The sequence below is a fragment of the Phaseolus vulgaris genome, chromosome 2, assembly GCF_000499845.2.
Source record: "Phaseolus vulgaris cultivar G19833 chromosome 2, P. vulgaris v2.0, whole genome shotgun sequence".
NCBI lineage: Eukaryota > Viridiplantae > Streptophyta > Magnoliopsida > Fabales > Fabaceae > Phaseolus > Phaseolus vulgaris.
In genome coordinates this window covers 47,839,415-47,950,227 of record NC_023758.2, presented here as the reverse complement: position 1 = coordinate 47,950,227, position 110,813 = coordinate 47,839,415, and the positions used below count along the sequence as shown (strand labels likewise).

The window sequence follows — 110,813 nt, the reverse complement described above, 5'->3', positions numbered from 1 at the left end:
AAACGGACAGAGAGAAAAAAACAAATGAAAAGCTTAGGTTGTTTGATTTTGTGGAAATGAAAGAGTTAAGAAATAAACAATGGTCTACACCTTTTTTTTTTTTGCAAAACTAACGCTAATTGAATATTAAAGTTTATATAATTAATATTTATTTCAATATAATTAATAATGATTTTAATTTTTTTCCATAAAACGATAACAGTTGCATTGGTTGATATAGTACTTTAATAGAGTGTTCATTTAATATATATTTCAACTAAGAATTATCTTGAGTTGAGTCCGTTTCTTTCTAAAATCCAGTTATTTAATAAAATATTATTATTTTTATTTGTTACTTTTAAAATTTCAAAATAACTTAATTTTGTTATAGTGATATTCTTAATTTAATTAATATAAAGAGTGAACACAATTAATTTTTATAGCATCGGAAAAAACAATTATTCATAATAATAGATTAAAATGAGAAAACTGGAAGATATGTAATAACTAATTCATTTAAAATTATACGTTTTTCTTGGTTTGTATAAAAAAGTCTTCACCAACTGTCATAATTTTTTTTATGAAATATTATTGTAAATACAAAATAAAACCAATACTTCTTCGGAAATTAATAAAAAATTATATATATATATATTATTACAGTATTATTTAATTTTAATTTTACTAATTTTAAAATCAAACGTGCATGTTTTTACTCTATTTTTAAAACTTTTTCTATCTTTTAATTACGTATTTTTATTCTTTCCACTTTTTCTTTTTCTTGTCAAAGAGATTAATAAATCAGAGAAAAAATAAAATATAAAAAATGAAAATATATAAAAGAATAGAGTAAAACTAACTAAGAAATCAGCTTTTTAATGATTTCCTCCTTCTATTTCTTTATTGTCCACACTATTTTCACTCAATGCTTGTGTCTTAAATTTATTTTAGAAAATAAGTTGAAAAAAAGTGGTAGTTATTTGTTTAAAAATGTTAATAAGAATTGTTGTTTTTGATCATCAAAAAATTCGGTATTCAATTAGTTTCAACTTAAAGGCACTTAATCCCACCTATATTTATCATTCACAAAAACAATTCAGGTTTTCTCTTTCTACTTTTTCATAACTACCATTCTTTTATATACGCTCAATTTAAAATAATTAAAGTAATATTTTTATAATTCTGATTTTATTATTTTTATTCATACATTCAGTTTTTGTAGAAAAATTACTTCCTAACAGGGATTTTATAATGCTGATAGTTGCATAATCACTTTGCATAGTAACACTCTGTTTTTATATATTAGTGTTTAATGTTCTTTTATTCAAATTAAATATTAATATGATTTTCAATATATATTAAAAGTGAAAAAAGTTATATTATTTTAAAAAATTCAAAATACAAATAAAAAGGAACAAATTACTCTTAAAAGCGTGTATTATATAGAATGAAATGAAGTATAATATAGTTCATGTTACATTTGACGGCTGAAGTCCTATGTTTTAAGTATCAGTATGATAATAATTGATACTTGTATTTTGTTATTACAGTTTGTACAAAAGGAAGTTAATGAATTCTTTAAATGAGCTCAATAAATATAAATAAAATTGTTATTCGTATATGAACAAATTTGCGTTTTATTTTAATAACATTTTAAGAATTGGTATAAAGGAGTGTGATAAAAGGGTAGGACTCTGATTAATTTCAATTCAATTCATACTCGCAAACAATACCAGTGACGTGGAGGGAAGAAAAGACTGAACCACAAAAAAAAATAAAAAATACAGAAATTTATGCAAATTGATGACTGGAATAAGTAAGTACTTTTGGAAAAGACAATTTCAAAATATTTATGTTAATTGAATGCAAATTGGGAAATTAATAATAATAACACTAAAATACATGTTTCAGTTGTAATAAAATAAATTTTAAATTATAATAACAAAAGAATATTTAGCTCTAAGAATCAGTGTCACAAACTTACATTTGTCTTCTAGACCTTGGATGTGTTTCATGTTCCATAGATAAGTGAGATGGTTGTGTAACTCGTGTGAATTTGTTGTTGAATATTATTATCACCATCATGTTCCTCTCCATCCTCCTCACTAGCATTATCATACTTTTGTGAACAATTCATAAATGACATTGGATTGTATGTAGAGTGCGGTATTGGTGTAGAAGTGACAAAGATATTATTTGACGGGTCTAAAGAAATATTTGGTTGAGATGAAAAGATGTTATATGTGTAAACAACTTGTTGATATGAAGGTTGAACATGCATGATGTGATGATTATTCATGTATACGAACATTGGAGGTGGTTGAAAATTAGATTGACCAACATACTATGGTTGAAGTTGGTGAGCATTAGAAAAAGATTCAATATGTTGATAGTATGATTGAGGTTGTTAAGGCTCCTAAGATATGTCATACACTTAGAAAAGTAATGATTAATTGAGTATGAATAAAAACTATATTATCAAATGTATTAGAAAGTGAACTTACATTTTCATTTGATATTGATGTTTATTGAGGTGACATGTGTTAGTATGTTGAAGGTACCATTGCATATATGGTGCAACAGAATGCAAATGACCATTTTTGTGGAACTCATTTCCTTCAATTAGATAGTTATGTCAATCATTTTACATTGTTATCCACTTTTGGTGATTGTGGTCAATATTTATTTATTTTTCCTCTCATGTCTTCTTTATGGACCTGATATATGTTTAACAAGTTGGTAGGAATACATTATCAAAGTCCAAACTATCTTATAATCCGGTCAACTTGATGAAACTCTACTTTGACAAAACATATAAGGGGAATAATTGTCCGACTCATATCAAAGATGTCAATATTGATAAAATGTATGATGATATTTGTACGATAAGATGTCCACAAAAAGTTGCAACAAACTTGTTGTTACAACAAGTGTCATAAAAGACTTATTTGGAGAAAAATATAATTATGATTTGATTAATAACCTCTTTTGGCTATAAGTGGTCAAATGTGCTACATAATAGGTGGGACGCATATGTAGGTGTGATTGTCCTTTGTGTTGGACAAGACCACCTATAATAAATAATAATTAGTTTATAAAAACAAAACAAAAAAGTCAAAATGTAATTTAAACTTTAAAGTATATTGTTTAAGGCATAAAAATAATATTTTCACCAATGGAAAACCAAGACTTGCAATAGTATTTTCAGCAATGCAATCCCAAGCCTATGATTGCAAAAGTAACATGTAACCTCAAATATTTTCTTAGTTGAAGTCAACTCCATACTTTAGAATACAAACATGGTAAAATAATTTATCTCTAAATGTAATTTGACACATAATTAAGATTTGTCAATAACAAAAAAATACATTAGATTAACTTTATTACTCGATGTATCTAACATCAATAGGCTTTCGATTAGTGTTAAAATATGTGATTGGATAGGTTGACCTATTACGAGGTCTATTGCATTTGTTAGACAATTCTCAAAATGCATTGTTCAACAAAAACAATTTTATTGTATTTCCTTTTATCACTAAAGGATGGTAACAAACTAAGTAGTTATTTTTACAGGTAATTTGGAGACGAATTTAGTTATAGAAGTTTGATTATTTAATTAAATTAACTAAAATTTTCAACATTATATTAAACTATTTTTTAAAAACATTCAAATTAATAAAATTTAAAAAGAATTTCCTACAAAGTGGGACAATCACTCATGGCTTTCTTTTTAAAATTCTATACTTAAGTGATATACCAAGTGACCAAACACATTTTTATAAAGAAAAATTGAAAAATATATTTACTGGCACGACTTCAACAAAATAAATATAAAAAATATTAAAACATCGTGAAGTTGTGCTTAGTGACACTACTTTAGTGTGGAAAAAAAATGTGATGAAGTTGTACTTCATCCATGACTTAAGCGGAAGATAGAAAAAACTTTTCCAAACCAAACTCATGCTTTGGCCCACGAATTCTTCATTTTGTAGTAGTGTTTTTAAGCACAACTTACCTATACTTGTAATTTTTTAAAAATCTGTCAATTTCTGCAAATTTTAAATACAACTGCACTATTTTTGTAAATTTCTCCAAAAAATAAGTGACATTGGATGCTTACTACTTTAATTCTTTGAGCACTTAATTCCCTGACACAAATAATATTCCACTTGTGTAATAATATAATGTAGATATGAGATTTTCAACCTTTGGTGTTATTGTGCTTTAGATAACTTGTACCTTATGTGAGTCAAACACTTAGGTAGTCTCATTAGTGCCATGCTTCCAGATTCTTCAAACAAGTAAGTAAAATTATGATATATCACACTCCTTCTGATCTAAGATCATTACTCACTTTATTTACATCTAGTTTCCATTTTGGTTGCATTTGGGACCAGTTTTTTGGTAGTTGGTATCCCAAGCATTTTCATTTCGCAAATTGAGTTAAATGAGCATTTATATAGTGTCAGATGTCCCACATCTAAATCTTGATATAAGATGACCTTTCATACCCAAATATATTTTGAAAAAAAAAACTTTCATCAAACTTCCAAACATTAACAAAAGGGAGATTTGTACATGAATAGGTTCTTGGTTTTTCACTGGACTCGTTTTGAACGCCTCAAGAGCCATAAGATGTCACTACCATACAAGGATCTTCTGTGGCGTCCAACCTTCTGTGTACTCTGCACATGCAAAAACATGCACAGATAAAAAACCTTAGGACTTTAAGGACCCAATTAATTGTTGCAAGGTAGAGTATGGAGGACACACTTACTTGGAAATGGAATTTAGGATTTGGAACTTTTGAAAAGGAAGACAAATCATCCTTAATTGGTGCCACTATTGTTTAAAGCAGGAAAATATCAAAGAGTCAAATGTTAGAGATGAAACCCCAAAATTACTAGATAACATTATTTTAGTACTATGCTACCAAGTACCTACCCGTGGCCAAATTATTGTGGCTATTAAGTGTGGCTGTGGTTGGCATCAAATTCTGAACTGGAGGCTTATGGGTGTACATAAAGAGTGGCAAATCCTCGAATGTCTCTGGTAAATGTTTATCTTCTAACTTTAAAGGAGCCTCATTTTTGGAATCTCTTCATTAGATTAATGAAAAAGGTCAGATTCAGATATGTTTCAGTTTCAAGTTGACTAGTAATGGAGAAGTACCTTGTTACACTTTTACTGCTTGATCTCAAAAGGGGAGGTGCTGCAGATCAGAAAAACAAATGGAAAAAATGAGTCAAGGTACAACAATGTGATTGATTTGGAATGAAGGAAATATTCGTTTTACATGGTGATAAATAACGCGAATGAAATCTAAGTGAATTCTCATTCCATTGCATTTTTGAGAGGGCCAATTTATGAGCATATTGCTGACACAAGAGAAGTCTCTATCAAGAAACAAATATTACACTTGGTTAGATATTTAGTTCAGAAGAAGTTTATATGTGATGATATTTTTAAACAAAGCATTTATTTGAAGCCCTTTTGGGATTAATTTGTGTGAAGCAACTCTAACTTGTTGAAGGCATTGGATTCGCAACCCAGCTTCGGAAAATGCATTAGTGTGAGAAATAAGACCATTGAGATTGGAAGAGACGTTTCCAAGATGGTCAATAACAGTGACCATGCTTCTGCAGATGTACTCTTTTGTGTCGTCCACCACACTGCAACATTTTCCAATACCAATTTGTCACACGTCAACATATCCACCAACTAAACAAACTAAATTTAATATAAATTAGAAAACACAAGCAACACAACAGGAACTACTAAATTGTTTTTAATACGTAACCTCTTAAAACAGCAACTAAAACACCCCAACCAATCACAATTATTGAAATACTCTATGGACAATATTTCTTAACATTTTTATTTGAACTCAATTCACTCTTACAAAATCAGAAGTGAGGATTGTAATTAATTTGCATTTATAGTTATGCACACACTATTTCAGTCTCGTATATGATATTTTGAGCCTTTTCTTTTAACACGTCACTCCAAATTTATATACATCATAAGTTTATACTCTTTGAAACACATCTGAATTCCATTTAGACATACAAACAACTATGAAAACTGGATGTTAAGGCCCATTTTTCACTGATATGGCTCTGCACCTCAGGGAGACAAAAGGAGAAAACCCCTTCACAGGCCACAATACAGATGTTGGGGTGTTAAAAAAGAACCCTGTGTAACAATAGTTTAAGATGTTAATGAAAAGTAATGGCTCACCATAAGGTCTTGCCACGTGTTAATGACTAAGAAGGTGAAGGAATCAAACTGGCAAAAATGAAAGCTAACTTGAGGCTTAAGCCAAATACAAATAAGTAAAGTTCACAATAGCGCAGGAGTAAGAGCATGGTGAGTTTAGAGCACTCACTCATTATTCTCTTCACTTTTAGAGAAAGTTGTTTCACAGTATTCTGCAGCTTTGTATAGTTGAGACCTTAGTTCCCTCAGCTCCTGCAATGCAACCACCATATGCATGAACAAAAGATTGAACTTAAAAATAAAACTAACACATACACCATTGTTGAGTCTAGATGTGAACCTGAAGAGACTTGTCAAAGCGAATGGTTTCTTCAACCTCAGCTTCATCTATAGACTTGACATTCAACTCCGTCATATTGCTACAGGCTTAATGCTTGTAAACTTAAGATCTAATATAATGCTCACTTTTCTGAATGAGGCTCATCAAATAATTATAAGAGGATTTATGTAATGTGGCTTTTGGAGGCTTGTGATATGGTGAAACAAACAAGGCTCCTAAAAAACAGATTCTGTAGCCCATGACCAGTCAGCACACAATTATAGAGCATGATGACAAATAAACAGTTTCAGTCCCGTGATATTCTGTTTCTTACCCTGATGGGCATCTAGTTAATTAAAACCTCAAAGTAATGACTCACAGTAAAATGCAATTACAGACCCTACTAGCACATCATTTCTTTAAAAATTGACAATCATGCAACAAACAGTAGCTTATAATTGTCGTCTTGAATTTTCTGATAAGAACAAGTCACTTTATATGATATATGTCGTTGCTAATAATATTTATAATATATATTTTGAAAGGCACATGACTTGTTGGAGGGTTATTGGGTTGGAGGCTTAAACAGCTTAGAACATGCGGTGTTTCATGTGTGACATGTATGTATGTATGTGTAGGATATATATCATTTGAACTTTTAATTAAAATAATCATAATTGTTTATGCATAGTTAATGCCTTTCACCTCACACACTGTGACGAATAGGGATATATATCAGCAACCTTTTAGATACAAAATCTTATTAGCCTAACTCAACCCCATGAAACCGGTTCATAGGGTTGAGGTTTGCACCCACTTATATACAATATTGAAAGACTCTAATCTCTAGTCGATGTGGGATCTCCAACACACATATAGGGTATGATACCATATTACAAAGTGGACTTTAAGCTTAACTCAACCCCATAAAATCGGCTCATAAGGTTGAGGTTTGCACCTACTTATATACAATGAAAGACTCTAATCTCTAGTCGACGTGGGATCTCCAACACACATATATTTATTCACACTCATTAGCCTTATTCATAGATTATTGGACTATAATAATAAATAAATCCATTGTTTTAATTAATATTCTTATAATTGAGTTTATTTGGGCCTTAACTATTATTATTGTTAATTTTGTGTTTTTAGAGTAAATTATCCGGAGGAAGCATCTACCTTTGTGAATGTGCAAATATGCAAAAGTCCAAGTTGCTTCTTGAACCAAAACAGAAAACAAATTTTGAGGAGAAGAAAGAGAAAATAAAATCTACAATATCTCAGAAACATAAATGGAAGCAAATCTTCTGCAAAATACAAGAATTCTGGAAAGATGGAAACTTGGAAACTGTTAACAAAATATAAACTACAATATTCTCTCAAGATCCTTGGAGCAGAAAAGCCTATAAAAGGACACAAGCATCAAGGAGAAAGGAGTGAGCTTCATAGGGTTTTCTTAGTTTATTTTCTTCTTGGTAATTCTTTTGTTTTGCCTCCGCATGGAAGGCTAAACCTTTTTGGTTGATTCTTTTGTAATTCCCCATTGAGTGTTATGAGGTTTTGTTGCAATAAAAGTTTCGATTTTTAATTCTCTATAGCAGTTGTTTTTATTGTCTAATCTCCTGGAAAACTAGTTTTTGTGAGAGGTTGTACTTGAACGCATGATTGAGAGTCTTCCTTATCTTAAACTTTGGTTTCTTAGTTAGTTCACATTGTTCTAATTAATTTCTTGGGCGCATGATTCAAGGGAGAGGAGGTAAGCATTCCCATGGAGTATACGCATGGAACAAAGTGGGTATTGATTAAACTAGTAGACGCATGCTTTACTGGTGAGTTTCAGTTGAATTAGATCGGCGCATGTTCAATCTGGTTTAGCTTTAGAGAACCTGTGAAGAATTCAATAGTGGAAGAACTTGGGATCAACCGCTTTTTATTTGCTATTTTAATATCTTTTATATTTTTTGCACAACTATCTCAAACCCCCTTTTCATCTTTATTGTTATTGCTAACTTTTAATGCATGTAGATAGATTTTAAACCCTGATCAACTAATTTTACTATTGGATTCGTTGGGAGACGACTTGGGGACATTTGTCCACGATTATACTATCATCTCTCTAGACTTAGACAAGTCTACGCTAGAATCATATTAATTTGACAGCAAAACGGCAGCTATCAGATACCATATTACAGTAAATGAAGATGAATATTCCTTGTCTGATGTGATGTTTTAATGTAGTAATCGCACGTAATTGTAATGAAGAAAGAGAGGTTTTGATGAACCCTAATTGTAGAGAATAAAAGAAACTTTTATTCACTTGTATATTAGAGAGAAAAATACATGGTGTATATATATAAAAAAGATTAAGACCTATCTGAAACAGAAAAGAAAAGTTGGGTCAAACAAACAAAGCCCAATAATTTAAAATAGAAAATTAAATATATTAAAGGAAACAAAATAACCAACCATGATTGTTCTCACTATATTGACTAACATATAGAACTAGATATACGTACTAAGTACCGGGTAGCAGAGTGGAAGAGGTGGCTTGGTAAAGGACCAAAGATTTGAACATCAACGTTACACAGTCACAAAAGTGTTAAAAGGTACAAATTTAGTTACAAACTCGATGACATGTTACTTTTATTTATATCTTCAGTAAGGTATGCTACATGCAGAGATGCCTTCTGCTGTTCAATTTTGATTTAATTATGATTTGTTAACATGATTAGAACCATATGACCAAAGAACTGTTTAATTGAAATTTAGTGTGCTGTCCATTAACTAGCAACAGTGGATACGTGTGGGCTGCTTCTTCCTGCACCTCCATACCTTCTTGTGCCACCCCCATAAATTTTTCTAATTCCAAAAATACCCTTTTCAATATTCCGGATTACATAATCTGGAAGTTTTTTTCTAGATTCAGAATTAGCTTTCGGATTATGTAATCCGGAAGTCTTTTGTGATTAGCTTCCGGATTACATAATCCATAAGTCTTTTTTATACATAAGATTAGCTTCCAGATTATGTAATTTGGAAGTCTTTTTTTCAGATGTCTTATTAGCTTCCGGATTATATAATCCAGAAGTCTTTTCTAAATATGAAATTGACTTCCAGATTATGTAATCCGGAATTTATCCGGATTACATAATCCATAGGCTTATTATTTCAAATCCAAGGGGTGAAAAAAAAGGATAAAATGGTATTTTCATATTTAGTATGAGGGTGGCACAAGAAGATATGGAGGTGTAGGAAGAAAGAGTCATACGTGTGGGCTGTTATGTAGCTTTTTGTATCAAACATTGCACACCTTGTGTTTGTTTTTTGGATTGTTTATAATAACAAATATTTGCTTATCAAAAATAAAAATAAAATTTGAAACAGTGATGAGGGCTAAATACCAAATAATATTTCGTCCCATGTGTGAGCAACAATTTAATGTTTGAAGGCAGAAGTTAATTCTAGATAATAATTTAGAACTACATATTATCTTCTGTATTTCTCCCGGTAATATAAAACTACACTGAAGCTTCACATAAGACCACTATGATAATTTCTAGTGCCATAGCTCAAGATAATTAACACGACAATGGGAACTCTATATCTGAAAGTCAATGGTACAACCACCAATCGACTCTGCAGCTTCAATGTCTGACAATATTGAGTTATTATCCGAGGATACCGGTGATAAAAAAATATTTCTAACACTTTTATACAATTCCTGAGGCGTTTCCCTTTTCTCTTTGTGGTTGACAAGATTCTGATGGTGTGATTCCTTTTCAGACGCATTTCTAGTAGTTGATCCACATTCTCCTTTTTGCAAGTGTTTAGAGTCTAACGAAAGGAAAGAAAATGAGGAGGGGATTAGTATAACATGAAGTTAATTGAGAGGAAAAACTATATAATTTGCAATAAATAACGATGGCAAACATTGGAGTAACTCTTCCCAATCATAAAATACAAAAGTAGGCATCAAGTTGATAAACCATGCTCGTGTGCAAGGATGCAGAGCAGAAATGAGCACAAAAAATTATGTTCTTGAGGTATTCCCTACTGTAACAGATAACAGACATGTTTATCAGGCTAATGACAATTTCATGCAACAGTTACTCAAGGATCATAGCTTGAAATTTGTGATTAGTCAGGTAGAAAGCTTAGCCAGTGAATATATATTGAGAATAAATGATGAGGACTTAAAGAGTTAGACCATTTTAATGGTGCTTGAGCTACCCTTAGATTTGTAAAGGTAATAATAATATGTTAGAAGAACTGAACTCCCTGTGCCGTACATGGCATTCTAATTCCTTTTCTTTTTCTTTTGAGGAAATGAAATGAACTTTGTATTTTTTATTAGTACAATTCAAAAGCCTCTGCTAGTACTCAGATAAATTGAGTGGAGAAGTGACTCTACATGTTAAAAGAAAAGTGAATAACAAAAGGGACCTACATAAGTATCTATAGAAGAGCATAAAAGTTATATGAACCGTTCCATAAAGGAAGAACAAATCAAGTCAAATTAGTGTTTTCACCTCAATGCAATCTCTAAAATGGAGAGGAACATAAATTTAGCAAGTAAAAAGTTCTTGCATTTCCAATTCTAACCTTTGACCATCTGAAATCCCAATGTTCATCATCACAGATAACAAGCTAGCTGAGTGTATATTAGTCCAGATGTACTTGGGTAGCATATGTTATGAAGAGTTAAGACAAGAAGCATCAATTGATTAGAGTTTAAAACACCTGTAGGAAAGTATGAACTTCTACTATATACCATGTATTTTGATAATGAATTTGTTGTTGCTGCTACTGCTGCTTAAAAATTTCTTTTTGACAACTATTTTTTACTTTTAGAAATATCAAAACTATCATGAAGGATATCATTAATCTCATTGAAACAATAATAATTAAGACAATAAATTGTAAAAGCAGCCATGTAAGTGCAAACCAGATAGGGTCCTTAGTGAGTGTGCCATCAATTACCTTTAAATGATGTGGAAGAATCTTTACAAACCATGTCTAGTTTAGCACGGGTAATGCACAACCATCTTCTTTCTGATTCATAATTAAGTTCTGTTTCAATTGGAATATGCCAGTGGCCTTCCTCTGATTCCTGTTACCACACAATTGCCATGTTATGTTTCCTTCTTTGTTTCTTTCTTTTCTTCACATCTTTATTATTTCAAATTCAGATTTATAGCCAAATATAATTTAATTTGTGTTCATGTTCGGCTGTTTTTCGAACAGGGTAAGAGCTTACCTGAATTACAACAGAACAAGGAGGGGGCATGTGAAACACTGGACTACCACTGTCAGAGAAACTAAAGCGTACCTTAAATTTGGCAGACAAGGATTCCAATGTTAGGATGGGCTTAAATTGCACATAATCAAAGAAAGGGAATATAAATTCAAGAGAAAACCTTATTACCAATGATTTAGACCTTGAATTGCAAATATATTTGTCCATATATGATTTAACTAATTACCAATGACTAAACCTTATTTCATCATATATATATATATATATATATATATATATATATATATATATATATATATAAAATCAGAATGACAACAAAAACAAACTAATAGAAAACTCTTCTTTCCAAAGAGCATTACCTGATGCCTTTCTTTCCACTTGGGGAAAAAGTCATTTCCCAAAAGTTGAAATAGATGATCTCTCATCTCATCATTGGTAACAAGTAAGCATTTAAATTTTATAGTTGCATACAACCAGTACCTGAAACACAGGTTAGTAAATGCAGCACAGTATGCCTAATCAGTACAAACAGATAGATAACAAAAAAATTAATAACATTTGTTCTTACCAGTCATCATTTGATCCTGAAGGAGTTGCATAGAGTGCATCAGCATTATTCCATTTATCAATTAATGCCTTATTGACTGGTTCATCCATTCTGTCTCCCTTGACGCGCTTATTATGCAAAATGATAAGTGGTAACTTCTTTGAAGGGAGCCTTTGGCGCATTTCATTGACAACAACATTGATCTAAAGTTTTCATCTCAGAAGAAAATAATGAATAACCATAACAAGAACAACAAGTAGGGAAGAAAAAAGAAGAGTATTTTCCACGCTCAGTAACTTGCCTTGTGTGGCTTGAACTTCCTTTGGCCAAAAAGGCCAACATTTGCAGCATCTATCACTGCTTCAAAAGGTCCATAGTAGTCAAGCCATTTCTGCAATGCACATTTTCATATATTTCAATCGCAACATCATGAATCTATAATATTAATGAGATTAGACCAAATACACATTATAATAGTTTCTTACCTGAAATTTTTGGAAGTTTGAGCCTTTTTCTCTCATAATGGCTATAGATGCTACTGACTTGGCAAAATTTTCAGTTTCAATGGGATCGAGATCAATGGTGGTCAACTGCACTCCGCAGCATTTACACATTCCATCCTTTCCAATGGTTGTATGAGCAACTTCCCATTTCCCCTTACCCAACCAACCCTGCCCATGCCAGCCTCCACCATTATTTTCTATTGCTTCCCTTATCAATCTCTTATCCCATTTTCTCTTCCCAACTCTTGAAGCCGGCTTGTTCTTAAACCAATCAACAATCAAAGACGCAGTGGCCTGAGATACTTTCCTCACACTACTTCTTACTTTATGCAACACATAGTAAACCTTGTCACTATTTCCAGCTCCTATGCTCACCCTCAAGAGAGCCTCCAACTCAGGCTCTTCAGGGTAGACACCATGCTCAAGCATGTGCTTTTCAACAGCAAATGCCTTATCTATTTCCCCATTATTGCAAAATATGGATAAAGCAGGACCGTAAGACCTTAACTTAGGACTTATCCCCAACCCCTTCATCTGTCTCACCATCTCAAAAGCCATGTCACCATCACCCACAGACATGGCGATTCGAGCCACAGCCGTCAGCGCAGCCTCATTCATTTCAACCTTATCCACACACATATTCTGATACACCTCAAACCCTCTCTCTAGCGCATATCTCTTGACTTCCTCACTCACCAGAAAACCCCCATCTTTCTCAGAGGAACTCAAGTCAGAATTTAACTCAGCATTGCAATCCAACTCAAAAGATGAGTCATTGGTATCCATTGGTCCACTGAACCCCTCGTTCAGAACCCCATCAGAGGAAACACGTGCATTGAGAGTTCTAGCACCATTTCCACTTTTAGCCGGTCGAACAACACCAACAGCAGCAGAAGAACACAGATACAGCAACACAGTGTAATGGTGCTGCCCCAGTTTGACACCCTCTGAGATTGCCGAGTCATACAAGGACAACGCCCCCATAACATCGCCCCTTTTAGAACACATGTCCAAAGCATTCTTCAACTTCACTTGCGGGCTATCTCTATCCTTTTTCCTCTTCCTCGTCTTCTTTTCCACTGTCTCGGTGACCGTGCAACTGCTGCCACTGATGGTAGCTTTGGTTTGGAAAGAACCCCTGCAGTCTCTGAAAGAGAAAGGAGGTGTCTTGGCAAACCATGTAACGGTTTCAGATAGAGAATTGAGAGAAGAGTATGGAGTTGCAGGTTGTTTTGTTTGGATGGAAATGAAAGTAACGATGTTGTTTGAAGGACGAGGTTGATAGAGACGAGAAAGGTTAGGCTTAGAGTACGAGAAAGTGAGAGAATGTCGAAATTGCAGAGTGTTGAAGTAAAGGGCAAAGGGAGCCATCATCTACCTCACCACCCTCTTCATCTTCACCCTCATCCTCAGATATTATATCTTTTATCTTTATCTTTCTCTTCACTGTTTATTCTGCTGGGATAAGAATTATATTTTCATTAATTTAAATAATAATAAAAATATTTATATGATTAACTAATTAAACATCACTATGGATGTGACTTCTAAAATGACTAATTTTAAAGTCTGCAATTTTTAATTATATAACATTACATTACAATTTAAAATATCTTTTACTCCAAATGTATTATAATTAAACTAAAAACTATTTTGTCTGCGTTATTAAAAATATAAATAACTTATATAATATAATTTTGTGACTACTTCCAGCCAATTTCTCAAAGTTATTATAAGTTATGAAGATTGTATTTATAAGATAAAGATTTTATTTTTAATTTATTAAACGTATTTTTATTTTGCTTCATTATACTATTTTTAAAGATTATTTCAATGTTCAAAACTTTATCTATACAACACCAAAAATTTTATATATATATACAGAGAGGGTTTTTAAAATATGAACTTAATTAGCAGATTTTCTAAATCTAAATCTTGTATGTACTACCCGAATTTAGGTGCTTACTCATAATAAAGAAATGAAAATTTCACTGGTTAATTAAGCTTTCAAATTAGGAACTATAAAGTTTCATTAAAAGATTTATTGGGTTTGGACCAAGTCATTAGGAAAGAAGGTGAAAAAAAAATTATAAATAAAAAAAACCCACAAATAAAATGTAATGTCTCTTTTAGTTCTAAACTTACGAATTTATATATTAACATCTCAGCTGACTTATGCGTTACGAATTTATATATTGACATCTCAGTTGACTTAAGCGTCGAAGTATCTATACTAGTAACTCTATCCACCTCTCAAAATTGGACGAACATCTTAATGAAGAAGATTGGATTAGAGATATTCCGTATTTAGAAATTTCTAAAGAGATTTGGAACACTAAAAACAAAAAACAATTAGTACACCTTTTGTGGCTCATTTTAATTTACCTCAAAAACTGTCATCACTATAAAATAGAAACTCATGTAGAGTGTCTTACTCTATTGTGGTTGAAAGTATCTGTAAAGTGGATTCTCAAATACTTAAAAAGGTTAAACAAATATAAGTTTAGTGTTTATAAGAGAAATAAATGATAGTCATATTACTATATTTAGATTTAGATTATGTCGATGATCTTAATTGCAGTATATTCTTGTTGCTCTGTAAACAACAAAAATAAAATCTATGACAAGTACAAAACCCATGAGTGACAATTTACAATGTTTTGTGATTTGTCAGAGCATAATTCATTTAATAAGAAACCAAATATATGATAAGAGGATAAAACATATTAATATCAAGATAAATTTCATTTCATTTGTAATGTTATGATACAAAGCGATCAAATGGTAGAAAAGATTGTTAGTTCTGATACAACAAATGACAAAAGTTCTTCTACCTTATAATGTTTAAACATTGCAAGCTGTAATTGACTCTAGAAATTAATTAATTAACATCGCTAACAAAAATAAATGACTTGTAAAATTCAAATCATGATGGAGATTTGTTATTTATGACTTCAATTCTATTGATATATTTAAAAGTTCATGTAAACTACTTAAAATGTGCAGGCAGCATTTTATAACTCTGTCTTTTACCATTCATTATTTAACATATATTCTAATATAAATAGGTACACTTGCATGTAGAATACAATTCGCAAGATGAGTGAAGACAAAAGAATTTAATCCCTAGAGGGCCTTTTGAAAGATAAAAAATTTGTTGAGAATTCTTGGTAGTTTTGTTCTTAAGAAATAAATATTCTTCAAAGTTGCCACTATACTTTTAGTTATATTTACTTCAAATAAAAATTTACCACAATAACCATTCATTATACATAACATACATTGGGAACACTTTAATAAAGTTGATCAGCAATTACATTAAGTTAATCAAAAGCTCAATTTCATCAACGCTAGTTAAACTTGAGCTCTCCCTAGATTATCTAGAAAATTTGTCATTATGTTTTAAAGCTACCTTGAAATTTGGTAAACTCAGATTTGTACTTCAAAGCACAAAAGTATTTACTCCTAGTTGGAAGGAGTACCTCTTGATGGAAACAAATTCTAAACTGCAGAGTTGAATCAACCAAGGTCCAAAGCCACTCACCAGAAACTAGTTCTTGGTCATATCAATGCTTATACATACACATTAATAAATAAGTGAAAAACTAGTACTAAAGAACTGCAATAAAATGCTATGTATATAACTAACACTCAGATCTTAACCAAATAAGCAATTTTTTATTTTGAGATAAAACCAACCAAACCATTCTTGGAAATCATTCAACTATATTAGGTGTAAACAAAGAAAAATGAAATTGTAACAAGATTACTACACATACAAACAAAATGGAAGGTGTCAACAGCAGGTAAAGGTTTAACTTGTCCTAACAATTAGTTATTTTGTTCCCATTCTACCTATGTCAACTGTCAACCTTGGATGCAGAACAATTACACTATCATAACAACTTCCTCAAAGGCCCATACTCAATATGAGAAATGTCAGCACATACACTCCAACACACTTTCCTATTAGATGCAATTCCAGAGTCCAACTAAATAAGAATCTCATTTCCAATATGCTAGCAGCACTCTTCTACACTACAGTATGATATCTGATTTGACGATGATTTATAAATACCATAGAACTGTAGTAATCATGGAAACAGTAACAAGAAAAATGGATTAAATTCTCAGGTATAATGCACTCAAATGCATTACTAGTTAAGAAAAAAATTATCCAGACTGGAAAAACCAAAAAAGATATTCCAGAAATATATGAAGATAAAATGAACTAAGCAATATGCAAGCAACATCAATTGCACTGCGTGTCCTCAAATATGTCAGATGAAGGATCATATGTCGGTGGCCTCAATATTACAACAAATGAAAACATCAACATGAGCCTGACATCCAATGAAAATGCTACCTTGCAGCAACTAACTGCAGACAAATGCTGTCATAAAGGCATGGAAATACCTGTAAAATACACAAATGAAAGTTTGTACCACAAATTAGATGGAAAAATGAGATGGGTGCAATTTTCTTATCAACAATGTACTTTAAAATAAACAGTGTACAGCAAGCCTAACATCAAAGATAGATATTTTTACTCATGCAGTCAACTTCTGTACTTCTAACAAAGTGTGAAAGGACCCAATGATATTTAATTTTGTTGAGTTGTAAAATATAATTCTATGCAAAAATTATAAAATCTATATATTTGTCTTCTTGAGCATCAGGTATCTCTAGTTAACAGTTAACACTAATACCCTGGAATGCACTTCAGCAAAACTTCATTAAAATAATACCATCATGATTTGTTTTGGCATTTTTCAGTCATAATGCAACTATCGTGGTGAATTTTCTATCAGATGACTAATAAAATCTATCTGTCTATTTATCTACCGTGAGCATAAGATTCAAAGCTTCTAAAATTTAAAAACAATGGGTAAAATGAAAACGATATTGACCAATTTACTGTATAATTTAGAAGAACAACCTCCTCCTACCCCATGGTGCAATGCTTCAGACCACATTCCCCTCAAATGCCTATCGTATGTTTTTTCACATCTAAGTAAATTCTATCACAAATATATATACCTCCAATACCAAGTGCAGATCATTTGGTAACGGTATACCCTACAAAATCTTCACACAAGAAAGCTCAACCTCTAACCAACAAAACCAAATGGTATGTCTATACAAATTGGCAAAGAAGCACTTTCAGTCTTTTTAAGCCATCCCTCGGTGAAAAACTAGTTGAAGTCTAATGAAATCTTGTTTGGATGAATTTCTCCGCAAAAACTTATAGGAGAAGAAAATAAGTAAATATGAATTAAGCTTCTCTAATAAATTAAATCAATTTGTGCACTTAGCTTTTATAGAACCTCCCTCGTTTAACTTATATAAAATCTAAAGTGCGTAGGTAGATTTTAACTTCTGAGATAAACACAATTTCTTTTACTTTCTTGTTTTCTTCTCCTATAAATGTTTATAGAGAAGTTTAACCAATCAGACCTTTGTCACCTCACTTAAGGTTCTAATTCACATGGGGTTTTCGATTCAAACTTCACTCTCCTAATTGTATACGAACATTAAAACACGAAGATACAAAAACACAAGAAAAAAGCAAGGGCTATTAGTGTGGTGTGCAACGACATTCACTGCCACAAATCTCATCTCACATTTCTTAAAGTCATGTCATAAATTCATAAGAACACACACCTTGAGGAACTAACGCCCAACCCATAGACTCAACAGACAAGCTTGACACTAATCGAGATGAAGCCACCGCGCTATGAAACGGCATCATTGAGTCCAAGCTTCCCAACTCCACCGGTAACCTAACCCACCAAATTACAAAGTTTAATTAAAACAAATGAATAAACACAATCACAGAAAAATGTCTTACATGTTTTCAAGAACGAAAGGGTAATGCAAAAAAATTTCCATTGGGGGGATGAAACGAAGCGTGAGGGAGACGTGGGGCTCACCGGAAAGTGCGAGAAAGGCGGCGCGAAGAGAGAGAAAGTGGATTGGAGTGAAGAGAGATTGAGGGTTTGGTGAAGTTGTTGTGAGCAAGTGTCTGTAACCGAGACGACAACCTACACAAAACCTTCGATGATGCCATTGTTGTGTTGAAGCACTACAAAATATGAAACCTTCGCCACTCTATGCTATGTTTTCCCAGAATATTACCAATGCAACGACGCCGTTTCCCTCTTTATTGTATTTCTCTTTTTCTTTATGGATTCCTTATATTTTCTTTTGGATGAAAGACATTTCTAACCAAGACCTTGTAGAAATTAATTTTTAATTAATTAACACTGATGATTTATTCTATACAAATCATAAAATTTATTTAAAAATTTGTGGAAGTTTAATGATAGATGTTTAGGGTGTTTTCTATATTAGTAGTAATATTTTTAATATTTTAATTTCTGCATTACACAAGTTTACTGTTTTTTTAATTCATAATTTGAGAAGGCTTTCTCCTTTTATCATCTTTTACGCATAAAAAAGTGTAACAAGTATTTCTCTATAAAGAAAATATTAAATCTTATTTTCATTCTTCTTTACTCCTTCGTACCAAATTTATGTAGACTGAAAATTGAGTAATTTATATTATTTTTGGATTTTACAATATAAAGATACATTTTACATACATCAGTCAAAGATGTAATTTAGATTAAACAATTTAGAGGTTACAAGAATTTGAGATTAGTTTTTGAAAAAAAACACTTTTAAAAGACTTTTACTGATTAAATTATTTAGAAAATAAGTGTATGTATTACTTCTGTTTTAATAATTTAGATTTAGTTTTTGGTAAGATACCTCTAAATTGTATAAAATTAACAAAATATATTGTTTGCTTGGTCCATTACAATGTTGGTATCCCTTTAATTAATTCATGTGTATTTAAATTAAATTTAATATTATAATCAACTTGATCGTATCACACAACATATTCATTCAGTTCCATATTTGTTTAAAAATGTATCATCCATTATAGTTTTGATAATCAAATTCATTATATTTTATTCAATTATGAATCTGCAAGTCCATAGCTGAGATGTGTTTTATGGATATGGTCATTCGTAGTCTTATTTGGATACACAATAATGTCTTCTAAATGTCAAGATCTAAAAGCCTTTCTTTTCTCATTCTGGATGCGAAAATCCAAAATGCACACTACATACTTCTGGATACATCTGTAAGTCACTCTCTGGACCTCGATATCCAATAACAACTTCAAACCATTTGCAGCTGCAACTATCACACGAAAATGGAAATGCTTACTTGAAAAGACAACTCCATCGCACCTAAGACTAATGCCTTGGCCTCCACCACCACAACAAACTACTACACCACCACCACCTCCACTCAAAACACCTCAATTACAGTAGAAGAGCTCCTTTGTAGTTTTTGTTTGAAATAAAGGCGATAAAGAGAATTTAGAGTTTTAAAATAAATGTTGGTGAAGATCACAATTGATCTCGTGCAGGAAGAATTACCCTCCTTTTATTGTGATTAAAGAAAAGTTGTTTTTTCTTGCACCATAACAAATTTCTTCCTACATCCCATCATTTTCGAAAAAGACTATTTTACTCTTTTAGAAATGACTTCGAGATTTCTCTCCAGAATATTTTTGGAACATATTTTCCAGAATATATTTTATTAATTTCAAATTTACCAATTCGAAAACAAAAAGAATGTGTTTCAGAAAGGATATTTTGAAATAATTTGTTGTCTTTCGGATTTCCTAATCCAAAAACACCCTTGGCTTACAGAACCTCTATTCTGAAAACATTTTTGCTTAGGGAACCCGATTCTGGAATTACCCAAAACTGTAAAAGGATATTTTCGATATTTCAAAGAATTTAGGGGTGCAGAAAGAAAAATGTGGGGTGTAGGAAGAAACTCCCTTAAAGAAAAGTTAAACCTTGTTTGAGCCCAACAGAACCCAAAGCAGGAAACTTGAATCGTGCTGGGCAGCTCATTCTATCACCTCTGCTTCCTTCACCGTTGCGTATTAGAAACTATTAACTGCATATATTCTATATTAATATATTAGTTCTGTTATACTATGCTCTTTTTGCCTATAAATCTCTTTACGAGTACCTCTCTACTCGCCATGGCGAAGCAAATCAGAAACCCTTTATAGGAATCAAGAGCATAGTACAACAGAGAAGCATGTCATCGAAATCGTAAAAACAAATCCGTTTATTTATAACCCAAATTACTTCAGAAGTTAGATAAAAATAATCATCGTTTTCTCAAGATAAAGAAAATGTCATCACATAAGCACAAGAAGAGATTAGCTAGAAAGGGTTATGAGATGAGTCTCTTACCTGTGATGAAGCCCGAACACCACCTAACGAGTAAAGAACAAGTATTATGCATTTGTCACTTTCACAACAATAGACTAGACAGTCAATCTAAAACACACGCTAGGAGGCCATGCCGAAGTGAGTACAATAGCTAAGCCTTAAATGCTGAAGAATTATCGGGTGAGTACTAACTATATAATCAAATTATCAACATTTGGAGAAATGTAATTAAATTAAGCTAGATTGTAACAAAACTACAATTTATAATGCGCTCTAGTTCAAAGCGTAATTTCTCTTCATTTGAATACAATAATGAATGAGGAGGAAGGTGAAGGGGAAAAAAACTCTAGAAAGGGGAATTAGGTTACATTGCTTCTTTTATGAAATTACAAGTCTGCAATTTACAAGTTACGTCGAAGCAGAGCAATTAATTCAGATCCTATACTTGAATGACCGGAGTAGAAGAATAAATTGATAACCGAAAAAATTGATCCTATTTGGACTAATTGGTGGGGCTGGGTGCTTGGCAGTTGACGCCCCCTTCATTGAAGCAACATAACGAAGAATGAAAGTGTTTTTACAGTTCAGAGTTGTAGCATACCTTCAAATATTCTTCCACAGTTATCTAAGTTAGATTCCTTTTGATATCTATTTTTCAGGAATAAGACTACCACCAGGGAACGAAGATGTAGAAGTAATGCTGCCCGCAGCTTTGGCAACACCATTATTAGTGGTTCCCTGCTGATGATCTGTCTCAGTAGTACTGGCATTTCCAGTGCAATTGTTATTTGGTTCCTTTTGACTCTCTAATTCACTTCTAGCTAATGAAGAACACTTTGTTTCTGAAATTGGAAATAGAAATTAGAAATTAGCAACATCAAACAATAAAGTAGGTAATGCAAAAAATACACTAGGTATACTTGGTAGAGTATGTATAACCATAAATAAACATTTAACATCTACCGAGACAAAGAAGGAATCCAGCACATCAATTTTGATTCTTGGAGCACAGAAATAGGAAATTTCAAAGTCATTTCAACAGCCACAGCTATATAAAAGCAGGCCGAACAAAGCATTAATAAACAAGAAAGGAACAGCTGGTTAATCTGTTTATCTTGATGTACACTTTACATCAATAGACACCACCATTTTCCATCCGTGAGCAAACCCCGTAACTTTGATGTGAAGTGAATATTTTTCAAGATTAGGCGTTTAAACACAAGCTGCTGCTGAGAAATCAACGGAATATGAATAGATTGCTCTTAGCAGTGGGGAAAATATAATGTGCAGGGATGTGATATAACTAAGGTATATTCTAGGAGGAATAAGGTGGTACGAGGATCAAGCCTCAAGGCCGGGAAGCAACAATGAAATCATGAACAATATTCATGCTAGGGATGTGCATCTGAATGAAATGGATGGACAGGGTGCCAGAAAGTAAATGGATCAGAGGAGATTCAGGTGGGAAGCGGAGCATAAGGGGTAGTAAGTGAGAAAGGGGTAAAGCCAATGTAGAGCTATTTTTCCTTTCTTTGCTGTATTTCTTATCTTCGTGAAATTGTACACTGTCTCTGGACTGATATTGGTATCAGACTCAAAAAAGTCAGTTTATGAATAAAGAATACAGGTTTAGCTTTACAGAAGTACAACTAAAGATAAATAAGCTAACGGAAAATAAGAAAACGGTTATTGCGATTGTTGTCAATGTTATTGGGAGGGTGGCTGTTACTTGTCTAAATTGAAAGTTGACAAGATTCAATTGTAACAGCACCAGTGATAAGAATGGGATTTTATGAAAATTTTGCAAACAAATTATAACTTAACTCAGATGAAAGTATTAACTTACCATTTATTTCTCCCATAGTGATAACCCTATTGAGAAAGTCTCTAAATTTTGTCAATACAATCCTTTCTTGCTCGGCATAGACCTCTGTCATTCCTTGTCCATATTGCGGTTGTGAAGATGTGTTGCAGGCATGCGCCCTTGATCCAATAGGGGAGGCAGAAGTCATGAACATTGTGTCTTGCTCATCGCACATCAATGCTAAGGTTCCAGGAGACATTGGCCTCCCTTTTGGGACATCAGCACCATCTGAACAAGAATTTTCTGGGCTGATTTTATCTGTCTGGTTTGCACTCAAACAATCATCATCAGCCATAGGTTTCTCAACATTAGCTTCCTTTTGGTTTGGTAATTGCTCTTGAGTTGAAGAAGCAAGAGAAGTTTCTGTGTGATCTTCTCCATGCTTATCCATTAAATTTTTCTGGTCTATTCACAGTAGTAAAAGTAATTGGTCAGAGAACATAAGACAATAATGTGCAGTTGTAAATTGATAATGCTAATCACTTGGTAGATACATAGCAACTGGAATCACCAATTATACACAAAACTATAAATGTTTTTCCCACACAATCTTTTCTTCTAGTACATGTAAACTCATGGACCACATGTATTAGAGCCTGTTTGGTTGTAGGAAATATTTATTGTTTTCAATTTCTTAATTTTTTACTTATGATTATGAAAATGCAACATGGCTTTCGCCATTTCCAAAACAAAACTCTTGAAGCAAAATAAATGAAATTTTTAATAATTATTATGATAGAAACAGAATATATAAAAAGAAAACATGTACATAAACAAAAAATTTCATTTTCACGAATTGTTTCCTAATCATATTTCTACGGAGAAACATGAAAAATTTAGATGAACTAAAAGGTCACTTGGCAGAATAGAGGTTTATAAGGTGCTCAAATTTTTCAATACTCCAGCATCTTGAGGATTGCACTTCCTCCCTGATTCCAAAACTCACCAAACAACTATCCAGTTGCAAATAACATCAGCATATGGGCAGGGTACCAAACATTTAGAGATCACGTAGAATTAATTCCACTTCAAAATAAATAACTTTTAATTAATCGCACTTCCTTTTTTTGCTTTCCCATTTCCCATGAAGGAAACTATTGTTTGCAGGTACATTATCAATTAAATCAGGTCGAATTCTGTAATTTATTATTTAGCTAACTAAATCCTCAAACTAGTTTGATGGCACATAAACAACATGGTGATAAATAAAATAATGAACTTTACCTTGGCTGAAAACTTGTTTGGTTTTCATTTTGTCATGCACTTGAAAAGCAACAAATTAGAAAGTCTTATAAGATGTAACAATTCAATTTGAGCATGTATAATGTTCACTCATTATATGAAAGAGAAAAAGCAGGGAAAAAGTGGGGGACAGAAAATCTATTCTCGGCCAATACCACACTACTCATAAAGAAGAAACAAAAAACAACAATGATAATACTTTCAAAGCATATGATGCAATTCGTAATTGACAATGTAACATGTCAATATACCTGTAAATGTCTTTGCGGCTTGTCCCGATACTAGCACCAAAACTGAGCAAAGTTCCTTCAGGTGTTGTGGTTGTATGATGTCTGCTAAAAGAGACCTTCAACAATAATCAAGTTAATGACTAAATTAAATAGATATATTTTCAATTCATAATATTTAGCCAGTCCTACCTGTACATTAATTTTGAAGGACCTAATGTTGATGGTCCAACACGGGCACCTGGAATAGGTGACAAGGATGAGGACGGTGCAGGGACTCTGACATTGTTTGCCTGGTGAACATTACAACATTATTGGATATGGATTAGATAAAAAAGTCACGTTATAGTTTTCACTCTAAAAAGGCTAATTTGAACTTGCAACTCAAGGAAGAACTTTTTCTAGACCCGATGTCAAGTCATCGTGGTATTGAAGTGAAACTTTCAGTATCAAAGCAGCAGAATTGATTTGCATTTTTTCATTCACAATTAAAATAACAAGTTGACATTGCTATGTGCCTCATTAAGCAAATGTGATACTTAAGACATGAAATCATCACACCCTGGCTAGTCTTTAGGTATGGACTTTCCTGATGGGCTTGAGTCAACAAATGGTGCTTTCCTTGAGGCCAGTTGACATGGATGGGGCAACCTAGACATGGTAAAAAGCAACCAGAGAAAGGCTTACTCTAAGTGAAACCCTAAGCCTGCAAAGGAGTCAAACTCTGACTAGATATACAGAATGGCCATAGTGAGCACGGGCTTTTGAATTAATGTAAGATATTCTAATATCTCACAGAGCAAATATGGAAGCATATTGTGATACTTAGGCCTTGAGGCCCTCCTGACCAATAGATTAGCTTTGAGATGGGTTTTCCTCCTGGGTTTGAGTCGTACTAAAAACATTGGAACAAATCAAAGGAAGCATATCCCTATTAAATAAAGACTAAATCAAATTTAAATGCAACTTTCACGTTTAATTTAAAAATATAAACTGCTATTGCACAACTGTAAATATTACAGTAAAGGTAATATTAAGCGAGTGTAAATTGTAAAACTGCACTAGCTTTTTCTCTTCATTTCCCCAATTTAACTGATTTCCAAAGTTAAAATAAACCTTAAACATTATTAACAAATTTCACCTGTTGTCCCAGCCTGCCAAGTGATGGATCCTTGATGGCTGACCCAAATAAGAGTTCTTGACCTTTTCTTTTCTTTGATATTGGTGGTGATGAAAAGCCAGAGGAACCAATAGCTCCAGTTATGGCAGCATTGGCTGCCTGCTGAATATACACCATGTTGTTGTTTTGATCTCCATGGAACAAAGCCTGTCTCTCTTCACTACCCTCAAAGTTTTTGCAATCCATGCATTTACAATTTTCAGAACAAAGAATGTTGGCTTGGAAGCACTCACAGTACTTCTTGAGGCACCCAGATTTTTTACAATGGCACCCCTTGTTGTGCTTTCCCAATATCAAAATTTCCCCAGCATCCTCCTACATTTATTTTGATGTCAAAAACAATTGAAAAGAAAAAAAAAATGTAACACTTTTATCAGTACTAGAAAAATTACTACCTTCTGAAGAAAAATCATTTGTTTACAGTTTTACACTTTAGAGCATATATAAGTGAATTTGTCAGCTGTTTTAACAATTGGTTACTGTCATGCAAAATGTTTATACCTTAAAAAGCCAAGTTTGTGTCGACGAATGAGACACGTGCTTGAAAAAGCTCACTTACCTGAGCCCTGAGTATGCTTGTGTGACTAAATTTAAGAAAAAGCAAATAAGGAAACTAAAATGAAATGTAATGATTTCATTGACGCAACATTTTAGGAGATAAAAAAATGAATTATCTAAATTATGGCTTGTTGAAAACAACATCAACGGAGTGATAGGTAGGGGATAGAGACAATTAATGTAACAAGTAACGATATTTAATATACAAGAAAATTGCATATTTCTACAAAACTATAAAACCCAAAAATGGTTGAGTCATAAGCAAAGGCATGATTCCATAATTATGAAATGATGCACTTCATGGAACTTAAAATTATGCAATGGGGAAAACATGTACACAAGCAGAAGTGACCTCCAATTACAATAAAGAAGCTTTGCATGTAAGTACACAATGAATTTAAAGAAAATTAATAAAAGATAACAAGATAAATGTCTTGCACCACTGTATCAGAATGAAACCTGACAAGGTTTTAAATTTCTAATCAATAAAAACAATACCTTAAATCAATGGTAATGATCCACAATATAAAACATGACACGCAACACTAACAGTTAAAAAAGCTAAACCAACCACATACCCTGCTATCACGTGTTCCATGAGGGCTGCTTGCAATTTTCGGCCTGAACGCATTTGGATTGCGTTCCAAAGTAGCTTCCACCGCTTCTCGTCTTGCAGCTTCATTTTCCACATTGTTATAGCAATTTACACAGTTGCAACCCTCACAATATATTCCCGAAGCAAAACATTCACAATATCTGCGCAAGACATTTCAAACATTAGCTCCAGATAACTTACCATTCCATCCAACAAGTATGAAAAGCACAATAACAAGATGACAGAGAAAGCCAGAGTATTTCACTTACAGCTTCAAGCATTTTGAATGTTTACAATTGCACTGCTTTTGCTTCTTGGGAGTTGCTTCTTTAATTTCAAAGCCAGGCCTCGGTCTCGACTTTGGAGATTCTGGTTTCCTGAATAAAACAAACTTTAATTGAAGACCAAAGAGCAAAAGCCCAAACACCAATTCAAACAGTCAACAAACACCTTAGCTAGAAAAACTAAAATAAAATTCAATTAACCAAAACTAATAATAATAATAATCATCAGTCACTTCCTTCACAATTTCTGATTGCAACTCAACTTGATAACTAACAAACAAACACCGCGCATGTGTTATACGCCCAAACAGAAACATCAAAATCGAAACTTTACTCACAAACTCACAATCCCAGAATTTCCAAAAAATTCAGATATTTTTAAAAAAAAAAACACACAATTACACCTTCCTTTTCTCAGAAATCTGAAATTCCATGAGAAATGAAAAAAATAGAAACAAGAACAGAATTCAAGAACTCACCCAACCCTGACGGAAGCAGAAGACGGCAGCGGCAAAACAACCGGTGGCTGCGGCGGCATCCCGCCGAAGCCGGTGAAATCGAGCTGCCTGGCGAGCTTCTTGGCGGGAACCTCAGACGGCAAAAGCGCATTCGCGACGACGTCGTTAGTCACAACATTCTTGGGAGCACAATCACTCCCCTCACCCTCCCCTTCCCCCATCAAAACAATAATTTAAAAAAAGTAACAACCTCACTCACTCCACTCACCGATTATCGACGATAACATCAACAACAATCAGCAGCAAATTCATCAAAAATTAAGTTCAAATTCAGTGGTTTCAGATCCAAAAGACCACGCGTCTGCGCGTGCAACTCTGGAATCAAGACAATTTGATCCAAACACCGACACAAGACACAATAGATAGAAAAAAAGAAAGAAGAAGAAGAAGAACAAAGAGAAGAAGAAGAAGAAGAAGAAAAAGAGTGTGTGATTAGGAGAAGAGAAGAGAAGAGAGGGGCTTCGTGTTTCTTTCGTTGGTGGTGTTCGCGTTCGCCCCTCTCTTCCTCCCTCTCTCTCCCAAGCTTTTCAAATTCAATTTTCGTAAATATTCAACGGCCAGATCTCCTCCCCCTCTTCATCCCACGCTCCTCCGTTAAAGTGCCAATCTCGCGGCGCAAATTCATAGAAACCTCGCTCCTCTTTCCTCCTCTGCCCTTCGATTCAACTCTCCTCCAAACTCCTTTTTATATCACTCGTTCACGGTAGACACGTGTGCGTCTTCTATCCAGCGCCTCTCTTTGCTTCGCTGGGGTTAATAACAGTGGATTCCGTTTTGGGGTTAAACCTAAAATGTAAATAAACAGAGAATTTGGCGCTAAAATAAAGTGGTCCCACCCGAGTTGTTGACTTCCCAGTGCAATTCTTTTGAGCTAACTTCACTATCATTTCATAAACATGCAACACAGGTAAATTATAAAAAAAAATGCAATTTTAAAGCATTTAATATCCTTTGAATTTAATTAAATTGAGATATAATCTTCTATTTTTATACGTGAAAAAGTCTAAATTAATTTATTTTTAAAAATCGGTTACATTCTGTAACAGATAATAAGTGGCGTCAATAAATATTTCATATTTATGGTATGATAACTTTAAAAAATTGTAACACAGTACTTTTTTTTCCTTTTTCTGGGACGAATTGCGAAAATTGGTAAAGAAAATGAAATGTGATTTATTTTGTGGGTAATAAATTGAAAAGGAAATGACATGTGTTATATTTTTTGTGAGGAGGAATAGATGATAAATGTGAAGGGCACCTGGGTTGTGAATGGTGGCCCTATGGTTTTGAAGAGTTTAAAAACCTACATTTGGACCATGAAAGACACACCACCACTTCGATTAGCCCAATATGAGCCAACATGAGACTTCATCGTAAAAGTCAATACATTATTCGATTCCTTTTTAGGTGAGAGTTCCAAAAGCCACCATCATCATCATTATCCCTTTTCAATTACTTTCATTATCATCAAGAAAATCTCATACTTTGATCACCATACAAACGGCTTAATCTAGATGCATTTGTACTAATTATATATGGGAGAGAGTTTCTTAAGAGAATTTGTTTTCACTTTGTCATTCTAATTTTTCCTTTCCTTTGTTTGTACTTTTTTTATCACTCATCTTTGAAACTAACTTTTGGTCTCTCGGTATGTGAGGTGGTATCTGCAGGAACACTCAGAATATCAAGTCAGTATTTATGTTAATTATCTCATAGAAAAGTTAAAAACTGAACTAAATTTTTTATCTATTTATACTACTTGTTAATGGACATATTGGGTCGGTCACATCATTTTAATTCTTCTATTTATCTCTTATTAATTGATTTTGTACTTAATTAATTTTATTTATCTTTCATACGCTGACACTTATGTGTTTTTTCACGTAATATTTCTACTAACATTCGCATTTGTTATTGATTTCTTTCGGCCTAAACCCTAATCCTGATTCACTTATAGAAAATGAATCTATACAATTCATTACCATCAAGAAAATACCATAATTTGATGACAATACAAACGACTCAAATGTCCTTAATCTGGATGTACTTACACTAAGTGGGAAAGAGTGTCTCTAAAATTTGTCTTCACTTTGTCCTTTTAGTTTTTTTTTCTTTGTTCGTATCTCTTTTCTTAGTCACTCATTTTTAAAATTACTTTTGGTCTCTCGGTAGGAACACTTTGAAGATTAAGTCAGTATTTATGTTAATTTTTTCATAGAAAAGTTAAAAAACTGAACTAAACATTCTATCTATTTATACTACTTGTAATGAGTCTATTGAGTTTGTCATATCATTTTAATCCTGCTCATCTCTTACTAATTGATTTTTGTACTTAATTAATTTTATTTATCTTTTATGCGCCGACACTTTTCTGATTTTCCATGTAATATTTTTACTAACTTTCGTACTTGTTCTTAACTTTTTTCGATCTCCTGTCCTCTCAACCTTTCCGCATACAAACCTTTGATATGACCCATACACTAGGTATTCGGAAATTATATGAGATGTTAGAAGTTATAGAAAATGAATAATATACAATTCTAAATTGTTCTGACAGACAAAGAACCAATATCCAAACCATGCATACGTCTGAGTCCTTTTAACGTAAGTTTTTCATCATCAAATCACAAAACCTTGTTGCTTGTTCCTTTGTAGTACTTGAGTATCTATTTTACTAAGATAGATCTATAATTGACGTAGCATAGTTGTCTTTGAAGTATGGAATTAGCATAATTGCTCTCACTATTATATATTTTTAGAAAAAAGAAGGGCCTTTGCCGGAGTGGTTGAATTTCACTACTGATGACTCCAAAACGGTGCTTGCTGCTATCGCAATTGTTCAATTGTTCATGAACTTGCTATTAGCTGTGTATTTTCGATTAGGACTGAAACTTTGACGATATTCAGCTCGGATTTCGCACTATTTACGGCAAGGAGAATGCTATTTAGAGATAAAGTGTACTGGTAATTAATGATTAAAGAAATCAATTGTTTAAACTTGAAGTTGAAATTAACTACTCCACCAGTGAAAAGGAAAAAAGAGTCCAGACAACATCTTGTGTGTGTGTGGATATGGCTATTCCCTTTTAATAGATTTTATCATCATCATCTGATTAGGCTTTCTGCTATGATTTATGGTGTGTCTGTATGCGAAGAGCTGAATATTCATCTTCATGGCAACTTCAGCTATTTGTTGGAAATTATAAGAATTTGGTGTTTTTCTTTAATGTGTGGGGAGTCTGTAAGGCTCTGGAAACATAAGAGTTGTAGTTTGTTTACTTCCTTTTTAAGACACTACTTTTTCAAACCATTAACTGAATTTTTTTTTCATGAAATGTTTATAAGTGTCTTACCTTTGTGGGTTCTAGTGATTGAAATGTTGATTCTCTGAAATTTTTTGTAAAGTTTTTAACTATGTAAAACATGGATCTAAAAATTTCTTGTTGTGAGACATATACTAGCTTATGGGGATTACGGTAGACTTAATTGGTAAATTCCCAGTTTCTTTTTGTTTTGCTTAAACAGATTATTTACCAACTTAGAAATTTGTAGATAATAGTTTTTTATTTTTTTACTTGTTTGTACGTATTTGTTCTGATGACAAGTGTTTAATGTTGAATTTGACTACTTCGCAAAATATATATGTACATGTAGGCTTGGATATTTGTGTTGTGAGGCAAAGTGTCATATTTAGCTATAATAGATTTTAACATCAACGTTCAGCTAGACTTACTTCGGCCATGATGCATCTCCATTGTAAAGATACATCTTCATTTTTTCAGGTTTCTTACTATTTTAGAAAACCATGTGCAAGGGACATAGTGATATTTTAAATTAATGTTATTACATGAGACCTCAATTCATCAACAATTGCCTGAAGAATCTTAATTAAACTCAACTATAGTCGTTCATCGGTCAAAATACCTATCCAAATTAGGTATACTAATCCAGCTATAAGACCAATTAGTCTTAACAGTACATAAATCCTATCTAAACTTTTTGTCACGCTTAAAATTCATATCCTTAGAACTCAGTAGTATAAATTAGGAATGAGAAAAGTTAGTCTTTGGAGGTACAATAACAATGGTGTACCTGCAAAACTTGAATCCATAAATTTTTAAACCATTACTACGGGCACAGTTATTTATTAACTCATTTCAGAATTTCATACATATAGATTTTGGGTTTATTTTGGCTTATGTTATATTCAGTTATTGCTGAAAACTGGACTGCAATTACACATTCATTAAGTGTGATGATACATACTGCAAAAAAAGTCACGTAATTCCATTCTAAAATGAAGAATCACACAATTGTATGAAATTCTAAACATGATAATAACAGTTAACTACATAAACATGATACAAATCAAATAAGTTACAGGATTACAGGAAAATGAAGGCTTCAGAATGAAGGCAGTACTGGTTGCGTAATCATGAAAGATCATACAATGTTGTTCTCTAATTCATATATCATTGGAAAAAAACAAATACAGAAATAAAGATTATCAAGAATCATGAACAAGAACATCGATAGAAAAACTAATGATCCACACAGAGTAGTTCAGACATATGCTTGTCTATTATTTTCGATTTAATCACAAGCCAAACAAGGAGTACGAATCATGGTATGCTCAAAATAACAAAGACTGGAAGAAAGAAAAGGAGAAAGAAGGGACTCAGAACCTGGGTGGTGATATAGCAGAATAGTCAGCAAGGCCGATTTGGTCAACTACGATGAACAAACCTTATCACAGAAATCGTCACAGTCCACGATTTGATTTCCGAGAACACTAGAAATAAAGCTAGCACAACAATCACACAATCAAAAAGCAATAACGAAAGAGGAAAATTTCTTTGAATTTTTTTTTTAAATGGATCTGTTATACTAAATTTGTTTGGAAAATAATTTAAAATCGATTTGTGTGATACTAATTAAAATTCTCGCCTTTCGGTTCCTTCTCTCAATTCTTTATATTATGAGTATTGCGTTATTTTATATTATTTTAAATTTTTAAATTGAACAAATTTTAAAATCTTAAAAGTCTTTTCAAAACACTTTAAATTTAAAAAAAAAAATAATTTAAATTTTCATAAAATTTAAATTTTCAAATATTTTAAATATATTAGATAAAAATTAAAAACATTCATACTTTTTTTACTAATTATAGATGAAAAGAGCAAACTGATTGATGACTACAAGAGACAAGTATTTCTGTTGGCCAAGAAAATAACAGTAGAAGAATAGCCTCAGACATCCAAGGAAGGATAAATGCAGCATTAGCTCTCAAGCCAGGCGAAGGCGAAAGCTCTTAGGCGGCCACTGCGAATGTTTAGAGAAACAAGCCTTCATTGGTATCATCACAGACTATTCATTGCAGTTGTGGTTGTGTAATCAAGAAAGATCATACAATACTAATCACTAATTCATACATCAATGGAAGCTTAGAACAACATTTCACAACAAAATCAGAACTAGACGCCAACACTCAAAAAGAGAACCTTCGGTAGAAAAACTAATGAAAAGGCCTCATAGAGAAGAATAGTTTGATCCACACAGAGTAGTTCAGACATATGCTTGTCTATTATATACAATTAAATCATAGGCAGATCAAAGATAGGTACGAATCATGGTACTGCTCATAATAACTAAGACTGGAAAAAAGAAATGGACAACCAAAGGAAATGGTGATATAGCAGGATTGTCGGCAAGGCCGATTAGGCCAATTACGACGAACGAGACCTTATCACAGAAATCTTCACAGTCTATCATTTGATTACAGAACATAGCCGAATAGAAAAACAAAAGAAAAAAAATTGTGTGGAAAACAGTTAATTTGAAATCAACATGGGATAATAAATGAATTTACAACTATATTAACATAATGCAAATGGACAACCTATTAGAATAACCAAGTATAAATAACAGCTAATTCAGAAAATTAATATTTACAACAAATCATCAACTTCGTTATAACAAAAATATTCCAAAACACCAAATTCCAAGGACAAGATTACTTTTTTTCACGCATAAAATCCATAGACTGAATTCAATAGTTTAAACTTCATGGCAACTAAGATATACAAAAATTCATTATAAAAGGCAACGTTAATTAATACAAATTGGCGTGAATTTTGATTTCCACATCCACTTCTATTAGCATGCGTGTTTGGTTGGATGGATACAATGTCTAGGTGAGTTTAGAGGTCGAGAAATGATATGAATTAATAAAATTGAAATGATTTGTTGAAAAATTAAATTCAGACTGGAAGGACGAATGAAGAAAAATAGTACTTGGGGGTACGATGACAATGTTGTAATATCCATAATTTTCTAAAGCCATTCTTCTTTACTTAATCCATTTAAGCATATCATATATTCTGGGTTTATTTCGGATTATATTACAACTAGTTATGGATGAAACTCGACTGCAATTTCACATTCATCGAGTGTGATAATACTGAAACACCACAATAACCTAAATTCATTTCACATAAACGTAAAAAATTGTAGTTCAAAAGAGCAAATTGATGGATGTCTATAAGAACAGACAACAATTTATGTTAACAAAAAAAAAAACAGTACAGCAATGATCTCAGACATCCAAGGAAGGAAATAGCAGCATTAGCTCTCAAGCCCGGGAAACGCGAAAGCTCTTAGGCGGCCACTGCAAATGTTTAGAGAAACACGCCTTTGGAATTATCATCACCGAGTGAGTTGTTCAAGAACTCACACCAAACATTACTTAACAACAATATACAACAAACATCACAATTTCAAAAAAAAAAACTAGAAAACTAAATAAAGTAATATCCATTATAATAAAAAAAACATTCAAGACTCAGACATCCAAGGAAGCCCTCAGGCCTGGCGAAGGAGAAAGCCCTCAGGCCTGGCGAAGGAGAAAGCCCTCAGGCCTGGCGAAGGAGAAAGCCCTCAGGCCTGGCGAAGGCGAAAGCTCTCAGGCGGTCACTGAGAATGTTTAGAGAAACAAGCCTCCGGATTTGTCATCATCGAATCAAAAGAAAATTCCAAAACTACGTTTTCCAGTGAAACAAATCATTCAGGTTACAATTACAGATAAACACCAATCAAATATAAAAATTAAAAATAATAATGACATACAACAGTAAGATGATTGAGGTCTCAGAGATCCAAGGAAGGATATATACAGCATTAGCTCTCAAGCTTGGCGAAGGCGAAAGCTCTTAGGCGGCAATTGCGAATGTTTAGAAAAACAAGCCTTCATTGGTATCATCACAGACTATTCATTGCATAATAATAACTAGAAAATTGGAAAACATGCACAGACCAAAATTGGTGATTACAGTACATAGATTAGATATTCCACCCTACAATGATCAGCAAAACACAAAAAACAGAGCTGACAAAGTGAAACGGATGGATGAAGTGAATGTTGAAGACAAGAACATCCCAAAAGCATTCAGAGACAATGAATTAATAATACAATTAATTTGTACATAATTCAAACACATCCATCAAAATCAGGAAAAACAAGCTTTTATACTGTTTATAATAATTTTGCTTTAACATTAAATCTAGAGTTACATAATTACATATACAAAAATAAGTCATGTATATCATTCTTCATTTTAGAATCCCACAATTGTGATTCAGCCTAAAACTGCTGCTTAGCTTAGAAAATATAGTAGCCTCTAAAATTCGAACGCTGTGATAAATTCAGAAGAAAAATCAAATTCTCTCAACATTATTCTGAACGACAGTACAACCATACTCTCAGACATCCAAAGAAGGAAATGACAGCATTAACTCTCAAACCCGGCAAAGGCAAAACCTCTTAGGCGGCCACTGCGAATGTTCAGAGAAACAAGCCTTTGGATTTATCATCATCGAGTTGTTGAAGAACAACCAAATACTACTTAACAACAATCTACACTTGACATCACAATTTCAAAAAAATATAAAAGAAAACTAAGTAAAGTAGCATATCTACTATAATAAAAAACAAAAAGACTAAGACAGCCAAAGAAGTATAAAAGCAGCATAATCTCTCAAGCCACTGCGAAGGTTTAGAGAAACAAGCCTTGATTGGTATCATCAAGGACAATTCATTGCATAATAATAAAATTAGATTAAGTTAAATATGATCAACGAAAGGGTAATCGGATAGGAGCGAAAGACTAAAACTAAATATAATCACACATAAATCATCTAAACTATGCTTATGATCATCATATCATATGACCCTTCCTATATAATTATAACGCAACAACTAGATCAACTATCGGTAGAGAGCCCCTCAGCCTTGAGACCGTCCCGGGACTGATCGGTTTTGAGCCGATCTGACATGCTCCTATAGGTGGCCTAGTTGCGTTCCTACTGGGTAGCGTACGTGACTCGAATATTTATTTGACCAATCGGGTCCGAACAACATTGGGTTTAAGTTCAATTCTCGAGTTTAATCAAGATTTTTGGGACTATCGTTGATGAATTCCCATGGAGTCATTCTCATATAATAACATTAAGGTAAATATATGAAGGAAATCAATCTTATTAATGTATAATATAATATTGTGCATTAATAAGATTAATTTCCATAATATATTTACCTAAATTAATGTTATCACATGACAATACCTCCATGGGGATTCATCAACAATTGTCCCAAGAATCTTGAGTTAATTCAAGAATTAGACTTAGAGGTTCAACTCTCGTCGTCCAGACCCGATTGGTACATCCGAATAAAATACTACATGGGCTGACAAAAAGTACCACATGTTCAAGCAACAAAACCTCCATAACATGTCAAAACACCAATTGAAATGCAAACAGTGTAACCAAACAAGAATTAAAAAAAATTGGATTAAGTTATGTTTATCAATTAAATGGTCATCAGACAGGAGGGAAAGACTTAAAAGAGAATATAATCACGATAAATCATCTGAACTATGCTTGTAAACCTCATATGACCCTTCTTATATAATTATAAGACAATAACAAGATCATGAGAAAGAAAAGTATTTTTTTAAGAAAGAAAATATTAGAACAATTAACTGCATAAACATCATACAAATAAAATAAATTACAGGAAAACAAAGGCTTCACAGAAAGAAAGCAGTAGTGGTTGCGTAATCATGAAAGATCATACAATGCTATTCAATAATTCATACATCATTTGAAAAACAAATACAGAAATAAAGATTATCAAGAATCATAAATGAAAAGAGAACCATCGATTATCAAGAACCATCGATAAAGAGTAATTCAGACATATGCTTGTCTATTATTTTCGATTTAATCATAGGCCAATCAAAGAGTACGAATCATGGTACTGCTTGAAATAACAAAGACTGGAAAAAAGAAACGGAGAAAGAAAGGACTCAGAACCTGGGTACTGATATTGCAAGAATAGTCGGCAAGGACGATTTGGCCAATTACGACGAACGAAGCCTTATCACAGAAATCATCACAGTCCACAATTTGATTTCCGAGAACATTACATAAAAAGCCAGCACAACAATCACACAACCAAAAAAGAAAAAAATTTGTTTGGAAAATAATTTAAAATCGATCTGTGTGATACTAAGAGCTGACGAAAAGCCGCACATGTTCAACCAACACAACCTCAACAACATGACAAATCAAAATTAAAAAAAATTAAATTAAGCTTAGTATGATCAATGAGGTCATAGCGAAAGACTAAAACTAAATATAATCACAGATAAATCATATGACCCTTATAATTATTAGACAATAACTCAATCATGAGAAAGAAAAAAAAAGTGTTTTTTATAAGACAACTAACCACATAAACATCATACAAATGAAATAAATTACAGGGGAACGAAGGCTTCAAAAAGAATGCATAGTGGTTGCGTAATCATGAAAGATCATACAATACAAATCACTAATTCATACATCAATGGAAGCTTAGAACAACATTTCACAACAAAATCAGATCTAGACGCCAACACTCAAAAAAGAGAACATTCGATAGAAAAACTGATGAAAAGGCCTCATAGAGAAGATTAGTTGATCCACACAAAGTAGTTCAGACATATGTTTGTCTATTACATTCAATTAAATCATAGGCCGATCAAAGAGTACGAATCAGTGTACTGCTTATAATAACTAAGACTGGAAAAAACAAATGGACAAAGAAAGAGACTCAATATGGGTGGTGATCTAGCATGATTGTCGGCAAGGCCGATTAGGCCAATTACGACGAACGAGACCTTATCACATAAATCTTCACAGTCTATCATTTGATTACAGAACATAGCCGAATAGAAAAAGAAAAAAAAAATTGTGTGGAAAATAGTTAATTTGAAATCAACATGGGATAATAATTGAAATTTACAACTATATTAACATAATACAAATCGACAACCTATTGGAATAACCAAGTATAAATAACAGCTAATTCAGAAAATTAATATTTACAACAAATCATCAACTTCGTTATAACACAAATAATCCAAAACACCAAATTCCAAGGACAAGTTTACTTTTTTTCACGCATAAAATCCATAGACTGAATTCAATAGTTTAAACTTCATGGCAACTAAGATATACAAAAATTCATTATAAAAGGCAACGTTAATTAATACAAATTGGCGTGAATTTTGATTTCCACATCCACTTCTATTAGCATGCGTGTTTGGTTGGATGGATACAATGTCTAGGTGAGTGTAGAGGTTGAGAAATGATATGAATTAATTAAATTGAACTGATTTGTTGAAAAATTAAATTCAGACTGAAAGGACGAATGAGGAAAAATAGTACTTGGGGGTACGATGACAATGTTGTAATATCCATAATTTTCTAAAGCCATTCTTCTTTACTTAATCCATTTAAGCATATCATATATTCTGGGTTTATTTCGGATTATATTATAACTAGTTATGGGTGAAACTCGACTGCAATTTCACATTCATTGAGTGTGATTATACTGAAACACCACAATAACCTAAATTCATTTCACATAAACCTAAAAAATTGTAGTTCAAAAGAGCAAATTGATGGATGTCTATAAGAACAGACAACAATTTATGTTAAAAAAAAAAAAAAAAAGTACAGTTATGATCTCAGACATCCAAGGAAGGAAATAGCAGCATTAGCTCTCAAGCCCGGGAAAGGCGAAAGCTCTTAGGCGGCCACTGCGAATGTTTAGAGAAACAAGCCTTTGGAATAATCATCACCGAGTGAGTTGTTCAAGAACTCACACCAAAGATTACTTAACAACAATATACAATAAACATCACAATTTCATAAAAAAAAACTAGAAAACTAAATAAAGTAATATCCATTATAATAAAAAAAACATTCAAGACTCAGACATCCAAGGAAGAATAATGACAGCCAAGGAGAAAGCCCTCAAGCCTGGGGAAGGAGAAAACTCTCAAGCCTGGCGAAGGAGAAGTCCCTCAAGCCTGGAGAAGGCGAAAGCCCTCAAGCCTGGCGAAGGCGAAAGCCCTCAAGCCTGGCGAAGGCGAAAGCCCTCAAGCCTGGCGAAGGCGAAAGCCCTCAAGCCTGGCGAAGACGAAAGCCCTCAAGCCAGGAGAAGGCAAAAGCCCTCAAGCCTGGAGAAGGCGAAAGCCCTCAAGCCTGGTGAAGGAGAAAGGAGAAAGCCCTAGCGAAGGCGAAAGCTCTCATGCAATCACTACAAATGTTTAGAAAAGCAAGCCTTTGGATTTGTCATCATCGAATCAAAAGAAAATTCCATAACTACTTTTTCCAGTGAAACAAATCATTCATGTTATAATTACAGATAAACAACAATCAACTATAAAACCATTCTTCTCTACTTAATCCATTTAAGCATATCATATATTCTGGGTTTATTTCGGATTATATTACAACTAGTTATGGATGAAACTCGACTGCAATTTCACATTCATTGAGTGTGATTATAATGAAACACCACAATAACCTAAATTCATTTCACATAAACCTAAAAAATTGTAGTTCAAAAGAGCAAATTGATGGATGTCTATAAGAACAGACAACAATTTATGTTAACAAAAAAAAAAACAGTACAGCTAAGATCTCAGACATCCAAGGAAGGAAATAGCAGCATTAGCTCTCAAGCCCGAGAAAGGCGAAAGCTCTTAGGCGGCCACTGCGAATGTTTAGAGAAACAAGCCTTTGGAACTATCATCACCGAGTGAGTTGTTCAAGAACTCACACCAAAGATTACTTAACAACAATATACAATAAACATCACAATTTCATAAAAAAAAAAAAAAACTAGAAAACTAAATAAAGTAATATCCATTATAATAAAAAAAACATTCAAGACTCAGACATCCAAGGATGAATAAAGACAGCCAAGGAGAAAGCCCTCAAGCCTGGGGAAGGAGAAAACCCTCAAGCCTGACGAAGGAGAAAGCCCTCAAGTCCCTCAAGCTAGGCGAAGGAGAATTCCCTCAAGCCTGGCGAAGGAGAAAGGTGAAACCCCTAGCGAAGGCGAAAGCTCTCAGGCAATCACTGCAAATGTTTAGAAAAACAAGCCTTTGATTTGTCATCATCGAATCAAAAGAAAATTCCATAACTACTTTTTCCAGTGAAACAAATCATTCATGTTATAATTACAGATAAACAACAATCCACTATAAAGCCATTCTTCTTTACTTAATCCATTTAAGCATATCATATATTCTGGGTTTATTTCGGATTATATTACAACTAGTTATGGATGAAACTCGACTGCAATTTCACATTCATTGAGTGTGATTATACTGAAACACCACAATAACCTAAATTCATTTCACATAAACCTAAAAAATTGTAGTTCAAAAGAGCAAATTGATGGATGTCTATAAGAACAGACAACAATTTATGTTAACAAAAAAACAACAATACAACTATGATCTCAGACATCCAAGGAAGGAAATAGCAGCATTAGCTCTCAAGCCCGAGAAAGGCGAAAGCTCTTAGGCGGCCACTGCGAATGTTTAGAGAAACAAGCCTTTGGAATTATCATCAACGAGTGAGTTGTTCAAGAACTCACACCAAAGATTACTTAACAACAATATACAATAAATATCACAATTTCATAAAAAAAAAACTAGAACACTAAATAAAGTAATATCCATTATAATAAAAAAAACATTCAAGACTCAGACATCCAAGGAAGAATAAAGATAGCCCAAGAGAAAGCCCTCAAGCCTGGCGAAGGAGAAAACCCTCAAGCCTGACGAAGGAGAAAGCCCTCAAATCCCTCAAGCCTGGCGAAGGAGAAGTCCCTCAAGCCTGGAGAAGGCGAAAGCCCTCAAGCCTGGCGAAGGCGAAAGCCCTCAAGCCAGGAGAAGGCGAAAGCCCTCAAGCCTGGAGAAGGCGAAAGCCCTCAAGCCTGGAGAAGGCGAAAGCCCTCAAGCCTGGTGAAGGAGAAAGGAGAAAGCCCTAGCGAAGGCGAAAGCTCTCAGGCAGTCACTGCAAATGTTTAGAAAAACAAGCCTTTGGATTTGTCATCATCGAATCAAAAGAAAATTCCATAACTACTCTTTCCAGTGAAACAAATCATTCATGTTATAATTACAGATAAAACCCAATCAACTATAAAGCCATTCTTCTTTACTTAATCCATTTAAGCATATCATATATTCTGGGTTTATTTCGGATTATATTACAACTAGTTATGGATGAAACTCGACAGCAATTTCACATTCATTGAGTGTGATTATACTGAAACACCACAATAACCTAAATTCATTTCACATAAACCTAAAAAATTGTAGTTCAAAAGAGCAAATTGATGGATGTCTATAAGAACAGACAACAATTTATGTTAACAAAAAAAAACAGTACAACTATGATCTCAGACATCCAAGGAAGGAAATAGCAGCATTAGCTCTCAAGCCCGAGAAAGGCGAAAGGTCTTAGGCGGCCACTGCGAATGTTTAGAGAAACAAGCCTTTGGAATTATCATCAACGAGTGAGTTGTTCAAGAACTCACACCAAATATTACTTAACAACAATATACAATAAACATCACAATTTCATAAAAAAAAAAAACTAGAAAACTAAATAAAGTAATATCCATTATAATAAAAAAAACATTCAAGACTCAGACATCAAGCCCTCAAGCCTGGGGAAGGAGAAAACTCTCAAGCCTAGCGAAGGAGAAAACCCTCAAGTCTGGCGAAGGAGAAAACCCTCAAGCCTGACGAAGGAGAAAGCCCTCAAGTCCCTCAAGCCTGGCGAAGGAGAAGTCCCTCAAGCCTGGAGAAGGCGAAAGCCCTCAAGCCTGGCGAAGGAGAAAGGAGAAAGCCCTAGCGAAGGCGAAAGCTCTCATGCAGTCACTGCAAATGTTTAGAAAAACAAGCCTTTGGATTTGTCATCATCGAATCAAAAGAAAATTCCATAACTACTTTTTCCAGTGAAACAAATCATTCATGTTATAATTACAGATAAACAACAATCAACTATAAAACCATTCTTCTTTACTTAATCCATTTAAGCATATCATATATTTTGGGTTTATTTCGGATTATATTACAACTAGTTATGGATGAAACTCGACTGCAATTTCAAATTCATTGTGTGATTATAATGAAACACCACAATAACCTAAATTCATTTCACATAAACCTAAAAAATTGTAGTTCAAAAGAGCAAATTGATGGATGTCTATAAGAACAGACAACAATTTATGTTAACAAAAAAAAAAACAGTACAGCTAAGATCTCAGACATCCAAGGAAGGAAGTAGCAGCATTAGCTCTCAAGCCCGAGAAAGGCGAAAGCTCTTAGGTGGCCACTGCGAATGTTTAGAGAAACAAGCCTTTGGAATTATCATCACCGAGTGAGTTGTTCAAGAACTCACACAAAAGATTACTTAACAACAATATACAATAAACATCACAATTTCATAAAAAAAACAAAAAAAAAACTACAAAACTAAATCAAGTAATATCCATTATAATAAAAAAAACATTCAAGACTCAGACATCCAAGGATGAATAAAGACAGCCAAGGAGAAAGCCCTCAAGCCTGGGGAAGGAGAAAACCCTCAAGCCTGACGAAGGAGAAAGCCCTCAAGTCCCTCAAGCTAGGCGAAGGAGAATTCCCTCAAGCCTGGCGAAGGAGAAAGGAGAAAGCCCTAGCGAAGGCGAAAGCTCTCAGGCAATCACTGCAAATGTTTAGAAAAACAAGCCTTTGGATTTGTCATCATCGAATCAAAAGAAAATTCTATAACTACTTTTTCCAGTGAAACAAATCATTCATGTTATAATTACAGATAAACAACAATCAACTATAAAGCCATTCTTCTTTACTTAATCCATTTAAGCATATCATATATTCTGGGTTTATTTCGGATTATATTACAACTAGTTATGGATGAAACTCGACTGCAATTTCACATTCATTGAGTGTGATTATACTGAAACACCACAATAACCTAAATTCATTTCACATAAACCTAAAAAATTATAGTTCAAACGAGCAAATTGATGGATGTCTATAAGAACAGACAACAATTTATGTTAACAAAAAAAAAACAGTACAACTATGATCTCAGACATCCAAGGAAGGAAATAGCAGCATTAGCTCTCAAGCCCGAGAAAGGCGAAAGTTCTTAGGCGGCCACTGCGAATGTTTAGAGAAACAAGCCTTTGGAATTATCATCAACGAGTGAGTTGTTCAAGAACTCACACCAAAGATTACTTAACAACAATATACAATAAATATCACAATTTCATAAAAAAAAAACTAGAACACTAAATAAAGTAATATCCATTATAATAAAAAAAACATTCAAGACTCAGACATCCAAGGAAGAAAAAAGATAGCCCAGGAGAAAGCCCTCAAGCCTGGCGAAGGAGAAAACCCTCAAGCCTGACGAAGGAGAAAGCCCTCAAATGCCTCAAGCCTGGCGAAGGAGAAGTCCCTCAAGCCTGGCGAAGGCGAAAGCCCTCAAGCCAGGAGAAGGCGAAAGCCCTCAAGCCTGGAGAAGGCGAAAGCCCTCAAGCCTGGTGAAGGAGAAAGGAGAAAGCCCTAGCGAAGGCGAAAGCTCTCAGGCAGTCACTACAAATGTTTAGAAAAACAAGCCTTTGATTTGTCATCATCGAATCAAAAGAAAATTCCATAACTACTTTTTCCAGTGAAACAAATCATTCATGTTATAATTACAGATAAACAACAATCAACTATAAAGCCATTCTTCTTTACTTAATCCATTTAAGCATATCATATATTCTGGGTTTATTTCGAATTATATTACAACTAGTTATGGATGAAACTCGACTGCAATTTCACATTCATTGAGTGTGATTATACTGAAACACCACAATAACCTAAATTCATTTCACATAAACCTAAAAAATTGTAGTTCAAAAGAGCAAATTGATGGATGTCTATAAGAACAGACAACAATTTATGTTAACAAAAAAAAAAAAAAACAGTACAACTATGATCTGAGACATCCAAGGAAGGAAATAGCAGCATTAGCTCTCAAGCCCGGGAAAGGCGAAAGCTCTTAGGCGGCCACTGCGAATGTTTAGAGAAACAAGCCTTTGGAATTATCATCACCGAGTGAGTTGTTCAAGAACTCACACCAAAGATTACTTAACAACAATATACAATAAACATCACAATTTCATAAAAAATAAAAAAAATAAAAACTAGAAAACTAAATAAAGTAATATCCATTATAATAAAAAAAACATTCAAGACTCAGACATCCAAGGATGAATAAAGACAGCCAAGGAGAAAACCCTCAAGCCTGACGAAGGAGAAAGCCCTCAAGTCCCTCAAGCCTGGCGAAGGAGAATTCCCTCAAGCCTGGCGAAGGCGAAAGCCCTCAAGTCCCTCCCTCAAGCCTGGCGAAGGAGAAGTCCCTCAAGCCTGGCGAAGGCGAAAGCCCTCAAGCCTGGCGAAGGAGAAAGGACAAAGCCCTCAAGCCTGGCGAAGGAGAAAGCCCTAGCGAAGGCGAAAGCTCTCAGGCGATCACTGCAAATGTTTAGAAAAACAAGCCTTTGGATTTGTCATCATCGAATCAAAAGAAAATTCCAGAACTACTTTTTCCAGTGAACAAATCATTCATGTTATAATTACAGATAAACAACAATCAACTATAAAAAATAAAAATAATAATAATCATGGTACTGCTCGAAATAACAAAGACTCGAAAAAAGAAACGGAAAAAGAAGGGACTCAGAACCTGGGTATTGATATTGCAAGAATAGTCGACAAGGACGATTTGGCCAATTACGATGAACGAAGCCTTATCACAGAAATCATCACAGTCCACGATTTGATTTCCGAGAACATTACATAAAAAGCCAGCGCAACAATCACACAACCAAAAAAGTAAAAAGTTTGTTTGGAAAATAAATTAAAATCGATCTGTGTGATACTAATTAAAATTCTCGCTTTTATCTATACCTATATTTAGAGGTAGAAAGGGATTCTTCTCTCAATTCTTTATTATTAGGAGTATTGCGCTATTTTATATTTATTTTTAAATTTATCAAATTTTCAAATCTTAAAGTTTTTTCAAAATATTTTAAATTTCAAAAAAATTTAAATTTTTAAATTTTCATAAATTCAAAAATTTTCATATATTTTAAAATTTAAATATTTTTAAATATATTGGATAAAAAATTAAAAACAAAAATTTTATTTAAAATATTGAACTTTTCTAGATTCTTTTCTATTTTATTCTTATATTAATAGTTGATTTTATTTTATTATTAGGGGCATCATTTCTTGTTTTCAAAATTTGTAAATTTTCAACTCTTAAAAGTCTTTCCCAAACATTTTTAATTTCAAAAAATTTAAAAAATTAAAATATTCAAAATTTTAAATCTTCAAAAAATTTAAATTTTCAAAATTTAAAATTTAAATATATAATTTAAAAAATTGGTAACAATTTTTATTTAAAATATTTTATGAAAAATGTATTTAAGAATAATTTTTAAATTTATTTAAAAAGTCACCTTTAATCTCTATTAGATCAAAAGGAGAGATGTATGGATTAAAAATTAACTATCTTTTATGAAAGGCTGTGCCAAATTTAACTAATTAAAAGACACATAAAAAGAATTATTAATTGTTGTGATGGTCTTTCAACTTTGGTAATGTTTTAACATCCATAATTTTCTAAGGCCATTCTTATTTTCTTAAAGATAGTTAATTTTTAATCCATATCAGCATTTCATACATAGACTAGTTTAGACATATGCTTGTCTTTTATTTTCGATTTAATCAAAGACTAGAAAAAAGAAACAGAGAAAGAAGGGACTCAGAACCTGGGTGGTGATATAGCAGATTAGTCGGCAAGGCCGATTTGGCCAACACAGAAATCATCACAGTCTACGATTTGATCTCCGAGAACACTACAAAGAAAGCTAGCACAACAATCACACAACCAAAAAGCAAAAACAAAAGAGGAAAATTTCTTTGGAAAAAAATTTAAAATGATTTGTTATACTAAATGAAATTCTCCCCTATATCTATACCTATATATATATATATATATATATATGGATTTCCTCTTTAATTTTTTTTCATTCTTTTAATCATTAAAAAACACTTTTAATCAATATTTGATTTTATTTTATTATTATGCACATTTTGTCATTTCTTATATTTTTCAAAAAAATTAAATTTTAAAATTTTTCAATTCCTAAAGCCTTTTCAAAAAATACTTTAAATTCTGAAAAAAAAAATTTAAATTTTCAACAAATTTAAATTTTAAACAATTTTAGATTTTCAAAATTTTAAAATATATTAGGTAAAAAATTGAAAACAAAAATTTTATTTGAAATGTTTTATGAAAGATGTATGTAAAAATAGTTTTCAAATGATTTAAGAAACAATTTTTAATTTCTATTAGATCAGAATATTTTCTCTATGCATAAACTCACGTACCCGCCCTACTTCTCACTTTCTTTTGTATACCTTACTTCCCACCTTCTTTTTCTATGTTTTGATTAATCTTTGTGAAACCTTAATATAACCTTTGTCTTATAATATTGCAATTGAAGTTTGTGACTATGGAGGAGAAGGACTTAAGAAAAGGAGTTGCCGACAACATTACAATAATCGTTAATTCTCTTTTATGTGCATTTCAATTTGTGGAATGCTAATTTGACATTTTTCTTATAAAATTGTGATTGAAAATGTGACTAGAGGAATAAGAATGACTCATCAAGATGAGGGAGACGATAAGGGATGAAAGTCCTTGATCATAAAAGGTTTTCTGAAAACAATTTTATAGTTTTAAATAAAATCATACATAACAGTAACTAAAATATATTCCAGCTAGTTAACATAAAGCCAATCGTTGAACTATAGAATTAAGAAATTTAAAATTTACATTTTGTAGACATTTCTAATATAACAAAATATAAATAACAACTAATTTAAATGATAATTAAATTTTATAACAAAAACATCAACATCATTATAAAACAATTGCACCAAAACATATAAAATTTCAAGGATAAGATAACTTTTTTTTCACGCATAATAAAATTTCAAGGTGCTAAAAATTTTCAATACTCCAGCATCTTGAGGATTGCACTCCCTCCCCGATTCCAAAACTCACCAAACAACTATCCAGTTGCAAATAACATCAGCATATGGGCAGGGTACCAAACATTTAGAGATCACGTAGAATTAATTCCACTTCAAAATAAATAACTTTTAATTAATTGCACTTCCTTTTTTGCTTTCCCATTTCCCATGAAGGAAACTATTGTTTGCAGGTACATTATCAATTAAATCAGGTCGAATTCTGTAATTTATTATTTAGCTAACTAAATCCTCAAACTAGTTTGATGCCACATAAACAACATGGTCATAAATAAAATAATGAACTTTACCTTGGCTGAAAACTTGTTTGGTTTTCATTTTGTCATGCACTTGAAAAGCAACAAATTAGAAAGTCTTATCAGATGTAACAATTCAATTTGAGCATGCAGAATTTGAGCATGTATAATGTTCACTCATCATATGAAAGAGAAAAGGCAGGGAAAAAGTGGGGGACAGCAAATCTATTCTTGGTCAATACCACACTACTCATAAAGAAGAAACAAAAAACAACAATGATAATACTTTAAAACATATGATGCAATTCGTAATTGACAACGTAACATGTCAATATACCTGTAAATGTCTTTGCGGCTTGTCCCGATACTAGCACCAAAACTGAGCAAAGTTCCTTCAGGTGCTGTGGTTGTATGATGTCTGCTAAAAGAGACCTTCAACAATAATCAAGTTAATGACTAAATTAAATAAATATATATTCATTTCATAATATTTAGCCAGTCCTACCTGTACATTAATTTTGAAGGACCTAATGTTGATGGTCCAACACGGGCACCTGGAATAGGTGACAAGGATGAGGACGGTGCAGGGACTCTGACATTGTTTGCCTGGTGAACATTACAACATTATTGGATATGGATTAGATATAAAAAATGCCCATTATAGTTTTCACTCTAAAAAAGCTAATTTGAACTTGCCAGAGGAACCAATAGCTCCAGTTATGGCAGCATTGGCTGCCTGCTGAATATACACCATGTTGTTGTTTTGATCTCCATGGAACAAAGCCTGTCTCTCTTCACTACCCTCAAATTTTTTGCAATCCATGCACTTACAATTTTCAGAACAAAGAATGTTGGCTTGGAAGCACTCACAGTACATCTTGAGGCACCCAGATTTTTTACAATGGCACCCCTTGTTGTGCTTTCCCAATATCAAAATTTCCCCAGCATCCTCCTACATTTATTTTGATGTCAAAAACAATTGAAAAGAAAAAAAAAATGTAACACTTTTATCAGTACTAGAAAAATTACTACCTTCTGAAGAAAAATCATTTGTTTACAGTTTTACACTTTAGAGCATATATAAGTGAATTTGTCAGCTGTTTTAACAATTGGTTACTGTCATGCAAAATGTTTATACCTTAAAAAGCCAAGTTTGTGTCGACGAATGAGACACGTGCTTGAAAAAGCTCACTTACCTGAGCCCTGAGTATGCTTGTGTGACTAAATTTAAGAAAAAGCAAATAAGGAAACTAAAATGAAATGTAATGATTTCATTGACGCAACATTTTAGGAGATAAAAAAATGAATTATCTAAATTATGGCTTGTTGAAAACAACATCAACGGAGTGATAGGTAGGGGATAGAGACAATTAATGTAACAAGTAACGATATTTAATATACAAGAAAATTGCATATTTCTACAAAACTATAAAACCCAAAAATGGTTGAGTCATAAGCAAAGGCATGATTCCATAATTATGAAATGATGCACTTCATGGAACTTAAAATTATGCAATGGGGAAAACATGTACACAAGCAGAAGTGACCTCCAATTACAATAAAGAAGCTTTGCATGTAAGTACACAATGAATTTAAAGAAAATTAATAAAAGATAACAAGATAAATGTCTTGCACCACTGTATCAGAATGAAACCTGACAAGGTTTTAAATTTCTAATCAATAAAAACAATACCTTAAATCAATGGTAATGATCCACAATATAAAACATGACACGCAACACTAACAGTTAAAAAAGCTAAACCAACCACATACCCTGCTATCACGTGTTCCATGAGGGCTGCTTGCAATTTTCGGCCTGAACGCATTTGGATTGCGTTCCAAAGTAGCTTCCACCGCTTCTCGTCTTGCAGCTTCATTTTCCACATTGTTATAGCAATTTACACAGTTGCAACCCTCACAATATATTCCCGAAGCAAAACATTCACAATATCTGCGCAAGACATTTCAAACATTAGCTCCAGATAACTTACCATTCCATCCAACAAGTATGAAAAGCACAATAACAAGATGACAGAGAAAGCCAGAGTATTTCACTTACAGCTTCAAGCATTTTGAATGTTTACAATTGCACTGCTTTTGCTTCTTGGGAGTTGCTTCTTTAATTTCAAAGCCAGGCCTCGGTCTCGACTTTGGAGATTCTGGTTTCCTGAATAAAACAAACTTTAATTGAAGACCAAAGAGCAAAAGCCCAAACACCAATTCAAACAGTCAACAAACACCTTAGCTAGAAAAACTAAAATAAAATTCAATTAACCAAAACTAATAATAATAATAATCATCAGTCACTTCCTTCACAATTTCTGATTGCAACTCAACTTGATAACTAACAAACAAACACCGCGCATGTGTTATACGCCCAAACAGAAACATCAAAATCGAAACTTTACTCACAAACTCACAATCCCAGAATTTCCAAAAAATTCAGATATTTTTAAAAAAAAAAACACACAATTACACCTTCCTTTTCTCAGAAATCTGAAATTCCATGAGAAATGAAAAAAATAGAAACAAGAACAGAATTCAAGAACTCACCCAACCCTGACGGAAGCAGAAGACGGCAGCGGCAAAACAACCGGTGGCTGCGGCGGCATCCCGCCGAAGCCGGTGAAATCGAGCTGCCTGGCGAGCTTCTTGGCGGGAACCTCAGACGGCAAAAGCGCATTCGCGACGACGTCGTTAGTCACAACATTCTTGGGAGCACAATCACTCCCCTCACCCTCCCCTTCCCCCATCAAAACAATAATTTAAAAAAAGTAACAACCTCACTCACTCCACTCACCGATTATCGACGATAACATCAACAACAATCAGCAGCAAATTCATCAAAAATTAAGTTCAAATTCAGTGGTTTCAGATCCAAAAGACCACGCGTCTGCGCGTGCAACTCTGGAATCAAGACAATTTGATCCAAACACCGACACAAGACACAATAGATAGAAAAAAAGAAAGAAGAAGAAGAAGAACAAAGAGAAGAAGAAGAAGAAGAAGAAAAAGAGTGTGTGATTAGGAGAAGAGAAGAGAAGAGAGGGGCTTCGTGTTTCTTTCGTTGGTGGTGTTCGCGTTCGCCCCTCTCTTCCTCCCTCTCTCTCCCAAGCTTTTCAAATTCAATTTTCGTAAATATTCAACGGCCAGATCTCCTCCCCCTCTTCATCCCACGCTCCTCCGTTAAAAATACAATTATAAAGCATTTAAAATCCTTTGAATTTAATTAAATTGAGATATAAATTTATTTTTAAAAAGTCTAAATTAATTTATTTTTAAAAATCGGTTACTTCTGTAACAGATAATAAGTGGCGTCAATAAATATTTTATATTTATAGTATGATAGTATTTATGTTAATTATTTCATAAAAGTTAAAAAACTTAATTAAATATTTTATCTATTTATACTACTTGTAATGAATCTATTTATACTTGTAATGGACCTATTGAGTCTGTCATATCTTTCTAATCTTTCTTCTAATTTCTTACTAATCGATTTTTGTACTTTATTAATTTTATTTATCTTTCATGCACGGACACATATGTGTTTTTTTATGTAATATTTCTATACTTGCTCTTAACTTCTTTTGATCTCCTTATATCTAGACCTTTCGACATACAAACTTTCGATATCAGCAGTAGGATTCAAAAATTATAGATGTTAAAAATTATAGGAGATGTTATTGTTCAAAAATTATTGTTCTGACAGACAAAGAACCAATATCCAAACCATGCATACGTCTGAGTCTTTTAACGTAAGTTTTTCATCATCAAATCACAAAACCTTGGTGGTTGTTCCTTTCTAGTACTTGAGTATCTATTTTACTAAGATAGATCTATAATTGATGTAGCATAGTTGTCTTTGAAGTATGGAATTAGCTTCTTATACTTGCATTTCAGAACATCATTGCGTACTCTCACTATTATATATTTTTAGAAGGTAATTATTATTTTTAGTTTTCTATATTTGTTTTTCTGGAAAATTTCGAAAATAGATTCAGCATGGACCATAACACTAGACATCAAGATTTTAAGATAGCTCTGGGTCAGTGTTTAAAGAGTGTGATACTAGTCATATTTAGATTACCATTTTCACTAATTTGTTGCTAATATTTGTTTCATCAACCAATATTTAACCTATATATATATATATATATATATATATATTTCACAAGAAACAATAATATGTTTAATATATGAATAAATCATGTCTAAAATTCACAATAAATAAATATCTTTGATATATAAATAATAATTTAAATTTATAGTCAATTATTTAAATTTGAGATATAAGGTTGTTTTAACTGTTGAAATTTTAATTAAAATATTATATTAAAAAATAAATTTTAAGTATAATTCAACTTCTTAAAATCAGTTTATATACATTATTTATATATTATGAAATTATATATTATAAAGTATTTTTATCTATCGTCAAGATTTTTAAACTCCACTACTTAATATACTGAATTAATTATATATTAATTAATTAATTAATTAATGCTTAACGACCTCCGTGATTCATTCAGATTTCGTCTAATTAATGCTTTATTTAATTGCGGGGGAAAACAGAGGCAGAGGAAAAAATGTAGAAATGAGTTATTTGATTAAAAAGAATATTATTTTATTTATTATTATTATTATTATTATTATTAATAAAAATATGAGTAAAGAGAAAATAAAAATCCAGGAATTAGCTTTATAAATTTTTTATTTAAAATGGTTTATTTAAAAGTAGACTCCGAGTCACATTCTAGTATTCTACTGATTCCAAAATTGCATAAATCAATAGAGTTGAGTGTGATAGGAAATTACAAGGCTAAAGAACCTTGAGGATTAATACAACTGACGAAACATTGAGGACTAAAGAAGATGATTTCAATAATAGAATTGATAATATATAATATGTTGTTTATGCTCTGTTTTTACAGAATTTGACTTCTTTTAAGTAAACAATGATTGAGGTTATTTTTGTTCTTTTTCTGATAATTTAATTATGCGTAAATGGTTCATTTTGCAGTACCTGAAGATCTATTTTGATTCTTGATGTTTTTGTATATTTCCTTTGGTGTTCTAAGATTAATTGTATTTTAAATAAAATTAGATACAAAAAGGTATTTGTTGCTACCACTACTGCCCTTGGTTAATCAGTAGTTTCATCTCTTGGTCTAAAAATTATGAACAATATTGCTTAACGACTAGTTAACTGGGATGTAGAATTTGGCAGAGGGAACTGATGCATATATCAGTGTTTCCACAGTAGCATTCTTTACCCTTTCAGTTTGTTTTTCCTTGCAATATTGATCATTGCCTCGGTGCATATAATTAAATAGCACTTACACGCATAAGTAGTTTAAGCATGTTACTCGGAATGGTGTGCAGCAGTTAACATTATTTGTAAAAATTGTAGTAAATGTTCTGATAGACATTATTGAAAAGTCAATGATCGCGTGTATAAATTGGGTAATTTGGTCCATTGGCGGTCCAACCTAAGCTTGATCTTCAAAAAACACTGTTTTAATTACAATGAAGGAATATCAGGAATTTTCTCTTATTTTCAGACATGGTATCATGGATATAAAGCGAATTATAAATATCATGACATGAAGTATACCATCCAATTTTCATCATTTTCATTATTCTATTTCTATGTACTGTTAAAGATGATAAGGTATGGCGTGCCTTTTCTCCATTGAGTGATTATGACAAAATACAATTGTAAAGAGACAAAAACAGGTCATGGAGTTCATATAAAAAAAGGTACGGAGTTAGTTAATAAGAGGAAACTCAATTATATTCCTCTGTTCAATCTGTGTTAAATTTTCTAAGTGTAAGTTCACAAAGAGGCATGCAGCTGACATAGCTGGAATGCAGAACCTGCAAGTTCCACTCATAAATAGTCTATGTTTATGGTGTTGTTTTATAGATATAAATCCTCTTGCAGTAAGTTGTTTACCAGGTTATGTCATGACAGGAATAAACACAAAATAAATAGTAGGTACTAATACGTTATATCTGTAAATATGAAAAGATACAAGTCCATGTATTACAACAACTATGAGTGTCATGGTGAACTATGAATTCATGTTAACACAGTCCATCAAGCTTTTTTCAATAATTTATCTCTGTTCACAAGTGAATATCAAATCAGAAAAAAAAAAATCTAACCAATATTCTCACCAAATAAAGTACCAGTCGAACAACACCACACAAAAGGCAAAGGGAGGTTCGAAAGATACGATGTACCTTGAATTCTTCAAGGAAACTGTATGGAGAAACCGGTACCAGTTCTTGTGATATTGAGAGGGCCAAAGTCATCAAAATCAGAATCAGATTCCATTTCATCTAAATCACCCCACCCACCAGGGGAATCCTCATCTTGCCCTTTTCTGTTAAGAGGAACTGGCAGCTCAGAAACCGGCACAGGAAGAGGCTCTTCATTGAAGTACTTGTCATGAATCAACTCCATTGCCGTAGCCCTCTTAGCAGGATCATAACAAACCAGTCTTTTCACCAGAGCCACTTCATCAGGGGACCTATTAGGTAAACAGGCTTCAATACCAGAAGGGTTTTCCACCTTGCTAAAGGAGATTATCCCATAATCAGGAAGTTTAGAACAACCAACCCAAATACTCTCATCGAGGTTACCTAAAACACCAATGATTCTACTGATCTGGTCAATATCAGCAGCTCCAGGAAACAAAGGCCGCAGAGTTAATAGCTCCGCAAATATACATCCCAAGGACCACAAATCAACCTCCAAACCATAGTCTCTGGATCCATAAAGCAACTCAGGAGCCCTAAACCAACGAGTCCCAACACATGAAGTGAAACAACCAAGTTCTTTCTCTTCATCTTCCCTGTCTATGTCACTTGTGGTGCATGTTGCATTTCCACCGTGAGTATTAATACCAGTATCCTTATTATCAATGTCTCTAGAATATTCTTCATGATTATTAGAAGCATCAAATCCAGGCTCCTCCGTGAGAATTCTTGCCTGAAAAAATCGCTCATCAATTCAGTACGTATTTGCATTAACATTCAGTAATCCAGAATTTCGTTGATACGCTAGTTAACCAAATTTTGTAAACGTTCATGTGTTTGGTTTCACTTGTTGAGGAATTCAGCGTGTATGTACGTGTTTGGGTGAGTTTGCAAAATTGATTTTGTAAAGTTAGTTTTGATGAAAAGTGATTTAATCTAATCTAAAGCAAATTAGTGGCTAAACTCGCTACAAATTTTAATTACTTAATACAGAAACCCTATAAGTTACTTTAACTCGAAATCAACTGCTAGAGCTGAAACTAAATGTATAAACATGTACTACAAAACACATTAATGATTGCTTTCAAATTCTGTGTAATCCAACATGTAACTAAACATACACTGAGTTTTTGGTGTTAATTTTGAGTTTAAACAACTTTAGATTTAATTTTCTTCATCATCCTACTAACTTGATTTTAAAATAAAAGCATGGAAACGTTATCACATCACTTCAAAAACAATTTAAACCGAATTCAATCAAGAGGTCAGCATTTCAAAGTCAGGATTAGGGTTTTGTGATTGCCGATAATGAGAAGAGATTACCTGTCCAAAATCGGCGATCTTGAGGTGGCCGTTTTCGGAAATTAAGAGATTCGAGGGCTTCAAATCACGATGGAGGACCATGTTGCGGTGGCAGGCGTCGACGCCAGAGAGAATCTGGATCATCCAGCGCTTGAGCTGGCCGGCGGGGAGGGGCTGGTTGGCCTTGGCGGCGTCAGCGATGACGGTTGCCAAGTCGGTCCTGAGGAACTCGAGGACGAGGACGGCGTCTTCGTCCTCGCGCCAGAAGTATTCGTGCAAAACGATGACGTTTGGGAATCCCTGGAGGAGCTCTAACGCATCGATTTCTCGGAACGCGGACTGGTAGTCGTGGATTTCTTTGAGGGCGACGGTGAGGCCATCGGAGAGGCGACGGCCGCGGTAGACGTCGGCGTAAGCTCCTGACCCGACCCGCTCCATGACCTCGTACTTGGCGATGATCTCGGATCGGGTATGGATGCTCCAGCTCTTGGGTGGAGGATCCATCTCCATCAAACACACTCTCACTCACACTACTCAATGCCTCTCTCTCTCCTTTTTTCATACAGATATGAAAATATATAATAAGCTTTTAAGCCTTAAATTAAATGTATGAAAATATATAAAAGAAAATATACACAACACATCACATTTATAGGAGGAAAGTACTGAGAACTTAGAATATATAAAAAAAATTTAATCCAAAGTCCAACTTTACAATATATTTCTACTTTCAATAATTATAGAACTTAGAAATGAAATTCAATATTTAAATTCAACTAATTAAAAAAAATCATAATCTAAATACACCTAAAAATTATTCCAGAATAACAAATAAAATATACTGCAGAATCCATTTATTTGTTTTGTTTATTTCTGAATTTTGTGTTTATAAGTGGGTAGAAACCTCTCATCTCATAAGCTAGTTCTTATAAGTTAGTTTTGTGAAATTCAATTAGATTCAAAGTTTATTTTTTTAATATGATATCAGAATTATTTAAAATTTATCATAACGAGAGTTTATTAGATCTATCTGATTGCTAGTTTATATGTTTAAGGAGTAACATTTTGTTAACAACAAATTCGGATGTTTGGTGTTAACTCAACATTTTCCTTGTTGACATGAAATTTGTTGTATGACAGATTACTACATACCTTACTTTGTCTGTTGGTTGAACAAAATTAGAGGCATTGTGGAAATACCAAACGTCAGAGTTCTTTGGAGGTAAAGGTAAGTGTCTGTTTTTCCAAGCTGCTGCAATCACTTGGGTGAACATTTACTACTGTCAAAACGATCTATTTGTCTTCATGCCAAAACATGAGAGTTTATTATTGATTTCATTTTGTCAACTCTGATAACTCATAAACATGGTTGTAACATCTCTCTCTAGCAACGATATTATTTCACTCTTAATCTTTTTAACTTTCAATAAGATTCACTTAAGAGATTCAATGATAATCAGCTACAAATTATAAAAGTCTCGACATAAACTACTACCCACACATAAACACAATCTCATGACTTTCTTGGAAAGTTATTAATGCAGATGTAGAGATAATGTTAAATTATAGAGCATCCTTAAGGAGACTTGCATTAATTTTATTAAATTTACTTGTTCAATTTTTACTTTTGTAACTACAAAAGTTGTAAATATTTTTTTTTTAATATACTGTATAGTAATCTAAATACCTTTTTGTAATACTCAAATTACCATTTGTTTCGGACAAAAAGTATTGATGATATCAAATCCTAAAACATTAAGTATAATTAATGTGTAATCTTTTTTTTTTATATGTATATTCTTTGATATATATTAAAATCTTTATCATATAATTCCTCTACCTGATTTTATTACTTGTCTAATTCAATAATAATGTTATCCTCTTTAAAGATCCATTATCGAATCTCATGATTAATGTTATGACATTAATGTCTTTAATCATGAATATCGGTAGACGACCGTTTATAAGATACTATACTATTGTTTTGTTAATTTGTTGTCCATCTCTTTTTCTGGAGTGATATCTGTGTGAAGCTCTTGATCCCAATTCTGAATATCCTGAGTGCTTCCATAAGCTGCACTCCATGCTAAGAAAACCAATAAATTAACCAAATTCAGAATGAGAAGAAGGGCATAGTAGTAGTCATAGTGGCCTCTGTTGATATTTGATGCTAGCCAACTTGTTTTTCCTCCTTTCCCTGTTCCATCTTTCACAACCTTCACAATAAGGCTACCCACAAGGTTCCCTACCCCAAAGCTAAAGGTGCATAGGGAAATAGCAATGCTTGACATTGCCCTAGGAAACTGGGAGTAATAGAACTCTATCTGTCCAATGACATTCAAACCCTCTGCTAAACCATATAAGCAGTATTGAGGCACTAACCACATTGCAGACATCTTCACCACTCCTTTGGGGTTGTCTATAAACCCTTCCCTCATTGCTTCATTCCTTCTCTTTCTCTCTACCAACACTGCCACTGCAGTTGCCAAGCATGAGATCACTATTCCAAATCCCATTCTTTGCTTCACAGTGAGTCCTCGCCCCTTTGGGAACAAGGGAACTACAATGCGGTCATAAATAGCCACCCACACGGTTAAAGTGAGGATTATGAATGCACTGAAGTTGGTTGCTGGAATGTCCATATGGAACACCTCCTTGTTCATGGTCACTGCTTGAACCACAGAAAATGATTGTTGGCTTATGGTAGTTGCAAATATGATCCCAGTGGACCAAATAGGAAGGACTTTTATTATGGCTTTCAACTCCTCTACTTGTCTCACTGTACACAAACTCCATGGGTCAATCGGCATCTCATCACTGTCCAAATCTTTCTCTCTGTTCTTCACTATGCAAGCCTTGTTCAAGAACCTACGAAAGTAAAATCAAATATTGATTTCGTTAATATACTAAAATGAAGTCCTTCAACTAATAACATAAAGAGTTATAGTAGTTTCTAATTCAGTTGATTAACAACCAATTTTATTTTTTAGTGTTTTAAGTTTTTTTTTTATAAAGCTTTCGTTTTAGGTATTACTATGCAACTTGTCATTTCAGTTATGTTGACACTGCAAGTAACAACAATCATTTGTCATTACATAAAAAAATATTATTAATAGAAATACAAAAAAATATGAGAGATTAGACCAAAACTCATATGTTAACAAATATGATATATAAGTAAACTATACTTATTCATGAAGAATAGACTAGATAGAAGCTTATTATATTAATGAAATGAATCTCTATGAATGAATCTAAGTTAGCCAACTTATTCGCACACACATTCCCTTTACGAAAAATATGAATAACTCTAAATCTTATTTTTCCTCAATAATTAAGATAAGTGTTCTACCGATTACGAAACATCCACGAAACTTTAGTTCTAGCAGTAAATGTATCACTAACCAAGCCAGAAACACATCCAAGTCATACATAGTAAGATCCATCTTTTGAATTTTCTCCTTTACATATATAACTTCATAAAACTCACCAACCAAACCATATTTAATCTCTATACAAAGAAGATATTGTGATGCAAATTTGTGGTATGAAAATGGTGCATACCTCACTTTATCAGTTGGTTGAAGAAGATTAGAGTGATTGGTTGAATACCATGTGTCGGAGTTCTTGGGAGGAAGGGGCAAGTGTCTGTTTTTCCAGGCTACCACAATCACTTGGGCCAAGCTAGTGAGCAAGCTCTTGTTTGGTTTCACTTTGATATATAAAGAAGAGCCCGAGAAAAACATGATAGCAGAAAATGACATAAGCCCCACAGGAATTCCAAAACCTACACCCCACCCTTCTTTAACTTGGATGTACACTATAAATATCACTGAAATTGATACTGAAATGCCAACCGAAACATAGTACCAATTGAAGAAGCTCTTCATGGTGCTCTCATTTTTTGGGTTTTCAGGGTTGTTGATTTGATCAGCCGTGAATGCTAAGGTACATGGCCTAATTCCACCAGCTCCAAGAGCCATGAGAGCAAGTGAAGAGAAAAGAAATAGAAGTTGAAATGGAGTAGGATTTGCACAAGGTTCTTCATGACATTCAGGCCTTGCACTCCTAATCACTGCTGTGAGCCACAGTACAACTAAACCCTGTAACAAAGATAAAAGACAACATATATAAGAAATTCATGTGATTCTAGTTTGTTAAACAACTTCATTCATCAAATACCTATTACATAAAAGTTTAACAAGCAAGTGCTGATCTATGTAAGTTGTTTATAGAATCAAAGAAGAAATTTTTGGGAATTCTTTCAAAAATCTTCATTATTGGTGAAGTAGGCATTAGGAGTATTGTGGTGCTTACAACAAGGTCGATGATAGTTCCCAGGGAAATAACACGAAATCTTCCAAGCCAAGAATCAGAAATGAAGGCACCAAAGATGGGCATAAAATTAGACATGGCGTTCCACAGGAACACTATAATAGCTGCTGTTGCAGGGTCAAAATGATACTCTTGTAGCAGGTACAATATCATGTTCACATGCAGCCCCACATTTGCAACCCTTTCAAATGTCTCGTTTGCTAAAACAAGTTCAAAAACAGAACCTGGTTAGAATTTCTTATACATCATTTTATTAATCACCCAACATTGTAAAAAAGAAAAGCCATGATTTTTAATGTATATATTATAGAATGGTTCCAAAAGATCTTAACATAAAGAAAAGGGTCATCACCTATGATAAAGGGCATGGTTCTGAAACCACCCTTTTTCCTTTCAACCAGTTGGGTGGCTTTCTTTTGCTCCATTAGCATCTTCTTCTGCGACACACATGAAAAGGTTAGACACAAATATACTTGAAGCTAGTTACAATTGGTATACTACAGAAGAGCTTTGGTTTATACACAGAAATAGAGAAAAAGCTCTTGATTTCCCTGCACTATCTCTCTCCTGAGTTCAATTTCAGTGCAGGCAGGTAAACCTCGTTACTATCAAATTTGTGGTCTCATCTTAGTAATTGAAACAAATGAATATTTATTCATGTTCTTGTGCTTTTCTCGTTTTAGTTTGCTCAATGGATGAAAATGCTGGCGTGTATGAACATGCATGTATAAAAAATCTGAGAACTCAATATATAAATAAGATTTTTGCACATATAATTGGTCTTAATCAGAATCTGCCGTCCATTTTTTACCATAGTTTGAAGTGAAAGAAGAGTAACATGTGACTCGATGAAACAAAAAGGTTACTTTTAGTGACGACGCATCAAAGGTTCCAAAGGTTGAAGGACAAAATTTACTTAATTTTTGTCATTTCATTTATCGCTGAACTTTGTTTGATCTAAAACTATATTAAAAATAATTCTGATGAAATTCGTTTTAAACACCGAAACGTATTTAAAGTTTAATTTTAAACCCTAAATCTTAAACAAGTGATTTTTTTTATTAATTTCGAAATAAATAGAAGTTAAATTTGATCCTTTGGATGTAACGAAAGCTTTGTGTTCTCTGTTTTAACTCCTAGTTAGATTCGGAGAGACAAACATGTCGCATCAACGGATTTATTGGTTTGTCCGAAGAATCATTGGTTATATGTGTGGAAACTGATATTGCATGTATACGAAAGGTTAATATTTTTCTACAAATTTAAGTATAAAATATTTTTTTCACACTTTCCACATTTTATCGTTTTCAATCAAATTACTAGGGTATGAACTTAAAATTAACAGTGAAAATATTTTTTAAATTTTTCTTTACACATTTGTTTAGTTTAAAAATGTTAAATTTATCAACTTTTCTCCAAAAAAATCATTGGTTGAAAGTTAACATGTTGATAAATCAATTATTAATAATAAAAATGTTTTAATTAGATAAATAAATGGAATTATGTGGGTATTTAGTTTTTTTTTATGTTACTAAAAATAGTCATTGGAAAATGGATATATACTTATCCTTCTCATTATAACATATGGTTGATATATTCAGTGGAGGTAATTTAATTAAAAAATAATAAAGAATAAAAATACTATCATATAATATATGGATCCACATTTTTTGTATATCAATGTGAGTTTCTCACTTTATAATAATGTCAATATATAGATTTAGGAAGTACAATAAAGGAAAATTCAATACATTTAATTATAAATTTTAAAAATTCAGGAGGTGCAACTTTCCACTTTCATTGATATGCATAATTAATTATTTTTAAAGCTATAGTTTAAAATCATGAATAATTATAAGTTTAAATAAGTTTTAAGTCTCACTTATATTAACCATTTTTATTTAAGTATTAATAAATTATTTTTTCAAATTAAATATCTATTTAATTATAAAATTTTAATTTAAGTTCTTTAAGAGATTTTTTATCTATTTTTTATCTTTATTATATTTATTACATTTTACACTTTTTTTATCATAATAATTTATATGTTTTTTCATGATGTGTATTACCGGTATAAGATATTATTACCAAAACTAATCTTAATTTTTTCTCTAATAACTTGTTAATGAAGGAGATGTATGTTGATCATGTTAATAAGGCCCATACATGCAGTATCGGGGTAATTGAATAGTGATAGTAAGGAAAAAAAACTTTTGTAAAATATATGACTGTTATTAAGGAATTGAAATAAGATTTTTTTTATTAAAAATATATGAAAATGTTTTTAAAAAATTATTAAAATATATATTTATTTATTTTAATAAAAATTTCCTCGTAATCCCTTATCAGTGTAATATCTATCACAAACAAATGAATACAAATTTATTTTAAGTAACCTCATATAGTTAGTTTGTATAATTATCTTTATTTGTTTGATCCAATTTATGATATTCAAACGGTATTACTTTTTATTTGTTTCATTAATTTCAAATTATCCAATAAAATTATTCAATCTTCCATTTCCAAAAAATAACCCTTTTAAAAAAACTTAAAAATTTAAAATTAATCATCGTGTGTGTAATATTGGTCGAATATTTTTAGTACTTATAAAGTTAAAATATATTATGAAGATAACAAATAAAAGCGTGGTTAAATCAAACCTTGTAAGAATAACATTACAATTACAATTTATTAAACGTAAAAATAATACTTTTTTTCCATCAGTGAAAAACTAGTGTACTTTCAGTACTACTGGGTTGAAAAAAAATAACTATAAAAATTATACATAAAGAATTTGAAAAAAGGAAAAAAATCAAAGGTGAAAAAAAATTAGAAAAATAAAGTAAAATTTAACATAAAAAATTAAAAAATTAAAAATATTAACAAAAATCTTAAAGGCACAATTTTATATTGTATATAAATTATTGAAAATCTTATATCAAATCAACTAAAGGTAAAATAAAAAAAATCAGTATATAAGTGAGTGTCTTTGTAAATGAATTTTTTTTAAATATAAATATATATATATATAAAAAAATAAATAAAATATTATATAACATTAATTATTATATGAGAAATATAGATTATACTAATATAACTTTTAATAAATGATACCTGTTAATATATTTTATACGAAAAGTAAATTTTTAATCAAACTTTAAATATAATTTGTATCATCATAATTATTTATAGTTTTTCTTTATAATTAATCATATGAGTTTAAACATCAGAGACTCACAAAAACATTATTCACAATGGAAAAGTTCACCTCATCTTTCCAAACATCCTTCCACAAGAGAAGGAAAACAAATAAATCACGTATCTACGAGTTAATCTTATGTACAAGGCACTTGGATGTATAAACTTTGAACTATATACAGCTCACGAAGAACCTAAAATATGAAAGTATTAACGAATCAAATGTTGTCAAAGTTCATCTACATCTTCCTCCACCAGCTGTACTCTGAGCATCTTCTGTTAATTCATTTCCCAAGCCTGCAATTGCCAGAGATTAGTAACTGTCAAAAAAAGCTCTATTATTACAGTTTCGTTTGGAAGACAATGTACAAATGCTACATAGACAGTGCATATATGACATAATAAAAATGCAAAACTTGAACTCTAAAAAGTGAGCCAGAAGTCACCTGAATTTGTCCATCTGAAGTTCCAATTACCAAAAATTCTTCATTGCTGTCTAGAGCCATGCAATTGACCCTACAATTGGTACCCATTTGCAACGTGTCAACTTTACTGAGTTTTTTCATATCCCAGATTTCCACCGTACCTCCTTTGCACCCCAAATAAATCAATCCTGAGCTCACTGCCATAGCCCGCACTTCAGATACAGTTTGCAGTGATCCAACCATACTGTAATTGGAACTGTTCCATATCTAGACATTTATATATGCATGAGTTAGCTAACTATGATAATGGTATATCATCCTTAAAATTAACACCAAGTAGCTCAAACATTTTCTGCATTTTGGAATTCAAAATATCATGAAACCCGGTGTTTCTAGCTATAATTTTAACTATTTTTTACCTTTCTATATACCGCTAAATCAAACGAATCTAAGATACCTTTAAAGAAGAACCATCCAAGAAAGAACCAGCTGCGTATATAAGTTCACCATGAATTTGTAGTGCATGAATAGGATTTGCTTTTGCAAGTAATCTTTTATAACCACTTTGAATAGTATTGACTGTTCCAGTGGCCAAGTGTATCTCCTGAAATATCACGCGAATATTATTGCAAGAATGTTGATATAGTATCACATTACGCTGTCTTCACTTAAAAAAACTATATACCTGAACACTACTGTCACGGCATCCACAATATAATTTCCCATTAACATGAGCCAAACACTTCACATATTTGCTAGAATTTAACAGCTTTGACTCTCCATTCAGTGACTGAACCTGATGAGAAAGCCAAGTAATTTCAGTAGAAAACAATGCTGGGAATTTTGTTGTCAATCACATAATCAGCCAGATGGGAATAAAATAAAGTAAACGGTACAACTTGCAGCTCAGAGCAAAAGTTTAGAGCATAATGTTTGTTGCTACGGTTGAGTGTGACAGAGAGGCATTGATAATAAGGAGACTAGTGTTAGTTTACACTCTAGATTGTACAAAAGAAGTGATCAGACTCTCTCAACACCATTCAAATAAGAACATGTATTCATAGTTTAAGAGTACCTTGACACCAGTCCCCTGCGAAACGAAACAAGATAAGCTATCGGTTACAACTAAATTATGAATCTGGTCCTTCATATCATACACCTGTACACAATGTATTGCTGCCTTTCCAATAGACCAGACCTGTACTTTAATGAAACAAAACCTTTGTTAGCAGGGCAGCCTGACATAGAGGCTAGAGATTTTTTTATCAAGTAATTATAGGTTAATTACTAAAATAAGTAAAATTTCAAAAACTTACTAAAATAGTAATCGTGACACTTTGACATGATTACAGTAATAATTAAAGTCTGATTACACTGAAATCCTATGAATTACTATTTTAATAATTTTTTAAAATTTTAACCAATTTAATGATTAATCTATAAAATTATACTTTGAAAAAAAAAACGAGGCTAGAGTAACTGCAGAAAATTTTACCTTTGAAGTTCGGTCAAGTGAACCACTGTACAGTCTGTCACCAGATTCTGAAATCACCAAGTTTGTCACTGCTTTAGTATGTTCTTGGATTTCTTGCAACAGATGGAATAAATTATTCTTTAATGTCCAGACCTTCAGAAGTTACAGAGTATTTTCCAGTCAGCTCATATTACAATAAAGTTGTAGTTTGCAACCAAGACCGGAACATATTTGCCAATGATCAAGAATGATTTAGTATTTGTACAGCTATTCAATCTTTGGAGCATGTGGCACAGAACACCACATAGAGTCCACTCCATCTTACTATACATATATCTACATTTATACCTATTTAGGTCTAGCATGCACGTTGCACCTAATTCTCTTTTATTGTAACTGCATAAATTGACAGATCGATAATGTAATGATTTATTTTCTAGACAATCTAAGGAAACAAATATATTTTTTTATAAAAAAAGATATTTAAATAATCTACAACAGCCATGAGAAATCTGTTTTTGTTCACACTTAAAATCCTTATTTGTTAGAATTTACAAAGCATGTAAAATTCTAATCTAATTACCTTAATTGTGCCATCTGTATGACCCGAAATTTTTTTATCCTTAAAGCATATGACAGACAACACCTCTCCATTTTCGCTGCAGTCTTGTTTTATGAGCTCTTTATGTATCCAAATGTCCTGTTCCAATGAAGAAATTTAAATGATCCACAATGCCTGATTGCCTATTCTAGAAAATGGGTTAAGAATACAAGAACTTACCGCTTTAGATTCATTTTCTTCAACCAGAGATTTTAGCATTTTAGATGCTAAGGGACAAGATCTCTTGAGCTCTCTCAACCCTTTTAAAATATCCTTAGTGTAGGAAGTTAGATCACCTAAGCCTTCTGAAATTCACAATATAACGTATCATCACCCTTTTTCTATTTTGCATAACAACGACTTGCAGGAATTTGAAAACATAAATATACAGAAAGTCTCGTATATTCATGTAGAAGGAAACTATTTTGAACTTTTTGATCCCCAATAATAGACTAAGAATCCAACATTAATATAGATAATATATGATCTAAATCAACGCTGAATTCTGCATTTGAGTGGCTTATCATGCTTCGAGGAACTGCTCATCGGCACTTATTCCTTCTTTCTTAGACAAGATTATTGCTACCAGATTTTGAAATGATGATTGTCAGTTGTAACTTTTAATTAATGTCTTTGTGAACCTTACCAGGGAAATGAAGAAAGCTATTGAGAGCAACCATAGAAAGGATTCTGTCTTCTACATCCCTAGCAGAATTTAATTTAGCTATGAACGGCTTCAGCAAGCAAGCACGAGCTGGTACTTGTATGCCTGTATCCGGTAGAATGGTCAACATGTACGTGAGCCAGGTAGCTGATAAAAAGCATGCTGATCGTAGTTCTGGATTTCGGCTCTTCATGCCATCAGCTAAAGCCTCAAAAATAGTGCCAAATTCATGGCTAACTAGAATATATGCAATTCTTCTTTCCCAATCATCAGCTGCCTTCTCTTCTTCCTGTTGATGCCAAACAAAATAAATAAGGCATCAGAAAAAATATCTGGCAAGGAGAAAACACAAAGTCAAAATAGAAGAAATGTTTCAAAGGACTTCACTGGAGTTATATCAATTTCTGGACTGGAGTTGCTAATCTGATGATCCACCAATACAAGACTTCTGGAACTTTTGTCAATACCTGCACGTTTAAGGAGGACTTCTCTGATTAGAGGGTTTCCGGAGAAGTCGAAGCTTCCTTGCAGTGACATGATTGTATCTGCAGCCGCTAATTGGATAACGGGGAAATCTGTGTTTCTCAGGCATGAAATAAGAGTATCCATAGCCTCTTCGCGGTATATGCTCATTTTTCTTGGCTCAACCTAAAAATAGCACGATGAAAATTAAGCTACTATTACTTCTAAAACAGCATTTTATCATAGTCAGAAAAACAAAGACAATGTAACAAGAAATACAACTAGTTCTTATATTTAAAGATATAGGAAGCATCAAAGATTCACACCAGAAGATCAAGTTGGAGTAAGAGGCCAGCCATAACTGGACAATGATCGTGAAGTGCTGCCTGCAAATAAATAAGGAGAGTATGCATTGTACTAAAAGGTCCTTGTTCCTTTATAATATGGAGAATTTGTTCAGTGGATGTCCTCCTGAAGGGAATCCCAAAAGAAGCTATCAGACAAACTACAAGGTAGATTAATTAGATTAGTATAATTATAATTACGAAATTTTTATACCTATTTAATTTGACCAACTCGGCAAAAAACTGAATAATCTTAAAACGCTCTCCATCATCAGCACCGATTAAAGTTTCCATAAGAGGTGACAACTCTGCTTTATCAGCAATGTTACTCCTGCAAGTCCCATCTTCTTCCATGCATCTCAGTAAGATCTCTACTGCAGCAATCCTCTCCTTTGCCAAGTCAGCTCCAAAACTGCTGACAATAGTTCCAATTGCATTTCCAGAGAAAAGGGTATTGACAACAGAAGATGCAATTATCTCTTCACTGCTTCCAGTTATCCTTGCAAGTAAAAGCATTGCAGCAGTTTTTGGCTTCAAACACATCGCAACCAATTCTTCCTCTTTCGTATTCAAAACCGTTATGAGAGACTCCACTATGGCCATCTCTGTAAGACTCGTAATGGGAGGATTCAGTAGGTGCAACAACACAACAGCCTCTGTCAACCCGTTCTTGAAAAGAGCAATGATACATTCCACATCAGTCTTCACACGGGTGAGAGTCTCGATAACAGAGTTGTCCCTAGACCCCATCTCGGCTAGAAGGAAAACTGCCGCTTGTAGCACCTGGGCCTCCACAGAATTGAAAAGAATCTCCATAAATCCATTGATAATCGCAGGTTTTACTAACATTCTATGGATATCCACTCCCAGATTCACTCCTCTCCAGAACTTCTCAATTTGAAGCACGGCCGTTTCCGATTCCTTGAGAATCTCTGACATGTACAGATTATTGATGGCACAGCGTAACTCACTCATCATCCCATCAACTGTGGCTTGGATTATAACACTATTAGGAGAAGTTGAAGGCGTTGTTGACTGCACAGCTGCCTCAGCATCTTCGTATGGACTCTCATACGGCGGTTGGACCAAATGGGGGTTGCGATCTTTCCAGCTCGCAATTAATCGTTTGAGCACATAATTTGTTTTGGGCAGCTGAATGTTTTGCAGCTTCTGGCGGGTGATGGGACAGGTTGAGTTCCCTCTGTTGAACCATTCCTCGATCGCTTTACGTTCATAGGTCTGACCAGTCTCAAGAGTCACTGGATCATCAAATATATGACTTGTGATTGGACAGACAAAATCCTTGGGAGGTGCATGTTTCCCAACTCCATTCAGCGGGTTATCGAAGTCTGCCATAGGATAATCTGGTGAACTACAAGTAGAAATAATCCAAGTTAAAGAAAACGCAGAGATAGTGAAGAATAATGGTAGTTGTTAAATATCTACGTACTCCCTAGATTGTTTGAAGAAGGTTTGCATTTGTTCTTGAATTTGGCTTTGTCGAGGCTCCAACAATGCGATAGTTGTGTCCTTTTCCTACATGACAGAGCTTTATCATCACTTAGCGTTTCAAGAAGTAAAACAACTGTCATAGAAAATTCAGTCCTCTCTCGGTAGTATCAATTACACATACCTCATTTTCTGCCTCAGAATCTGAAGAAGAACTAAGCAAACTCTCTTCTGAAGAAAAATCAGCGTCAGGTGTAGTGTTTAAATGGAGTGGCGTTGTCCAATTTTTTGAAGGATTTTTGGGATTGAGAATTCTGGAAAAGACTCTTTGAGGATAAAATGGTGTCTGGGGAGATCTTCTGCTGGAACCGGGGCTCAAAAATTCAACAGATGCTTCCCTTTCGGACCATATTGGCTGCAGAAAATCGCAGAAAAAAAGTGTGACAGAATGATTATGAAATGAAAGTCCAAGTATGTTAAATTCTAACAATGACGATTCAAAACCACCAAATTTTAATAAACTCCACTTTTTCTTCTTCTTTCCATTTCTCATCATATCACATCATATTTAAAAATATAATTATTCTATTTTAAATATTTACTTGTAATAAATTTGAATTATATAAAAAGAATATTTATCCTATATATTACTAACTGAAATACCAGTTATAATTATGTTCTTAAAAGCACCTTCGAAAGTGAATGAAAATTCTAATTTTCCAACTACTTAAAACGTTTATTTTCTAAAACCAAAACTTAACAATAAGGAAAATAATGCATGCGCACTCACATGTTAGTAGACATTTAGTAAGAGAAAGACAAAAAAAAGTGATAAATAATTCAAATTGGTGTTTGTATAAGTGAGCAAGTATGTCAATATATAACAAACATGAAGAGTGGAAATTATGAAAAATTTGGACAAAATTTCGGAATGATTGCAACGTTGTGAAAATAACAATGCATAGAAATTATATTATTATTCAACTCTTTGTTGAAATTTATAAATATAATAGTTAAGTTTTTATAAAAATATTTATCTCTTCATTATCATGTCTTTAAGTTTTTTTTATTATAATCATACTGATTTTTTCTCAATTTTTACATTTAAAAAAATATTGAGGAAGGTGACAAAAGAAAAATAAACTCTATTGGATCATATTTGTGTATTTGTGAACATGTAAGTTTAAGTTTATATATTCATAAAGAGATTTTATGTGAAGAGTTTCTTGATTTTTCTTAATACTTTGTCCAAGATTATAAAGGAGAGTTAAAATTTGGGTTATAATATTCTTATTTAAGAAAATGAAAATCAACATAATCCAAGTTACGGAGATTAACATTTAAATATAATAATTAGAATGTATGATAAATAATTTTTGTAATGATTGTATGTTTGAATTCTTGTTTTTTACTGTTTTGGATGTTTGAGTTGATGTTTAACTGTCTATTAATGAAATTGAAAGGTAAAAAAAATTGCTTATTAGAATGAAAATGGAAGTTTCCTTCATCAAAATCTCATACTAATAGAGATTTCTTCTACACTTAATACAATTTATACATATGTTGTGTACTTTCTAATGTGAATGCATATTACTATTGTGCATTGTATATGATCACAATCATAGTAACGATTTACAGGTTCGTTACAGTGATATTAAAACAACAACAAAATTATATAAGCTTTGATAGGAAAAATTGTAATCCCATTAATTAAATAAAAGTTTAATTATCATTTACCTAACCGTATAAAACAATTATTATATAAAATACTTGTAACAAAAGATAACAAAGTTATGATACATGTAATTTATATAAATGATAATCGTTTTAAAGTGTCTGTATAATTTGCTTATTTGTAATCAAATAGTTAAAATGGAATCGAAGTATATGAGTATGATTATAAGGTTTGCCCCTTAATTTCATGGAATGTCCTAAGAAAACAAAAGCATAAGCAAAACAGATAAGCAATTGATTTGAAAAGAGTAACGAATTGGTGAGAAAGTAGATATACAACATTACATTATACCGTCCGTTCTCCAACACACTCATTGGCGTCATCTCCTCCGTTTGGTTCTCCCTGCCGCCACCTTCAGCGGCGCTCTTCAGTATCAACGGCGGTGGACTAATTCCCGCGTCACTGTTCTCTTTCACCAAAACCTCTTTGAAATACTCTGCGAGAACCCTACAGTTCTCGTCGAGAACTTCTTCGTACTCTCTCTCCACCTCCCGGAGCTTTCCGGCCTGCTCCTCGCTCATCTTCGATAGCACCTTGGCGCAAGGCAGCACCACCGAGTACTCCTCGGAGACCGAATAATCGTTTTCACGGCTCGAGGTTGAGGGACTGGAGGAGAGAATCTTCGTTCTCTGCTCATCGAACCAGCGGAAGACAGGGAAGAGATGTAGAGAGAAGAGGCGCTCGTAGAGCACAGGAGCGATTTCCGATCTAGCGAGGGAAGCGTTGTTGTTTTTGTTGGAGTGAAAGATTTGGAGGAGGCTGGTGGCGGATTCGGTTGGGCGGTTACGGATGGCGTGGGCGAGAGAGAGGAGTAGCGAGGAGAGGGCGAAGTCGGGGAGAGGGAAGAGGAGCTTCTCCAGGAGAGAGAGGGAGGAGGTCCGAAGGGCGGGGCTGGCGAAGGAAATCGCGCTTTCTAGAGTGTCTGCGGCGAGTTTGAGGTGTTTCTCGTCGGAGATTGGAGTGTCGCGGAGAAGAGTGGCGATGAGGCGGCGCCGGAGTTCTGGTTGCGAGAGGACTGAGGAGGTAAATGCAGCGGTGTGGCGGAGGATCTGAGATCGAGTGGTGACCGCTACGGTGGTCATGGCGGAGGGACAATGAGTGAAAGCTTTGGTGCGTTTAGGAGTCTGCGAAGAGACGTTAACGGAAATAGCAGTTAACGGTTTTGATTCAATTTGCCGGAAAGGGAAGTTTCGGGCGGCACCTTCTGAAATGACCTATATATCCCTTGGTTTGGTCTCACCGTACATGGAATTGAAATGAGGTAAATATAATAAATTGACAACTAGCAAAACAAAATAAAATACACGCTACTCTTACATAATGAAGAATCACTCATACTTCATTAGGGATAAACTAAATACTTTTTATGCGTTAGTCTTCTATTAATCTCTAATCTATGTTTTGTTTTTAATTTTATTATATTTAAATTGCATTACACTTTTAGCTTTTTTAACATTAGTGAATAACTTCAATATTTACTTATATTTTTTTAAACAAATTTGGATAATTAACTTGGAAAGTTGAATCGGTGATGTTTTGATTTTAAATTCGAGAGATAGTATCGTTAGAGTCAATCACCACATTTGAAGTATCATTCGTTTTAAATATCAAAACAGTGATATCGTGTGTAAGAATTTTAAATTTTTTTCAAAAAATCATAAACTTTTTTTCCTTAATCTTTGAAAGGTGCTATTGTTTCGGTAATATCAATATAGTCTCACATCACTCAAAAGTTAAAGTTAAGATTAAAACACGTCATGATAATAAAGAAATGAGGGTAAAAATTATATTAAGATATTATAAAAGTACATATATACCTTAATTGGTGTACTAATTACTGTACATGCATCCAATACCTTAATTTGTGATTTTTATAATTTTGTCACATTAGAGTTTAAGATTTTTTTTAATAAAAAAGAAAGAATGCAATTAGAGACAAGGGGGTTAAGTTAAAGATGGCAACATCTCCACAGCTGTGTGCAATGAGAAGTAGGGCCATTTTTGTAACTCTGTCCACTTTGAAATGTGGCGGCAAAACTTCAACAAACTGTGGGACCACTTTTGCCGCCCAGCCGGCTCAACCCTTATTCATATACCTTCAATTACTTTCCTTCTTAACACAATCACACTTCTTTTCTAATTCTTACCAATACTTCAAAATTATTTATATTAATATTTCCTTTTCTTCTATTTCCCTAAATTTTACGTCCTTTTATGTCACAAAATTATTTTCATATCAAATTTTAGCTATGCCTGTAGCTAATTTCAAATTTCATTCTTTCAAAATTTAGGTCTTTTTTTAAAGTATCAATTACTTTAATCACTGTGTATAATTTAGGATTAAAACACTCTTCAAGAACATTGCTAAGAATATTTATCTCTGATTTGAAAAGTTCTATATAGTGAGGTGAGGGGAGCAGTGAATATTTTTTCCATTTTACCCATTGCTTCTTTCATTGTTAAAATAACGGGCCTTTGTAACAACAGCTGGACGTAGGCAGCAAGACCAAGATCACAGCCCATTTTGTAGAATATGGGCCGTCTAATCTGAACTATTTTTTTTCCACTTCCATAATTTCTTTCTACACCTCTACAAGCTACGCAAAATGTCAAAAGTTTCAAAGCACAGGGAAGTTTTGGATTAAGTGATCTGAAAGGTTTCTGGATTGTGTATTTTTTAGGTTAAAAGTTTAAAAATTGTGTTTTGGATTGTAAAATTTAAAATTATTTATTTTTAATGTTGTTAGACATTTTCGATTTACAATTTGAAAATTAAAATTTAGAATGTACTGTTAGAATTGCACAGTCTAAAATTATTTGTTTTCAATATTATTCAACACGCTAAATTATATAATATGAGATGCATTCTGGATTAATATTTTCACTTCTAAATTGGTTAATATATAATTAACTTTTCCACTTTTGGATTAACCATTCTAAAACTTGTTTTTATCGTAAGAGTTCTAATCGATAACTTGTTTATAATCCAGAAGTGAAACAAATTTTTGATCTAGAACTTATTTCACAATTCAAAACCTCTGAAATTATGACGAAGCTTTTCACAAACAATTTTTTTTATTATGAGATGTGAAGTTGTATAATGATACTAATGAAAGTTTTTATAAAAAAAATAAATAAATAATTTTTTTCATAAAAAATACTTTATTTTACAAATTGAAGAAATGAAATTGTAATATATGTTTCAGAAATGTTCTTGAGAAACACAAATGAAGCATGGTGTCTGAATATAATTTAAAAGGGACTTTTGTGCTTCTTATTATAATTTAATTATTTTGTTGATAAAAAAACATATAATGACTTCTTTAACTAGAACATTGAAATGCATTATTCTTTTTTTTAGATTTTATCCACATCCCTACTTCATATTATTTCCTTTATTTGTGATAAAAAAAAATTCTATATTTATGAGATAGATACTCCCAATTTATTACACTTATTATACGAGTTTTACATTCAAAAAATTTCTCTAACTCAACTTGATTATTACTGAAAATTAATTAAAAGTTACAAAAATTGTGTTTGTATATAATGCAGTAACACGCGGGATTCCATAGCCAATCTAGGGTTATTTATTCTGCGATTGATATAACCAAAGAAAGGGCGTATAACTATGCATTAGCCCCGCATGCGATACAATTCTGCATGCGTGTTGGACTCTGTCGGTGTATGTCTATGTGAACTCTGCACACTTCTTTACGTCTATTCATCCACCTACAACAATACACACTAACAACAAAACCCAACCAAAAACTTTACTAGCACTTTCAAATGCTCCATTATTCTCATATTATAATAATATAATTGTTTCGACACCAAATCTGATTCTGCATTGTACATTTTAAATATTGGTGTACCATGCTCACCGAAGGATTAAATAACTTAATTAAATAAAGAACGTGGTTACATGTGACGAGTAGTTACAACTTCTGTTGAATAAGTTAAATACGTTATCTGAAGCACTATCTGGATCTCAGAAAATTACCAACCCAGAGACCACTAAACATGTTTCTAGCCGTCAGTTGTTTGGCCCACGGTCAAGGCCCAAGTCAACCTACTAAAAGGACTTCTGAAAGAAGGAAAAGATACAATTTTCATAAGATTGGAGAACTTGAACGTCGGAGTGTACCCCGCCGGCCGACCGAGGCACGCGCAGAATAAAGGAGACTTGAAGAATAGGACAACTAAGAGTGAAGTAAGCATCGTGTATCAAGGTGGATCAACATTACTTAGCCCCATTATCCACACTGGTACAATTGGTATTCTATCACAGTTTTATTTTAAAATATGTATGGATTAAGAGAGGAACGTGTTTAAACTTGACATGGACTCCATAACGATGACAATGAATAGCATGCTAAGAGAATCGAATTTTGTTTAGAAGTTATTTTTAAGAGTTTATGTACCGTACGTGCATTGGTAATAGCTTGCATGGTCTGTTTAATTACTGCTAGCACTGAAAATAATCATACAGTTATTGCATATGTATATAATCTTATACATACACCTTAAGCTAGTGAAAACAAAATAAAGCTTGATTTTCATGAATTAAGAGTCTTAACATGGGGTGGCAAATATATACTACTCGACATGACAGCACAGATTTTATTCAGGAATGGTGTATAGCATCATGAGCAATCAGCCTTAGGTTTTGCAGCAGATTGACTGCTAATGATGTTATACAATCTCCATGAATTTGTTCTTCTGTATGCTGCCACATATATTAATATGGGTAAATTAGCTTCATCTACCGAAACCCTCCTCCAAAAGCTGGTGCCCAATAATCAGCTCCATTTTCACTTCCAACTTGCAGTGTGCATGACACTGGAACCAGACACAACCCTCTACTCCTTAGGTCCTTCTTTGCCTCTTCTTCAGAATCCTAATTAATTAACAACAACAAACCATCACAAGTTAAAATCAAAATACATCCTTCAACTAGTTTCATCAGTATTAAGTTGAAATTCAGAATTATAATTCACTGAACAATTACCTGCTGCTCACTAGTTGCTTTCCTCTTCAAACAGTTTTCATTCAGCAACTGCAACCAGAAATTAAATGAAAGAAAATAAGAATTTGAATAATAATGCAGTGAATTAGAGGAAGGAACTCATTGGTTTGAGAGTGATATGATATATATTATATCAGATAAAGCTGGTTTCTCTTTGACTGTGTAGCTACTTTGTTCATTTATAATATAGAATTGAAGTTGAAGTTGTAAGCTTTTGTTTTGAAATGCAAAATCCCCAAACCCCTTTAAGGGGTTAGTGGATCCAAGGAAAAAGCATACCTGACCGGGGTCTTCAGGGAATATACAATTCTTCTCTCCTTGAACCTAACATTAAACAATTACAATGATCACTCAATTAGTACCACATAATTACCCATTAATTAGTATACATTCTGGCGCACATGCAACAATAAAGATGCTAAAGGGAGAAAGAGTCACTAGTTATAGTAATTAAGTTTTTCTCATTTTGCTTTGACATCGTAAGATTAATTAACTAATTATTTTGTCTTTAAGATTAATTTTTATTTAATAATTTTTTTATAGTATGTGGGTTAACATAAGGTTGATATTATATTTCTTACAGATTGTTGGTGCCTGATGTTTCCTGATCCAGTGCCCAAGTATGGTAAGCTAAGGGCCTGCATCCATGGTGAAAAGAGAATAGGTTTAGAGCTTCAAAACCTATACATATGAATGTGTGGAAAATAGAACAGCGTGAAATAATGAACTTTTAACAGCTAGCATGCCATCACTATTCACTGACTCTCGTGGTTGTTTGCAAAAATCGACAGAGGGAATAAACATTAATTACCTCAATTTGACTCTGAAGGAATCTGATATACCCAATAGCTTCTAATAAGACAGACGCTGTGTCAGTCTGTAAAAGTAAAAAAAAAATAGCACACACAACAGTCATATTCCCAGTCATCTCTTATGCAATGCTACACAAACACCATGTTGCTTCCTCTAAAATACTGTGTTCAAAAATATATATTAAAGAAAGATGGGATGGGGAAGATGAAACATACAAGAAACTTCAAGATTATTTTCCATTATTATTTTCGAGGTAGGTAATACAAAGTTAATATATATATATATATATAATATACTTGGTACTTTTTCTTAGTTTATTAAATCTTGAATTGAATAAATTAAGTTTATACCTTTCCAAACGGGGAAACGAGTTGATGAAGGGCTGTAATTTTGTCACCTAATTTCTCCTTCCTAACCTGAAATGGACACATGTGCTTAATTAAGTGGGTTTAAGTAGATTCTTCATTTGAAGATAAAATGGAAAGAAAAAAAACATGTGTAGGAACAAGACAATCATGAAAAACAACAGTGACCACCCACACACATGTGATGTTTGTGTGCGGTTATGTGTGTTGGTTTGCCTGAAAAAGTGTTCGAGGTTGGAAGTTTCTGTCTAATAGTTTTCAATGGATGAAAATACCTTGAAGGTCGTCTGCGTTGTGGGCGGTTGAACCCTAGCTTTCTTGAATGCCCCACCAGCTGCACTGCTATTACACTTGAGAATAAAATAAACAAAAAATATAACTTTAGTTTAAATTATATTGCAAAAAAACAAAACCGAGAAGAAAATTGATGCTGTTTTGTATAGAAAGAATAGAAGAAGAAAAGACCATGTATATACTAGAATTCGTTTTATTATATAGAAAGAATAGAACATAAACAGAAGCAAAGAAATCCGTTGCTTGATCTATATAATAAAGAATAGAAGAACCACTTAACATAAATATTCATTCAAAAAACATTTGGGAGTCCAAATTCAAAGGTTAATTTTCAATTGTGAGATAGTTTTAGTAAAGTTTCACGAAATGTATAATATATATAACTCAAAGCAAAACCCAGAAAAGGAAAAAAAAAAAAAGAATTAAATTGTGACATGTATTAATATTATACCTCTGATGATTGGTCTAGTGGAGGAGGCCTAGCATCTGTGTTATTGTTAGAGAAATCCAACATGCTGCTGCTGAAACTTGTTACACATGATTTGGGTGAAGAAGCAGGCACTATTTGAGACCAAGTTGGCTTTGGTGGGTGAAACTCTTCGTTTCCATGACCGTACACATAGCTGTTCACCGACCCTTCTTGCTTAACATCAACCATAGCAGCCCTTGAAGCCTGACTCAGCATTTGTTGCTCCCAGTTCTCCAACTTCTTTGACTCAACCTGGCACATAGCCCCTTTCTCTTCTTCAGACACCATCCCACTCCTATTGTCCAAAACACATGCATAAACACCAATCAGAATAGAAAAACATCAGCTAGTTAGATTTGATCCTTCAAAGAATAAACATACATACACTAAGTAAGGGCTTGTTGGTTTAACTTCTTTTAAAGAAACAATTCCTTATTCTGATGGATCTCTCTTTGAAAATTAAAACAAGTAATTAATAAGCACAGTCATAGAAGCATAAAGTGATGTCTTGGTGTGTCTGAGAGAGAGAGAAGGAGGGAGAGGGAGGAAGTTATTATTACATGAGTAGCTGGCTCCATGACTCTGGTAGCTCTTTATTGTTATCATGCCAAGAAGGGAGAGGAAGAGAAGAAGAGGGGTTATGTGGAGTTAGAAAGCTGGAAGGAGTGGAGAAGAAAGGAGAAGAATCTTGAGAAGGAGGAGGAGGAGGAGGACGCATGGTGTTGATGTTCCACCAGTTGTTAGGGTTTGCAGCCATCATTTGTTGCACCGGTGAGCTTTGCAAGACAGCTCTATTCATGTCTTTGTTAATTGGTGTGATCTCAACAGAAGAAAAGAGGAAGATGTTGTTCGAATCGAAGCCAAAACAGGGTGTTTGTAGAGAGTTTGAGACTGTGGGGTGATTAAGTAGGGGGAACACTACTACTGCTTGGTACTGTTTTTGAGAGAATTTGAATAATCATGGAGTTTTGAGAACCTTTTGTCTTTGTGTTTCTCTCTTTCTTTATTGCTTTTCTTTTCTTTTCTTTCTTCCTTTCATGGTTTTCTTTTTTCCTTTGCTTTTCTATTTCCCCTAAGCTGCTAGCTTTTGCTTTATCTTAAAGTGGGACAGAAAAGGTGGTAGCAATTCCCATAATTAAGAAAACCAATATATGCGTCTAACCATAGCCACTCTCAAGTGCACGATTTTTGTATCACATCTTCCACGTGGCGTGCTAATGAGACTTGTACATATTGCAATGCCTTTTAATAGATGAGACGTCTAAAACTTGGAAATTTAATTTGACTTATCCAACACAAACACTTCCACCATCTTATCCTTCACTCTATCTATCTGCACTCATTCATCATTCAATTTCATTAACCACTTTTATTTACTTCTATATATTTATGTATCAAAACCTTCAAGATTACAGCTAATTTTTCTCTGTGGAAGAAAGGGTTACAGCTAATTATTAATGTCCATCATACTATGCATGGATGATAAGTGTTAATTATAAATAGATTTTTTTTTATCAATAAAAAAAATTGGAATCATTTCAAGAATGTATTTCAATCCTTACCTATCTTTGACTGAAAATATACGTACAAACCCTAAACCTTAAACCTTAAAATATACAACTGTTCAAACAATAACAATTTGTAGAAAGATAATTAATAAATTAATTGACTAATTTATTAAAGAATTTGATTATTTTTGTAATAGAATTTGTTCTTTCAATTTCAGTTTTCTTCCTAATATTTAATCCAAAACTCTTTTAAGAAAAAAACTTAACATAATTTTGTCGAAAAACTAATTTAATAACAGATTTGGAGTGTGAATTGAAATATAGGTTCAAATATAGTTTTTATTTTTTATATTAGGGGTGGCGAAACGAAATAATTCGATCAACTTTTAGCATGTCAAAAATAAAGGCTAGGCCGTGTGGCAAGTTGGGTTAGAAATTTTGGTTTATTATATTAAAGGATGAGCTTATAGATAAATTTAACCATTTAAAAGAATTTAGTTATATAAATATTTTCTAAATTTTTAATTGATATATTGAATTAGATAAGTAAAATATAATTATTACTTTATATGTTAAATTATTTCATTATAATTAATAATTAAAACTTATTTTGTAAGTGCTAATGATTCAAATTACAATATTATTTTATATTATATTCTCAAATAATATAATATAAAAGAATAATTTTTTAATTATTAATTTAATTAAAATTAAGAGTTGGCATATTAGTTCATCGATTTTAGTAGATTGACCAACCAGGTAAAATCGATCAAAATAAATTAACAAATTCAAAACACCAACAAAATCCCTAAATTTTAAAGGACTAAGAGTTTAAATCATGACTCAAACCCACTTTTCCACGTCTATTAAAAGAAAAAGATATTCTATCTCTTTATTTTAGAAAACTTATATTTTTTAAATAATTATTAATTTTATATATGTTTTATGTTTCAATTTTTGAAGGTAATTTTAAAATTTAACATATTTATTTAAAAGTAAAATACAAAATATTTAAATAACTGAAATGCAAGAAAAAAAATCAAATAAAGAACAAATAAAAATTATAGTTTTTTGAATAAAAAACCAAAATTGTATAGAAGCATAAAATATACATAGAGGTATCAAAATTGTATTGAATCCTAAAATTTCCATATTGGGATAAAAATGAAAAGAGAAATTATCGGTTTAAAATTAAATAAACTTTGTAAAGTTGCTTTCATCAGTTTTTAAAAAAATAAAAAATAACCATATAAGCTATGCACAACCAAATTTGCAGGTATGAAGATCGGCTTGACGAAATTGGCAAGGAGAAAAATTATTTTGCATATAACATAGGATATATATTATTATATAATATTAATTATTTACATCTAGAACTTTGTATAAGTGATAATCTATTATATTGCTACTACAAAAGTTAATACATAATAAAAGAAAATGAATTTGACCACTTAAACATGATGAGAAACCCTAATCTTGATTAATGGACATAAATTTAAAAAGCGTCTCAATAACCTTTTCTTCTACCAAGCATGTCATTCTAGTAACCTGGTATGAATGAATAGATAAAAGTTGTTTTTCTTGTAACCTTAAAATCTACATATCTAACTTTTCAAAAATTCCCCAAAATCTAACTTTTCCAATAATAAAAAAAGTATAGGTTGATTTTAAATTTAATTTTGTACAATATATTTTTCAATTTAATTAATTATAAACTCCAAAAAATAAAACCGAAACATTAACGATATTGATTGTTAAATGGAAAAGGAAGTTGTCACCCAGAAATAATATGCACAACATAATTTTTTTTATAAGCACAGTATTTGTCATTGCATATATTTAAATTTGTAATAATATAAGAATATTTAAGATGTTAGTATTTACTAAATAAAACTACATATTTTTAAAAATATTTAATGCAGTCTCTATAAACAATATTAAATAAATTGAAATATCAATAAAAAGAAGTTATAAGAAAAGAAAAATATTTATTAAATTATTGAAACAACACTAATCAGTAGCCTTTCAATTATTTTATTGCACCATGATGGTCAACGAAAATTACTTGGTTAACGAAATATGTAACACGTAGATTATGATGCATGTCAATTAACTTTTCGAATTTGTGTGACAAAATTAACAAATTACTTAATCAAATCTAAAACGTAATATCATCAACCCTGTTGAGCAAACCATTAAACTTTATTTGAATGAAGTTTATTTTATAAAATATACTTTTAGCTAACCCTAATTTTATAATGAAATCGTTTATGTTTAAAATATTATATTTAAAAAGTAATCCTATAATAAAAAAAATTTAGGGCAATAGTAATAATATTCTTCCTTCAAATTCAATTATTTATATATTCACTTTAAATTATTATGAATTGATAAAAGAAATTTAAATAGATTTTGTTAAATATCATGTTTACGGATGTCATTGTGTGCAAATTTTTATAGCTTTAAAAAAAAGTTTAAAATTCAACGTTTAAGTTTTTGGTAACATTAAAAAATCATTGTCAGAAAAAATTAGTATTCAATATCTGTTAACTATTCCTGTTATATTACTTAACTTTTAGTTGAGTATGTATTTTTTTTGTTTGCACTTTCTATAATTAATGTTTTTTAAGCAAAACGAGATTTATAATAATAAATTATACCCATTAGAAACTTAATCTTTTTACTGATAAACTATTTTTTTAATTTGGTTTTGTCCAGAGTTTTTCCTTTTTACATTTTTAGGCATAGTCCTGTCTAGAATATCTCAACAACATCTTAAAATTATTATAAAAGTAAACACTATATGAAACAGCTATTTTATGAATAACATAAAATAGTTAAACAATATGTATTGTTTTGCATTTGAGAGTGGTATGTCGATAAATATATATCTTATGATTAGATGCTTTTTAACGTTATTTATTATTTAGTTGCACCTGATATTAGTTTCACTTTGTTTATCAATAAATAAACTTTAAATTTACTTTAATTTTATAAAATCAGTTTATAAGTAAAATATCCATTCATGAATTACAAAATATCATAATCTTTAATCAGATTTTTAAAATTATTATATAAATTTATATAAGTATAAGAGAATTATTATGCAATAATTTTTTATTTATATTTTGTTCTATTATTTTTTTCAACAATAAATAAATAATTAAAATACTTTAGGATGTCTTAACCCTTTTACACTAAAAAAATCTTTTACCAACTTTCTATACTCAAATTTAATATTAAACAGCCAAATAAACATCATAGAGTAGTTCATCCTAACAACATCCCAACAAAAATACATATTTTTTTAAAGCTCCTATTATACATATCACGTTTAATTTATTTAGAAATAGAATAATAATATTTATCTTACCTATTAATAACGTAACTAAAACTGGTATGAAAAAAATTATGCTAAAAAATTTAAATGTTATTGGATACTTTAAGATTGAATAACACTAATTAAATTCAAATTAAAATGTATATATTAATTGTAAATATAGTTTTTTTTTACTTCCTCGAATGAGAGGAAAAAAATACCTATCGAGAAAAAAAGTTAAGATGGAAAACTAATCTATTTCGTTGTTATATGAGATAATATCTGTCTAATAAATGAAATATCAAACCATAAGTATTTGTGGCGCAGTAATTAATTTGATTTTATTTCAATAAAATTGTTATTAAAATAAGAGCAATGATATATGACAATCACATCTTTTTATACCACCACCTTATAACTTTCAATATTATTATTTTAATATATTTTATATTATTTAATTATAATTTTATTCTTTATTATATATTTATTTATAAATTTATCACATCAAAATTGTATACAATTTCACACTATTATTTTTCTTAAAATAATTAAGTATACAATTATCCTCCTGTATTAAATAAATAAATAATATATTCGTACACACATGGTGGCATGAGCATCTTTATCACAAATTTTAATGTGATGAATGCAAATCAATAGTCAACATTACCACTGATGGGATTGTGCATGTAATAACAAATAAAGTAATTTTTTAATACCATTATTAAATTTTATACATTTCAGACAAACATTCCTTAAACCGCATTTTAATGTTCCCAACAAATTAATCACATCTCTTGTTATTCATTCACGTAAATTGTTGAAAAATAAAATATTATTTATAAACAAAGAACATAGTAAAATAAATTGGAAACATAAAACAATAAAAAAATAAAAAGGAATTACGTAATTAAGAAATCTGGAATAAATAAAAAAATAAAACTTTTTAAAAAGTGAAAAAGAATATAAGTAATAGACATATAGTTTAGCTAGGGTGGGGTTTATCTTTCTTAGCACATACCCTATTCCCAAATCTTGCTTGTAGGTGCGGTGTCGTTTATCGGTAACACACATCACACAAGCTCCTTTCTTTTTTCCTCCACTTTCCACACTTTTTGCTATTTTTTTTCTCCTTTTATGTATCCATTTTAAAAAATATATATATTTTGATAATTTAAAGAGTTGTATATAATTTTTTATATAATAGTTTTAATATAATAAAAAATAAATTTATAATTAAATGATATAAAATCGATTAAAATAATAATATTGAAAGTTATAAAATGAATTAGGAAATGTTCGTGTCACACATGATGGGAAAAACGTATTCGGAATCAACATACATAATCACTAATCAACTGTAGAAAATAAACAACACAGAATTTAACGTGGTTCGATCGCCAACTGCAACCTACACCCACACACGGGCAATTCTGTTACACCAATTATAAGTACAATTATCTCTTTAAATAGAGATTATAAAAGGGACACAATGATTAAGTTTACTCACTAAACATGGTGTCTAGTCAACTCAACCTAATTGATCATGGCCTCATACCCAACAATACACGTAACTACGATACTCATAAGATACTCATAAACCCAAAAAAAAATTGATTTCTGACAATTCTAACATGATTTTAACACAATTTTAAAAGTGATAAATACATTAATTTTCTAAAAAAACTAAATTTATTGTGTAAATTTTTATTATGATTATAAAAATAAAGAACAATTTTTTTTGAATAAGTCATAAGAAACATATTTTTGTTAAAAAAAATAGAACATATTTATACACATAAATCTTTATTGTCAAATTATATAATTCATAATTATATCATATATAGATTTGTGTCCCATGTCCTAATTTTAAAGATTATACGTATCTTCGTGTTCGTATCAATGTCTTTGTGAAATAATAAATAAGTTTATTTTATTGTTTTTTTAATTACAAGCAAACAAATTTATTTGAGCATAACTAAAATATCTTTGTGGAATAGTGATTAATATAATACTTTAATTATTTAAATAAAAATTCCGACCAAATAAGTTTAGTATATTGCATTTTACATAAATTTATATGGTGGATTCCCCCTCCAAATGAATGTCTTTTTAGTAGTACACGTTTTACTTTTCCCTTCAACTTTTTTTATCATCTCTATATCGTGTGCGTATGTATTATTAAAAAAAGAAGACATTGACCTCACTTTTTCGTCATTTATGTATGTCCTTCTTTAACCTGTGTTTTTATTATTTCAGCAATCACATTTCTCATCAATATTAGCCAAAACTCATTTCATACCAAAGAGTGCACGCAACTTAGTGAGCATTAAAGTTTCTAAGTCAAATACATCTTCTATTATTAACAACAACAAATAAATGGCCAAAGATATTGTTATAAAATAATTGCTATTTTTTTCCTTAAAAGTGGGATATTTTTGTATCATCTTCATCCCTCAAAAATAACTCACTCCTCTTGTTTTTCTATTCACACTATGAAAATTTAACTTCTATATTATATAATCAAAAGACTAGATTTATTAGTCATTTGTATCGTAACTTGTAACTAAAAGTTGCAATTTAAACACGTGACTAAAAGAAATTGCTAATAATCTACTAGTATAACTTTTTATAATTCAAATTACTCATTTGAATGTTAATATCAGATATCTTGTTTTGTCATCTTTTTTTTCACATAATCTGTTAATATTAAATTTGTTAGGATTTTTAAGTGTGAGTTTATTCACACGTTGAGTAAAAATGTGTCTAAAGTTATTTTAAGGTTTTGAACTAAAACTAGTGTCTTATTTTTATATAAAATGATTATAATTTAATGGTGTTGAATCATTTTGATTATTCTTTTAAAGGAAATATCTAAAATCCAATAAAGATGATGTTCTTTATACAATGTCATAATTAAGATATTGTAGTAATAATTATAAATTATTTGTGTAAAATATATTGAAGCTTGGAATGTGTTTTTTGAAACCCAGTATTTATAGTTTAAAATTTTGAAAAGAGTGTGCTTTTTAAAATTAAATCCGTATAAAAAAATCCTCATCAGATTCCTGATCACATGCTTCAGAATTCCCTTTAAAATTAGTATCATTATTATGCCTCTTGAAGATGATCCCAAGACAGTTTAGTTAACACTAAACAACAATATGAACATATAAATAAATTTATAGGTTAATAGGATGCCCCAAAAGCTAGCGGTTCCCTAGTCCTACCTTCCTTTCTAAATTTAAAAACAACCCTACAATGGAGAGAGAAAAAGGTAAAATGCAATTTCAATATCTTAACAAGTTTGTTATTTTCTTAGGCTAGAAATAAAAGAAGCACACGGACTAGATGATATTGTGATATGCATCATTTCAATTCTACTATCTCTTTTTTCCTTTCTTTTTGTATTTAGGTGTTATGATTAGGTTGGCGCAATTGATGAAAGAATGATGTATTTTTGTTAACGTCTCAATCTCAACATTTAAGATATCATCTGTATTAAAGATTGGTGTTTCGTTATAGTGTTATTTTTAAAAGATATTTCGGTAAAATGAAGAAAAAATGAGTATATAAACTACCGTTTACTTCAACTCATGAACAATATGAAACTATATCGATAATATCGGAAAAAAATCATGAACAGTATATACTTAGATTTAATTTATTAAAATATTTTAGAAGTGAATTAATATCTCTTAATTTAATTTCGTCATTACAAGTTAAAAGATTTAAATGGGAAGTCTTCGTTTATTTAAAAGTTACGTTTATTTAAAATTTAAGCAAGACCGACACAAATTAATAATTATATTTAAAACCTCTGTACAAAGCACGTAAGTTTCGATATAATCCAAAATTAATAATGAGTAATTTTCCAATCCTAGATTACCAACCAATTCAATTCTCAATTTGATCCACTAACACTCTAAGTTTTGATCTTTTTATCCTCTTTTCATATACACTTAATAACATTAAAATCCAATGTATATAGCTTCAAATCATGACTTAAGAAGGAAGTTACATCAAAGCAAATAAAATTTTAAAATTAGTTTAGACTTTCAATTTCATGCACCATTTTCACCTCTTTCCGTAAGCGTTCGGAGCATTCCAATTTGATGTTTATACGGTTTACACAATATATGCACATGAAAAAAAGTTATTAAAATCTGAAAGTTAGTCTCACATTAGATTACTTTTTTCTCTCGTTTCTAGGTTAAAATTATATAGAGAAAAAATATATCACTGTTAGACAAATATTAAATAAAAATTAATTTTAAAATAAAAAATAATTAATTATTATATTAATTCAATTAGATACTATTTTATAGATAAAAAATATTAATATCTAAATTAATTCTTATTATTAATAAATAATTTATAAATTGATATCTAATTAGTTATTATTAATTGTATAAATTATAAATTTTAAAATTAAAATTTTGATAGCTAATTAGATACTAATCTAGAAATTCATATTGAGAGAGTGCATGAGAATTATAAATTATTTTTTCTATTTCTATAAATTTTTATTTTGAGTTTTTTTTTTTAAGTTTTTCTTTAATTTTGTGCTTTTTACATGAGATAGCTTAATTGATATCTTGGAAATGTCAAATTCTTCCCAAGCTAGCGGTATTTTTTTATCTTCCTTTTTTTAATATTTGTTAATATTTTATTACATTATTTTTTGTATTATTTTGTTCTACGCTAAACATTTCATTTTTAGGAAATATTTGTATTTTGTCTGAAATATATAATTGATGTTTTGTAATTAAATTGGATGAGTTAAAATAATATTTAGAGTAGTTATAGAACACGATCTCTCTCTATTGGTTAGTTTTAAACGATAGGAAAGACAAACAAAAAAATGTAAGCAGGTACTAGAACAATCTCTTTTATATAATTGATTAAAAATAAATAATTCTTAATTTTCACTAATGCATCTGATCACATTTTTTTAACTCAATTATGGTTCAAATGAATAACATGTTTGTACCTAATTTATTTGTTTTGTTCCTTTTCCTTTTTGTTTTGTTCATTTTCTCCCTTTATATGTAAGTTGAGACAATAGAAAAAATGTTCCCAATGAGCAATAAAATAAGATTACGGAAGATGTGATTGAAGAATTCCGTTAATACTTTAAATACAAATTCCAATGCCCTGTGCTTTATGTTTTCTTACACTTCTTTTGTCTTTTCCTGAATCTCCTGGAAAATAATTCACACTCTCTATTTTTTAATTCCACCCTTCATCATTACATCCATCAACAATCTTCATTTTCCTCGTTGCTTTTTCTCTACCCTCTCATCTCTAAACTCAAACTCATCAATGACAAAACCAAGTCAAACACTCAGGAATTAATTAATTAGTCTTATTTTAACTAATATTTTCTCACACTACACTAATACACTAATATCATTGTTGTAGTGTTAATGGACCGAGTTGATATTAAGAGAGAGGTTCCTTTGGAAATTATAAAAGTTGGCTCTTCTCAGTTTTATTTTAACTGTAGTGTTATGAATTGAATCTGATGTTTGTTTAGAGATTGTTGAAGTTAGTTTGGCTTTTAGTCTCAATGACTTACATCTGATACTAGAGGACTATAGTGTTATGTGTCGAGTTCGATGAAGTACTGATAGATCACTGATCAATAATATTGTATCAACACATAGATTACACACTATATTAAAAATACACTTATTTTTAATTATATTAAGTATTTTGGACATAAGATCGTCAATAATCTTCTATAGAATTAAAAAAGTATTTTAATTAATTACTTTTATAATGATTCAATAAACTTTTAAGAAAGTATTTTAATATAATTTGTCTAATATGATATATAGATTATATTAAAATCACCAAAAAATAGCAATATCCGTGGCCCCACTCTTACATTTGATAATTACGTGCTGCTATTAATGATTTCAACAAACAATAGAACAAGAGTAAATAGTAAATACCATATAAAGATATTTCAAATTTTGATAAAAGAGTTTTGTGGAACTTAGAAACTAACAAGAAATGAGGCAGTGGAAATTCTCTTATTCAGACGCAAACCTTTTGTGGAATGATTGATAGCTTCGTCTAGTTGCAGGGGTTTGGTGGCCATAACATTTTTTTTTAATTATTTCTCACAATCGTTTTCAAGATAGAAGAAAATAGAATCCAGAATTTGATCTTAAGAATTAAGATATCTCAGAAGTTGAATCAATGGGTCAACTCAGTGTCTCAGGCATTGATCAAAATTCTAAACAATTATAAAAATAGAATCAGATGTACTGTTCAAACCTACTACTGTCTAACCAAAAGTTCTGAAAAGGATAGTTTCGACACTGATTGATTCACAATAATCAACAATTTCATTTAATAATATTCCCTAAAATATGTCCCATTATTTATGGAAGGTTAATCCCTTACCACAAAATCTTAGGTTTCTCACCATTATATTGTTTTGTTTTTTAAATATAATGACAGATAATTGTTATTATTTAACTAATAGATGTTAAATTTTTGAAAATTTATATATATATATATATATATATATTTTATCAGTAATAAAAAATCATTAAATGGAAACCATTTCGGAGTAGTCCAACTTTTATAAGCTCACATAAAATTTAACTTCTATCTCGACACCCAAAATCACCGGACAAATGACCAACCAAACCAAGCGCTAATTAGCTTTACCGAATCAGCCATATACAGGCCAAAGGATCCAGAACCTAACAGGGGTAGGAAAAATAAACTTCGTGGTACTTTGTAACAATCCAAGACCACACCTTTACTTGCGCCGAGACAAAAACTTCTAACACATTTGTCACTCCTCCATTAAAGACGACTGAGTTCCTATGCTTCCAAATTTCACTCACAATTTCAACCGAAATTGTTCCTCAAAAATATATATATATATATATATATATATATATATATATATATATTAATAACAGTAGTAATGGGTGAGAATGTTATAATAGGAGGCTTAATCCTAAAGTAAAGTTAAAGATGAAAAGAGTCTCACAGGTGACTTCTAATTAAAGGGATGTCTTTGGGAAGATTTTGAGTTTATACTGATATGATAATGCCCATGCAGCAAAAGAAAGGGAAAACGTGTTAAAATTATTATGTTTATAAATTATTACACTTCAAATGAAATCATGAATATTTTTTTATTTTGATTAAATTATCATCTGCGGGGTTTACTTGTCTCAATTTATTAATTAATTTTTAATTTACAATTAAAAGATGCATATTTTTTTATACACTCACTGTAATGTAACCCAATAGGGTGTTTTTATTTTTCTTCCAAGTTATTAAGACAAGACTTTTAATCTAATTAGAAAAATTATTCCAATTCCCTCAGTTGAGATACCTTAAGTGAAATCTATCTATTAAACCAATTTATTAAATTCGTTAAACGCATTAAAATCAGTCCAACATATAAAATTCGGATGAATCATTAGAATCAGACTTTTTTTTAAAAATCTTTCAAAAACCAATTTCAATTTCAAACTAGCTAATTCAATTATTCCAACAAGTTTAAAAATGCATGAAATAACATACATAAAATATAGTTGGCATCGTGATACTAATATCATTTAATATAATCATGTTAAACCCAAATTCAAATGTAAAACCAATAAAAACACCAACAATACCAAAATCAATTCAATTACCTCTAAATACTGTAATACTGTATTAACAACTTAAAAATATTTATGCATCATAATTCAGAATGGAATATTAATTAACTTTCTTGACCTCATTATTATTTGTAGTTAAAGCAATACGTAAAAGAGAGACAAATACTCTCAAAGATATGATATTTTGTTAAAAAATATGAAAAAAAAATAAAGAAATGAAGAGAGAAATTCGGAGGAAAGTTAGAGAGAGGAAACATAGAATGAGAATAAGAAAGAAGAAAACAAAAAGAGAATGGGCCAAGGCCCATGGACTCTTACATTTATACCCAAAAAGTATATTATTAAAGATAAAAAAAAAAATTGTTTTTATCGTAAAAAAAGTTCATATTTTTCACTCTGTTACCATTACTTTAAATATTCTCATAAATAATATGAAATAAATTAATTAAGTGGTCCTGTATTTTATTTCATTTAATGTTTCACGTGTCTAGCGTAATTCTAAAAAAATATTATTTATACTTCAATGATTCCATGCCAACCCATAGTAATTGAATCACACGCTCTACAATAATGGCATCTAGATTATAAAAATATCAATAAAGCTTTGTCTAATTAAAATTAACAAGGATTAGATTGGTCTTCTACAAATACAAAAGTTATAGTTTTGTTAGTAATGTACCTCGTGAAAATCTTGTTAAGTATATTTGCACGTGTTTATTATTAACTCGTGCGAGGCATTACCCAACCTTAATTTGTTTCAGATTCAATTTATTTTAATTTATTTAAATTGTAGTATTATAGACCGAACCTAATATTGTATAAGTTAGAATAAAATAATTTTTAGTTTTTTATTTATTTATGCTAAGATGAGATATAAATGAATTTTCTGTCGGTATTTATATTTAAAAATATTAATAATGTATTAATAGAAATATAGACCATATAAGATAAATGGAAATTTTTAATATATATCAGATAAAAATAAAATAAAATAACACACTAACTAAAGATATACTTATTATTAACTATTAACTACACTGAATATTTTAATTTAAACTAGAGTTTTCTCTATAACAAATAAAAATATTTTTAATATTTTTTAAAATAAAAAAGGTAGAAAGAGATTGACCTGAAAAAGTAGTTAAGGAGGTGAGATAGGCGGTTTGTGGGCCCGGATTGGCGGTAATAGTCCAGAAAGAGTTCCATACAAAGGGAACTCCTTTCTATTTGGGCTTTTCAATGTTTGACAGTGAGTTAAAGTTTTTGGACACAACTACTCAATCGTAGTGGCGTGGGCCCAATTCCCTGGCCCACTTTGTCTTTTTTCCTATACATATAAAGCAAAAAGACAAAAATTAGACCTCTTTTTTCCCTCTCCTTTTTTAAAGAATAAATCTCCCCCCAAAATCAAAATCGGGTCCATACTCTAATTATTTTTCTTGCTTTTTCCTTTTTTTAATCCTGAATTCACACAGCCACAAATTTTTATTATTTTATCATAGCTTTTAAAACATGCTAATTACTACGTCATGCTCACGTCATTTGTGACATTGACAATCACCCACTTGATATAAAAAATGGAGGAGAAAAAGAAAAAAAATAAAACTTTAAACCATGTTTTTTGTTAAACCTCATCAATAAAAAGGTATACGTGTACGTACGTGTGTTGCATGCACTTTATATATACGTACGTGTGTACCTTTTATACGGTCATTTTGTCTTGCGACTTGGTTTGACTTTAAGAGTTATTAATTGTAAAAGAAAATGCTGAGTTTATTGAATGGAACCACTTTTCTTTCATTAAGGAAAAGCTAATAAACGACAACAAAAGTAGACATTGCAAGACATACATTTAATTGAAAGTTTATTTCGATCCCGACCAAAGGTTAAGATTGTTGAAATTGGTCGAATCTTAGTATGAAGCAATTGTTGGGTTAATAAAAAATGTGTTTTTCAAAGGAAGAAAAACGTGAAATAAATTTTGTGTACTTGTCAACTTTAACAAAAACTATTATCTAATTCATAGAAATTTCACACTAGGTTTTATCATCAATGGCGTATTTGAATTGGGAAAGGAAGTAAAATAAAAGAGTAAAAAGTGTGATGATTTTGTTGGATTGACATGAAAGAAATTAACGTTAAACATGTTGGAGATCTGATTAGAGATAAATGGAAAAGATTTCTTTAACATCCAAAAAGTAAACCACTTACATAATATAATTAATTAAAAGATAAATTAAATATAAAATATTAATTTATTGGATTGTGAAGTATGTGTTTTCACTATTTGTGGTGCCATTCAATATAGAAAAAATATTATAAAATATATAAATGAGCGTAAATCTCATATAGATCAATAAAATTGAGTTAGACTTAAAGTTCATCCCTTAATATGATATAAGTACATTTCAAAAAATATAAACGAGTCTACATCTTATGTTAAATTATTTTCTAATATAATCGAGGGTAAAGAGGGAAAATTTTGTGAGACCCTACTTAGAAAATAGTTGATTATTCGGATCGAGTTAAACTTAAAATTTATCTTTTAATAAAATAAATATATAAGATGTGGATAAATATGTATAATAAAAAATAAAATAAAAATGTTACTGTGAGGATAAGTACACATTTCAATTATAAAAGTTTTTTTTCTCTGTAATTTGGAAGGATCAGAAAAATAAGAAGAGGGAATGTTGTTGTGTTGAGATGTTTTGATGCATCACTCCTTCAACACTTCAATTTGGTTTCTCTGCTTATTGCTTCTCATTGTTTTCTGTATTTGTGACTCTGATGTAGTCTTTTTCACCTTTTCTTTCTCATCTTCACTTAGTTGTTGAACTCCAAAAAAAAAAAAAATCATTATGCTTCCGTGATTGTGTGTGGTTGGCAACCAATTGTCACATCTTTCTATTTATCAATGTGTGGTTAAAGAATTTGAGTATTTTTATTATTATTTATTATGAAGTGGACAGTCTACCTCAACTCCATAAAAATCAGCTCATGAAGTGAGAGGTTTGTATCCACTTAAATACAATATCTCGTGCGTCGGATCATATATTATGAGTGATCTGATAACGACCCGATAGCGGATGGTCTGATAAGCTCAATAAACACTCGCTAGATAGGTTCGAGATGACTCTGATATCATATTACGAAGTGAACTTTAAGCCTAATTCAACTTCATAAAACCAATTCATGAGGTGAGGTTTGCACCAACTTAAATATAATGAAATTTCCTAATCTTCGGTGGATGGATCTCCAACTTCAGATGCAATATTTGATGAAAGGTGTTTCAACCTTTTTGATTTTATTTGGTCTCTGCTTTCACAACTTATAATCTTTGACGGGTCTATGTCATCAATTGAAATAAAAATGTTACGATAATTTTATTATATTTCTGCATCTTAAAATTTTGATAGATAAAATATATCACACTTGAAATTTTTAAGAAAGCTTACTTAAAAAATGTATAACGAAATAAATTAATCAATTTTATTTCGAAAATCATGAGAATGGAATGTTTGGAGGGTGAGTTGTATTCAAGTTCAACAACGTAATTGTTAAATTACAAGTTTTAAACGAATTGATCAGGTCTATAGTTTTTTTCTTAAACTTTTGCAACATTCGAATATATTTATATAAATTTAAGCGAAAAAAATATTTTTGATTCATATACTTTTAATCAAATTTTATACTTTCAAATGGATGTAATTATTTCCTTAATTCTAAAAAATACGTGTTTTATTTTATTGTTTTTAACGTATAATTTAATTACTAAGTTAGTGGAAAGACACAAGCCATTGTATTTTAAAAAATACGTTATTTTTTGTTTGTTTTTAGTATGTGGTTTTATTACTAAGAAAGTTAGTGGAAAGAGACGCAATAACATATTTTCAAAAGTTGGAAATTAAAAAACACGGAAATTTAAATTAATTTAATTATATAATTTAGTTGAATTAAAACGTAAACAATAACTTAATATGCTACTTATTTAAAAAATATAAGTAGATTAAATTTAAAAATATATAGGATAAGTTTTCTCTGTATTCCTTAAATATGATAAATTTGAACAAAATAGACAGAACTAAAGTGTTTAAGAACCTATATCTTTTAAATTTACTGTGTTTGAGAGTTTTTTTATGATTATTTTATCATTTATGAAATTTTGATTTAATTTTTGAATTAAATTTATCATGTTTGAGTGAGACTCGTTTCAATTTTGTTCCTATTGTTTTCCATTTTTTTCGATTTTTTTAACCAATTCAAATGTTTGAATCCATCCACTCATTTATTGTGATATCTCATAAATCTCGGAATAGTTGATCTGAAATATCTCCCTTTATCTTAAAATCCAGAAGAAATGTTTTTTTTTTTTTTTTACTTTAGATAATTCGGAATAAATGATGAAATGTTACAAAAATGGGAATGTTTCTTCCTACAAGTTTTTCTGTCATGTGAAAATATTTTTTTATCTTTCTTGTGTCATTTTCATAGGGTAGCTTTCGGATTATATAATTTGTACACATATTTGAAAAAGAACTTTCAAATTACATAATCTGAAAACTAATCATGCATCTGAAAAAATATTCTGGATTGTATAATCTGAAAACTAATTACGAATTTGATAAAAGAATTTCGAATTATATAATCCAAAATATTAAAGATATATTTTTGAAAATATGGAAATTTATGGAGGTGAGAGAAGAGTGTATGGTGGTGCAGGAAGAAACTCCCAAATAGATGTACCTAGAGAAACCGCCAATGTCATAATTAGGCCCAGTTCAATTGGACCTGTCAGGCCTAGATTTGAGCCCAAAACAATGTTTCTACTATACTGATCCAGGCCCTAAACAATTCAAGTCGGATCGCCACCATCATAACTCCGCACGCCCTCCGCCACGGCCTCCTCCGTGACGTGACGACGAGCATCCTCCACCTTCGACAACAATCGCCAGTGGAGCTTCACTGCTGTACTCCTATCATCCTCTCCGATCCCCTCGACGGTCATCCGCTGTGGTTCAAATCCTTTTCATTCCTCTCCAACCACCGCCGCCGCTGGTAATTTGATTTGGGGTTTGGGATCCGTTCGAAAATTAGCCTATATGATGGAAGCCTGGTAACTAAATTTTTGAAATTTTCGGAGTCGCTGTTGTTTTGTGTTATGGGGTTTCATACGGTGGTGGTTTAGTGTGTTGTCATGTTTCTGTTATTTTGTCCTGTTAAGAGGTAACGAGAAAGTGATTTGGTTTTCTTGTATTGATTGTTGTTCTTTTGTACTACGGGGTTTCCTACGCTGGTTTGGTTTTGATTAAAAAAACTGAAAAATTCATATGATATCAGATTTATCTATTTTCATTTCCCACATTTTTCTTTTCTCTCTATCTCCCACAGATAATAAAATGAAAAAATTAGCAACTTTTCGAGCTAGAAGGTGGCTATGTAGGAGCTTATCGAGCATTTCTTCAAACCCATTGCGGGTGTGTGTAGTTGGAAGTGGCCCTGCTGGTTTCTACAGTGCCGAAAAGGTAAAGCCCTAATCTTTAGGCTTCAAATTTGAAATGGATGACTGTAACCGAATGGGTTCTTGGTAGATGTTGAAGGCGCACCAACAAGCACAAGTTGATATCATTGACAGGTTGCCCACACCTTTTGGGTTGGTTCGCTCTGGTGTTGCACCCGATCACCCTGAAACAAAGGTCCATTCTTGTTTCTTGCACCATTCTTTTGTTCAAATTTCATTAGCACTGGTGTTTTTATAATGTATGCGATGCTAGTGGGAGGGAGTGGGGTGGAAAAATAAGTTCTTAGTTATGTTGCGCTATGGCTATTTAGATGTTTTGGTGTTGTGGTGAAAAAAGAAATGGAGTAAAATCCCTAGGCCACAGTAGTTCCTAAATGCCAATTTTCAGTCTAATGAATCCCTGATCAAACTGAATTTGTGCGATTGCAAGAATCACGTGCTCACACAGTCAGTAGATTGGATCTTTTGGATGAATAATGGAAAACTCAAATCTTGAATGTGTGTTTTTAAGTTCTATTTACTAAATTAATATGAGCTATCCAATATTTTTGCAATGGTTCCAATACCCCGATTGTATAAATGTATGGTTCTACGTGAGAAAAGTACAAAAGAATAAGAAATGAATTTGAGAGAGTAATTTCCCCTCTCTTAGGTTCTCATATTTATAATAACTTTGGGATATCTGTTTGATAGGGAAGAGAAAAGAATAGGAAAAGACATATCTAGGAACTAGGTACAAACACAAAGCACACAACACCTTTTCAATAAATTATACTTAAGATAACTTATTCTAATACTCTCCCTCAAGTTGGAGCATACAAATTGCATGTCCCAAACTTGGAACAAATAAATTCAATTTGAGATCCTCTCAAAGATTTTGAGTATATCTGCAAGTTGATCATTTGGTGCGACAACTCAATGTAGATGTCTTTGGACAACAACTTTTCTTTAATAAAATGACAGTCAATTTCTATGTGTATAGTCTTGTCATGGAACACTGGATTGGAAGCAATGTGGAGAGCAACTTGGTTATCACTGTACATCTTCAATGGTTGAATCTCACAAAAAAATAATTCTTGGAGGAACTATTTTACCCATATAAGCTCAAAATTGAGGGATGTCATTGTCCTATACTCAGCTTCAGCAGTTGATTGGGCAACACCATTTTGTTTTTTGCTTTTCTGAGGGATAATAGTTCCTCCAAAGAAAACATAATATCTTGTAGAAGAGCGTCTCTCTACAGGATGACCAACCCAATCAGTATCCCACTCCGATACCAACTTGAGAAAAATACAAAAGAACAATGAATGAATTTGAGAGAGCAATTTTCCCTCTCTTAGGTTCTCATATTTATAATAACTTTGGGGATGCTAGATACAATGTATGAGAGGGAAGAGAAGAGAATAGGAAAAGACATATCTAGGAACTAAGTACAGCACAAAACACACAGCAGCTTTTCAATAAATTCTACTTAAGACAACTTATTCTAACAATTCTATCCACTGCAGAAATTTAGATATTTGATGTCTATATATTTGGTGTTGGGATTGTGAGGGATTAATTTGTCTGGTATATGTGGACCTATATGGCTATGATTTGTGATTCTTATAGGGACTAGTGTGGCTTTTGCAAGGAACTACTGTTCCAGCTGCCAAATTTTTCAAGGATGAATTTTGAGGTTTACTTGAAGAAATATTTCAAAAACTTATTATTTTTACTTTTATGGTTCTGGGGGTTTTGATATTTTCTTTGGTGAGAGTAACACCATTGAGCTTTACCAGAAAACTTGCAACAGATTGTCATCAACCAGTTTTCAAGGGTGGCAAAACAAGAACGATGTGCATTTTTTGGTAATGTGACCCTTGGATCAAGCATTTCTCTCTCTGAATTACGTGAGCTGTATCATGTGGTGAGGTTCTGATTCTGGATTTGGTGTTAATGGTAACATGTTGATTTAGATATTGGTCAGTTGTACCATCTTTTCAATAATCAGTTTATGAACTTGGGCAGGTTGTCCTTGCATACGGTGCTGAAAGTGATAGAAGTCTAGGTATTCCAGGGGAGGTAACCTTGATTTATTACATTTATTCCTGAATTTGCTAGTTGTTTGTTTGTGTTTCAATTGTACAAGCAATGGCTTAGTGTTCATTTATTATGAGATGGCTATGCTAGCTGATAGTTTGAGTTACTCCTATTTCAATGATTTTTAATATTCTTCTCCTTCTCAGAACTTGAAAGGGATACACTCTGCTAGGGAATTTGTTTGGTGGTATAATGGGCACCCAGATGGACAAAATCTTAAGCCAGACCTAAAGATCACTGATACAGCTGTAATCCTTGGTCAGGTACTTTTATCTATTGTGTTGTATTCGTTATTTTCTAGAAAAAAGACATTGTGATGAATGTTTAGACTAAGGAACATACTCGTGATGTGAAGATGAATATTCCGAATATATATAGATATAATTTTAACTTGGATTTAAGGTTTTATTTAATTTCAGGGAAATGTTGCTTTAGATGTTGCAAGGATTCTTTTACGACCTACCACTGAGTTAGCAACAACTGATATTGCCAGTCATGCATTGGCTACCCTAGAGGAGAGCTCTATCAGGTTTTTAGTTGCATTAGTTGAAGTAACCAGATAATCGTTTGATATCTCGTATGTTGCCTAACTGTAATATAAGCAACATTGCAGGGTGGTTTATTTGGTTGGAAGACGTGGTCCGGCACAAGCAGCTTGTACTGCAAAAGAACTGCGTGAAATTCTTGGTAACTCATGCATCAACTCTTATACCAAGTTAGTTTAGCCATATGGTTTTCTTGTTCACATTTGTTTGATACCTTGATTTGGTTTTGGTTTTGTTTTAAGGAACTGTTTGAAAGGGTATGTCTCGGCTATATGATGTACTTCATAATGCTTTAGACTTTAAAGTTTCCTTTGTAAACTAATACATTCCTTATTTGTATCCCTAGTAATTTCCTTGGTTGTCCACTTCCAACTTTCCATTGATTTCCATGAGTTCAGTCTCTTACTGATTTCTTCCAAATACTTTTGAATGCTTCTTACTTTGCATCTGTTTCTAGTTATTCATAGGTCTTTGATTCTAAACCATTTACAATCTGAGGACTCAGTCTGAAAGGAAATGGAGCCCTAATCATGACTTTGGTCTTCCAATTGACATGTTATAATTAATAACTGATTACTTCCAATTAATTTATTAATTGTCATATACTATGAGTTACATGCTATTTCTGTCTCAAACATGATGCTAACTGAAGCTTTAACGTCTATTTTACAGGTATTCATAATGTTGATGTTTTCATTCAGGAATCCGATCTACTTTTAACCCCAGCTGATGAGGTATAAGATGAATCTACTTTTAGTTCTTTAATCACTGTTTCAATCATCTTCACCCCAAAATGTAAAATACTAGGATTCCCTAAGTACCGTATGTTTTCTAAATTCTTATTTTTCTTATCTAAATTAAGAAAATGCCGATTCTTTTTCATTGATGGTATCTTATATCTGTGTTCATGCTGTCACTTGGCAAAGGAAGAACTTAAGAGTAACCGAATACAGAGAAGAGTTCACGAGTTGCTATCTAAGGCTGCTAGGTCAAAACCTAAACATACTAGTTTGAACCAGCGTGAGCTCCGTTTTGTCTTCTTCCGTAAGCCAAATGATTTTCAGGAGTCGAAAGACAGAGCTGGCCATGTTTCTGGCGTGCACTTTGAGAAAACGGTTCTTCAAGGTAAATTTTGTTTGTCCAAATATTTACTTTTTTACTTTGAAGTTAGACCTTTACAATATTGGCAATAATGTAATATAATATTGTGAATAGTTGTAAATTGGAACAGTTTCTTATACAAGTGCGGAAATATGTTTATTACTGGGCTTTTCCTAAAATGCTTAATATAGGCCATTCTTGAAGCTTTGCTAAATACTAGCACATTTAAGTCCATAGTAGTCTATTATGCACTGGATTACTTATAATTTCTGATTAGTCAGCTAATTATTGCAGGTGTTAGCCATGGCAAACAGATTGCCATTGGTGCTGGAAAGTTTGAAGATATAAAATGCGGGTATCATCTCATATACAAATACAGTTATTAATTGTCATTGCTCGACATGAAATCCTTTCTGCTGGTGGCTTTGTAATCAAAGAACCATGTTTATTTATACTCTGTATACATTATAAAGAAATTGTTATTATGCTCTTCAAATGACTGATTGCAGCCTCTTTAGATTTTAATTCATGTATTGTTATCACAAAATGTTGAGAGTAATAGTATGTTGCAACTGACTGCCTTTTTGTAGGATGGTACTTAAGAGCATTGGTTACAAATCAGTACCTGTTCATGGCTTACCTTTTGATCATAAGAAAGGTGAATGAGTAATCGATGCTCTCAATCAATTCACCTCTCATCCATTTTTTTTATTAATCCATCTTACACATTCTTTGGTGGAGTAGCCATGTTTAAAACGGTGTTTGTTTTAAAATATGATTGATTCTAGAAAAATTATGCTTGTTCTTAAAGGTGAAAACAAAAAATGTAATGGAAACATTTTTGTCATACCAAACTGCCCCAAAGGGTTGGAGACGAGTGATGTAATCTTGTCAATCCTATGGTTTCAATTGGGAATGAAATGAAAACAAAAAACATTTACAATATTTTTTTATTCTTAGTCTTAGAAGTTTATACTCGCCTGAAAATAGTCTTCAGTAAATGGATTGTTGCCCTTGTGTTGATGTATTTTTATTTATTTTGTTTTCTCCATTCTTCTCATTGTAACTTTAGGTTTAGGATTTTGGCGGATTTCCAACATTCCTACTTTGTGTCTCCTCTCTTCTTCTGTTAGTAAATTAGTCTTTATAAAAAAATATTTAGATGGGAATTTTTCAGACGTGCCAAGACACATGATGTGTGGATGTATGTAAACATGTGATCTGACGGGAGCTCATAGACATGTATATATGATGGCTACCTTTCAGGTATAGTTCCAAATGACAGAGGTAGAGTGTTGAGTGACCCTTCAGATCCTCTAGTCCCTGAAAAGGGCTTGTATGTATGTGGCTGGCTGAAGAGAGGACCAACTGGAATTGTTGCCACAAATCTGCATTGTGCGGAAGAAACTGTATGTATCTCTTGCTTGTCTATCATACATATTATTCCCATACCAGTTAAACTGACAGAAGTAGCAAGATGATAGTGAAATCAGTTATACTAAAATGTCTTGTTAATTGTCGTACTTGTGCAATAAATTACTTATGTAAGTATTGTATTTTCTGCTCATAATTGACATGATAGGTTTCGAGCATATCCGAAGACCTTGAAAACGGAGGGTTGATTCCATCATCAACCTTGCCTAAACCAGGCAGGGACGGACTTCTCCAGCTTGTGCATGATAGAAATGTCAGAATAGTTTCATTCAGTGATTGGGAAAAGATAGACTCTGAAGAAAGGAGGCTTGGAAGTTTAAGGAACAAGCCTAGGGAAAAACTTGCCACCTGGGATGAACTATATAAAACTACCTCTCAATGAATCAATTATTTCATATGACACTTCATTATTTTAAGCTTGATAAACATCTTTTCGTACCCCAAGAACAGTGAATACATGAAGAAACTATACACTTGTCGGTGAAGTCATCTTCTGTGTCTGTTGTTGTAATGCCCTCAATTATTTCTTAAAAAGGTGAAATCCCTTTGAAGAGTTCTTCAGTTTTAATTTTAATATGTGAAATCCCTGGGACAGAGGCATGATTTTTTAGATTGCAACACAAATCATGCATGGAGTAACCTGCTGATAGGTGATAATTATATGGTTATTGTCTTACTGGAACACTCGGTTCTTTATATACAGCTGTTTACTATGATTTAGATATCTTATTTGCATTGTACAAGTTATAACACTTGTAACAAAGCTAATTTAAAATAAATTTTATGTTGTAAAATAGTCAAACATAATTTAAAAGAATCAGGTATTAAATGTCAAAACAATCCTTAACTGTTTTATTAAATTTAGAAAATAACTAATGAGCCAATAAATAGGTGCAGAATACATTTGCAATAGCTAAAATTTGATCTCGGAACTGAGTAGTATAATATAGTATTTCTTATAACTGAATAAAGTTTACAATGGAATCTTTATAGGTTATAGAAGTAGGGATGAAGCAGTGTAACGGGGTTAGGGTGATACGCAGAAAATAAGGATTCAATTGAGCAAGATATGATCCCTGGAAATTTGAACTTGTAACAAACTGGAGTAGGCCATCTTCAAAGGCTCTATTGCAGATTTAAGCAATTCCTCTGCACACATCTTTTATTTTCTGCAACATTTGACTTCTTATGATGTGACCCACGTTAGCCACACTTTTGATTATCACTGGCCTGTGCTCCACCACATTCTCTAAACACATCCATGCACTTATGAATCAGAGGGATTCTTAATACTCTCACTGTATACTTTCTACTCATCCAACATTTATTTTGCCAACTCCCTCATTATAATCTTTCTTAACAGTGTAATGTAATCATCCAAAAACATGGTGCTCGAACATTTCTCTATCTCATTTATCTTATTAGAGAAAACAAAATAAATTATCTTCAGATGAGGCAATAATACAAAATTTGATTTCCCTATTTAACACGTTTGAACTACAATATATTTATGTATTTCATGAAGCTCTCTGAAATGGGTTTCTAGAATAGGAAGTCTTACTGATAGTATTGCTTATTCCAAAGAATCTATTAGGCATGTCTTCTCCTGTAAAAGTTTCTATGTTATCAATTAGAAATGATCCTTATTATAAGGTTTATGATTGAATAATAATAGTATGAAATCTGTCTAGTTTTCCCTTTTCTTTTACTTATTTTTCTTTTTATTTTAAATGGAATTTCAATTCACAGAATTGGAAAGCAGCAGCACAAGTGGTAGTCAAGATGACAAAATTGGTGTCTTGCTCAGAGAGCTGACTGGTTAATGTGAATAAATGAGTTTAATTTATGTCATGAGAAGGAATAAAGTCCACATAAAAAATATGGGGTTGCTGCAATGTCCTCTTCCCACGTCTGTAAAATGAGTTCATCATTTAGCCCTTTCAAGTGCTTCACTTTTTGTCTGTTTTGTAGGGTTTTGTGTCAGGAACATTTTATATAACAAAAGAAAGAATTCACACTTGAGGGTATGGAAAAAACGAGGTTGGTATGTTAAACTTTTCTCTAAACAAGTCATCAATAGGAAGAAATATTATTGATGATACAAGTTATCATGGACTATTATTGCATGTGGACTACAATGTTTACACATTCTTTGAAGCTCCCTTCTTCTGCAGATTTTTTTTTCTCTCCTATAAAGTGCTTCTATACCTTAACTATGTGTGACTAATTGATGTTGATGATGCTCTTAATATGGCAATTGAGTCACGTCTTGTGGCTTACCTGAGACTAATCTTGTTTAAGTGCATTTACAAATGAATTTTATGATCTCCTTAATCACCCATTTTATCAGTATGTCAAGGAGGAAGTGGAGCATGTCTTTCATTTATTTTGAGGCTTTTGTTGAGTAAAAAACTTTTATGTCCATGAACTTTTGAAGTTACAAAAAATATTATTTCCACTCTTTCTATGTTTGGTATATTATAAAGATAAAAATTTAGTGTGATTAGAAGGGTAGCATGTCATTTGTCTCGAGAGTCAAATTAGCACTTGCTAGAATTTCTTTATACATTGAAGTGACTGCTCAAGTCATCTCAAAGTCTTGAGATAGAGAATGCTCAAAGTCTTCCACACTCCACAATCACATCATTATGTTTCCTCACTCAATGCTTTTCAAATATTCTTAAGCTCTTAATGAAATTTGGCTTACACTAACACTAGATTTCCAATAATACCCAAATTGGTTCTGTACTAACATGTGGGAATATTTCACTTTTCTTGTCAGGATTACTCTATTTTTAAGTTTATTTGGAAAAATGAATATATAAAGTTAAGATTCTCTTAATTGATATAAGATTTTCAATATTTAGAATTATCAACTTTTAATTTGACTTTCTCACTTCTTTGAAGTGTAACCATACATTATAAATCTTTCTCAAAATTTAAGTATTTTACACATAAATTCCTTACTTGTATAACACTCTTTTGAAACTATACAAATTGTTGGATGCTTTGAATAAGATAAGCACATCATATTAAGATAGTTTCCGTCTTAATCATTCACAGTATGAAATTGTTTTCATTGGAAAAAATTTCAATGTTAAACTTCGTGATCATGTATTTAAACCTTACTCTTAAATTTCTTTCCCTTGTTCTTACATAGGATACTAATTCACTACAAGAATTTTGATACATAAAGTTGGCCAAAATCCGCAAAATAAAAAAACATTCACCATTTAAAAATTTGCCTCAGTTTTGCATAAAAACATTGAAGTTCATAAATTAGTATCGATTTCAACAGAAAACAACTAATAGTCGACACAAGATAGAACAATAAAAAAACGATTTAATATTTATTAAACATAAAAGTGGCTCACCCTTAAAGGATTTAAATATTTATTAAGTTAAATGTGTGTTTACATATTTCTATAAAGGACATCTATAAATTTATTTATTGTATTATATTTTAAGAAAGACAAAAAAAATGAATTTAAAAATTGGATAATAAATTGAGAACCATATTTTTATGGGTGAAAAAAATATAAAAAAATATAAAAGAAGAATAAATATATATAAATTTCATGCAACCTGATCAAAAATTAAAAGAGTCAATATTTCTTTTTTACAAAACTGTATTATAATGAAGTTGTTAACACTAAAATAAGTATGAAAGAAGGAGATAATTGTGAGCTTAGTAGAATATAGATAAATATGAAAAAAAGTGTGTAAAGGAGATTTATATAAAAAATTGAGATAGAAAGCTTGTTATTTTTAAATAGTATTTGGATTAAAAAATAGTTTAAGACTTTTACATTGATTTATAACATCGACTTAATCAACAACACTAACTCAAAATAAATATCATATTAATATAATTCTAATTGATGTTACAATAATTTAAATAAATATAAATACTAAAAAATATAACATTAATGTAGATTAACACTAGTCTTCAATTTAATTGATGTTGACTATGTTGGTTGACACTAACATAAATATTTTTATTCATTAAAAAATAAAAATAATTAAATTCATAGAACTGCCTAAATCAATTTTATTAATATATAACATTAAATATGTTGTATTAACACTAAATCAATATAATATGATAATATCACAAATATTTATTCATTAAAAAAGTTTAAAATCATTAATATCAACTAAATGTTGATTAAACCGCTACAATAATATCAAAATTTGGTTAACGTTAATATTTATAAACTAATTTTATGATAAATATTAGTAAACAAAATACAAAAAATAAAAATGTTAAAAAACTATTAGATTATATATATAGACATAATATATATTACACATATGCTTATATATAGACATAATATATATTACACATATATTTTTATACTCATAGTTTCACATGTATAGCTAAGGAATAATGATTATATCTGCTAGCTATTACATATTCACTAATACCATACACACTCTTATAATGAAAATTCAATTTGGAATATTTGTTGGACCAGAACTATAATTTGGAGGAAAGCAATAGTTTTATTTTCCCTTCTTTTAAACAATATGAAATGTGTCAACAAAACTTTTCTGTTATTTCAGTCCATACTAATTCACTTTTCTCTATCCAATCAAAACCAACGTTCAGAGGCTGAGATTCTGTTATTGTACGATAACACGGTACACTCCTACCGATCTACCCAATTAATAATTAACAAAGCAAAGTTAATGAAATTAAGCTAAAGTTTCAAAGAGAATTTTCCAGGAATAAAATCAACTGATTCACCCAAATCACTGAATATATATTCCAACACAGATTTTTCTTCTTAGCCACTTTTTTTTTTTTTTATAAAAGCTCCTTACCTATGCTATATATCCTACTACACCGTCCAACCTTAATTTTATTTTATCATATTATTTATTTTTGAGGAGCTTGTTACTTCTGTTTGGACAGGACAAGACAAAGGGTGATGCTGATTTGTGATGAGACAAAAATGTTAGATTTACCTTGGTAAAGAGCAATGCATTTATGTCCCTCTTGTCACATTCTTCACTTGTTCATCTTCACATTGTAGTTAATCTACCAGCTGGCACACCACCATGATTGCACATTATTTACTGTTGTAGGGGGGAAAATAGGTGATGGGTCCTTGGATGAAATGAAATTCCAATTTCCTGATTTCATGGTACAAGAGAAGGGTGGTGGTGAATGGTGATGAATGAGTTTGAAACAAAATCATGGTACTACTAATGGAGTGAAATGCATGCAGGGTCAATAATTCATGTTTGATACAGGGCCCCTTGCTAGTTGGAATACATTACTACCTGCAGGCTTTTTGAATTATATCTCACACTTCATCATCTGTGCTAGGTGACAAGATTAAAAGACTCTGATATGACCCTCCTCTCTTGTAAAAGGATGAATAGGCATTCCATTTAGCACAAATAAGACCTGACTTGGCTAGTGCTTAGTGCTGTGCTTCGATTGCACTCACAACATAGTGTAACACACACTCTTCCTTTTGCCCACGCCATCAAATACAAAGACCTCTGGTCATCAAATCATAATTTCACCATGGAAACACTTTGTTTCAGCTCCTAAGAATCATGTGGGGTGGTGACATATATATGCTTAAATTTTGAATGCCTATTGTACTTGTACTAGGTAAATGGTGCATACAAAATTCATCTTCACTTTCTCTCTCTGATCCCTCCATTCCTTTGTTATTTCATTCTCCTTTTTTTTCTCGTTCACTCGTGTTTATGAAAATTCCCCTGTCTCTCAGGGTGTGATGTGGTAGTAGCGTGTGATGTGGTATCTGCAAGAACACTTCAAAGATTAATTCAGTATTTTGTATTAATTAACATATAAAGAATTAAACTAAACAATCTATCTACTTGTCAATGGACTTATTAGAGTTATTATATTACTGTAAATTTTCTGTTTTTTATTTCTTTTTAGGCATGTAGACTTTCGACATAACCACCTATGCTTGATGACATCTTTTACTGATTTTCTCAACACTGTGCCAATCTAAGATGGTTGCTCCAAATTACCAAAGCAAATACCAAATACTTTATAGTAACTTTTAAGTGTCTCATGGATTACTGACTAGTAATTATGCAATGCATGGTGTCATATAGTTATGCCTAGTATTTCATAGACTTTCACACTTATTTAGTCTGTGTTTGGTGAATATTAAATTGATTCTGCATAAAATTGATATTATTATTGTAAAAAGGTTAATTATTAGTAAAAGATGAATCCAATTCGGCTACCTCTGATGTGTTCTTTATGCCTGCAATTCAACACTTCTCTGCATTATAGGCACACACTGTTTTTATTTTGGCAGTACATCCATGCGCAATGAAGCCCCAGGCAGTCCATATACACGTGGAAGAACACACGCCTTTGCATGATGGGATTTTCTTACTTTTGCATATTAATAACATTCTTCAAACACCACCTATTCTTAAGATGTTACTGACAACATTTTTGACTCACGAAGCCCCTCCCCCCTGACTGAAAAAACAAACCAATGATGAAAAGTTAGGATGTGATCTCTGATTGACGTGGAAAGAAGATGGTTCACTCTACCTACCTTAATCTTATTATAACTATTTACCAAAACAAAATCTCAAGCTGGTAATTAAATTGTATAGATGGTGATAATGCAGAGGTGAATCACTCACAAGCACACATATATGACATTTTCTTGTTTTACTTATTTCAGTAAGGAGCATCTTAGCAAGAAATTAATTGAAATTGTGGGGCCTAGCTTCTCTGATCTAGTGCATCAAATGTGCAGAGAGTGGCATTGTTCATACAGGAATATGATTGTCCATTTAGGACTATAAAATTAAAAGAAAAGTAGGTTGGGACTCCACTTGTGTTTTATCAAATCCTTGATGGGGTCAAGGGAGTGTTATTTTGAAGATTCATGCTGTCTTCTGCCCTTTACTACAAAGTCTTTGGTTCGATTATGACAACCATTTCATATGCTTTAGTTAAACTTTATTCAATTCCCTGTTTGGGAGCTGTAATTCTTTTTACGCTTTCTAAGTTTCCATTATTTGCTTCTTGGCCCTTTCTTTTGGCTTCTTTTACTCATGAAAAATAAAGCAAAACAGAACTTAGAAAGTTCAAAGTCGATGTGAGATATGAAAATGATAATTTGTATATTTATAAGTGATTCGATAGTGGATGATCTGATAAACTCGATAATAGATGATCTGTTAATAGATGATCTGATAAATTCTTCAAACACTTGTTAAAATATACCATTGACAAATATAGCTAAAGTTAAAATGAATGAGTTGATTATTGAGGAAAGAGATTAGGATGATGAGAAGTGGTAGTTAAAAAGGTGAGTGAGGCTTATCTTATTATCCTGTTATCACTGTGGCATGACTGTAGGGAAAATGCATGACAAATTGGACCCCACAAATTGACACAACCATGGAACATAGGATTGTGATGGGGATATAGTTGGGCTTGGCCTAACTAACCCTCAAGAACAAAAAGACCTCCCCATACTAGTTAACACTATCCTATGTAAGGATTCATACAAAGGACATGGTTTTGTTTAGAGAAGGGGGAAAACAGTGAGAAATTCAAGCACTGAACTACCTTCAAATCAAACGATAAGAGTGCTGTTCTTGGGACCCATCAACTGCGACAGAGAATTTCCATTTTTCAATCATAGGACCTTTATTATACACCACCGACATCATCTTCACTGTAAAACTCCAAAAGGTTAAATAAAATACACTGCGTAGTATGTTTACAATCTATTTAGAGTTAATTTCACACACATACGGTAGAAATTCATCATATACTTCACTTTTAACAATTCAATATCTCATTAGTATATTATTCACTAATTTATAAAAAACATTAATTATATTCTAAACATAGAATCAAACTCACTCACGAATTTCTAACAAAAATAAGTATGATAATCTATATTATCCATATTAAAACTCAAAAATATTTTATATATTCTATAATAAAATAAGAAAAATGATAGTTTGACGGTTATATATAATTTTTGGTGTGATGAGTTTAAAAATAAATATTTATAATAAAAGATGAGTTTGAAATTAAATGATATGAAAAAATATTAAAATAATAATATTATGAGTTATAATATGGTTGTATATAAAATGTAAGTTGTCAATGTATCATTATTCAACAAAATACATTGTTGGTATACAATTTAAAAATTATAACCAACCCACATCTAGATCCAAATCAGTTATTTTTAAATGTTATAAAATTATAGTTAGTTTCCCTTAATGAAAAAATTCACTCAAGTTAAATTCTTAGAAGTCTTCGTTTTTAACACGGGAAGATTAAACCTCCTCAGAGAAAATCATGATCATCAAAGTAAATATATCATTTTAACCTTATAGGCTAATAGATATTTATCTTTGACCACCTTAAACCTACATGCAAACACAAAAAATATAGATAAGAAAAATTTAATCTAAATACAAATTTGATCGAAAATTTAGTCTTTACTAGTTTAATTGAGAGAGACTCGAATTTTGAATAAGATAAACCATTAACTCATAATATTAAGAAAATACAGAGGAATATTAATTTTAGATAAATAATGTTATTTTATGAAATGAAACTTAAATAATTAATTTTTATATTTATAACTTTTAACTTAATCAATAAAACATTTTTATTTTATCTTATTTAACTTACTTGTACTCATAGGCCAAATAACTCCATCTTTACACTAATTATTTTTAGAATTTTTTTCTTTTAAGTCACTTTTTCATCTATAAACAAATACTGTTTAAAAAATAGAACTTTATGCTATTTTAGACTAATATTATTGTGATTTCAAATTAATTTTGAATTAACAAAAAATTCTGAACATTAACGTTTCCGTGTCAAAGATGGCGAGCCTTAATAGTTATAAGTTATACAATATTTACTTAAAAAAATTGTTAGTGTAAGATTATTTTTAATGCTAAGTGCTCCATAATATATATAACTTTGTTTGCTTTTTGTGTAACTATGATTTGTGGGGAAAATAGTACTTAAGTGGAGACTCATTGTCACAGAGTTAGGAGACAACATACAAGTTCCTCCATTATCTTATGGTCTTCCATTCAAAAAAAATCAGGAATATATTAATAAGGGTTGAATTTTTTATAATATATGTGAACAATGTTTAATTGAAAAAAAATATATTTCAATCATTTTTACACCTTTAAATAATTAAACTTACGTTATGATGCATAAAGAGAAAGAGAAGTCAAAATCGACAACTTTTCTTGTACACGATATTTGACTTTTCAGCAGTTAGTAATCGTTATCCTGAGATGATTAATTATATCAAAACACAATAACTACTTTTGAAATCAACGTTCTTATTTTATTTTCTTAAAAAAAAAAACAAGAATTAATAGTATGTTTCACTGTAACATAACTTTCTTTGTGTATTTTTTTCGTATAAAATATTTTTTTCGTATTTTTATACGGGATAGTCGTAATTAAAAAACGCTTTTCAATTGAATTGTATGGATTGTTTATCACTTGTCTCCTATAAAACTCAGACACTTATCTTAAATGATATGTCAGTGTCGGATACTCATATTGAACTATGAGTGTACAATTTAAAAAGTATTTGTTGAATTTCTGACAATTTTAGTACGGTTATAACACAATTTTAAAAATGAAAAATACATTAATTTTATAAAAATTTAAATTTATTGTATAAATTTTTATTATGATTATAAATATAAGAAACAAATCCTTTTGAACCAATTATTAAAAATATTTTTTTCTCCAAAAAATAATCTAAAATATATTTGTACACATAAATTTTTATTATCAATTTATATAATTCATAATTATATAATATATAAATTTGTGTTCCCGTATCTTACATTTTAGATTTTATTTTGTATCTGTATAACTCGTCTTGCTTATTTGTTTAAGTTTAATTAAATAATTATATGTCAAAAATTATAAATTTTTCATTTGTTAAAATAAGAATTATTATATAGAAAAAGAGATACCTTTCACTTCTCAAAGTAACGGCGTTTTGTCTCCCACCAACCCATATTTCTCGTTAGCACTTCATTCTTTCATTAAAAGACTACATTCAACATTAATTGTACTGATTAAAAACAAAAAAATAAATTCCTTAATCAATAGTAATACTTTTTACTTGTAATACAACACAAAAATATAAACTCAAAGTCAGAATCATAAAGAGAAGTAAAAAAATTTAAAAAAAATTTAAAAATATGGTGGAGTTTTTTACAAATAAACTAAATAACGAAAAGTCTAATATATATATATATATATATATATAATATTTTAGAATTTTGATTTATATTCTTTTAAAAGTCTTCTTTACTAAATTTTAAAAACCAGTTCCTACCTGTTGAAGCCAACAATTCAAAAACTTTGCATAAATGAATGAAAACTAATTTCAAATCAACCATTTTTTTTAATTTGTTTGAGTGTAATTAGTTAAAATTCTCTAATTTTAATCAAACTAAACATTCAACATTGTTAACAACCAAAATTTTCAAGAGTCAATCACATCAAAATATTTATCTATGAACCAAGATCAACAACCAATATACTCAATTATCTAACTTAACATTTTATTAAAACAAGTTTAAGTTAAACAAATTAAATAGTTTTTCAAACCTTATAAATCACATGTAATTCAATAAAAATACAAAGTGACTATAAAAACTAATTTAAGATGTAAAGTAATTAATAGCTCACCTTTTTTATAGTTAAAATTAAATATTAATTTAGAATTTAATTTAGAATTTTTTATTAATAATAAAAAATATTTTAGATAATTAATAATTTTTGCCTAACATAAAAGCCCTTTTTTATATAATAATTTTTTAGATTATAAAATAGTATGAATATAATAATTAATTATTTTTTATTTCTAAAATTAATTTATATTTAATCATTTTTTTATAGTAATTATTTACAATCTTTTATTGAATTGATTATTTTCCTTTTATAAATATATATTTTTTGAATTTTACATTATGTCTATTAAAGTTTTTTTGTTCTATAAATATTTTTGCAACTTTATGACAAAGTACAATCATTTAACCTTTTTTATGTATTATAATCTTTGTCATTGGCATG

At 31.5% G+C, this 110,813-nt stretch overlaps 9 protein-coding genes, 19 non-coding genes and 2 pseudogenes across 34 annotated transcripts; 1 reads left to right on the top strand and 29 right to left on the bottom strand.

Moving 5' to 3' along the window:
- Positions 1 to 4,466: 4,466 nt before the first annotated feature.
- On the bottom strand, positions 4,467 to 6,697 carry LOC137812867 (probable protein ABIL5). Its single transcript, XM_068615101.1, has 8 exons — positions 6,539 to 6,697; positions 6,368 to 6,450; positions 5,504 to 5,651; positions 5,276 to 5,375; positions 5,152 to 5,191; positions 4,924 to 5,078; positions 4,757 to 4,821; positions 4,467 to 4,664 (listed from the first exon to the last, which is right to left on the bottom strand). The coding sequence occupies exons 1-8, from the start codon at positions 6,611 to 6,613 to the stop codon at positions 4,578 to 4,580; spliced, it is 753 nt and encodes a 250-aa protein (XP_068471202.1). The 5' UTR covers positions 6,614 to 6,697; the 3' UTR covers positions 4,467 to 4,577.
- Positions 6,698 to 9,907: 3,210 nt separating this feature from the next.
- On the bottom strand, positions 9,908 to 14,287 carry LOC137812866 (proteinaceous RNase P 1, chloroplastic/mitochondrial-like). 2 transcript variants are annotated; one of them, XR_011081290.1, is made up of 8 exons: positions 12,810 to 14,269; positions 12,626 to 12,715; positions 12,346 to 12,527; positions 12,137 to 12,257; positions 11,778 to 11,849; positions 11,501 to 11,630; positions 11,123 to 11,196; positions 9,908 to 10,354 (listed from the first exon to the last, which is right to left on the bottom strand). XR_011081290.1 is itself a non-coding variant. In XM_068615100.1 (7 exons), exons 1-7 carry the CDS (start codon positions 14,199 to 14,201, stop codon positions 10,119 to 10,121), a joined length of 2,223 nt encoding a protein of 740 aa, XP_068471201.1. In that variant the 5' UTR covers positions 14,202 to 14,287; the 3' UTR covers positions 9,908 to 10,118. The 2 variants fall into 2 exon arrangements, 1 of the variants encoding a protein (XP_068471201.1); XM_068615100.1 differs by lacking the exon at positions 11,123 to 11,196 and having other exon boundaries at positions 12,810 to 14,287.
- Positions 14,288 to 16,926: 2,639 nt separating this feature from the next.
- Positions 16,927 to 19,019, bottom strand: LOC137812865 (uncharacterized). The gene is made up of 3 exons (XM_068615099.1): positions 18,761 to 19,019; positions 18,492 to 18,610; positions 16,927 to 17,243 (listed from the first exon to the last, which is right to left on the bottom strand). The coding sequence occupies exons 1-3, from the start codon at positions 18,895 to 18,897 to the stop codon at positions 17,224 to 17,226; spliced, it is 276 nt and encodes a 91-aa protein (XP_068471200.1). The 5' UTR covers positions 18,898 to 19,019; the 3' UTR covers positions 16,927 to 17,223.
- Positions 19,020 to 21,310: 2,291 nt separating this feature from the next.
- LOC137812872 (protein tesmin/TSO1-like CXC 5) lies at positions 21,311 to 28,550 on the bottom strand. 2 transcript variants are annotated; one of them, XM_068615107.1, is made up of 8 exons: positions 27,527 to 28,550; positions 27,033 to 27,132; positions 26,747 to 26,924; positions 25,572 to 25,925; positions 24,623 to 24,723; positions 24,455 to 24,549; positions 22,944 to 23,366; positions 21,311 to 21,939 (listed from the first exon to the last, which is right to left on the bottom strand). In XM_068615107.1, the coding sequence occupies exons 1-8, from the start codon at positions 27,654 to 27,656 to the stop codon at positions 21,746 to 21,748; spliced, it is 1,575 nt and encodes a 524-aa protein (XP_068471208.1). In that variant the 5' UTR covers positions 27,657 to 28,550; the 3' UTR covers positions 21,311 to 21,745. The 2 variants fall into 2 exon arrangements, with proteins under 2 accessions (XP_068471208.1, XP_068471207.1); XM_068615106.1 differs by having other exon boundaries at positions 27,033 to 27,140; positions 27,527 to 28,535.
- A 3,226-nt stretch (positions 28,551 to 31,776) lies between these two features.
- LOC137812873 (protein tesmin/TSO1-like CXC 5) lies at positions 31,777 to 50,515 on the bottom strand (annotated as a pseudogene).
- Positions 32,240 to 32,336, bottom strand: LOC137813115 (small nucleolar RNA Z43). Its single transcript, XR_011081353.1, has one exon. It is a non-coding gene; the product is annotated as a small nucleolar RNA Z43 (small nucleolar RNA).
- On the bottom strand, positions 32,811 to 32,934 carry LOC137813159 (small nucleolar RNA SNORD14). Its single transcript, XR_011081390.1, has one exon. It is a non-coding gene; the product is annotated as a small nucleolar RNA SNORD14 (small nucleolar RNA).
- Positions 33,235 to 33,332, bottom strand: LOC137813120 (small nucleolar RNA Z43). The gene has a single exon (XR_011081357.1). It is a non-coding gene; the product is annotated as a small nucleolar RNA Z43 (small nucleolar RNA).
- On the bottom strand, positions 34,157 to 34,279 carry LOC137813170 (small nucleolar RNA SNORD14). The gene has a single exon (XR_011081401.1). It is a non-coding gene; the product is annotated as a small nucleolar RNA SNORD14 (small nucleolar RNA).
- LOC137813173 (small nucleolar RNA SNORD14) lies at positions 34,708 to 34,831 on the bottom strand. Its single transcript, XR_011081404.1, has one exon. It is a non-coding gene; the product is annotated as a small nucleolar RNA SNORD14 (small nucleolar RNA).
- On the bottom strand, positions 34,906 to 35,009 carry LOC137813130 (small nucleolar RNA snoR99). The gene has a single exon (XR_011081364.1). It is a non-coding gene; the product is annotated as a small nucleolar RNA snoR99 (small nucleolar RNA).
- LOC137813169 (small nucleolar RNA SNORD14) lies at positions 35,320 to 35,442 on the bottom strand. The gene has a single exon (XR_011081400.1). It is a non-coding gene; the product is annotated as a small nucleolar RNA SNORD14 (small nucleolar RNA).
- Positions 35,702 to 35,796, bottom strand: LOC137813107 (small nucleolar RNA snR60/Z15/Z230/Z193/J17). Its single transcript, XR_011081345.1, has one exon. It is a non-coding gene; the product is annotated as a small nucleolar RNA snR60/Z15/Z230/Z193/J17 (small nucleolar RNA).
- Positions 36,432 to 36,521, bottom strand: LOC137813104 (small nucleolar RNA snR60/Z15/Z230/Z193/J17). Its single transcript, XR_011081342.1, has one exon. It is a non-coding gene; the product is annotated as a small nucleolar RNA snR60/Z15/Z230/Z193/J17 (small nucleolar RNA).
- Positions 36,924 to 37,022, bottom strand: LOC137813117 (small nucleolar RNA Z43). The gene has a single exon (XR_011081355.1). It is a non-coding gene; the product is annotated as a small nucleolar RNA Z43 (small nucleolar RNA).
- LOC137813116 (small nucleolar RNA Z43) lies at positions 37,712 to 37,807 on the bottom strand. The gene has a single exon (XR_011081354.1). It is a non-coding gene; the product is annotated as a small nucleolar RNA Z43 (small nucleolar RNA).
- LOC137813161 (small nucleolar RNA SNORD14) lies at positions 38,631 to 38,753 on the bottom strand. Its single transcript, XR_011081392.1, has one exon. It is a non-coding gene; the product is annotated as a small nucleolar RNA SNORD14 (small nucleolar RNA).
- On the bottom strand, positions 39,593 to 39,715 carry LOC137813163 (small nucleolar RNA SNORD14). Its single transcript, XR_011081394.1, has one exon. It is a non-coding gene; the product is annotated as a small nucleolar RNA SNORD14 (small nucleolar RNA).
- On the bottom strand, positions 40,418 to 40,540 carry LOC137813164 (small nucleolar RNA SNORD14). The gene has a single exon (XR_011081395.1). It is a non-coding gene; the product is annotated as a small nucleolar RNA SNORD14 (small nucleolar RNA).
- Positions 41,363 to 41,485, bottom strand: LOC137813172 (small nucleolar RNA SNORD14). Its single transcript, XR_011081403.1, has one exon. It is a non-coding gene; the product is annotated as a small nucleolar RNA SNORD14 (small nucleolar RNA).
- On the bottom strand, positions 42,232 to 42,354 carry LOC137813162 (small nucleolar RNA SNORD14). The gene has a single exon (XR_011081393.1). It is a non-coding gene; the product is annotated as a small nucleolar RNA SNORD14 (small nucleolar RNA).
- LOC137813171 (small nucleolar RNA SNORD14) lies at positions 43,062 to 43,184 on the bottom strand. The gene has a single exon (XR_011081402.1). It is a non-coding gene; the product is annotated as a small nucleolar RNA SNORD14 (small nucleolar RNA).
- LOC137813167 (small nucleolar RNA SNORD14) lies at positions 43,962 to 44,084 on the bottom strand. Its single transcript, XR_011081398.1, has one exon. It is a non-coding gene; the product is annotated as a small nucleolar RNA SNORD14 (small nucleolar RNA).
- Positions 44,700 to 44,798, bottom strand: LOC137813119 (small nucleolar RNA Z43). The gene has a single exon (XR_011081356.1). It is a non-coding gene; the product is annotated as a small nucleolar RNA Z43 (small nucleolar RNA).
- Positions 45,790 to 45,866, bottom strand: LOC137813121 (small nucleolar RNA Z43; annotated as a pseudogene).
- A 2,804-nt stretch (positions 50,516 to 53,319) lies between the features above and the next one.
- On the bottom strand, positions 53,320 to 56,339 carry LOC137812864 (cyclin-dependent kinase F-1-like). The gene is made up of 2 exons (XM_068615098.1): positions 54,915 to 56,339; positions 53,320 to 54,324 (listed from the first exon to the last, which is right to left on the bottom strand). The coding sequence occupies exons 1-2, from the start codon at positions 55,401 to 55,403 to the stop codon at positions 53,584 to 53,586; spliced, it is 1,230 nt and encodes a 409-aa protein (XP_068471199.1). The 5' UTR covers positions 55,404 to 56,339; the 3' UTR covers positions 53,320 to 53,583.
- Positions 56,340 to 56,712: 373 nt separating this feature from the next.
- On the bottom strand, positions 56,713 to 59,974 carry LOC137812863 (protein NRT1/ PTR FAMILY 1.2-like). Its single transcript, XM_068615097.1, has 5 exons — positions 59,750 to 59,974; positions 59,581 to 59,665; positions 59,211 to 59,428; positions 58,458 to 58,996; positions 56,713 to 57,761 (listed from the first exon to the last, which is right to left on the bottom strand). The coding sequence occupies exons 2-5, from the start codon at positions 59,657 to 59,659 to the stop codon at positions 56,870 to 56,872; spliced, it is 1,728 nt and encodes a 575-aa protein (XP_068471198.1). The 5' UTR covers positions 59,660 to 59,665; positions 59,750 to 59,974; the 3' UTR covers positions 56,713 to 56,869.
- A 2,499-nt stretch (positions 59,975 to 62,473) lies between these two features.
- Positions 62,474 to 70,916, bottom strand: LOC137812862 (putative E3 ubiquitin-protein ligase LIN-1). Of its 2 annotated transcripts, none has more exons than XM_068615094.1 (15): positions 69,865 to 70,916; positions 68,030 to 68,260; positions 67,847 to 67,932; positions 66,611 to 67,768; positions 66,379 to 66,523; positions 65,978 to 66,238; positions 65,573 to 65,879; positions 65,107 to 65,231; positions 64,909 to 65,025; positions 64,347 to 64,478; positions 63,927 to 64,049; positions 63,537 to 63,647; positions 63,309 to 63,455; positions 62,873 to 63,118; positions 62,474 to 62,723 (listed from the first exon to the last, which is right to left on the bottom strand). In XM_068615094.1, exons 1-15 carry the CDS (start codon positions 70,660 to 70,662, stop codon positions 62,706 to 62,708), a joined length of 4,005 nt encoding a protein of 1,334 aa, XP_068471195.1. In that variant the 5' UTR covers positions 70,663 to 70,916; the 3' UTR covers positions 62,474 to 62,705. The 2 variants fall into 2 exon arrangements, with proteins under 2 accessions (XP_068471195.1, XP_068471196.1); XM_068615095.1 differs by having other exon boundaries at positions 67,847 to 67,945; positions 69,865 to 70,716.
- A 3,094-nt stretch (positions 70,917 to 74,010) lies between these two features.
- LOC137812871 (transcription factor bHLH68-like) lies at positions 74,011 to 77,709 on the bottom strand. The gene is made up of 9 exons (XM_068615105.1): positions 77,111 to 77,709; positions 76,533 to 76,845; positions 76,063 to 76,137; positions 75,773 to 75,838; positions 75,421 to 75,486; positions 75,191 to 75,247; positions 74,889 to 74,933; positions 74,592 to 74,639; positions 74,011 to 74,480 (listed from the first exon to the last, which is right to left on the bottom strand). The coding sequence occupies exons 1-9, from the start codon at positions 77,347 to 77,349 to the stop codon at positions 74,346 to 74,348; spliced, it is 1,044 nt and encodes a 347-aa protein (XP_068471206.1). The 5' UTR covers positions 77,350 to 77,709; the 3' UTR covers positions 74,011 to 74,345.
- Positions 77,710 to 93,813: 16,104 nt separating this feature from the next.
- Positions 93,814 to 100,382, top strand: LOC137812860 (NADPH:adrenodoxin oxidoreductase, mitochondrial). 4 transcript variants are annotated; one of them, XM_068615092.1, is made up of 14 exons: positions 93,814 to 94,090; positions 94,409 to 94,542; positions 94,609 to 94,713; positions 96,334 to 96,447; positions 96,549 to 96,602; positions 96,767 to 96,883; positions 97,040 to 97,149; positions 97,234 to 97,307; positions 97,838 to 97,899; positions 98,092 to 98,290; positions 98,561 to 98,621; positions 98,857 to 98,924; positions 99,533 to 99,675; positions 99,849 to 100,382. In XM_068615092.1, exons 2-14 carry the CDS (start codon positions 94,417 to 94,419, stop codon positions 100,080 to 100,082), a joined length of 1,467 nt encoding a protein of 488 aa, XP_068471193.1. In that variant the 5' UTR covers positions 93,814 to 94,090; positions 94,409 to 94,416; the 3' UTR covers positions 100,083 to 100,382. The 4 variants fall into 4 exon arrangements, with proteins under 4 accessions (XP_068471193.1, XP_068471192.1, XP_068471191.1 ...); XM_068615091.1 differs by having other exon boundaries at positions 93,858 to 94,133; XM_068615090.1 differs by having other exon boundaries at positions 93,875 to 94,075.
- The last annotated feature ends 10,431 nt before the right edge of the window (positions 100,383 to 110,813 follow it).

Coding starts and splice junctions, on each gene's coding strand:
- LOC137812867 (XM_068615101.1), bottom strand. CDS start 6,613: ATGACGGAGTTGAATGTCAAGTCTATAGATGAAGCTGAGGTTGAAGAA. Junction 5,079..5,151: donor AGCAGTAAAAGTGTAACAAG/GTACTTCTCCAT, acceptor AATCTAATGAAG/AGATTCCAAAAATGAGGCTC. Junction 4,665..4,756: donor ATCCTAAATTCCATTTCCAA/GTAAGTGTGTCC, acceptor TTGCATGTGCAG/AGTACACAGAAGGTTGGACG.
- LOC137812866 (XM_068615100.1), bottom strand. CDS start 14,201: ATGATGGCTCCCTTTGCCCTTTACTTCAACACTCTGCAATTTCGACAT. Junction 12,716..12,809: donor CAAACTTCCAAAAATTTCAG/GTAAGAAACTAT, acceptor TGTGCATTGCAG/AAATGGCTTGACTACTATGG. Junction 12,528..12,625: donor GGAAGTTCAAGCCACACAAG/GCAAGTTACTGA, acceptor TGAAAACTTTAG/ATCAATGTTGTTGTCAATGA.
- LOC137812865 (XM_068615099.1), bottom strand. CDS start 18,897: ATGGCATCATCGAAGGTTTTGTGTAGGTTGTCGTCTCGGTTACAGACA. Junction 18,611..18,760: donor CGCCTTTCTCGCACTTTCCG/GTGAGCCCCACG, acceptor TTGGTGGGTTAG/GTTACCGGTGGAGTTGGGAA. Junction 17,244..18,491: donor TTGGGCGTTAGTTCCTCAAG/GTGTGTGTTCTT, acceptor TGTATTTTACAG/GTATTTCCATGCCTTTATGA.
- LOC137812872 (XM_068615106.1), bottom strand. CDS start 27,726: ATGGGGGAAGGGGAGGGTGAGGGGAGTGATTGTGCTCCCAAGAATGTT. Junction 27,141..27,526: donor TCTGCTTCCGTCAGGGTTGG/GTGAGTTCTTGA, acceptor TGTTTTATTCAG/GAAACCAGAATCTCCAAAGT. Junction 26,925..27,032: donor CATTCAAAATGCTTGAAGCT/GTAAGTGAAATA, acceptor TGTCTTGCGCAG/ATATTGTGAATGTTTTGCTT.
- LOC137812864 (XM_068615098.1), bottom strand. CDS start 55,403: ATGGAGATGGATCCTCCACCCAAGAGCTGGAGCATCCATACCCGATCC. Junction 54,325..54,914: donor AGATCGCCGATTTTGGACAG/GTAATCTCTTCT, acceptor CGATTTTTTCAG/GCAAGAATTCTCACGGAGGA.
- LOC137812863 (XM_068615097.1), bottom strand. CDS start 59,659: ATGCTAATGGAGCAAAAGAAAGCCACCCAACTGGTTGAAAGGAAAAAG. Junction 59,429..59,580: donor AACCATGCCCTTTATCATAG/GTGATGACCCTT, acceptor AACTTGTTTTAG/CAAACGAGACATTTGAAAGG. Junction 58,997..59,210: donor GAACTATCATCGACCTTGTT/GTAAGCACCACA, acceptor TCTTTGTTACAG/GGTTTAGTTGTACTGTGGCT.
- LOC137812862 (XM_068615094.1), bottom strand. CDS start 70,662: ATGACCACCGTAGCGGTCACCACTCGATCTCAGATCCTCCGCCACACC. Junction 66,239..66,378: donor TACTCCAACTTGATCTTCTG/GTGTGAATCTTT, acceptor TGCTATTTTTAG/GTTGAGCCAAGAAAAATGAG. Junction 64,479..64,908: donor ATACAGATGGCACAATTAAG/GTAATTAGATTA, acceptor TAACTTCTGAAG/GTCTGGACATTAAAGAATAA.
- LOC137812871 (XM_068615105.1), bottom strand. CDS start 77,349: ATGAATAGAGCTGTCTTGCAAAGCTCACCGGTGCAACAAATGATGGCT. Junction 75,248..75,420: donor TCCTTCAGAGTCAAATTGAG/GTAATTAATGTT, acceptor CCATGGATGCAG/GCCCTTAGCTTACCATACTT. Junction 74,934..75,190: donor ACATCAGGCACCAACAATCT/GTAAGAAATATA, acceptor GTTTAATGTTAG/GTTCAAGGAGAGAAGAATTG.
- LOC137812860 (XM_068615092.1), top strand. CDS start 94,417: ATGAAAAAATTAGCAACTTTTCGAGCTAGAAGGTGGCTATGTAGGAGC. Junction 96,884..97,039: donor CAGCTGTAATCCTTGGTCAG/GTACTTTTATCT, acceptor ATTTAATTTCAG/GGAAATGTTGCTTTAGATGT. Junction 97,150..97,233: donor CTAGAGGAGAGCTCTATCAG/GTTTTTAGTTGC, acceptor GCAACATTGCAG/GGTGGTTTATTTGGTTGGAA.